General features: G+C 42.1%; 1 protein-coding gene across 2 annotated transcripts; it reads right to left on the minus strand.

Moving 5' to 3' along the window:
- Nucleotides 1-42014: 42014 nt before the first annotated feature.
- Nucleotides 42015-100994, minus strand: AMOT (angiomotin). Of its 2 annotated transcripts, XM_079909967.1 has the most exons (14): nucleotides 100642-100994; nucleotides 92460-92537; nucleotides 85932-86080; nucleotides 83124-84057; nucleotides 76404-76914; nucleotides 71438-71582; nucleotides 70518-70610; nucleotides 67844-67989; nucleotides 54077-54226; nucleotides 53154-53344; nucleotides 45569-45691; nucleotides 44332-44564; nucleotides 42511-43197; nucleotides 42015-42161 (listed from the first exon to the last, which is right to left on the minus strand). In XM_079909967.1, exons 4-14 carry the CDS (start codon nucleotides 83993-83995, stop codon nucleotides 42064-42066), a joined length of 3249 nt encoding a protein of 1082 aa, XP_079766093.1. In that variant the 5' UTR covers nucleotides 83996-84057; nucleotides 85932-86080; nucleotides 92460-92537; nucleotides 100642-100994; the 3' UTR covers nucleotides 42015-42063. The 2 variants fall into 2 exon arrangements, with proteins under 2 accessions (XP_079766093.1, XP_079766094.1); XM_079909968.1 differs by lacking the exons at nucleotides 85932-86080; nucleotides 92460-92537; nucleotides 100642-100994 and having other exon boundaries at nucleotides 83124-84108.
- Nucleotides 100995-144179: the final 43185 nt, after the last annotated feature.

Raw genomic sequence — 144179 nt, forward strand, 5'->3', positions numbered from 1 at the left:
TCCCTCACGTCTCCATCAGTCCAGTTCAAGAGCTTTGCCTCACTCATCCAGACCATACAGCAGCTCCCCCAAATAATACCCTAATGAAATTTATAAATAATGATGAATTGTCTTCTCCTCTTCCAGCAAAACAGTCCCACTCTCAGTGTATGCATTGATGGTATTTTCATGAACCAAAAAGTAGGGCACATTTTCTGTTGTAAGGACTTAGAGCCAGACAGAGATTTTGGAATTGAGTCTACCTTGGGGGATTCAGACCTTTCGGTTTCCAGGGAGTTGTCTAGACTAGTTTGGGGGAGGAATCTGAAGTCCAGTTCACTAAAATGAACATAATTCATTCAGCTGGACTTTATGAGGTACTTCTGCGGTCAGCACTGTGCACTGTCAAATCAGAACTTTCATCATCCTTGTCCTCAAGAGAATGACAGAGATTGTTCCATCTCCAAAATATTATAAAGAGCACAAACTTCTCCTTAAATGTGAGTACGTATAACAGTTGGATATGCAGGGACTCTGATGACTGAATAGTCTGAACACTAAGTAAACATCCTCAGAGTGATTATTTATACAATGTAGGTTTTGTTCATATACCACTGACTATCAATACATATTGCAAACATTTCCAAATCATGCCTTGCACAAGTACAGTGATGGATGACAAGAGTTATGAACTGGCCATCAAGAAACCCAGGCATTACCATTCACTTGCTATATCACCTTAACCAATATAAGTTGCTTAAAGCAGGTTATCTAAAAATCTTTGCCAGTTCCACAATGGATCAGAGCCTCCACCTTGGCAGTTTTCAGGATTCAACAGAAAGGAAAATAGTAACAGTTTGGAGCAGTAAATTGTTTCTTGGCTCTATAGGCTCTCTTCAAGTCTAGGTATATCTGGAAATATAGCTAAGGCATCTCAAAGGAAGAATAACTCCTCTCTTTCTCCAGACTAAGAAAGATGCTGTGGTCTACACTGCTATCTTTGTTCAAATACAAATGACCACTCGACTCAATGGAACCCAAAACAAGGTTGAGGCATTTCTCTCTTTATTCCAGAAACAGACATGTGTTGCTAAATTTTAACAACTGGCTCTCCAGCAGGGAAAGTGATCTCTATTTGTAGCATCTACATATTCCAATGGTATAAAAATCTCTTGCTGTGGGCTATTTCAAGCCATCAAAGTGATATCACTGAATGGGGAGTCAGGAAGAGGTGCACAGTATTAGCTCTCACGAGATGATGTGAGTCAGTTCCGGCTCCGTGACCAGAAATGTAAGTCATTCAGAAGAGAAGAGAAAGTTAAAAGGATAAAGAGAAGTAGCTTCCAGTTGTGAAGGGCTATCATAAAAAATGATGATTATTCATTTATTTCAATGGTGCAAAAAAAATACATGAAACTGTATATTGCAGGAAGATGAGCAATTGGTATAGAATATAGAAATTACAGCCAATTTGGATTCAAGTCCTGGTTCTGTCATTAACAACTTTGGTCACTTAATCTTATGGAGCTTTAGAATCTTCATCTAGCATAGCTTAAGATGGTAGTACACGCAGAGTTCTAAGAACAACATATAGCGCAGTCACTAAAATATTAGCTCTTATCATCATCGTCACTATTATCTGCAGAATTGGCATAACAACCAGCCTATCTTCCTCACAGGGGTTTCACAAACTGAAATGCTGCATGTGAAAGTAATTTGTAATCTACAAATGCTAGTCCAATCAGGTATTTCCATAATCATTTATTAACCTAGAGAAGTAAGAAAACTAAAGGCGTTCCCGAGGGAAATATATCCTTTCTCTAGGAAGCTCTAAAAATAAGAGTGTCACTGTCTATGAAGGATCGTGTCATAGTCACAGTCATAGTCACAATCATGGGGAGTTTGTTAGGTTTTAGAGATCATCTGATCCACACCCTCTTGTATGGATGTGAAAATAGTTGCTGAAAGTTCAGGTAACTTAACTAAGAAGTTATTAGCAAAGCAAGGATTAGCATCCAGTCCATTTGACTTACAGTATTCTTGCCATCAAGGGCACATCAATATTGGACCCTACACTCTTCAGTCACTTGCAGATCCTGCTGACTAGGTAGCTAAAGTGAGATAATAAATGAAAATGAAATTCTTAACCAACATCCTAAGATCAGAAACTAGTGGGAGTTTTGATACATGTTACACGCTTAATTCAGTACCAGGGTTTTGGATTCTCTCTCATGATATTTTGTTACGAGGTAGAGAAACTGAAGGATCTGATTTAATCTAAGTTCTACTGCTGCACTTGTATTCTGAGGTCATTTTTTGCCTATCCTTTCCAGGGACAAGAAGAAAGGCCCCCTGGCCCACTGGGACCCAAAATGTAATCTCATCTAAAAAGTCCCATCACCTCCTTGAGCTTCAGTTTCTTCATCTGTAAAGACAGATGGTTTGATTAGCTATTTTAATTTTCAGTTTGGAAAACATTTATTGAGTACCTAGTATGTGGCAAATGTGTTAGACTCTGGTGGTACCAGGAGAAAGCAGACAAGCCCCTATCCCTATTAAGAGTCTAATGGAGGAAACAGACACATCGGTTACACTACAAATGTAACTACTACAACTTGTGCAATAATAGCAATATGTACACGACGCCACAGAGGAGAAAATGGCCCCTGGTAATGAGGAAGGCTTCAAACAGTGGGTGACATTTAAGCTAGGTCTCGAAAGATAGATGAGTTTAATAGGTGAAGAACTTACTTAAGATAGAGCATTCCAGGCAGGATAAACAGCATTCACAAAGGCAGAGAAGCATCAAAGTTCCTGGCTGGTTTTGGTGACATCAAGGAATTTGGAATGACTAGAATTGAGTGTCTAGTAATAGTAACAGCTAACATTTATTGAGCACTTCACATGAGCCAGGAGATGTTCTAAAAGCAATATAAAAAAGATTAATGACATACTTTCTTTTAAATCTGATATGTATTTTACATATACTCTACATCTCAATTCAAACCAGCCACATTTCCAGGGCTCAATGGCCACCTGTGACTAACGACTACTACATTGGACAACTCAGCCTCTAAGTGATACTTTTTGTACCACTGCAAAAAGAAGATGGGAAACGTCATCCTTTCTGTTGTTTACCATCTTTTTTGCTGTGATGTAGTATTTAGAGGGATTTTGTTGTTGTTGTTTTTTCTGTTTCAAAAATATCAAGTGATGCCCTGTGGACCCTGAAAACTCAGAGACTCCCTAACCAAGTTGTTCTGTAGTCTTGGGTCAGGTCAACTGATCTTCCTCTGGCACCTTTTGTGCTCTTGGGCTTGTACAGTAGGTAAGCGAATATGCATATCTGGACTTCAGCATAGACTTAATAGTGGGAGATATGCACGGTGACTTATTCATCAGCACATGTGGGGAATTGAAACCACGGGGATGGATGAGGTCAGTCAAGGAAAGTGTGTGTGTATATGTTGCAGAATGAGAAGACAGGAGGGCTGGGGGGATCAGGAAAGCTTCCACACCAAAGGGGAGAGCAAAGAGAGAGAAATGGTCAAAAACTTATGAGCAGAGCCAGGGACAGAGTTGTGTCTCAGGAGCCAAGGAAGGAGAACCTTTAAAGAAAGGAATAGACAACGATATCAACTGCCGAAGATCGGTCACAGTGGTTCAGGAGCCTGTCAGCTCTATCATTATACAAATCCATGATCAGTTAACTAATGTGTTTTCAAAGATCACAAATTTAAATTTTTTAGTGAAAAGAAAATACAGTAGAGCCTGAATTAAACTGCCTTTATTTTCATTTTAGCTAAAAGCTCCCTCTTGTGTCTAGAAAGGGAATTTCTTTGACAGTTGGCAAAAGGTTTTGTGGTTTTTGTTTCTTCTTTTTTCTTTCTAATGAGAGTACAGTTGATTTACAATATTGTGTTAGCTTCAGGTGTACAGCAAAGTGATTCAGTTATACATACATATATATCTACTTTAAGAACATCTGTTGATTTATATTTTTCCTAATATTCTTCCATAATACTCACTCTGGCCAAGAAATGTTTATGAATGTTATAATCAAACAGAAACATTATAATAAGAAAAAAAAAAACAAGACAGTGCTTTCCCTTCAGATTTAGGGCTGCACTGGAAGGAAAGTCATCATGTAAAAACACAAAAAATTCCGTTAAGTGGTATACCTTTCTCAAAGGGGTGGAGAGAGTTCACTGAGATTCAGTAACAGCTAGGAAAGACTGACGTGTTTAACAATCATCTCAGGTGTTTCAGATCAGTTTAGAGTTTGAAACTATCTCTCTAGACCCCCAAACTCTATCTATCGTGTCTCCACTACAAGGAGAAAATAAAAACAAAAAACCTCTCTTTTAGGGACTCAAGACATCTGTAAGGCTCACAGTCCAGACACAGGGAATAGAGTAGCAGTGGAAGGTGCCAGAAGCAGAGGTCCTAGCCTGGTTTGTTCGACTGGTGGAGGTGCTGGGGAATTAAGAGCACTGTCCTGGGAAGCTGGCGGCCTAGGGGCTAGCATTCCAGCTCTGCGTGTGTGTGTGTGTGTGTGTGTGTGTGTGTGTGTGTGACCTTGGACAAAGTCCTTCCTTTTCTGGATCTCAGATTTTCCTTTGGTTGGACAATTCCATCCCATGATCTGAGTTACACCCCAAAGGAGGCAAGACTATAAAGCTGGTGATCTTTCCCATCCTCTCATCTTACCTGTTTTCAAGGCTATTATCCCCTGAGAGCTCAAGGCCTGATGCCACCAACCCTAAACTACCAGGGACCCTCTACCTCAGCACCCTGTGCAAACCAGGAGCAACTTGGACCAACCTCCTCTCCACAGTAAATCTTACCTGTGACATAAGGAATGCTTAACAGTGGTTCCACAGTTACATTTGGATGAGGAACTGAGGGTTTTTGTAGAATAGGGAGTAGTATACCTTTTGTTAGGTTTGGGTTGTTTACCCCATTGTATGTGTACAAGTGTGTGTCCATATGTGTGTGTGAAGCAATACTTTGTCAGTTGGAATCTGTTTCCCTTATAGCCAAACACCTTTGAGAAAAGTAGATTCCCAGTGAGATGTTACTGGCACCACATAACGATAGAAAAATATACAGCCCAGGAATGTTGGCATTGCTACAGGTACTCAAATACAAGAAAGGGAGTTGATTTGGCACTGTGGGCCAGAAACTGTGCTAGGTCCTGGAATGAGAACCCGGGGTGATCCTGTTCTACTTCCTGTCCTCTCTCCATCATATCATATACTCTCCTGACCCCAGAGTAGACAATGGAAAGGCTGTGGCTCAAAAACACCCATCATTTGTTTAATGAATTTCTGAGGCGAGAAGCAGGGAAAGCCACATGAGCTAGGCGTGGAGCCTGGGGACAATTGTTACAGAGGTTTTCTTTTTTTTTCTTTCTCTCCTTTTCTCTTTTCCTGTTCTTTTTTTCCTTTATCTTACCTTTCTTTTTTTTTTCTTTTCTTTTTGTGCCAAAGGCTGAAAAATAAATTTCCCTTTCCTTCATCTCCTGGAGACAGAGGTTAAGAAAGTGGCAACAGCAGCGGACACTTGGTGGTGATGAAGGCTGATGTTTGTGTGGTAGCTATAGCCTGGCCAGGGGAAAACAACCCTCAGCTGATTGATGAAGGCTTCACCTTGGATGAGAGCACAGCTTACCTGTGGAGCAGCAAAGGGCAGCAGTTTTGTAGGGGGCTGTAAGGAGGAGTGGGTTATTGTAACATGGGCTAGAGTTTTTGTTTTTTGATCTCTATTTTTAAACTCAACACTGTACTTAAAAAAAAACAGGTATGTAGGAAACAAAAGACTCTATCTTCTCCTCATGAACAAATCAGGGATCACGTTTGGATTAGATTGTTACCACTAGTCATTGGGAAGAAAATATCTTCGTGGGATTTAGGACACATGTGGGTATTAACCATTAAAAGTACAAAGCACACACAGGAAAGTAGTGCATGGCAATGGCAATGCATCCTCTCTTCCCTTCCTCTTACTCTCTCCTCCTCCCTCCTCTTTTTCCTCTTTTTTTCTGTTTCTTCTCTCTCTCTGTATCTCTCCACTCTTCACTCTTCTCTTCACTTCTCCACTCTTCATTCTTCTCTTCTCTTCTCTCTCTCTCTCTCTCTCTCTGAGGTAATCCAAACAGAGAGTCTTTGCAGAGATTTATTACAATTACATTGAGAGAAAGCAGAATCGCTTGGTTCTCCCCTGTAAAACCCTATGCACAGATGGCAGCTCAGTACTCACCAGGGAGATCTCTAACTTCCCTTCTCCCTTAAGAGGGAGAGGATGTAAGCAGCTAGTCAGGCCCGCCCGCTGAATGGAGGCCAAGTGGTGGGGGGGGAAATGACTGAGTGCTACTCCTGTGCTGGAGTTTGCCTTGAGAGCCAAACCCACTAAAATGGGGTCTGGAAGCTATCAGAGAAGAAATCTGATGCATGTATGTTTTTACCCACGATCGTCCATCACCAAGGATTTTTGCATTTGAGGCATGTTGCAGAGACTCAGGCAAGCTGCTGTATATCAACTGTGATCAGTTTTTAACATGCTGTAATAATCTAAAGGGAAACAGCCCCTGGAATCTACATACTGCCTTTTTTTTTCCTTTTTCTAATTTGCCTTTCAGTATGAAAAAATTAAAACAAAAACCTGAAGGGCAAGATTGAAGGTGAACCATCACTATTTTGGAAAGACCTAACTTACTTTCATGGTGTGTGCGTGTGTGTGTAGTTACAGGATAGTGTGTGCGTATTTAGGTAAAAACAATGAATTCAGGTAATGCCACTTGGATTGTTTTTGCCACCTGCTATGTTGCTAAGCGCTGTGTTTGGTGCTTTACCTAGGTTAAAACTAAGAGGAAGCAACTCTTTCTTAGTCAAAGGGATGTGGTACTTCAGAGCATTTAGGTAAATGAGACAAAGAAAATAAATAGAATTTTTCTGCTTACAGAGGTTTTTAGTTAAGGAACTCGGAAAACTTTGTAATGAACATTTTTGCAAAGCAATTTGCAACAATATTCAGAAGAAGTTACTACATTAGAAGTTGAAAAATATGCAGTCCTAAAATTTGTTAAGATCCTCAATCATATAGGCCACAAAAAAGGTTTTAGAAAGTTCCAAGAAGGAAAGATTGGGGCTACCGTGTTGGGGTTTCTCATTCAACCCCACGGTTCCTAAAACATATAGTCCAGGGTAAGCACCAAACTTTCCTGAACCCTCTGCTCTGTCTGCCCATTGAATACTGATAGTCCCAAAAGTTTTTATCTTTGGCCCTCCTCTATTTTCACTATACATCCTCTCTCTGGTGATCTCATCCCCTCTGATGACTTTTACCATCATCCATATTCTGATGCTTTCCAAACCTAAATCTCCTGCCTTGACATCTCCCTGGAGCTCTAGACTCATATATCAAAAAATTTCCAGTGGACATTTCCACTTGGATACCCCACAACCATCTGGAACTCAAGATGTCCAAAATTAATCTCATCATTTTTCTTCCAGATTCTGCTCTCCACTCTTGGTTGGTGAAACCAAAATTCACTCATCATTAAGGTCACAAACCTGAGAATCCTGCTTAACTCCTTTTCCATCAACCACCATATCAAATCAGCCACCAAGTGCTGCCACTTTTAATCCCCCCATCACTCCCCTCCTCTCTATCATACCTGCCTCACTTTGGTTGAGTCAGTCATCATCTCTAGTGTGAATTGTTACAATAATTTCCTACCAGGTTTTCCTGCTTCTGGTCTTGCCTCTTCTAATCTCACCCCCTCCAATCCCAGCCTCCACACTACCACTAGTCTAATAGGTGCATCAGTACCTCTGGTAGGCCCTTAATTAAGTTACTTCAATGAAAGGGAACCCTCCTACACTGTTGGTGGGAATGTAAATTGGTACAGCCACTGTGGAAAACAGTATGGATGTTCCTTAAAAAACTAAAAATAGGACTACCATATGATCCAGCAATCCCACTCCTGGGTGTATACCCAGAGGAAACTATAATTCGAAAAGATACATGCACCCCGATGTTCATAGCAGCACTATTTACAATAGCCAAGATGTGGAAGTGACCTAAGTGTCCGTCGACAGATGAATGGATAAAGAAGATGTGGTACGTATATACAATGGAATAGTACTCAGCCATAAAAAAGAATGAAATAATGCCACTTGCAGCAACATGGATGGACCTAGAAATGATCATACTAAGTGAAATAAATCAGAAAGAGAAAGATAAATACCATCTGATATCACTTATATGTGGAATCTAAAATATGACACAAATGAACTTATCTATGAAACAGAAACAGATTCACAGACATATAGAACAGACTTGTGGTTGCCAAGGGGTGGGGGTAGGGAGAGGGATGGAGTGGGAGTTTAGGGTTAGCAGATGCAGACTATTATAGAATGGATAAACAACAAGGTCCTACTGTATAGCACAGGGAACTATATTCAATATCCTGTAATAAACTATAATGGAAAAGAATATGAAAAAGAATATATATATATATATAACTGAGTCACTTTGGTATACAGCAGAACTTAACACAACATTGTCAATCAACTATACCTTAATAAAATAAATTTTAAAAGAAATAAAATAAATTACTTCAATGACTCCCCTTCACCTACTAGATTGAGTTCAAACTCCTTGGCATGGCACATAAAGTTTCCTCAACTTGGCCTCCGCATTTTTCCCTAACCCCATACCCTACCCCTGATGCACTTTCTGCTCCATCTATACTGAAATACTGGTTGGTCCTCCCACATTCCATGCTGCTGCCTATCTGCGCCCTTGCTGTGTTACTCCTACGACTGGAATGACAACACTACTCCTATCTTTTCTTTGCTTGGATAATTCTTTCCACCCTTCAAGACTTAGTTCCAGAAGTTCCTTTTATGAGTAGACTTTTCTGACCTCCCCTCACCCCTGAACAATGTTCTTTCTCTGTACTTCTCCAGAGCCCTGTGTGTGGGGCTCTCCCACTGAGCATACCACATTGTATTGGAACAGTTGGTTTGCCTTTGATTTGGGAACTGTCTTCTGCACTATATTGTGAGGCCCTTGAGGTGAGAGTAGAGGCTACATTGCAATTGAACTTATCTCTGTATTCACACTGCTACTATGTTAGTACAGACCCTCATTATCACTAGCTTAAATTCCCTCCCTGTATGCAGCCTTTCCACGTCTTTGATGATTCTCTCGGGTGTAAAGTCCAAACTCCTCAGTGAGGCAGACACAAACGGGTCTCAGTCAACCTTCAGGCCTATTTCCTGCTGATACCCACCTTGCCCACATCTGCACTCCAGCTATGCTCAACTACCATGCATTCACCTTTGCATACTGTCTGCCCCTCTTGGTGAATCCTTGTTTATCCTTCAAAGCCAACCCTATATGAGCTCTCTTCTGTGATGCCTTCCCCAGGTTTCCCCAGGAGGGGTTAGATGCGTCCATCTTTGTATTCCTATTGCACCTGTCTATTATAGCACCTTCTACACTCAATTATAATCATCCTCTTAACTGCTCTTAGCCTCAGTTTCCTCATCTGGGAAATGGGGGATAATAATAGTTTCTGCATTATAGGATAGTTGTAAGAAGTAAAGGACACAATGCATGGAAACCATGTAGCACAGAGCGTGGCAATTAGTAAGCACTGAATAAACAGAAGTTGACATCAGTTGAGCACTCACTATGTGCCAGGTACTTTACAGGTATAAGCTTGTTTCACTGTCCGCATGAGGTAGATACAACTATTGCCTCCCTATTCTAAATGAGGATACAATGAGTCAGAGGAGGAAACGACTGGCCCAAGGTCACCTGGCTGGTTAGTGGAAGATCTGGTTGAATTCATGTGGCCTGGTACCAGGGCCATGTTCTTAACCATCATACATCTGTGTACACTTTTCTCTTCCCTAAACATAAATTCCTTTAAGACAGGAACTAAAAATTAGACTCACAATCTCTGACTTTCTCAGTTCTGCTCCCAAGAGGAGAGAGGGACACAGGTTTCAGGCCCTCAGCTCTGCTTAGACAAGTAGCACTTTACCTCTCCTCCCTCAGTGGCCCCCAGCTATTCAGCCACGTTGCCCTAAAACAACTTGCTTTACATTTCTAAGCCTGTCTCCAGCTGCCCTTTTGCCCCTTCACACTGCCTCAGTGCCTTTAATGCATTCCAGATCCACCTGAGGAGGCCCAGAGCACTTCAGGTGAATAGAATGGGGTTCTACACTGCATAAGGATTTCAATCAATGCTCGTTAACTGTTTTATGGAGTACAGTTTTATAATGATTACAAACAGAACTGCAAGGGCACCACAGAGGCTGTTATCCTGATTGGTGAGTCCAGGCCACAATCTGGGACCTATATACCAGGTAAATTCTACAAACATTGCAGTCCATTCCAAAGATGTTAAATGTTGGTATGGTTTTGCAGTCTTGAGAAAGAGAGTAGCATCTAAAGTGGATGGACAGTGGTAGCTCTAGAATTTCTATATGGGGAAGCTGCCCCCTCATCCCTATCTATCTATCTATCTATCTATATTACTGTTTTTGTTCACATTCTCTATTTATGTGAAGGGGCTTGGTGGGGTTGGTAAAGATTAAGGGATTTGTCTTGAAGGTGTATTTGTAGAGCAAGCAAGCACACTTTCTGTAAGCTGATTTGGGGTAACTTGAGGGTGGCTAATATCCCCTTCCACAGGCCAAATGGCATTGTCACTGAGAACGGCTCATGGTCACATAGTGAGTCTTGAGAAAAGATAAATTAGAAGTCTCCATTTCTTAGCTCCAACTGCTGGGTTACAGAAAACTTAGTTCCACCATCCTTTCCAGACACTAATTTTGGAGAAGATGGAAACCCTTTGCTGGTGAGAAATCCCAATTAGAAAGATAAGAGAGTTAAGCCAGGAAAGGAGGGAGTAGGGGAAGAATGGGACAGGAGCCAGGAAGAAGGAAATCACACCCACACCACAGTCCAGGCAAGGTTTGTAGTTCCCACTAAGAAACCAGAAAGCTCAAAACAGGAAGAAAGAGGTGAGGTGTAATCCAAAAAGCAATCAGCTCGCTGACATTTTATTTATTTTTACCTGGGGGAAAGCGCTGTGGGGAGGGGCTGGAGCTCCCAGGCTGACCCAGCAGCTGCAGCTGCTATAAAGGAAGTGGGTGTTTGGGGGAGGGGAAGATGGGACCGGGGCAGGGGGGCGGCCGGTTCCCTGCCCCCAAAGGAGGCTCAGAGAATCTGAAGGAAGGAACCTGAGACTGTGTGAAGCCCAAGAGACTGAGATATTTCCAAGCCTCACAGAAAAGGAAGCCGCTCTCCATGGACACGGAATCTACCCCAGTCCGGACCTGGAAACCCAGAGGAGACCTCCCAGCTCCCACTGCCTTTAGAATGCACTGTTTGCAGATGAAGGCAATGGAGGCGCAAAGGGGATGAAGAGAAAGACATAAACTGTGCCAATAAGATATACAAAACTAACTGAAAACAAGACTTTCCTGGGATTTTTCCCTTGGTCTTAGAGCATCTGGTTTCATTTCTCCTCCCTGAAGGAAAAAAAAGAAAAGAAAAGAAAAAGGGGGTGGGGCTGGTGAACACAGCACGTATGTTTTCAATGGAGTCCTTTAAAACATACACAGGCAGCTGGGAGCCTGAGCCCTGCCAGGAGAGTGTATGCTGAAAGGTATAATAACCCTAGCCCTAACATTTTCTAGAAGCTTTCCTGTGCTTTACCTGCATTTTCTCATTTAATCCCTGCAAAACTTGAAGTGATTATTATTATTATTGTTCCATTTTATAGATGAGAAAAACAGATAATAAAGAAGTTGACTTGCCAAGGTCAAACAACCAATAATTGGAGGGACTTGAATTCAGTTGTACGGACTCCGGAGCTTTTAAATCCTAGATTATATAAGGTAAGATTGTTGGTTTTAACTAAATGGTACACTTCGTGGTTTCCACAGTTTGTCTGGAGGAAATGTTAAATCTGAGTGCAATTTTCTTATCTGATTTTGAGAGATGAAGACTGGGGTGCTTCAGCCTGTAAAGTGGGAATTGAGAGAGAGGAACATTTGATGCCATGATGCAAATTCCCAAGTTATGACTGGAGCAAATGACACCTCCCATCAGGCATTCTGGACTCAGGAATGTCAGCCTGAGCTAGTCAAGGAGTACTTTGCCTAAGTACCACTGTCCTCAACCTCTCTGTAATCCAGTTTTCTCATCTATAAAATGGAACAATAATACTACTTATTACATCCGGTTTTGTGGGAATTAAATGAAAAAATGCATGTAAAGCACAGGAAACTTCCAGCCAATGTTAGTGCTTTTATTATTTGTCTCCTGTCACTCAAGAGTACCATCCATGGGCTGCGTCCAACTGCACCCTCCTAAAATCCAGAGCACATGGGGGAAGGAACATGCCCACTGGGTATGGAACAGTGGAAAGATCTCTGGAGTTAAGGATGAGATCCCTTGAGTGCTATCTTTCCCTTTCTCTAGCAGTATGACCGTGGGCAAGTCTCTTGCCTGTAGGTTTATGGGGTTAATCATACTTGCCTAGTCAGCTCACGGACTCATAGCCCAAAAGAGAGAGAGTAGTACAACAGAAAGTTCTAGAGTTGGTTCCACAGGGCGCATTCTTGACTCTGCCTTGTAATATTAAAGACTGAAAAACTATTCTGAGAAATTGAAAGTAATATTTTAACATAGTGACACCCTTATTTTTTTTCATGGGTTTAGAATGCAAGTTTTATTTTTGAATCCCCATTGAAATAAATATGTTAATCTTTGAAAAATATTTGGTTATATGCCACTAAAATTATCCCTAGAGCCCCCAGTGATAGTCGTGCCCCCATTCTGGAAAACACTACTATAGGGAATTACTGGAGGTACCCTGGGGAGGTAGGATGAGGCCATTGTTTGTTGGTGACACCCTTATTTTTAACTGACACGTCACACCATTTGTCAATGAAGAGACTAATTTTCAGCTTTGTCCCTACTGAACAGAAACGGCCCCCCCTTCACTTCCTAAATTTTAAACATATGTCTGGGTGGCTGTTGAGAGAATATGATGATCAGAGGCTTAGAAGAGGAAAATGTGACCAGCCAGGAAATCACCCTGGAGAGTAAAAATACAACTCTCTTTTCTGGCCATGGCTTAGCAAGTAAATATGAAAAGGGAGTGAGAGAAGTGGGAGATGGAAACAGATAAAGGAACAGAGAGGCAGAAGGCAGAGCGGAGGCAAAGGGAGGAAGGCAGGGTGAAGGACAAGGAGTTGAAGAAATCCAGATGGAGCCTTGGGCTTTAACACATCCAGCAGAGGCTTGACCTGGAGCAGACGTGGAAGGGTGTACAGATTTTTAATTTCCTCTGTGAAAAATACAAAATAAGCATTCGGTTCACATGAAGATAGCTTGCGATTTCTTTTGTCAATCAGTGTTTGCCTGAGTGTAGACACCAAAGGATGTTTCTCTGCTGTGAACTGACTCGACTTTTGCTCCAAGTCTTTCCCATTCCCTGCACTTTGGGGCTCTCAAAAGGTATTGGAAATGTTGGGAATGGGAGCAGAGGAGGGGAGAGAGATTCAGAACTGAGGTGACTTGGATGAGAAGGGACATCCTGTCCTCTACAATGGTCCCCTGACTGGCCAATGATGCCATTGTAGTATGGTCATGACGAGTATGGGCACTGAAGTTGCCCAGACACGGGCTTGAATTTTGCTTCTGCCACTTATCAGATATGTGTCCTTGAACTTGTTGCTTCCTGTCTCTGTGCCTCAGTTTTCTTCCACGTCATGTAAACATAATAATCACTTCTGTCTCCTAACGTTATTGTGAGGATTAAATGGGTAAGTACACGTCAAAGGCCTGGCGCAGGGCCTAGCACATAGTCGTAGGCGCTTAATAAATGTTCAGCATGACTCTCATAATTCAGAACAAGAAAGAGCTGCCGGGCTTCCCTGGTGGCGCAGTGGTTGAGAGTCCGCCTGCCGATGCAGGGGACACGGGTTCATGCCCCGGTCCGGGAAGATCCCACATGCCGCGGAGCGGCTGGGCCCGTGAGCCATGGCTGCTGAGCCTGTGCGTCCGGAGCCTGTGCTCCGCAACGGGAGAGGCCACAATAGTGAGAGGCCCGCGTACCGCAAAAAAAAAAAAAAAAAGCTGCCACCTGGGCCATATATTTCGCAAAAATGTCTTATCTCATGCAGAGTGATCACCAGAACCAGACTAGCCCGTACCCTCCATACTTTTTCAAACGTTTTCTCAAAATAGTGAAAAGGTTTTTCTTTTATCCATCTCTTTCTCCTGCCCTAGTACCCTCTTTGGCTCTCTCACGCTCTCTTGTGCTCTCCCCACCCCGCCTCCCCTGCTACCACCAAAGAAGCCCCCAGCTCTCCAAAGAGATATAAAGATGTGACAGTACACAGGCCTGGCTTCATTTGAAGCTGGGTAGACTTGTCCAAAACGGATGACAATATTGCTTTTGTTTCTCAGATCCTAAAATCTCCCACAAATCCTTAAGTGGACATTCCAGCGCCTCTTCAGCCCACTCCTAGCTACTTCAGCCTGGGCTCTCAGGAATCCAACAGTGCCACCTTTAAGGCCTCACTCACAATTCTGACACCTGCATCCTGGCTCCTATAGAAACTCTTTCCCTCTTCTCAATGTATGTGATGTTGAGAAAACTACAGGATGAATGGGGAAGGCATAATCATAATGTTAATGGGACTTTAGACATGCAAATGTATGTTCAAAGCAGGGATGAGCTGAACAAAGTCAGTGTGAGGGGCAGGAATGGACAATTGCCATCAGAGCCCCAGATGTGTGATGTTGGGAGGAGGGGACCGAGAAACGGTGAAAGGAAACATAGGGGCTATTTAGAAAACTGGGACATTTGAAGGACTCAATGAGAGGTGTGTCAATGGACAGACAGCATGAGAAAGTCGGGGAAAGAAGTCTGAGTGCCTGCAGGGAGCACAGTTCAGAGAATTCTTGAAAGCCAGAGAGCAGGAGAGGAGACGGGTGGGAAACTGCTGGAAGCTGGGAGCTTTGTGCTCAAAGAACTCCAGGACAGGAGGCCATGGGAGCCTGTCTGCTCAGGCTGCCAGGTAGATTCTGAACAGTTTCAACCTGGGACCAAAGCACTCACCTAGGAATTGGGCTGAAAGGATCTGGCTTTCCACTGATGAGTTAAGATGGACTGTGAACCTAGGCTTTTGCTATGTGTAACCTTTGAACCTTGCATTTCTTCCCACTGTAATAATGCATTTCAAAGAGCTAGCTAAAAATCCTGGCAAAGAGGACCGAGGAGACTGAAAGGACACAGGAACATCCCTGGTTTTGAGTCTAACCTGCATCAGTGTCTAAGCCCCCAATAAATTGCTCTTCTCTTAACAGTGTCTTTCAAATTATGGACAAAACCAGAGTATTCTGCCACTGAAGATGAAACGACATGATAGTCTTTTCCCCAAATTTTTCAAGGAAGAGCAATAAGCTAATGGATAGAATGTGTTCTGGTCCCGTAAATTTTGCTGACATCCTTGGTGCCTATACTAGAATATAAAAGATAGCACTTGAGTTAGCATGGAATTATATTGGTAGATATTTTATGATTTAGATGTGAATATTTTATGATATTCCACGAGCTCTGTGATTTTCAGTGCTCTGTCACTTAAACAGGTGTAGAGGCTCTAGAATTAGGGATTGAGATCATTATCTTTATTCTGCATGATGATTTTCTCCCTTTCATGCTTGTTCCCTTCCAATTCATTCTCCACGATGTAGCGAGAATGATCTTTCTAATATGTCAACAAGATCATGTCATTTCTCAGCTTTAACTTTTTTAATGGCTTCTCATTGCCCTTAGACTAAAATAAAGCCTCCTGACCATGGTCCCACAGGCCCTGTAAGCTGGCCTCTGCCTGCCTGTCCACCCTCATCTTGCCCCACTGTCCTCCTTGCTCACAATATTCCAGCTACACATGTTTCTTAGTTCCTCAAATGTGCCAAGCTGGAGTCCATCTCACTGCACTTGTGCATGCTGTTCTCTTGGCCTGGAATACCCTTTCTATCTGTGGGAGGCCTGATAAGACCTTTGCAAGGGGAAAAAGAAAAAAATACACATATGCACATGCAACTTTGCATACAATTTCAGGGAATTCAGAGATGTCATAAACCTCAGGTTAATTTATATGCTACCTGCATCAAAGGGTAGTCACATTTTAATAGAAGTTAGCTGGCTTTGATCAGATGAGCTTCAGATGCCCTTCTAGGTTTTAGATGGGTATTCCTGAAGCTAGGGAAAAGCCTTTATGACTCAAAGACATTACATGCCAACAGTAAGGTGACAGGTATGGTGGTGGCTAGGATTTTAGGGATGAGGCTCTAACATCCTCTATGACTAAAAACCATGTGTCCCCCTGGTAAGACCTATAGGTCTGTAGCAGTTCTCTGGTGGAACCTAATATTCCAAGTATTCGTGAAGTCACCAGAGATTTGAGAATAGCCTGAAGCAAAGTGAGTAAGAAAGCTCACCACAGAGCTGTGAGTTTTGAGGGAGGCCAGGATTCCTAACCACCCAGCTCCTGTGGTTCAAGGTCTGGGAGCTGTGACAGTTTCCCTTTCTCCAAAAGCCCCCGCCCAGCCCTGGCTCCGAGGAGTTTCCAGTCCCCCTCTGAGGACTGTTTCATCAAAACCAAGTATTTGTGTTCCCTCTCAGCTTTGTGTAACACTTGAAATTCCTTCCAGATAAACAACAGGATTGTGCCCAAGAAGGAGCCCAGAAAGAAGTGAGAGATAAGACCGTGAGGTTTGATTGATGAAGTCGAGTTTCTGAAAACTGCTCGTATCCCTCAGTGGCCGGCAGCAGCTGGCAGACTTCTCTTTTCCAGCTTCGCTGCCACCGTGCTAGGGTTTGCCAGGGCTCTTCTGGTGCCCACAACCTTGGAATGCCACTCTCCCTCTCCCTACCTCTCATCTCCTTCCTCACAATGAGTCATGATGACCCCAGACTCTCAGGCTGGGCTTCCCAAGGGCAACTGAAACTACTCTGGGGCGGGCAGCAAGGAGAGCATCGGTACACGCAGTTCACATGCAAAGCTTGCTCATTCTCCACAGAGGGGGGCCACCCCAAAACCTGTGTCCTCTTAAGAGTCTGGACGTTTTCCAGCTAAATCCCCTTCACTTTTCTAAATGGCCTGCTTGCTCCCCATAGCCTTCCCTAGGGTTTCAGCTTCCAGTTTGCGAGGGGAGAGCATAGTGGTTAAGAATTCAGGCTCTGGAGTCACGCTGTCTAGATTCATATCCAGTTCTGCTACTGTTTGCTAGCTGAACGGTGTGGCCTGCTGCCAGTTACCCAACATCTCTGGGCCCCTTTCCTCCTCAGTAGAAAGTATAGTATAGTTACTATGAAGATAGTAACTATAGCCCTGAACTCTTGGTGTTATGAGGATTCAACGAGTTAATATAAGTAAAGCACTTAGACCGTTGCCTGGCTCATAGTTAGCACTCATCGAAATGTTAACTATTACTCTTTACCTATTCTGGGAGGCAAAGAATCCTCTTGTATATCCATAGCACAGCTAGATACCTTACCTGCTGCTTTCAAGGCCATTGCTATGTATCATATAGAGCAATGTGTGATGGCCTCAACTTGGAGCTATGCATTGCCCCGCCACATTAATAATAACAGACATGACTTATTGAGCACTTACTAAGTTTCAGGCCCTGCCCTAAACACTTCACATACATTATTTCTTTTAATGCTCACTAGAAACCTAAGAGGTGGATGCTGTTGTTTTCCTCACCTACCCCATCAAGGCACAGAGAGATTAAATAACTAGGTAATGTAAAATATAAGTGAGCTTTGTGCAAGGGGTAATTGTCATGGGTTTGGGCAATAAAGGAATGCTCTATGGAGGAGACAGAATGCTGATTTTGGATCACATAGATCCATAGATCATTCAGATAAGCAAAGGGGAAGAGGAGGGAGAAATCCAAGTAGAGGAAATCAAGGAAATGGAAGGTGGAAATGAGCCTGGCGTGTGTCCTGATCAGTCCAGAGGCCAATGATGGAGAAAGATAGGAACTCAGGCTGATAGCATTATCCTTCCCACCTCACAGATTGAGCAATTGAGCCTTGGTCCTGGAACAGCCACCAAAATCCAAAAGCAGCAATTTTTTGCTTTTCCGCCCTAGTCTATCCACTTTAGATGATCTTGCTTTCTAAATCATCCCTCCGGGCTCCCCCCACCATGGGCTCCATGGCCACATGATAGACCCTCAGTTTCCAAGGCCAAAATCTCACCCCCACTGAGATATAGCAAGGTGTATAGGCTAGGTCAGGAGAGTAAGCCTTGTGAAGTCTGAGCCAAAGTGGATCTATTCCCTACCTTAAAGTAGGGCTATCCCCTACCTTAGGATCCAAAAGCAATTCAAATCCATGCCAGAACCTTACCCCACCCCCATTCCTGCCCTCATTTAAATTTCTTACTTCTCTGCTGACCATGACTCTTGGGTTTTGCCCTAGGTGGGGAGAGCCCTTAAGAAAATTAATATTTATTTTTGCCACAAAAACTTGTGACTCTCTCAGCCATGTCAGACTGTTGGTGGAATCAGGAGAAAGGAGTAAGGAGGGTTGGATTTCTAAGGAAGCAGCTACAGCCAGAACAGGTTTTTTCCAGGCCAGGAAGGGTTAATGCAGCACAGTATTTTATATTGCAAGCAAAATACCAATGAAAAGAAAAGCTTCTCCTCTCCCTCTCTCCCTGCCTCCCTCCCTCCCTTTCTTCCTTCTTTTCTCCTCCCTCCCTTTCTTCCTTCTTTTCTTCCTTCCTTCCCTTCCTTCACCTTCAAAAATGAGGACATTGCAAACAGGAAGAAAAGAGAGTGTCCACCTTCTTATCACCCCACCCTGCCCTCCCCCACCCCTAACACTTGACAGTTGGAGGCCCATTCTCTTGGAGTGTCGAATCCCATCTTGACAAGAATGAGAGACCAGGCAGTATGTGAGAATTCTATCTTCTCCCTTGAGCCTGAAATGCATGCCCAGATGTTGCTATGGTAACTCGCTAGTACTCAGACTCCCATCTACACAAGCATGATGCTTCTTTAGTGACCACCGGTTCCCTAGCTTTTATGTTTGTTTCACCTTTTCTGGACATACATAACATGCTGGAGCCTTAGCAGATCACAGGCTAGTCTGAGCAACAATTGTACCACCAATAAACACAAAGGGGAAAAGAGTAGGCTAAAACTGGTCTGTAAGGTGGAAGACTGGGTTTTATGTGAAACTGCATTACTGGGCTATGTAACTTAGCAAGATGCTTCACCTCTCATGACCGCATAGTCCCTTCCTAGTATGGGGGGTGGGGCATGGGCTAGCTGATTTCCAGAGGCTTTTCTCTTCCCAAAATGATTCCGTGCATATCTTTAATATGCACAGAAATGTCAGTGGTAACTGTTTATAGAGCATCAGCTGGCATCCTGAGAATTTTTTAAAGAGGCTATTTAATGAGAGGCCTGTGAAAGGAGTGGGAGAAAGGAAGTAAATGGTGGGTTGGAGATGGCTGAGAGTAGGAGACAGATTGTAACTTTCTACCTCCCAGTTTGGTGGGAGAACACTCAGAGTCAAATACAAGTGGGAAATGGAGTCACCCTTTCACTCCTCTGTCCTTTGTACCTCACTTTACTCAATCTCCCAAATTTCTAGATTACAGGAACTCAGTCTCACTTTCTTGTCTTTATGTGGTCCGCTTTCCCCATCTGAACTCCATATAATCTCTGCCAACCAAATCCTACCTATATGCAAAGTTTAACTTAAGCTCCATCACCTCCATGAAGGCTCTCCATAGGTCTCTTAGGCTATAGAGATCACTCACGCTTCGGAATGTGTATGGCTCTTGGGATGTCACCTCCTAAATCTTATCATAGACTGCTCTCTCATTTTAGCTACCCTTATTTTTATAGTTTTAAATACGCTTCCTTTTTAAAATTTCATTACTTTCATATTGATTTTAAGTATGGAGAGATGCAAAGAAGAAAACAAGAATGAACCATAATCTTCCCCTTTCTAACACTGTTGACGTTTTTTTGTAAAAGTAATACCCATATAAAGGTTAGAAAATTCAAACTATGGAAAGGTACCAAATGAAAAGCAAAATTCTTTCCCAACCATCCCTAGTCTCTTTCCCCAAGTTAACTATAAAATATTACATATGGTATTGTCCATAAAAGAAAGAAAGCAACATATACCAGCATACATATGTATATCTATATTACAGAGCATAATCCTTTATCCTAAACCCTTGAGGCCAGAAGTATGTTGGAATTCAAAATTTTTAAGATTTTAACATGGTGAGATAGTGCTTGTGACACTTAGCATGTCATTCCCACAGTGGGGTTTGGGAGAGCAAAGACAGATTAGACATGTTCAATATTAATCAAACACATTAAAATTTGTCACACTATTTTGAGATAAATGAAGATTACAAATAGCCACATGTCAGCTAATATCAGGTTTTTCCCCAAACGAATTTGTGCCAAGTTTTGGGGAAAAAAAAAGTGTTCTGTTTTCAGAGGTTTTAGGCTTAAGGAAGAGCAGATAAGGGATTGTCTTTGTATTCATATTCTCTCTCTCTCTCTCTCTCTCTCTCTCTCTCACACACACACACACACACACACACACACACAACACACACACACAGAGGGCACTATATACATACTGTTCTGCTCTTGCTTCCCTTTCTCCTGAATAACTTATATTAGGGAATTTTTAACGTCAGCCGATACAGATCTAACTTTTTCTTTTCGCTCTCCCCCAATATTCCAATGTATGGTTGCATTAATATTTACTTATCAAGTCCCCTACTGGTTGACATTTTGGTAATATCCAGGTTTTGGGTTTTGGTTTTGATTAGTTTTGTGTGGGTATTTCAGGTTTATTTATTTTAATTTTTTTTGCTATTACAAAGTTGCAGGGAAAATCCTTCTTTATACTTTTTGGTGAACTTTTGCATTCTATCTGCTGTAGGGGATATCCTTACCAATAGAATTTGGTAAACTTTTATGTGTTTGGATCTTGTCTTTTTACATAAGTTGCAAGCTCCAAAGAACAGAGTTTGTCTCTTTAAGTTCTTTGTTATCCACCTCAGAGCTTTGACATATAGTGCTAGTAAATGTTTGTTAAATGAGTAAAAATAATAAAGATAATGAAAACCCTTATGAAGGTCCTCATATAGATCTTAAAAATCAGACAAAAATATGTAGCAAGACCTTAAAAATAGCATAACCATTCGACCCTGTAGTGCACCTCCTGGTTATATTTTTCCTAAGGAAAGAATTTTAAATGTATATATTTATGAATAAAAATATCAGTTGGAATAGTATTCATGATAGTAAAACCTTTGAGAATGTCTAAATGCTCAACCCTGCTGGTTTGCAAAATGCTTGTTTGCAAAATGATATAGAGAAAATTTTAAGATCAAGTGGGGAAAAAAAGCAAGGTAGAAATTATATATACAATTCTCAATTATTTAGAGGTGTTTTAAAGGCACTGTAATAAAACTTGACTAAAGCATGATCAGTGGCTGCATCCAGGCGGAGGAATAATCAGGAATGTTTTTCATCTATTTTATAACACTTTTCTGTACCATGCTTGTTATATTTCTACAGTGAGCTTGTATTGTTTTGATAATTAGAACCAAGATTTTTTTTAAGTTAGCTAGAAGGAAACTATCTTAGTCTATTTGGGCTGCTATAACAAAATACCATAGACTGGGTAGCTTTTAAACAACAGAAATGTATTTCTCACAGTTCTGGGGGCTGGGTAGTACAAGATTAAGGGGCTGGCAGATTCAGTGTCTGGTGAGGGTCTACTTTCAAGTTCAATAGACAGTGCCTTCTCTCTGTGTCTTCCTCCACATGGTGGAAGGGATGAGGCCACTTTTATAAGGCACTAATCCTATTCATGAGTGCTCCACCCTCATGACCTTATCACTTCCCAAGGGCTTCACTTCCTAATACCATCACATTGGGGGGTTAGGATTTCAACATATGAATTTTGGGGGGACACACACATTCACTCTAAATCAGGAAGGATTCTCATTTTCATCTCCACATGGAAGTGAGGGGACATCTTTTGGTACTTGCTCATATTTTCCTCCACCTGGTACCCTAGTGAATTCTCACAGGGTCGCTAGGATGCATTGCTAGCCATAAGGTATGTTCTGTCATGTACCCATTTTATAAACTCCAGCCCAGGTTGAATCATGCCTTCCTCAGAAAGCCTTCTTCTCCCCATCCCTGGCTCCACACATACATACCCTTTGGGCTCATTCTAGTTCAAATTAGTTAGGTTGACTACTTAATCATTTTAACAGCTTTTCATTCTTAGTATGTTTTTCATAAGAGTTGTCTGGTCTCTCTCTCTCACTCTCACTCTCTCGGATGTTGGCCCACTTGAAGTTCCCTGAGATCTGGGGAAGAGTCATGCCATTTATCAGAAGGAGGAAAGCCAAAGAAGTTAACAAGAGAGTCTGCTTTATTTGGGTCATTGTCTGGCACCACCTTTCTTCTGCCCGATTGGTTTCAGATGGATATCTTTTTCTGGGTTCTTTATTCTTGCCTTACCTTTGGGACTTCATAGAGAGTGGAGGCTGTTTATAAAGCCAGGTCTGAGTAGTATCCCACCTCTATCCATCCAAAATTATGTTCCCAAGCCATCCTTGCCTTTCTTATAGCCATGACCATATTTTTCCAGCTGATATGCATGATTACATGTTCTAACTGGGGAAAGGAGGCCTCTCATCTACATGCCACCTACCATGTGAAACACACTGATTCTTGGGACTTCCCTGGTGGTCCAGCGGTTGACTCTGTGCTTCCACTGCAGGGGGCACTGGTTTGATCCCTGGTTGGGAAACTAATATCCCACGTGCCACCCCATGGCCAAAAAAAAAAAAAAAAAAAAAAAAAAATCTGGCTCCACCACAGATGCTGCAGGGTTTGGGGGTGAGGACTGGAAATGAAAATGAGGAGAGAAGTCTAGAATGTCCCTCTGCTGCCTTATCTATGTGACTTCTCTTGTGGCCTTACACACCGGTGACCACTCTATTCTTGGAGCTCTCCACACTTTCTCCTCCATCTCTGGCCTGTTTTCCTATTTCTTTCTGTGGCTCCTCTTGTGCTCTCATCCATTAGCTCTCTCCCATTAACCCGGGGTTCTCTCTCCTGTTGCCACTCTTTCAGGCGCCTGGGTAGATAAAGGGGTCACTGAATTTACCCTTGGCTCTGTTGTTCTCGCAGCATCCTTCAGATTCTACCCAGAGAGGGATAGGTTCTAGAAGGAGTTGGAAGCCCTGCTTAAGCCTCTGACCTAAGCTATGTACTCCAACCCAACTTTCCTAGAGAACCATGTATTGAATTTTCAGCTTTTCTATTAAAGTGATGTTTTGTCCTCCATTTGGCTACTGTTCTTTGCAAATCTTTCCCTTGGGAATCTCATGAGGGGAAAGGGCTGATTGGCAGCAAAAAATTTCAACATTTCCATGTACTACAGACAAATATCACCTAAATGCAAGCAAAATTTCACCCCAGTTCCCAACAGAAACCTTTTCTCTTGGTTCTCTTTTTTCCTCTCAGTCTGTTCTATCCCAGGCTCCATTACTAACCCTTCTTCTTGTGTCAACCCTTTACATGCTGCTGTGACCCCAGATTTTTTCTTTGTTCCTTTTCTCTTCACACTGTACACACTCTTCTTGGTGAATCAAAAAATCTTTATCTCTAGTCTAGATTTCTCTCCTGAGCTTCAGACCCATATATTCATCTGCCTGCTTACCATCTTAGCTTGGCTACCCCAAAGGCACCTCAAATCAACAGGTCCCAAAATAAATCAATTATCCCTACTCCCTCCCTTCAAACCTTCTTCTCTCCCTATGTACTCTTACTGCATGGCACTTCTATTCCCCAAGACACCCAGGTCAGAAACCTGGGAGTCATCTTAGATTCCTCCCACTATACCTCCCTCACCACATTCAATCACTCACTCTGTCCTATGAATGTCACTTCCTAATTATCTCTGAAATCCACCCCTCCTCTCCATTCTTATTTCTACTATTTGCCCTGGTTTAGGCACTCATTATTACTCATCGAAAAAGAAAAAAAGCAACTATGGGAACAATCTGCTTCAAGTCTACCCCTTTCAATCCATCCACCAGACTGCCAGAGTGATTTTTCTAAATTGCAGAGCAGGTTGTGTCCCTTTCCTGCTTTAAAACCTATAACTGCAGAAAGTCAAGTCTAAATCCCTGTGTGTGGCATGTAAGACTCCGTATGATGTAACTTCTGTTTGCACACTCTTCTTCAAATACATCCTGCCCTAGTTGTCTTGAGCACCTTGCATTGCTCAACTCCAAACACATCAAGCTATTTCTGACCTTCGTGCCTTTGCCTAGAATGCCCTTCCCCATACTACCCTGCCCACAACAAATCTTGTAGCACAGCTTGTCAGAGCTTTGCTAGGTGACAAGCTAGCTAACATCTGATAGACATTCATACTGAGATGGCTGGTGGCTACTTCTTGTCAAAAAATAATACTAGTAATAGACAATACTTATATAGTGCTTACCATGTGACAGGCATTCTTCTAAGTGTTTTCTTATAGTAACACAGGTAATCTTCATGACGGCTCTATGAGATAGGTACTACAATAATCTTCATGTTCTAGATGAAAATACCATGGGTCTAAATCACAGTCACAACAGCTCGTGGGTGGTAGAGATTCAAACTCAGGCATTCTGGCTCCAGAGTGTGTGCTCTTGACCACAGCTCTCTTGGTGTCACATTTCCATAATTCTGTCACCACTTTGGGGAAGGCAGTATGGGCTCTTCAGCCAGAACTTGTTTCAAATCGAAGCTCTGCCACTTACTAGCCATTTGACCTTGAACAAGTGAATTAATCTCTCTGATTCTCAGCTTCCTCTCTGTAAAATAAGGATAGCTATTGTAAACGTTAAATGAGATAAGCAGTATTTGGGAATGCGTAGAACAGAACTTGATATATATTAAGTCTTTAATAAATACTACCATTGTTGATTGTTATAGTGAATAAAAACAATGACTCTAATGGTGATTTCAGATATCAAAGGGAAGGGAATATAGAAAAGTGGTTAAGAAAAGGACTGACTTCTAGCTCTGCCTCTTGATAACTGAGTGATCTTAGGCAAATTATGTAATCTTTCTGTGTCTCAGTTTCTTCATCTATTAAATGGGATAATAATAGTATCTATTTCTTAAAATTATTTTGAGGATGAAATGAGTTAATAGATGTAAAACTTTTAGAACAGTGCCTACATAACTGTTGGGTTATGATAACAAATATATTCCCTTGAGGCCCTTGCCTCTTCTGCCTCTGTGTATGGACCACCCTATATGCATCTTTGCTTTGGTAACATTTGTGCCAGATGGCTACTGTTTTTTTTTTAAATCACTAGTGTCCTTCATAGAGAATGGACTTGAGGACACGGGGAGGGGGAAGGGTAAGCTGGGACGAAGTGAGAGAGTGGCATGGACCTATATACACTACCAGATGTAAAATAGATAGCTAGTGGGAAGCAGCCGCATAGCACAGGGAGACCAGCTCGTGCTTTGTGACCACCTAGAGGGGTGGGATAGGGAGGGTGGGAGGGAGATGCAGAGGGAGGGGATATGGGGATATATGTATATGTATAGCTGATTCACTTTGTTATACAGCAGCAACTAACACAGCAATGTAAAGCAATTATACTCCAATAAAGATGTTAAAAAATCATTAGCGTCCTTAAAGGCAGAGAATTTACTTTTTCAGTATATCCCGAAAGCCAGCATATCCCCAAAGCCAGCATAGCTCTCTGGAGCATGGTCTGATGAGTCAATGAATAAATGAATGAATGGGTCTGAAGAAAAACATGAATAAATAAACAAATAGAAGAATGAAAAATTGGGTTGAAGTTCTGGGGCTGATATAATATCAGCAGGTTGGACCAATTTTTCTGACCAAATAGTAGAATGGAAAATTTCTTCCTGCCCACTCTGGGGACTTAATAAATATTTAATAAATGGCACTTAAATAGCAATATGCAAATGGCATATTCCATTTCATTTAGCTCAGTATGCTGCCTCATAGTCCTTCATTTGAAAGAAAACATGACAGATCATTCATTTTGCCTTACATGTAAAGCATCAGAACGAAAAAGCTTCCTTTTTTCGAATCATGGCAGCCTGAGGGTCTGCAACTGATCTAGCTAAGGAAAGCTGAGGTTGGCTTTTGTGGATATGTCCACCTGTTAATTTTGGAGGCCCTCTAAGGCAAGGGTTTTCAAGCCTGACTGTGCATCAGAGTAACTTGGGAGTTTATTAAATATGCAGATACCCAGGTCCTCTAACAGAACTACTCAATCATATCCTCCGGGAACACAGGTCCAGGGCCTTGACTTTTAAAAATCTGCCCTTACTCTAAAGCAGTGCCTTAAGGGTAGTCAAGATTGACCAGTAGCTGTCACTGAATCCTTCCTAGGCTCTATCACCTACCTGTCCTGTTGTCTTAACCTTTCCATACTTACTTGGAATACTGTCTACAGCAAGTAGCTCTGACCATATCCCAGAGGCATCCATAGCTCAGGTCACATGGACCATGAGAGAGAACAAGAGCCCTGTCATACATAGCATCTGGAAACCAAATGTTTTCCTGGGCAGCTTGGTAGAGCAAGCTTGGTGAAGCCTGTGCAGGAAGCAGTCCCCAAGCCTGTGGTTTTTCATTCCATCTTGATGCATTGACTGCTAAAGTGATATAGTCTGAAGGAGCCACTGTTCCTTTGGGTGCCTGGAAATAAATAGATCTGTTAAATGGAGCACAGAATCAGAAGCAGCAATTTTGTTTTCTTTAAAAATGAAAGAAAAAGAAAAAGTTTAATTTGTAAATCGACTTCAATTTTTAATATTTCTAGTTCTAAAGAAACAAGGCGGGGGGGAAAGCACAGCAAAAGGAGGTGCAGAAATAATCCCATCTGCTACAGAAGGCCTCTACAGAACTTGACCACTAAAAAAAGAAACAGACTGTTCCTTGCTTCAACAACTCAGCGTCTCATGGTTCAATCGAGACAATCGTACCACAAAAGGATTCAGGGATTTGCTCAGAAATGTGGCTTTAGTTTAAAACACAAACGACCCCCTGCTGGAAAACAGTTGTGATGCTCCTTGTCTGGGAAGGCAGGCACCACTCATTCACACACCACACACCACTGCTTCCCATGTTTAGGGGCCTCAGATCAGGGTGGAGTTTCCTCTTGATTTGTAGCCCTTTCCTCCATGGCCGCTGTGTGTATGTCTGCATGTGCCTGAAGTGTGTTGGCAAGTATCTTAGTCAGCACGGACTACCAAATACCATAACAAATACCATAGACTGGGTGGCTTCAACAGCAGACATTTATTTTCTCACAGTTCTGGAGCCTGGGGAGTCCAAGAGCAAGGTTCAGCAGGGTTTAGTTTCTGGTGAGAGCTCTCTTCCTAGCTTGCGGACAGCCCCCTTCTCACTGTGTGTTCACATGGCCTCTCCTCAGTGTTCGCCCATGGGAAGAGACATTTCTCTCTCTTCCTCTTTTTGTAAAGCCACAAATTTTATCACATTAGAATCCCATTCTTATGACCTCATTCAACTTGAATTGCTTCCTAAAAGTCCTATAGTCAAATATTGGGGGTTAGGGTTTTTTTTGTTTGTTTGTTTGTTGTTTCCGGTACGCGGGCCTCTCACTGTTGTGGCCTCTCCCGTTGCGGAGCACAGGCTCCAGATGCACAGGCTCAGTGGCCATGGCTCATGGGCCCAGCCGCTCCGCGGCATGTGGGATCTTCCTGGACCGGGGCACGAACCCGTGTCCCCTGCATCGGCAGGCGGACTCAACCACTGCGCCACCAGGGAAGCCCGGGGTTAGGGTTTTAACATATGAATTTGCGGATGGCAGGGGACACAATTCAGTCCATAGCAAGAAGGCAGTGTGGGAAAACTGCAAAGAGACACCTAGACTGGCCTGCAAGCACCTTCTGGAAAGGCTCAACCGAGAAAGAAAAGCACATATCAGATGGGGGAAGGAGCCCAAACTCAACTGACACCGAGCCAGTCAGTCTGCGCTCCCCAACTCCCACCCTCCCCCGCCCACACCTGTGGCCATCCCCGACGGCCAGATGTGTACACACTGCCAAGGCAAGGCGTATGGCTTTAACCCCCATTTCAACAGGGACCCCGGCCAGAGCATTTATACTCTCTAAGGCTCAATTATTCTCCCTCTAAGGAGAAGGGGAAGTTGGATATATTGGGTACCAATTACCAGCATGATAAGTAAGAAAAATGAATACTAACTAGGTTTCACAAGAGCAGAGACATGAAAGCCTTGCATAATGATAATCATAATTGCATTTGTAGAGTGTGGTTTACTTTGACTAAGTACATTCTGGTACATTACCTATTTGATCAAAGTAAGTCAGGAGTTATTAGTCCCATTTGACAGATGAGGAAACAAGTACAAATGACCTATGACAGTGCCCAAGGTCATAGACCAAGTTAGTGTTGAAACCAATACTGCACTCTTAAAGAATGTAAGCAGTCGTTGATAAGTTAACAGGGCCACACTGACCCCCTGGACACCAGAAGTGCTGTTATGAGGACAGCACCACACAATTTAGCACTGAATTTCTTTCCTATTCTTTCATATACATTTACTTGGTCTCCTTGAATTGTGAGTTTCTCAAAATCAGAGACCTAGGTTTGTATATTATCGAATTGCCCATAAGGCTTAGCATAGGGCTGGGCCAAGAGAATGAAATCATTGAAAATACTTAACTGTTGGTATGGCACTTTACAGTTTGCAAAGTGCTCTCACATATACTAGTTTATTTCGTCTTTATGACAACCTCCAGAATATCACTTTAGGAAAAGTCATTTTGTCTTCTCATTCTCATGATGCTTATTTTAATGCATTCATTTTATGAAATATTCACTGAGAACTTACCATTATTTTTATCATGAATAACTAACACTGATTGAGCACTTACTGTGTAACAGGCGTTGAACCAGGCACTGGGCCTAATGCTGAGAATACAAAAATAAATCATGTGTCCCCACCCTGAAGGAGTTTCCTGAATAAATAAATAATGCCGTTTGATGAATGCCTGGTAGTGATCATTTGGCTTCTGAACTGTACTGCTCTAATGATGAGGATCTAATTATCTTCTAAGTAGCTTATTTTATTTTCCAGATAGTTCTGGTACAAAGCTCTTCCTTACCTTGTATCTCCTTTGCTTCCACCCCTTTGCTCTTAGACTTAGTCCTGGGGCCACACAATATAAATTTTCCTTTTCACTTGACAAACTTCCAAATATTTGAAGGCAACTGGTATCATCAGTCACCCCGTCCTAAGCTTCCCTGTCTCTGGCTCTGCCTGCCCTGGCTCTCCGACAGCTGGGCCCACTGTTTTACCCCCAAGGACTCAGTTCAGCCCTTCCCCAGTTTCCAGAGCGACAGATGCTTGAGGTCAGAAGCACTCAAGTGGCCAGCCTGAGCCTCCTCCATTCCAACTTCCAATCACTGAGGCTCTGCATTAGGGCACTCTCCTTGTTCTGTTAGTTTCTGAATCCCAGCTTCTTCCCCACCTGTGCCCTAGTTTGTAAAGCAAGCGATGAACCTGCAGCTTGAGCACTTTAATTAAAGAGGAGGAGGAACTGATAAGGGAAAGGGAATTTCGTGGGTGGACCAAAGTGCTTGAGGAGATAAGGATGAAGTCCAGAGCAAAGGTGGAGATGATGGGATTGATCTTGATCGGGAAGAAGGATGCCTTATCCACAGAGACTGAAGGAAAATGGTGAGCTGAGCGGGAGCTGTCGATAAGTTTGCTGTTGGAGAGGGCTGGGAGTTGAAATTGTTCCTGAGGCTGATTTTGACCTGGTTAACACCAACATGGTGACATCACCTGTTAAGGCTGAAGTGCTTTCTGAATGGGCAGGGATAGTCCTTTACCTATTGTTAAATATTTTCTTCCAGATTCAGTGAGATATAATTGACATACAGCACTGTGTAAGTTTAAGGCATGCAACGTAATGATTTCACTTACATACATCATGAAACGATTACCGCAATAGGTTTAGTGAACATCCATCTTTTCATATAGATACAACATTAAAGAAATAGAAAAAATTGTTTTCCTTGTGATGAGAACTCTTTGGATTTCCTCTCCTAACAACTTTCATATATAACACACAGCAGTGTTCATTATCTTTATCATGTTGCACAATACATCCCTATACCTATTGTTATATATTTTTAATAATAACCTTGGGTTCCCAAATGAAAACTCTGCTTTCACACTGAAGTGGGAGTTGAGGCTATCAGTGAGGGAGGGAGGCAGGCGTGTAATTGCAGGCTTCAGGGAGAAGAGTGCTATGTGTGGAATACTTCCTGAGGGGAACAGGAAACTGGCCGAGGGCAAAAACAGAAGTTCGCAGCTGGAATTCGAGCCTCTGGCTGTGTAGTGGCACCAATTTCATTATCCTTCTTCAGCAACCACAACAGCTCAGATACAGGAATGGAGAATGCAGTTTAATTCATTCATTCATTTATCAAAATATAATTTAGTGAGCACCTACTTTATATCAGGCAGTATTCTAGGCTCTGAGGGTATAATAATGAACAAAAATAGGGTCATTTACAGTATCAATATGTCTGCATAGGTCAGCATTTTCCCTTTCACTTCCTGAAAACTATGCAAGAACAACAAGGAGAATGGGAAAAAAAACTCTCCAAGCTCCACTTATCTACCAAGACAGATATAATCTCCAGACTCCAAACTGCAGCTGCCGAGAAAGTATTTGAGATAGGGGAGGAATGGGAAGAAGGCATGGGAAGTGAAGAAGCACTGAGAGTGTAGAACACAGAAGATCTTAGGAAGCTTCAACAAAAGTATACTTCCTGAAGGTGACCGGTACATCTTGAGGTATGAAAGCTAATTCTCTAGTTGGCAACAACAGGTCCAAGGACTAGGATGAGTACAGCAGGGGCAGATATCCTCCTAGACTAGGTTTGACTCAGAGAAGCTGACAAATGAGACTAGAGAAAGAACCTCACAGAGGAGCCATATTTGCTGTAAGATATCTTTGCCTGCAGGGGATAGAGCTTTGGGGTAGTGAAACGTGGAAGGCTACTCTGGCCCATTTTCCATCCCTGGAATGTCCTGCAAATAGCTGAGACAGGATAATCCAAATCATTCAAGGATGGATAATAAAAAGGGAACTGACATAGTATTGATAAAAGTATATTATCTGGGCTTCCCTGGTGGCACAGTGGTTAAGAATCCGCCTGCCAATGCAGGGGACATGGGTTCAAGCCCTGGTCTGGGAAGATCCCACATGCCGCAGAGCGACTAAACCTGTGTGTCACAACTACTGAGCCCGTGTGCCACAACTACTGAGCCCGCGTGCCACAACTACTGAAACCTGCATGCCTAGAGACCATGCTCCACAACAAGAGAAGCCACCACAATGAGAAGGCCACGCACCGCAATGAAGAGTATCCCCCACTTGACTCAACTAAAGCCTGCGTGCAGCGATGAAGACCCAATGCAGCCAAAAATAAATAAATTTATTTTTTTAAAAAGTATATTATCTTTTAAAAGGTGGAAATGTGTAACAAAAACAAAACACCATAAACAATTTTGCCACTGAGTAGATGAAAATTGTTTCCAAAAATTCCTCCATATATTTAAAAAACAATGAGGTAACCAACTCTCTGAATGAAGAACACAAAACAGAGATGAACAAATTCTGGAAGAGATAGTGATGTAACAGAAGGTGAAACTAGCAGAACTCAAGGGAAGTGATCAGATTCTGGGTGTATTTTGAAGATGGAACTGATGGGATTTACTGATGGCTTGGATGTGGGATATGAATTCCAATGCCCTAGGAGAGTTCCTAGCAATGGGTTCACATGGTAGTGTGTTTCTATAATATTTACAAACATAGGAGAGCTTAACCTTTTGGTTAAAATTGGTTAAGACTGCTCTGATTGTCAATTTTATGTGCTAACTTGGCTATGGTGGCCAGTTGTTTGGTCAAACACCAGTCTAGATGTTGCTATGAAGATATTTTTTTAGATGTTATTAACACTGAAATCAGTAGACTGTGTAAAGCAGATTACCCTTCATTATATGGGTAGTTCCCACCGATCAGTTGAAGGCCTTAAGAGCAAAGACTGACGTTTCCCAGAGTAAAAGCAGCTCTGCCTCAATATTTCAGACTTGATAACTTCTCAGTCTTTCTCTTTCTCTTTCTCTTTCTCTCTCTCTCTGTCTCCCTCCCTCCCTCCTCTCCCCTCCCTTATATTTTGCTTTTTTGGAGAACCCTGACTCATATAACTGCTATCTCATTCCACTCTCATTTCCCTCCCTTACACTTTCTCTCATGTTTGAGATCCAGCAAAGGGGAAGTTCAGTGGAAGATATATTTAGTTTGTGTTCAGTGACATATTTATGTGGTTTGCAGTCAGTCCTGTGTATAGATAAATCATTGCTAAACTATCCTGGTAAAGGAATGGCTTCCAGAAATACCTCCACTGCTCACTCTGCTGACTTATCCAGCATGGTAATACAAAGGTGCGAAGCCAGAGGTCTTACCGCTGTATGAATGCATCTTACGGTCCTTGGCACTGAAAGTGTGTGGGTACTGAAATAAGGTTTGAAATGTATGGATTCAGAAGCTAATCTGAGGAAAATTTCTTCAATCCCCTGGTGTGCAAAATGGTATGCAGAGTATTTGGTTCTCACTAATGCCTGAAAACAGAGGAAGTTTTCTTCTGTCAGAAATGTACTCGATAATACAATGTATACAACTAGGCACAGTACTTTTATTTATTCTGCGATGGGAGCTGCATAAAATATAATTTATCAGAATTCTTCTGTGTATAGAGCACAAACCTGAATCAGTTCTACAAGTATCCGTTCTACTTCAAGTGTGTGAAGTTGCATTCTTCAGCTTTCCAGCTATCAATAATAACAATACATTTTGATCAACTATGCTAGTGGAAAGAGTAAATTATCTTCCTATTCTCTAGATAGGAAACGATATTACAAAACCACTGTTATATGAAGAAGCCAACAAAAGTATAAAGCCAAGAGTGTAGGAAAAATGTATTATAGAGGTGTGTCGGGCAGTTAATTCATAAAAAAAAAATACCGCGTCGGTTTTCTTTTTTATTGTTATGTATGTGGTATTTGTCAGCTTTTAAAATTTTGTAGTTAGTTGTGATTTCTCATTCTAAATAAGTACTTTAATATCTGGTTGTGTATTTATAATTTAAAAAAATTCTCTTTCATAAAGAGGGCCTCCAAGCTGTCTAAGTTTCACAATTCACAAGATGTGGATTAGCCCCTGGGTGTGAGAGAAAGAAAAGAGTTTTAAAAGATACATTTGTTTTTGCTTTTTGGATCTTTTAACTTTGCTTGTTGGGAAGAATACATATGTTACATTTTTTGTCACAGAATTAGTTTTTAACACCTAGCAGTTTACAAAAATTTTATTTCCCTTTCCCCTTTTCCTAGCTCTAGTTAGTTCCATGGGTATCATGGTGGCTCAGCAAATGCCATCCTTCTCTTGGCCATCTACTGCAACATGACACACGCCTTGATTACTTCCCCTTTTACCCTCTTTTGTTTGTGTGACTCAGCCCCCTACAACTGGATAAATGTGAATTACCGTAGACTCATGGCTTGAAAGAAATGTAAACTATCCTTCCTTCCCTCTGTTTTGATCTTCTCAGATTTTTCTGGGAAATTTATTTTTGTGGATGTGTCTTCTTTGGAAAATGACATGTATAGTAGGAGAATGAAGTAGGTATAGCCAAGATGGGGGAATAAAATGTCAAGTGTGGGCAGAACCAGTGGGAAAAAAAATTGAAGTTTGATTAATAGATTTTAGGCCTGTAGAATATTTTCAATATATTTAGAATTTAAAGTCTTTTATCTGTGCCACATAGCCAATTTTGGATACATGTGAAAGAATTTATAACCTGGGAGGTAGTATTTAGTCTTACGGAATCAAGGAACAGAAGAAGCAAAAGGGACATTAGAGATCGTAATCCAGTGACTTCATATTATAGAACAGTCATTGGAGATAAATGAGCTAACCAAGATCATAAATATGTTGGTGGTTGTCTCAAGGACTATAAACCATGTAAACCAATAACAAAAGCAACCAACATGTCTTGTTTGATCAGAGCAGTGAATCCAACCACTTAAGAGTTATATCTGGGGAGAATAGGCAGCTATATCACCATAGGTACTAAGGGTGAATGAAGAAAATAAAAGGGCTGCCTACTGAAGTAAGGGTGTGTGTGATAGCTAATGTTCAAACTGGACTTTGAGGAACTGAAGAGGGGAAGGGAAGTAAGATAAATGCCAGGAAATCTTCAGCCAGTGTTTCTCAAAGTTCTGTAGTCTCAGGACAAACTACATCAAAGTCTCCTGGGAAGCTTGTTAAATTGCAAATTCCTGGGTCTTATGCTAGAACTACAGGGTAAGTTCTCTGGGGGAAAAGCCAGGGAGTGTGCATTGAATAAACGCCTGCCTGAGGTGATTCTGATACAGATTGTTTGGAGAGGACTTCAAGAAGTACTCTTCTAGATTAGTATCAGAGAAAATAAGGATGCCATAGCAGTAGTGTCCTATAAGCGTAAGAAAAAGAAGGTACTCAGAATAAAGCACGATAATCATTCTACTGGAATAAGAGTCCAAGATATCTGCATTTTAGTTTCACAACCATCAACTGTAAAATTTGGGGTTAGTTGTTTGACTCGCACGGTCTCATTTTATTCACTTTGCAATGGAAGCTTTTGAAAGATTTTAAGCAGGGGAGTGACATGAATTATATTTGTTGCTGAAAAAATATAAATATAAATATTTGTGCTAAACAGATAAGAGAGTAGAACAAGAGCAGGCATGGCAGATCAGTTAATATGCTATTGAAATAGTCTAGGGAAAGATAATGATAGCTTACAATATGTTGCTGACAGTAGAGTTGGAGAGTAGTGAATGGGTTTTGTTATTTATTTTGTTAGGATCAGTGATGGATCGTATGTCAGCTATGAAGGAGAGGGAGGTGTCAAGGATGACTCATGAGTTCCTGGCTTGTGATGAATGATTGACATTTTAAGGGGTATGAATGATTTGAGGGTTCAGGTGATTGAGCATGAGGTTCAGATCAGGTAGGTCAAGGCTAAAAGCCTACGAGGAAATGGGGACGTCGGATGACTTTGAAGTCTCTCAGAAGTCAAAGGGCAGATAGAGTAGAAGTAGGAGAACTGGGAGGATGGGAGACTGTGGCCAGAGAGTGGGGTCCTGGTGTATGTGATATCTACGGTGGAGCGGTTCTGTGTGATGCCAAGGTCTGTGTCCGCCATGGGCACAGAGGACTCAAGTGGAATGGATGTGGGGGTCTGTGGAGCTGGAGAGGGCAACGAGCTAACAGGCCAGGATGCTAACTGGGCCTTTGAGCCTGGAGAGGACAACTGTGATTGGGGGCCAAAATCATCATCGCACTTAGGATAGTGACCAAATTGTTAGATGAGAGTAAACAAAGACTAGCTGGATGACAGGGACTTTAAAGGAGCCGGAGCTTTTTATACGAGTGGCAGAGAAATAACAGCTTAGAACCTGCACTGGGGAGCCTTTAAAGAAAATATCTCCCCCTTTGATATGTGAATTGTGGGAAAATGAACTCCTCCAGTTTTGAGACTTGAAGTTGCAGTTTAAGGCAGGAGTTGTGGTATCAAACAAACAAGTTTTGCAAGCAAAACGAAGCCCAAATGTGATATCATTCTGTTTGGTTGGTGAGTTGTACGTTTTGGTTCCAGGTGTAGCACTTTAAATTTTTCACTATTAAAAATTTCATCTTTACGCATACAAAAATATTTTTGGAGGAAATGCTATGATGTCTGGGATGTGCTTCAACGTAATATAGGATGGATGGGTGGGAGCTAAAAATGAAGCAAGATTTGGCATGTGTTGAGAATTGCTGAAGCCCAGTAATGGTGACATGGAAGTGCCTTGCACTGTTCTGTTTTGTGCAAGTTTGAATTTTTCTTTGATAAACGTTAAATAAACCACTTCATCTTTATAGATCCACCCTATCATTTTGACTTGCATTTTTTATATTCTCACTTTGTGAAGCTCTCTTATCCCCTCTCTATGAGGTTCACAGGGATAACTATTTATCCCCATTTTACTGATAAACTTCTCAGATCCTGTTAAGGGATTTGTCCAAAGGTAAACATCTGCTAAGCGGCAGATTTAGGACCAGAACTCCATGTTCTTTTGACTTCTGGACCAGTATGTTCTACCACCTACTTGAGTGAGTTTTTAAGTTCCCATTAAGAGGTCGTTAAAATTTAGAGTAGTTATCTAGGGACTTTGATCTTGGAAACAGTCTTCATTTGGTTGCGGGTCTGACAAAGTGAGATTGCCTTTGCACATGCTCTTTCTTTTGCATGGAATGTTTGTTCCCACCCCCTAGTTCACCAGGTTAACACCTGTGCATCTTTCAAAGCTCAGTTTCGTTTTTCCCACACACATACAGTCTCTGTTTCATTCCAACAATCATTCCCTCCTTTGCCTCGTACATAATGGCAACATCTAATATGGAGTTATTCAACAACTCCCACCAACTAAAACCATTGATAGAGGCAATAGGCTAATGAAAAAACATGGGAGACAAAATAAATACCCTGGACTTGGCCAGTTTGTGTATCTGAGGAATGAGTACTTGGATGTGGTATGAAATTTTGGTGCTGTGGAGAACATTTCTCTCTCTCTCTTTTTTTTTTTTTGGTACACGGGCCTCTCACTGTTGTGGCCTCTCCAATTGCGGAGCACAGGCTCCAGACGCGCAGGCTCAGCGGCCATGGCTCACGGGCCCAGCCACTCCGCGGCATGTGGGATCCTCCCAGACCGGGGCACAAACCCATGTCTCTCCCCTGCATCAGCAGGTGGACTCTCAACCACTGCGCCACCAGGGAAGCCCCATTTCTCTTTTTGGAAACGAAGTCCTGTCATTCAGGTGTCTTCACTCAAATACCACAGTGATTGCCAATCAATGTGGAAACTATTCTAAGACCAAATGACTTACACTGAGCAGATCACTTATGGCAGGGGAGGCCCACAGGATGGGAGGTGCAGTACCACAGAGATAAGAAGATTGGTTATAACACTGGATAATATATAGAAATGTTCCTACAATGTGATCTTTGTCACTTTTGAAGGAATACTTGCTTTTTCTCTCCACAAGTGACTGCTCATTAAGAACTAGGTACAATATATTTCTGAAAGAAATGCTTCACAAAGCTTTGTAAGAAGGTGTGGTTAACTTAATGCTGTCTTCTTTGTCCTGAAAAACAGGAGCGGGCTTTCACACGTACAGTTTTCAAAGCACTCATCATAAATATGGAGGGAATTTAGCCCAATTTAGTAAAAAAAATCAAATTTAGAACGGAATGAATTCTATACCCTCTCCCTATCCATTCTGCAACACCCATCAAGCCCAATTTCACTGTGAAAAGTGTCATTTCAAAGCCTGTGGGGATCTTATCTTCCCGGGTCAGGCTGGGACTCAGTGGTAAACAGGAGGCACAGAGAGGGCAGTGTAAAGGCAGCTTTAACATTTTCAGTGAAAAGAGCCAACTTGTTTGTGGTTTTGATTTGCTTTTAATAACAAGCTCCCTCAACCAAAACTGATGAATTGGCATAAGAACAAGGGTACAAAAGGAACATCAAGGGGCCTTCCAAAATGCTAACCAAAGGATGAATTCTCTGCTTTGGGTGGCCATCATTTTATCCCTTGGAACCAGGAGATAAAAAGATGCAAAGCTTTTAATATATGCTTCGCGAGTATATAAAGGAACTGATTAGACCATGTGGCCCGTGGTGGTGTTGTCTTAATACTTTATAATCACATTCCATACTTTAAGCAAATGCAAATTCTGCCACATGCTGCCCTTGAAAGGCCATTTCACTGCATACTGAATTGAAAGTAATCACTGACACAGCGTAAATAAAGCCTCTGTTGGGTAAACACCAAAGCATTTTCCACACAGGATTGCATTTTAAAATAGCTAAGTTTATTGTCAGTGAAAAGATAGGCACAAAGTGGATTCAAACCTGCTTCACTTTATTGGAACTAGCTCAGTCAATTACAGAATGGGGTCTCAATCATTATGGGGCCACATACATTTTAAACCAAAGGTGATCCCTGCCTAGCCATCTGCCAACCCCAGCTATCCATTTTACAAACACATGCCATCAATCACAAGGGAGGCCAGAAGGAGGTTTGATGGCTCCATCGTTGCTACCGGAAAAAAATAAACAAACTCCCAACACTTGTCCAACTGATGATGGATGGTACTTGGACGCTATATTTCCAAGGATCATGGCGGGCTAAAATTGGTGGCAATTAGCCCATAGCTGATGCCTTCCTTTGAAAACATGTTCAGTAAGAATGCACACATTTTAAGTAACACATTCCATATGTGAATGAGCAATTGAGATAACAGGAGATGGTATGGCTAACAGACATGAGAATATCATTCATAAAGGTTAGTGCATATGTATACACTTGAAGCTGCCGCATTATGTTTAGGCTCTTCATAAAAAGTAGTCTGGGGCTTCCCTGGTGGCGCAGTGGTTGACAGTCCGCCTGCGAATGCAGGGGACGCGGGTTCGTGCCCCGGTCCGGGAAGATCCCACATGCCGCGGAGCGGCTGGGCCCGTGAGCCATGGCCGCTGAGCCTGCGCGTCCGGAGCCTGTGCTCCGCAACGGGAGAGGCCGTAACAGTGAGAGGCCCGCGTACCGCAAAAAAAAAAAAAAAAAAAAAAAAAGTAGTCTGCACAATCAGTTTGTTCCATTTTCCAATTGGTGTCCCCAACCCAACTGTGTGACAAGAAAAAGAATGCACGACGGGGCTCTCGGTGTGTTTCCTATGGCAGATGACGGTAGATATTTCAGGTTCCTGCTATCCTGTCATCCTGAAGCTCAAAAGCAGCACTGAGAATAAATCCTTCATTAAAACAGCAATCAAGATACATGATCTTAAAAGACAGCTCAAGCTAGTTTTATTTAATAAAAAAATTGTTAATAGGAATTTTATATCAAGTAAAGTTTGTTCTAATGAAGTTTTTCTGTACATGGGACATTGGTGTACAACTGACTTAGAAGGTCCCCAGAGACCACCAGGCAGTACAAGTTAAGACAACAAGGTCACCCTCCTGTCCTGAGGTGCCAGTAAAATGCATAGATAGATGGGAGTCCAGAAAGATCCCCCAAATGTTATTACATCCACACAATCATGAAAAGGTGGCTAACTTGAGATTTCTCCCATAAACCTGAAGTTTTTAAATGACACCTATTAGAGATTTTCTGAAAAGGCTGGATCTATCTTCCTCGTAAACATAATACACTGACATGGACTTCTTCCACCTCTTAGATGTTCCATATTATTTTAGCAAATTACCTGTGATAAAAAATTGAGCCAAAAGGAACTGCCTCTGGTGTGAGGGGGCAGAGAAGTTGTGGAAAGTTCAAAATAGTAGTTGGCCAAGAAGTTCCTCCTTTCCCCAAAATATATGAGTCTAAAGAGATGGCTGCCCCACAGTGTGGAATGTATGACATTTGTCACCTTACAGAATGTGATTAAAATGACGGCTCCCAGAGCTAGCAAAAATTCTGGCAATGTGTCATAACCATGAAAGGAGTAGATGAAAGGTTTCTTTTTATTTATTTTTTATTTATTTGAATAGAAAGTAGCAGTCCTGAAGTTTGCTACTTGTTGCTTCTACTATTTGAAGGATTTTTTTCCCCTGTGACTATAGGGTAGTATGAGTATTAACACAACTGCACTTTTAATTTCTATTTGGGATTCACTTGATGACTGAGGACTCGTGTAGGATGATCACTTCATCTTTGAAAATGTCAAGACTGGCTGAAAAATCACATCACCTTCCCTCCTGTCTCTCCCTCACCACATACAAAATAATTCCCTTTAGGAATGACCAGAAAAACATTGTTAAATATACCATTCCTATACTCGCAGAGGAACCCTGTAAGATGATCCGAGATAGCCAATCCCATAGCAAGAAAAGTGAGGTTGATTTCTTAGGGGGATGTTTCATGTGGCTCAGTGTTGAAATAAGGATCAGGAAAGGGAAAACCTTGCAAAAGGCACTGCAGGAGAGGCAAGATAGGAATTCAAAACCTTGGACAAATTACTCAAGCCAGGGACATTTTCCAAAATGCATGTGCCCTGGACCGTGTCAGTGTCTTTTCTTAAAGTGGGGCTTTTTGCATATAAGCGTTTCCCAAATTAAGCATGGTAATCGGCAGAGTGGAAAGCTGTGTTGTGTGATCTTGAAAAAGTCACTTAACCTCTCCAGGTCTCAGATTCCTCATTACTAAAATGAGGGGGTATGGCTATATTGCTAAAGTTCCTTCCAGCCACTATGCCTCACAATGTAATATATCAGGCCTACTCTTCTATGAATTTGGTTTCTAACTAACATATCCCCAAACCTCTACCCCCCCACCCTTACCTAATACCCCCACTCCCCTCACCCCCCCCAATACCCCTGAAAACTGATCTTAATGACATTGTCTATGGATTTATCACCTTAATGAAGGGCAGAGAGGCGACACAGGGCAGAGACCTGTGGCAACAGGCAGCCCTTCTGTGTCCCTGGAGGCAGACCTAAGGCAAAGCTTGGAGCCACGGCCTCTTTGGTCCCTGCCCACATGTGCGTTTCCTGCTGCTCTCCAAAGGTATTCCAAGATGGAGTCACTGGCAGTGAGAAGAGGTAGCTGAGGATACTGCTGCAGCCTCCCTCTCCCCTGACTGCAGCATAGTACTTTGGGCTTCTGATGCTATTCCCTTGGAGGTGATAGTCATATATGCCTTTTAAGACGTATGCTAAGAATTTGGGAAAACAACACGAGTTATTTCAAAGTAGTCACCAGAAATTCAAAGCATTCAACCTGTCAACGAAAACGCTTCCTCATTTTGCAAATGATTGGCAGTTTGAGACTGGTGACACAGCCAGTGAATTTGTGCTGGAGAAGAAATAAACACTAAGCAGGTTGGTCTCGGGAAAGGCAAGCGAGCTATGTTCCTGGCTACACACAGACCACACAAGTCTGCATACAGCGCCTCATGCAACTAACTCTCCATCAAGGCCTCGGATGGTCTAACTCCCTAAGAGAGAAGAAGTTGTACATCACTCAGCTAATTTACTCTCCTAGCATCTGAAAGCAATATATTAATTATCCAAATGCATAAATTACTCCACAGTATATATATGAATGTATGAACCTCCACGAGGGAACCAAAAGAATCCACTTCCAAAGCACCACTGAAATAAAGATAAACACAATCTCCTGGCCCAGGGTAGCTGGGAAATTGGGAGGGAAAATTAGCTCCAGCACCCTTCCACACCCCAATACTCCCTACCTTTTCTCCAGTTTACATAGCTCTTAAAACTATTCCCTTTCATGTGCCCGAGGCGAGAGCTCTTTCTGGATGCTGCCTAGATGGAAACTATACAAAACAGCACACACCCAAATCCTCTCTGGCTTCGACTTCTGAACTACATGTTACACACTGTCTTCCAAACATACTGTGCTCTTCGATTAAAGAATGATCCAGAATATGGAAATGCTAAACAAATTTCAGCACATTGAAAACACCGATGTATATCCAGCTATTAACAGTCCCAGAATTTGTATAAATCCCAACAATAAACTTTAGAGCACATTCTCATTGATCTGTCTTTAGAGGTACTCTCTAAGTGTACCAGAACAGACTGGAGTTCATATGGTATTACCTAAGTACTATGTTGTTTCAATAAAAAGTCCCTTTAAAAAACATCCCCCCACCCAACCCTTGTCCTCACCCTCAAAATAAGAACAAACAAAAGGGAAAAATGATTAAAAGCATTCTTGCTGATAAACTGCAGCTCTTGATTAGGCCATTTAGATGAGATATTCCACCATCTCTGCATCAGGCTCTTGTCCCAGGATCTGAATGGGAGCTTTTCTTTCCAGAGTATTGGAGTGGAAAACAGGGCCATCTAAATGGAAATAAGGGGTTAGAAAACACTTAGGGACAAGGTGAAAACTCAAATTTTAGAAGTGGCTTTAGAGCCCCCATTAAGCCTCAGGCAAAGTGACATTGGCCCACTACACTCCCCCTGTTGTTCACCTGAGCATTTACTTTTACTGGGAAAATGACCTTGACTCATCCCCGTTCTATCCTGGAGAAGTCATTTACAGACTCTCTGCCCCTATCTCCTCTGATTAATCCGCTTTAGAACTTGAAAAGCCCTGCCCACATGACCGGCTGTGCCTAAACAGCGGGCCAACCACCCGATCTGTCACTGAGGGCGGAACCCAGGGCTACCTGATCCAGAGAATTACTACCTGTCTTATCTGGATTGCAGCTCAAACTTGGTATAGACAAACGACGTGGTCCAGAACCGGCAGCTGGACTTGCAGGAGCCTCAGCCTGAGCCAAAGCTGGAGCTGGAGCTGGAGCTGGAGGAGCAGCTGCAGCCGGAGCTGGAGTTGGTGCCTGAGTCTGAGCTGGAGCAGAAGCCTGAGCCGCTGCTGAAGCCGGAACTGGAGTTGGAGCCGGAGCTGGAACCGGAGCCGGAGCAGCTGGAGCAAGCTGAACAGCAGCAGCAGCAGCAGGAGCAACAACAGCAGCAGCAACAGCAGAGGCAGCAGCTGGAATCTGAGCAGCAGCAGCAGCTGGAGAAACAGCAGCAGCGAGAGCAGCAGCAGCAGTTGCTGGAGACGGGGCGGCGGCGGTGGCGGCGGCTGGAGCGGCAGCAGCGACAGCCACTGGAGCAGCAGCTACCATGGTGGTGGTGTTGGTGGCAGCGGTGGCAGTGATGGCGGCAGCAGTGGCGGCAGCAGCAACTGGAGCAGGAACAGAGATGGGAGCGACAGCTGCGGTTTTGTTGGGTTCCGTTCCCCGTTCTGTTTGCGTGCTGCAGTCCCGGCTGCCTGTCTTGGAGTGAGCTGACAGTAGGGGAGTCGAGGGCGGCACAGGCGAGGGGGTGGAAGGGACAGACTCGGCACGGTAGTCTCCACCCAGGAGGATACCTACAAAGGAAAGAGGGAAAGAGCTTAGAAAACTACAGGCTATTCCAGTATAGACATCCGATTACCTCTTCTTCCTTGCAGGAGGTTCAGGAGGAATAGGAATGGTCCCAAATTCTCTACTTTTGCCTCCAGTGAACCCAGGAATCAGTTTGTCAGGCACCTCCCACCGTGGCTAAAAGCTTCTTTCAGACTTGGCAGATCCCTTCTGGTTCTCATTCTTTAATCCCCCAGCGAAACGTATTAAACCTTTAAGTGTCCTGGGTATCTGTTCTGATTTATTTTTCCAATGGTGATTGATTTCCAACGAGCTGTCAGAATGCTTCTACTTGGTTCCACTTATAACCAACACCAGCCATTACCAAACAGCTGGAAAGGATCAGGGAAAGAAGTCTGTGGTCGCAGAGGAGTGTGATAGTAATTGTGTGATCTAAGGTTCTAACCATGACCATGGTCCCCCAAATACCTACTCTAAGCAAAGGACACTGCAAGTGTCAGAGGACCAAGAAAGGTATTAGAAGCAACAAAGAGAGCTCAAATTAAAATATACATAGCTTGTTTCCTCAGCCTCCAAAAATGTGCCTCGTGGTATCCACAATACTTCTGGGGTTTTGATTAGAGGGGAAGGAATGGACAGGAATGGAATGAAAAAGTACATTCTGTTCTCATCTCAGAATATTCTGGTAACAAAAACCTGCCACCCAGCTCCATTTAGCTTAACTAGAACTCTGCGTCCTCCTATTATATGGGAGGAAAGAACACAGAAAAAGCTGGAATTTTGAAATTTTCAGTGACACGAAAGCCACATGGCCTTTGGACAAAGACAAAAGGTTCCGCATGGCCAAGGCCAAAGCTGAGAAGTTTTAAGAGGAAATTGAAGTTATCTTCTTTCCCACCCAAACAGAACTCAGGATTCTTATCGTCTAGGGCTGTGGCTTCAACCAGTGTTCTCTCAGTGAGACTTCATGGTGTCTCCTAAATATGCAGTCAGCCTCTCAGGAGGACAAAACCCAACCAGGTATATCTTCCTCTCTAGAAGTGGGACTATTACTCCTTCTCATTGCCACGTGGGCACATATCCAAGTCAGGGCTCTCTTTAAACGTGTCACTTTAATCTTCCTTATTTACTGTCATTACCTAGGCTCCCCTTCCAGCTCTTGTCATCCCGCTTCTCTTCCATGATGGGGGTGCCAGTCAGGGTGGAAGAATGGGAGAGCAAGCCTGATCCAGCATTGGAAATGGACATCAGAGACTTTGCTGGCCGCATGGATGACAGCTGCTCTGTCTTACTTGGCTCCTTCCGGGAACGCTGCTGGAGTACCTTGATCATGGCATCCTTCTCAATAATCTGGGCATGGAGGGTCTTAATCCTAGGAGCCAAAGACAAAGAACATATAAAACACTGTTGCCACCTCCAGGTTCTGGTCTCACTTCCTGCATGGACTTGAGCTTCCGTTATATTTTTGACTAGGGGGTGGTCTACTTATTTCTGAGTTGTAAGACAAGAGACAGTGTGCAACAATTTTTTAATGCACACCCATATGGGCACAGAGGAACATCCAGGAGTTGTCAGTTAAACCTTAGGAAGCCAAAGAAAAGTATCTGTGAAAAGAAGGGCTGTATATGAGAGAGTAAACTGATGTAGTGGGTACCCTAGTGAAGAATCTGAGTCAATGGAAATGATGAGTCAGTCAGTGAGAAGATGAGAACTTCTAAGAATGGGCTACTTCGGCTAATAAGTAAATGATCACGCGCTTGTAAGAGACATCAGATGCCCTATCTCCGAGTTTGAGTGGATGTTCTTTTTTTTTTTTTTTTTGTGGTACACAGGCCCCTCACCGCTGTGGCCTCTCCCGTTGCGGAGCACAGGCTCCGGACGCACAGGCTCAGCGGCCATGGCTCACGGGACCAGCCGCTCCGCGGCATGTGGGATCTTCCCGGACCCGGGGCACGAACCCGTGTCCCCTGCATCGGCAGGCGGACTCCCATCCACTGCGCCACCAGGGAAGCCCTGAGTGGATGTTCTTTTACCGAGCACTCTGCTGTACCACAGAGTTGAGGTGCAATGCTAGAAAGAATACCTCAGAGTACAAATACCAACAATTCAGTCCTGGCAGAGGGCATATGGAAGCAATTTACCAAGGACAATGGGAAAAGCAGTGTTACTTGGAATTCCAGAGTTAGTGGGAATGATCAAGGTAAAGGTCATTGCATCTCAAATCCTAAATAACAGGCTGGCAGGGGTGCAGGGGTTGGGGGAGGCTGCATTATCAGGTCCCCCTGTTGTGAATGAAGATGCTTGCCCTTCCCTACTGACCTATCTGGTCTCCATATCAACTTCTCAGATCCACCAGAGTCCAGATCAACATTTTACCTGCCCTCCATGTCAAGGCAACGCTTGTTGGCCATCAAGATTTCTTCTTCCTCCTTCTGGATGCGAGCTTCTAGAGCTGTGTCATAGCTGGTGTTAGGAGAGTGGCTGATGACTGTTGTGTCCCTGGGAAGGAAAATGGCAGTGATAATGATGGGAGGGCAACAAAATCTCTGTCCTAAGTCAAAAGCCTTAGGCTGGAAGGCCCTACACTGAAATCAAACTTATTAGGAAAGGTCGGTTTCCGGGTGACTTACTGATAAGAATCTCCAAGATGGGAAGGTTCAGCTTTCAGAGCTAGAAGAGGTTATTGACAGACATAAGTGCAAAAGTCAGTGATGAATTCTATGAGAAGTGCACAGGCTTGCCTTCAGAACTAGAGAGACACCCTCCCAAAACCTCTGGCAGAAAGTCCCTTCAAGTTTGTAGATCATGACCAGGCAATAGGAAGATATTCATATTTCCACTTTATATGATTATTTATATTACATATGAGATATGCCCACTTTATTCTCATGACAGTCATGAAGGGGAAAAGGCTAGACTTTGAAGGAAGTCAGAGAAAGTACCAAAGAGCTATTGCTACATTCAACAGCAGTAACTCCACCTGAGTGTTTGCTAGAAATGAACTCTAGACATGTCAATAGCCAAGTTCAGGTAGGGCATGGGAGCTGAGTGAGAAGCAGGGCCTTTGAGTCCGTGCCCCTTGATTCCTATCTAAGCTATATCTGAAACATTCAAGTGCCAAATCAATGAGTCTCCCCCAACTAAGTGACTAATCTCTTGCCAGAGTCCCAACTGCATGAGGGACCATCATGTTCCATCTGAAAGTGTCTCAGGCCATTAACTCAAGGGGTAATTAATAAGGAGAAGAGTGTGTGTGTGTGTGTGTGTGTGTGTGTGTGTGTGTGAGAGAGAGAGAGAGAGAGAGAGAGAGAGAGAGAGAGAAGAGAAGAGAAGTGAGGAAAGGAGAGGAGAGGAGAGGAGGGGAAAGGATGTAACCCATGGGCAAGGCTGATGTTTAAACAGCACAAGTCAAACACATAATGGGAATCCTATACCCTCCTGATAAGGGACGTCATGCATCTTTCTTTAGTTCATTTAGAACTAGTGGTAGAGTAAAGAGGGAAGGGAAGAAAGAAAACTGGATCGCATTTGAGTAACTTGGAGGGAAAGAAAACGAGTTTAGGAAGAATGTTGATGTAATTATATTGGTCTTAAAGAAAACCAGACTATAGGCTGAGGAAACAATGAACTGGCACTGCTGCATTATACTTCCTCTGAGAATGAGGATCTGTGGGAGAACTCCAGGCATCTCTTCTGCTGGCAGCTGGTTATGTCCTGTTAGCATAGAGATTGTGACCAGTGCAGATGGCTGTGAAGGAGCAGGGAAATGAAGAGGCAGAAAGTTGGTATTAAAGTTGGGGAATTTTGGTGAGCTTCTGCAAAACTACTGTTCCCCAAAATGCTTCACCTTATATGCAAGGTGGAAACAATTCATTTGAATGGTGAAATAACTGGAGAACAAGAAGGGAAAGGACCCCAGTGGCTTTCATCATTTGCTAAATTCAAAATATTTTAGTATCTCGGAATTCTACACTTGCTCTAGTGCAGTTCACTGGCTTGTAGTCCTACTGGGAATGGCCCCTGTGTTCCAAAGTACCCAAGAGGAAGCAGCATTGTGTAGTGTTGAGAGCACAGGCCCTGACTATAGGCCATGCCAGGGTCAAGTCCCACTTTCCCTAGTCCTCTGCCACTAACAAACTCTATGAGCTCAGGAATTGGGTTAACTGCTCTAAGCCTCAGGCTCCTTGTTTGCAAAATTGAGATAATAATTATACTTATATCTCATGGGATTTTGGGGGGGATGAAATGAAAGTTTGCATGTAAAACATGCAGTGCCAGGCACAGTAAAAACACTCAACAAGTTATTATTAAGGGAGAAAAGTGTAGGTAGAAAGAGAATAACATACAAGAGAGTATGAGTTGAATGAATTCCAGCTCTTGGTATGATCCTGGAGGCGATCCCCGCAGTGCAGAGTTCCAATGTGATGGCAGAGGCTTCAGAGGCAGGCCTCTTTTAAAAGTGCATAGTGTCTACGGACACTGGGGACTTGAGCGTACGGTTTGTCCCTGGGGGAGCCACTTTCATTGCATAAAAGACCATTCTGGGGACACAGAGCCCTGCCAGCTAATTGATATGGACACTGTGAACTCCTCAGGAATGGAGCCTGAAAATGTGGGGCACTTAGTGAATTCCTACAGAGCTGCCAGGACGGCCTTCAACATCAATCTTCCTTCTAGAAGACTGGGGCTACTGAGCAATGGCTTAAGCAAAAGCAAGCAGGCACAGCATTTGAGGGAGCAACTTGGCCTGCTAACTTCCAGTACTCTGAGCCTACCCTTAAGCACATCAGTAGAGAGATGCTGGGCTTGAAATGACAACCTACAGACCCCAAACCGCATTATCCCTGAATTACTATCCTGCACCTCAAATTCTTAAGTAAATGGTTTCTGGCAACTATTCCTCCAGTCATCTTCTTTCTCCTTCCTCTGATGAAGTTATCCCCGTCACATTACTTACACTGCTTTCTAGAATGTCACCCATGACCTCCTAATTAAAACATCTAGCGGCCTTTTAAACTTCAAGTCCATCTTTTTCCTATCGGTAGCACCCTTTTGTTTATTTAAAATGGGAACTCAACCATGAGTGGAGCAGTGTGTTTGAAGTTCCTGGGAGGCTGGAGAGTGGATGGACATGGATAAGACTAGTCCCCGACTATAGGGAACTTGCAAGGGGAGGGGAAAAAAGTAAATAATCAACTATTACAGAAATGAGTTTGGACTTTATTCCAATAGGCAGTGAAGCTTATTAGAGCTTTTCAAAGGGAATGAAATGATCCAAGCTGTGGTTCAGGAAGACAGCATTATCTCTGCTGAAATGTAATGGAGGGATTAGAGGGGCCATAATACTGGAATCGGGCAGACCAGTCAGAAAGGTTATAATCCCAGCAAGAGATATTGAAAACAGGACCCGGCGAAGTGGCAAGGGAAATGGAAACAGGCTACAGGACGCAGAACTGCTAGAACTTGGAGACTATTTAAATGTGGGTGTTAGGGAGAGGGAAGAATGAATGAGGACTTTGTTGTGTCTAATTCAAATGACTAGAAAAGATGGCATACTGCTCGTTTTCTGTGATAGGAAACCAAGGAGAACTTTCTTTCTTTTTGGAAAATGCCTATAATGGTTGTTTTTTTTTTTTTTTTTTTTTTTTTTTTTTTTGCGGTACGCGGGCCTCTCACTGTTGTGGCCTCTCCCACTGTGGAGCACAGGCTCCGGACACGCAGGCTCAGCGGCCATGGCTCACGGGCCCAGCCGCTCTACGGCATGTGGGATCTTCCCGGACCGGGGCACGAACCTGTGTCCCCTGCATCGGCAGGCGGACTCTCAACCACTGCGCCACCAGGGAAGCCCTATAATGGGTTTTGATTTTAGTTACAGTGGACTTAAAGTGTCTTATGGATAGCCATATGACAATATCCATCCAACAAGTTGTTGAAAATTCTAACTTTAATCTCAGAGATGTCAGAGTTACTATTTGAAGCTATAGTAGAGAACAAGATAACTAAGACAGAAGGTAGAATGAGAAGAAAGCAGGGGACGGAACCTGAGAAAGGCCTCCACAACGCAAGACTAGGTAGACATGCGTCACGTGTGTGACCAGTTTCTACCTTCTGCTTTCCCTTTCTTTACTTCCTTCTTTCCCAGATTTACTTTGTCCCAAATAAAAGTGAAACACTGCACATTCAGAGAAAGGTAACAACCTGATTCAGTAAATGCAAAGAAATAAATTACTGGTTGATCGGGTGTGTTATCTTTTTATCTTTTTGCTGCTATGCGGAAATAAATCACCATTTGTGAGCTGAAACTAAAGATCTGCACTGCCAAATCAGTTCTTCTGAGATGAACTCCTACTTGGTAGTAATTTCCCTCATCTACATTAAGCATCTGGAGAGGAATACTCTAGGAACACAATAATATGAAGTTATAATATAGGCCATGTTTTGTGATTATTTATAATAGTCTAAGAAACTAAATAATAAGCCTCAAATAGTAACTCTTGAACAGGTAATACTCCCTATTTCACCATCTTTGAAATCATCCTATCTGGGAGGCAGCAGAGTATATATAGCACTCAAGGTGTCAAAAGTGTAGATTTAAGTCCTGGTTCTTCTGCCTCTTAGTAGCTGTGTGATCTTAGGGGAATTCTTTAATTTGTCTGTGCCTCAGTTTCCTCATCTGTAGAATGGATACCAGTACTTCTCTCAAAGAATTATTGTGAAGATAAGCAATAACTGTAAAGCGCTTAGAAGCATATCTTATATAGTAAACACTACGTGTGATTTCTTGCATTGACAGCTTTCCCTTTGACAAGAGATGCTTCACAGAATCAAAATGCCGGAATGGGTATAAAACAGATAACCCAATATGTCTTCTCACCTGAGAAAAGACAGATGTCTATTCCTATATTAAAAATCTATATTTTATTATTCACAGTGGCCAAACACTGGAAACAATCCGAATATCCATCATCAAGTGAATGCATAAACCGTGGTACATCCATGCTATGGAGCACTACTCAGCCATAAAAAGGAATAAACTATTGATATACGCATTAGCTTAGAGCAAGCTCAAAGTAATCGTGCTGAGTGAAAGAAATCAAACAGAAAAAGTACACATTATGTGGCTCTTTTTATATGACGTTCTAGAAAAGGCAAAATTACAATGACAACAGATGTTGTCTGGGGTCAGGCATGGGAGGAGGGGATCAAGTTAAAGGGGCATAAGGGCACTTTAGAATGTGTCCTCTATCTTGACGGTAGTGGTGGCTACATTATTATATATAATTACCAACATTCACCAAACCAGACACTTAAAATAAGTGGTTTTTAAATATGTGAATAGTACTTCAATTGAAAAATTTCTACAACTACCATTGTATGACCCCAGCAACATTTCCTAATTGCACAACTTATTATTTATGTATGAGCTATTATTTTACAAGTATATTAAGTTTGAGATACTTAATATCTCAGAATAATAAGCAGAATACACAGAAACTGAGCAGGCTGGTACAATGTGGCACTAGATGTAAGGATTTAAGTTGTATAGAGTTAGAAAGCATTTCCTTTCTTCTGTTACTTCTTCCTTTTGCCCTCTTTCTTTTTTCTCCTTTTTTTCCTTCCTTCATTACTCAAACATATGTTGAGCACTTTCCATCTGCAGCCAATATCCTAGGCACTTAAAAATTATTTTGGAAGAAAATAGAATATAAAGCCTTTACTACAGAAAGGGGTGAAGAACAGAACCTTGGTCAGTACATTTAGGGTTGGGAGGAGGGAAAGTGAAATCACTGGACAGAAAAGAAATGGCAAGAAGAGATGTTGGAAGGGAAGGCAGAAGAGCCCACAGGTTCTGAAACAAAGTTTTCTGAATGTTACTTTCCAAATTTGAAATCTCATAAAGAAAGAAAGAAAGGAGGAGAAGGAAACTAATCTCCGTGGCAGAGCATAAGAAGCAAATCTTTGGAAAAATAGTATAATCTTAGCAATAGAAGGGTCTGGAACAATCACCTAGTCCAATTCTCTCATTTTACAGGAATTCAAATACAATCTCTCAGTCTTTTCTGTGGGTTGTATTAATAGGCATCAAAAGGTACACAGTCCAGATATGGAATGTTTGTCCGGGAAACTATTACAAAGTGTTCCTATTAGGTGGGAACTGACTGCTTTTTACCATATTAAATGATAAGCATTTACTGAAAACAGTGATTGCATGGAAACTTTCTACCTGGTGATTTAAAGGAATTCAATTTAAATTAAATCTATTTTATGGGAGCCAACAGATTCTGGAAAGAAATCCATCTGAAAGGGGATTCTCCCAATATTCAAAACTTTCCAGGGAGGAAGGAAAGGGGTAGTTTCTTTATACAAGGCCCCCAAATGACAACCTCCTAGCTTTCCTGCATTTTGACTTGGAGTCTATTCTGAAGTCAGTTTCAACAGTGAACTTCCCAGCACCAAGAACCCTGGCTTTCCAACATTTTCTCACACCGCACACTTTCATGAGCTGTATCTTTCTAAGTTTCTGCTCAAAGATGACCAAAATGCCCTGCACCTCTTTGTCAGTGTTAGGGTTTCCTGAATAACCTCTGAACAAGCACTGGGCACAGGTGTTTTCTTGGGAACCAACAGCTAACATTACACTTCATTCTGCTTCTAAGCTGCCTACAAACTTATCAACCATCTTCCAGCCCAGCTGGGGCTTCTCTGCACCCTATTACTACACTGGCATGGACTGAGCACACCGTTCTCAGAAAAAAAAAAAAAAAAAAGACAGGTAAGCTTAAGCCCATGAGGACCTCAAAATCAAGGCACAGGCAATTGCAATCTGTTTAAGGTTTATAGGGGGTATCTGGAGACAGACAGAGCATGTTAGAGAAACGTAAGATGTCTTCCTGAAGAATTGGGAATAGGTTTACAAACCACCAGTCCAGCTTTTAAGCATTGACCTTCCTCTGATTTGGGATGAGAAGGACTCGAAAATAAATGTATCCACTGCCTCCTCCACACACATATTCCAACCCAAAGTCTGGCAAGTGCTGCCAGGCTCTGCCGGCTCACCGCATTTAGGAGAATGCTAAAAACAACGCCATGGTTTTTAATAACTTTCTGGATAGAGACCTATCTGGGTGCAATATGCTATAGCCTGCTTTAGAGACCCAACTCCAGACCATGGCCCTGTCTGTATCGCCAACAATCCACATCATCTCCTGATTTGAATTTAGCTTTTGTTTCTTTCCCAACTGATGATTACAAACAGCAGCGAGACAAACTGGATAAGAGCACTGTGTCCTCCAAAGAGCAATAATAAATGTTTATAATGAGAAAAGGGGAACACATAAAGGGCAAAAAATGAAAACGCCTCCTGCCACTTTCTCTCCCTTACCAAGTGGAATGTGACTGCTTACATGTGATGAACTTGGAGGCACAGAGAATGTGGGCTTCAAATATAGACCTTCTCAAAGGGCAGGGATAGATTCATGTTCAGCACAGTCTTTGGCATACCTTGGACAAGCCAGAGCTATCAAATGTCAGTAGCCACTCCTGAGTGACATTTAGTTTCTGAGTGGCATTTCTCTGGAGAAACTTCCATTCCAGTCCTGGGGCTAAACAGAGAAACCGACACATGTGGCTGAAAGAACCTGAGGCTTTGGGGAAGGAGGTGTGCGGACGTTCAGTTGATCCCATCTGCAAGTGTTCTGGCTCCTGAAGAAAGCTGAACTATGATTCCAGTAAGTTCGTCAGTAACTTTAATTTACAAATCCCGGACCCTCTGCCCCACAGTTGTTCAGTCTCTGCATAACCAGATTGAAAAAAAACAAAAACCACACACTTAAGCAGAAACTGAGAAAAAAGAAACAACATTATGGGCAAAAAAACATGGAAAGTCTATTCATCAGTCACTTTTCTGTTCTCCACACCACCCCTGCCCTTCATTCAGGGACTCTACCAGCCAGCTACTTACCTCTGAGCAGCTACGGTGGCTGCAGCATCCAGAGCAAAATGTCTCATCACATTCTCCTCTAAATACTTCTGCTCCCACTTAGTCATGTCAGCTTCCAGGGCCAGGATCCTCTCCTCCTTCTCACGAAGGAGCTCCATCAGTGCAGCGGCATTGTATTCTGAAACATTGGTGGGCTGAGAGTTGCCCTGGCGCTGTTGGAGGAGATGCCGAGACCCCGGATGTTAATGAGTTAGGACCACAGTGGCTGAGTCCCATTTGAAGAGCCCTCATTTTTGGAAAGGATTACTGCCCAAGCCACTTCAGTTTGGATTCCGATTCAGAAGCAAGGGGAATTCATAGGACTTTCTACCTCGGGCTTGAGTACGAGACTCTCGATCACGAAAGGAGCCTGCCGTGTCAAATGGTCGTGCTGCTCAGAAAGTGGATCAATGGTTTAAAAATCACTAGCCCTGCCGGCCAGCATGGTTCTCCATAGAAACGGAAATTAAAAATCTAGGATTTGGTCTCTGCCTTGCCCCTAAACTTGTTGTATGACCTTAAGGGAGTCATGCCACCTTTCCTGGGTCTTGATTTTCTCTCATCTAAAAATGAGGAGATATATGGCCAAATGATTCTAAAGACCATTTCCAATCCTAAAATGTCCAGGAGTCTATCTGTATAGTATCTTCACTTCTTATAGGGCCTACCGTTTCTGGGGTTCATATGAAAACAAAAAGTGCAAGATAATAGGCATTAAGGATTTTGCTGCGATAGGAAGCTAAGGAAGCCAACTTCATCTCTACAATTGGTAGGCGCCCTGGAGTAAGATCAGTTGGGGCAAAAAACCTGAAGATGAGTAAGAGTGTGTTTTTGGATTCTCATGTCAGACACTATCTGACAAATAAGCAATCAGGAGCAACTCATTTTCTTGACGTTCTCTATACCTGCTGGATTCGGAGGGATTCCAGTTCTCTCTCCAGTCGTGTCCGGAGACGGTGCTCCAGCTGCTCTCGTTTTTCACACGCTGCCTGGAGCTGTACGAGAGCTTGCTGCATCTTTTCCACCTTATCTACGTACACTTGCTTCTTTTTCAGCTGAAAATCCAGGTTGGGAGAATTACAAGATAGAAGGAAAGAGAACAACAGGGTCAGTTATACAGCCCCCAAATCCAGCCTTGTGTTTAGATCTCTTCCTGTCCAGCTCCAGAAAAGCATGAATGGCAAGAAGGTCCTTCATGAGTATCGGGCTGCCTTGTATTTACCATACAGATAATGTCTCAAGGGATAGGAATTACGAGCTCCTTTTTCATCTCTCCCTCCTTCCCCATCTCTATGTTTTCCCCAAGTCTATTTCTATCAGTAGAGTCTGTCTTAGATGGCAAGCTCTTAAGATTCCCATTTATGGATGTCCTCACCTCTGCTCTTCTTCACTCTATAAACTGTAATATTCTGGGAGAGGGTATATCTTACTTTGGTCATTATAGTAGGGGAATGCTAAAAAAATAAAAGGGGGGCTCTCCAGGGAGAAGAGTTTAATTCGGAATGGAAAGGAAGCCTACCCACTTTATATAGCTGTCTCCTCTCCAAGTGAGAGAAAAAGGGTGGTCAACTGCTGCACGTAGAGGGAGGCCAGAATTGTCTTTCTGAACTCTACAGTCCTGGTAATTACTCGATGTAATCATCACTGCTCTCCTGGAATGTTTCTGCTCCTCAAAAGTGAAGCTGCTGGGACTTCCCTGGTTGTCCAGTGGTTAAGACTCTGCGCTCCCAATGCGGGGGGCACGGGTTCGATACCCGGTCAGGGAACTAGATCCCTCACGCCGCAACTAATGATCCCGCGTGCCGCAATGAAGATCCCGCATGCTGCAACTAAGACGCGGTGTAGCCAAAAAAAAAAAAAGTGAAGCTGCCATGCAATGGTTCATCTTTAGTCTCTTTATTGACCAGCACTGCCCCCTCCCCCAGTTCTTATTAAAAGAACACAGGTCACTTGCGATTTCTGCCTCACTCATGAGCCTGAGTTGATAACATTGGACCGTAATCTCTCAACTATCACTCTGGGACCTTTAAAGATATCTAAAGATGCAAAGTAATGAATCAAATCTAAGACTAAATGAGATCAAATATGATTCTGCCTCTTTGCAAGCTTATGAACCATAACCAAAAACAAAGGTAGAAGCAGGTTGGGACTAAGAGTTTGCGTTCTTTGTACCCTTGTAACTTCCAAGGCAAATCCCATCATGGTAAATCCCCGACTCTGTTGAAATGAAGGAATGAAGAGAATTTCAGAGCTTTTTAAAGAAGGCATACATACCCTCAACACCTAAGAAGATAGGGGAAAGTGCAGCCTTCCCAAATTGTTAGGAATGAGCAGATGGTGCTTCTTCATACCTATAATACTTGTGCGGGTGCCTCTCTTGCTAATAAAATCAACGCATGGACTCTTTCTAAAGTAGAAATTCTTCCAAGCTGGTCACATCTGTTATTATTATTTTCGTGAAACCTGCGGTTAGGGATACTCTCATTAAGATTTAAATGTGAAAATATTATTGATAACATGGTCCAAAGGAAATTCAAGAATTCAGCTCAACTCTAACTTTCCAACAAATTCTCAAGCCCTTGAGATACCTAGATAGACAGTTGCAATGTAAGAGGTTACCCCCTTTACCAGCACTGCCCACATCCATTTAGCTGGGGCCAGACCAGCAGAACCAACCTGATACCCTCATTGCAGAAACCAGGTAAGACCTTCGTGGTAATGTGTCCAAATCACTGCTCTCTAGAATGTCCACTCAGACAGCAATGGCATGTGCTAATGGGGAAACTCTCCTTGTCTTATAACTGCTCTCTCTCCAAATTAGAATTCCTGAACTTTCTCTAGGTGGAAGAAAACTTATATTTTCCTACCAGACTTGCATTATGCCTTGCCTAGGTGACTGGGAAAACTTTAAAAATTCGTGCTACACTTCTTGACATTTCCTTTCATTCCAAGGCCTAGTTCAATCTAGCCTTGTAAACCAGTTGAGGTGAGTTATAAGTCTAAATGTTTTTATCCATTAGACCTTTCCCTAGTTAATAAAAGAAACAAAAATCGCCATTCTCATCCTCTCAATAAGCTTAAACCTTTCTTTCCTGGGATATGCGACTATTTGTAATAACACTGACTAGGGCAGTCAAGACCTTTAGGCCATGGATGCCTCTGCCTTCCTATTTGCTAAGCTTTGAATAATTGGAGAGCAGGAAATATCCTCCATCCTTTGCCTTTTGGGTTCTATAATCCTGATGAGCTATTTAAAGTTGAATGCACTTATTTGTGAATTGCTCTGAAAACCCTAGGGGAGCAGTGCAATGTTAATGCAGACAGTGTTAACTATAATTACTGAGGCTTACGGGAGTTATAGTTAAAGGCAATTAAAGTTAGATAGTATGCAGTTCTTGCCTTGACGGTAAAGTACTGCAACGTAAGCTCAGAGAACTGAAAAATAAGCAGTCAGGACTAGGTGTATTTCTCTATGCCCTGCCTTTCTTGAGAAAGGAATCCTCAATGTCTTAGCTAAGGAATCCCCAGCAGTGGAAGTCACTGAGCCAACTGTCTGGAAGGGAAAAGCAATAAAGGCCCAGAGAGTTTTCTGAGTTGGCTGAAGATAGTCACACAAGTCAGACAACTTCCACAAACCAGGCCAAGGAAAATCCCATCGTGCTTTGCCACTGGGATGATTTTCCACAAGGTACCAGGACCTCTATTGTTGGCATAATTCTTCTACTTCCTTTTCTTTTGCATATCTTTTTTTTTTATTGTGCAAAGTGCCAATCTATTATGTCAGCAGATCCAAATAACCATCGAGTAGTATGGAAAATCAAGGACATTTGCAGATATTAAAACCAAGAGTCACGGACATTAAAGTCCCCAAAATAACTATTTTAATAAGAGAGAAGATTTTACAACATAATATCCAAATCCCCAGGAATTTTTCCAGATAATTTAAAAATTCCCCAAACGCTTTGCCTATCATAGTTTTCTCTGAGGGAAACTTTTATATCTTCCCTAACGAATCTCTTAACTTTATGTCCAATTATGAATCACAATACCCATATACAGGACGAAGAAAAAGTGCAGCTCAGCTATAAACACCAAGATCACCTAGTAAATGCTTAATACCTAGGTAATTTAGGGTACAAAAGGACAACTGTTGGAAGCTACCAGTGCAAGACCCTCTAAAGATGCAATCCACAAAGCAGGCTATCTTCTAAGTTACATATTCTATGTTTTCTAGATCTCATCTATACATAGAAAGGAACAAAGGTCTATGCGGCTTATTAACACCTGTACTATCCTGAACTTTATATGCTTCACTTTTTCCTTCATTATGGTAAATCCCCTTTTCTGCCTCTCTTCTATAAACTTATCTCCTGTGCTAAGTTCCTCAAATGTTAGCTCAGTAATTAAGACATCCTAGATCCCCAACTTCACCTTTCAGTGCCATCAGAAATGTCAATGGTTCCTTCTAGGTAAAGAGAGAGGCCATACAGTAAAATCGTTAAGGTCATGAGCTCTGGCCTCAGGCTACCCCAGTCCAAATGTTGGCTCCCCACTTACTAGGTATGCAACCTGAGGAAAGCTACTTAATCTCCCTGAACTTCCCTTTACTCATTCATACATAACATAGAGATGATGATCATTTGATATACCTCTAAAAGGAGCAAATGAGATAACAAATGAAGTGCTTAGTAGAGTGACTGGCACAAAAAGTGCACAGAGTTTTCTTTTTTAAAGAAAAAGTTAATCCCAAGTCACACATACTCTAGTCCTCTCAACATTGAACATTCATTCCAGATAGCCTTGACATGGTTCTCATTATCTCAATAACTCTAATAAACACATCAATTAAGACATTAAAAACACAGCTATTTTTCCCCAGGAAGACATATAACACTAGGCCTCAAACCCTTCAAGCAACAGAGCTTCAGATATCTTTATAGGGCAAAGCCTTTCACTGGAGATACAATTAGAAGAGAGTACTGAGTAGCTGCAAGGACACCATATTCTCTCAAAATGACACGATTTAGAGAGCACCTCCACTTTGTGAGAGATACTTTAACTATAGTCAAAGGTACTGTTTAACTGAAGACACTTAGGCAGAGCTCATTCCCTGCCACGCGCGCGCGCGCGCACACACACACACACACACACACACACACACACACACACACACCAGGAATTTCTATTTGACAGCAAATTGAAAGGTAAAGGAACAAGGTGGCAATCAGGAGACTTGGGTTCTTGTCTTAGCTCTGTTTTTAATAGCAATTTGCTTCCCTGTTCTCAGCCTCAGAGTCCCCATTTGTTAAAAAAAAATGACGGGGGTTTTGGGGGGTCAGCAAACCAAAATGGTCAGCAGTGGGCCAAATCCAGCCATGCCCATTCATTTACCTATTGGTTAGGGCTGCCTCCCTGCCATAATGGCAGAGTTGAGAGTTGCAGTTGCAAAAGAAACTCTATGGTCCACAAAACTGAAAATATGTACTATCTGCTCCTTTATAGATAAGGTGCCAGCCCTTGGAGTGATTTTCAAACTGTGTTCCACAGTCCTACTGTTCTAAGGAGTGCTTCAGAAGCCACTACAATGGGTGAGTTGTATCAAGTGGCTCCACTTTTATGTGTTTTACAATGAGGGTTCTACATAAAAATTTCAAGAAAAAGACTGTTACATCTTTGAAGATACATATGAATATCCAGTTGACCCTTGAACAGCATGGGGGTTAGGGGTGCTGACCCTCCCTGCAGTCGAAAATCCATGTATAACTTTATAGGCAGCCCTCCATATATGTGGTTCCTCCATATCCACAGTTCCATATCCAGGGATTCAACCAGTGGCAGATCGTGTAGCACCATAGTATTTACTACTGAAAATGTCTGCATTTAAGTGGATTCACACAGTTCAAACCAGTGTTGTTCAAGGGTCTACTGTATATATGTTCTTGTGCTTTGTCTTTTTTCCCTAAAGAATGGGCTTCCCATCTTACCTCACTCCATCATCTTTTCACACTTGACACTTCAGCATGGTTAAATAACTTTAGGTTCCCGAGGACCCCCTCGTATTTTAGCCCTCATTGCCTTTGGATATGGCATTCTCTCTCTTAGGAACGCCTTGCCCACTAGGTTTTAAGAAGTTTAAAAAAAGCAACAAAAAACCAGCAACAGTAGGATAGACAGATGTCTATCTAATAGTCTTTCAATTCACAAATATTTTATGAATCTAAGCTTCCCCTTTTCATCTTCACCACTGACCAGTAACTAAGGGGACTGGACAAAATGGGATCCTAGAAATCTATATAGGTATATTCTTGGAGGTAAAAAAAACCCCATAAAAGTCCTGCCTTCGTTTGTGTGTATGTACATGTAAGAGACAGATCACATAAGGTGTGTACTCTCTATAGGATCCTAGATGATTTATTTTTCTATGCCTTTAGTGTTCAAGGAAGTGAAAGTTCACTTGAAAAGTTTCTAAAGCCAAGGTAGTGGTTCTGGTGTAGAGACAAGTACCCACAGATCTCTAGAAGAAGCCAGAACCGAGTTCCCTCTAGATACTCAGTGAATGGGGGAACTCATTCCATCCATTTAAATTTTCTTACCAAATGCCAATTTTCAAAAACCTGTCAAAACCCCCCTTCCCTAGCTTCCCTAAACCTGTGTTCTCCTAACATGGTTCCTTAAATCATTCTTACTTTCTGTCTTGATCTTTTAGACCCACCTTCCCTTCCAATTTCATCCCCATCTCCTGCTATACCCCAAAGGTCCAATCTATGGTAGTTTACTCTTTTACCTCTATACTGACGGTTCTTAACTGGGGGTGATTTTATCCCCAGGGAACATTTAGCGATGTGTGGAGACATTTTTGGTTGTTACATCTGGGGGTAGGTTGCTATTGGTATCTTGTGACTGGAAGCCAAGGATACTGCTCAACACCCCACCATGCAACAGGACAGCCTCCTCCATCACTATCACCAAAGAATTATCTGGCCCCAAATGTCAATAATGCTGAGGTTGAGAAACCCTGCTCTCCACTTCAGCACTACTGGAGATTTCCTTCATGCCACAATTCTCACAACTGCTTATATTCATATTTTAATGTTATTATTACTCTCTTTAGTCACAGACCCCTAGCTGGGGGCAAGATTTCTCACTCTGAAACAATGTGCCCCAATGTGCTTTCATCTTTATCCAAACTGCTATCCCTTCAATAGTTCAGCCATTATAATCATTTATCCTGTTTTTCCAGTCTCCAAATCTTGGAATTATTGTCCTTTCTTCCCTCTTTCCTTTGACCACCATATCCAATCTGTCACTATATCTTAATTTTAAATAACATCTCTCATATTCTTTCATTTCCTTACATTTTCATAGCCTACATAGTTTAAGTCCTTATTTCACAACTAAATGATTAGAATAATAACCTAATAGATCTTCTTACTTTGTTGCCCTCTCCCATCTACACACAAGCACCTATGCACAGATGAATACACACACATACACACACGCACAATCAGTCCATCTGACATACAATTGCTATAACAGACTTGCTCGAGTAGAACATTATGGCACTGCCTTATTTAAGAACAAAAGCAATCTACTGCTAGCACATCCACTGAACTACTATTGATTAGGTACCTACTATATATCGAAGGCAACTTTACACCTCCTCTCTCACTTCTTTAGACCACAGCTATTCTTTCTCATCCATATTTTAAACCACTTGGTATTTTTCAATTCACCCCCCGATCTACTGTCTCATTGTCCCCTGTCCATCCTAGATATACCTCTTAGAAATGCCTTTGTCAATGTTCTAGGCTCCTACTGCCTTACAATTCTACCAGGCCTACTATGCAAATGATCAACCTTTGTATTAGTCTGATCATTTCTTCATCCTTCCTCACCATATCAGTAAACTCTCAAGGAGCTCTTCCTGAATAATCTTACCTGAGCCTGATCGCTGCTTTTCCCTAGAGCCTCTTATAACGTGCACTCTATTAGCAGTCATTTTATAAGATTTTGTTCAAGTGTGGATTCATTCATTCAACAGATATTTACTAAATGTTTATCACACATCAGGCCCTATTCTACAACTGAGAGCAGTAGTGATGCAATGGGAGGCAAGACAAAGTCTGTGCCCCATTGAAGGGCAGTATCCCATAAGCCACTTAAGGATAGGGCCCTCTATTTTCCTTCATATCTCTCTTAGGTTATAGATCTAGTTCATTTTTCACTACACTCTTGGTGACCAGTTAATATTAAATAACTGTCAAATACAAAAACAAGAATGAGCATAGCTTAGCTGTAACCGTGAAAATATAAAAATAATAAACACACACATTCATAAATGTATTCACTTTGCTTGGAAAGTCAAGATAAGGGTTTCAGATCATTCCTATTAAGAGATAAGTTTTTAAAGGGGAGTCATAAAATTGGGAGGAAGAACAGCAGGAAGGCAACCTATTGAAGAATAGAGCAAATACTCTTGAGCTCAATCAATCATGTTTTTCCATTGCACTTCTGCAATAATTTGAACCCATTCCCAAGCATTTGGCAGATCTCTTAACCCCCTTCTGACTCAGGAAAATCTGATCCCTGCAAATGAATACCACGTGATGGCATCTCTTCCCTCCTTCCAACAACTGCAGATGTCTTTCAAATTTATTTTTTCAAGGATGGCTATACACAAAATTACCTCTAGGGCCCCTAAAGCTACCCATTTGTCTCAGCCATTTGTAAGGAAGTGATTTAATCATCAACCTTCTCCATTTATTCACTGGTGGACAAAGCATAGTATGGGATATTTTGGAATTAAGAGATCTGGGTTTTCTTCTAGATGTATTACTAACTGTATAAACTGTCTGCACTTTAATTTCCTACTCTACTGAAACTTCCAAGCTTCATAGTGGGGATGTAGTAAGTATTTGGAAATATTTTTGAAAGGTTAAAAATACATGGTAGGAATGAATCGGCAGAACACAGAGGATTTTTAGCACAGTGAAAATATTCTGTATGATACCATAATGATGTATACATATAATTACATACATTTACCAAACCCACAGAATGTATACTACCAAGAGTGAACCCTAATGTACACTATGGACTTCGGGTGATTATGTGTCAATGTAGGTTCATCAGCTGTAACAAATGTACCCCTCTGGTGGGGGCAGGTGATAACAGGGGAGGCTGTGCATATGTGGCAGCAATGAGTATATGGGGAAGTCTCTGTACCTGTCCCTCAGTTTTGCTGTGAACATAAAACTGCCCTAAAAAAGTAAAGTCTTAATAAATAATAAAAATATATAATATGGATAGAGGGGGTGGGCTACTATTATTAGGTAGATGAACACCAACATATACACACATTCTGATGACTAAAGGACATTGAGATGAATAATACAGAACTAAGTCCAGTGTCACAGAGGCCATCCTTCATTATGTCTGATTTTCATCTTCCCTTCTATCACCCAGAACTCCAAACACTTATGGTGTCACAAATGTCACAACTGAAGTGTACTTTCTTTGCTCCTCTCCTTCATACAACTAAGTTATATGTTACTCCATGAGCCTTCAGTGATTTCCATTTGATCTTATTTAGCCTTGCCCAGGAGCCCACGGCTCCAAGTAAGAGTTCCCTCTGAAGCAATTTGGTAACACTACCCTGGTATTAGCAAGTTGCCTGTGTCCACTGCCAAGAAGCTGTGGTCCACTGGTAGATATTAAAAGAATTGAAGAGTAAAAAAAAAAACCACGCCTAGAAACTTGCTACCAAGGGAATGGAGTTCATTCTCTTAAGGAGGCTAAAGAAAAATACACGAGACTTTCAATTTGGGAATTTCAAAAGCCAAAATCATAGGAAAAACTGAGAAAATCAAGCTTTGAGAAGTAGCTCCACCTCTATTGGGGGTGGGGAACATAATTTCTTATACTGAGTGGAGCAATACCTACTTCAAAGAAAATATGCTGCCATAAATATGGGAAAAGCCATCCTTAGATGAAATGCCCTTCAAATAAGTCAACAGAACACTCTGGAAGATTCCTGGGTAGATATGTATTTTATCTGAATTCCTATCAATACTCTCAATGCACACATAATTCATACCCTCAGATCTTCTGTCACATTTATAATCCATTATAACAATTGTATGAGTTTTACCTATACCAACAAAATCCTACTGTTTGAGGATTATTTTGGATTAGACATATAAATGTCTATGCCTAGGACATCTTCCTCTAATATTGGCAAAGAAGGAGACTAGTTATTGTGCTGTGTGGATAGGTGTGATAACAGAAAATGATGTATCTCTAAAACCAAAGAGACAAATCAAATAAATGGCAAGAGATCTAGAAATAAGAGAAAATATGAACCATGAAGAATAATGGTGGAAATGAGGTGAAACAATATGAATTTAGTTTTGGAGAATTGAGAGGAGTGGCAAAATGACTCTGGAAAATGCACCGCCACTAAGAGATTTCACTGCAATGTCTAAATGTCTGCACCAGACATTGCAGTTGAGAAAAGGTTAACACTTGAGTCCTTTTTTCCCCTGAATCTCTGTGGCTGTCAATCTAGCCTAAAGCCAAAGAACAAGGCTCACTGGCTCTTTCTGCCAGCCCTCCCACATTCCGCTCTATCCCTTCCTATGCACTCTGCTCAGTAAGCAGCCCACCCGCAGCATCTTCCCTCTTTGATCTTGCCAGGGCCTTTTTCCCACCACCCCTGAAACAATTACCCAAGCAGTGGCTCGGCTCTGGATCATCATAAGACAGCAGCCAGCCAGAAGCCTGGGCTGCCTTGAGCCTTGTGAGTGGATATGCCAGGCATCTGTCAAAACTCTCCAGTGAGGTCAAATTAGTGGGGGGCAGAGGGAGGTCTCTTTGAATGGGAGAATACCATGGTTGCTGTAGGACACAGAATTCTTTTGACTTGGAGTTTAATGAACCTCCACTTCAACAGGACCTACGTGTCCCGAAAGATAAGGGCAGGGATGGAAAGGCACCATTTACGCCAGCCAGCTTCCTGCTGCATAAGCTGTAGATTGGTGGCAAGACCTGGATAATAGTGAATCACCAAAAAACAGATCTGCTCTTTAGAGTGCTATCCCCTTCTCAGCAAGATACCGTATCCCTCGAGGTCAGCAGAGCAGGGTCTGTGAGAGAATCTGTGCTGAACTTGGAAGAGGAAGGAAGTTGTGATTGCAGGAGAAAGTTCTCTGTAAGCCTGAGGCACCATTTCTGTATAGAGCTTAGAGCACAGTGAATGTTGAGTGTCATGGGCAAAAGACTTAATAGGATTAGAAAGATGGAATGGATTTTAGGAAAAGTATCTAAATGAGGACGTTGTAAAGAGAAAGACATAAATATATGCAAGAGTCTTCAGACCATTAAAGTAGTCATAACCGTTCCCTAACCATCTTTTTTTGTTTATTGAGATATAAATGACTTGTAACATTACATGAGTTTCGGGTGTACAACATAATGAGTCAATATATGTGTCAACCTGACCATCTCGATGCAACGCAAAATAGTTAAACCTGAGTGGCCTTGCACTTAGTAGGCTAAGAATATACTCCCTAGAATAAAGGCTTAATTTGGAAAAGTTCCCCTAATTCTCATTTGCTAAGTAGACTAGAGAGGTTTTCCCTAGAAGAACTTCTAAGGAAAATGCATGGTGCCATTTGTAAGCCATAACTAAATTATCTGTTTCTATGAGACATAGGCAGGCATCTGACATATCCCTCTGCCTTCCAACATGACCTGACTTGAGCCATCTCCAACAGATAGAGGGATATATTTTCTATTTGTGAATACTCTTATTGATTTAGAAATGCTCACTAATTTTGTGAAGGAATCACAATGAAGAAACCTTACTAGATTAGTTCCAGGGCTACCTACTCACCTTAAATACCTCCTAAACGTTCTGTACTTAAAAATTTTACCCCAGGAAAAATGAGACCTAGTGGGGGTTGAGTCACAGCAAAAAAGCAAAACTTCAGTTATCAATTCCTGTCTTTGAAGATAAGGGAAAGGAATGTTTTCCTTTGAATATTATGGAGGAGATAGGACAAATACCACCCAGGAGCAGACTCAGCTCTGATAGGCTACTAAAATGAAAAGGAAAATAGGAATCTGTGGATTTTCCCTGAGATGTGGTTTAAAGCCCCTATATGTGCTAGAGGTGATCTGGCTTGAGAGTCTGGAAGGCATTACATGGCCTCTGCCTCTGATTCCACTGGGTAGAAGCTTGCTCTCCCCATCAAAGGTTCCGCCTCCTTTAGCAACAGCAACTCAGAATTTCCCAACGACTAGACTCCATGCAAAAGAACAGGTTGGATGAGGACTAAAAAATTAACAATAATTGAGGAGTTCATGTGAGATATCTCTGACCACTAGATGCCATCATTCAATCCTAGCCCAATCTTTAGAGCTTCTTCTTTAAATTGTAAATCTACATATTTTGGAGCAGGGCCTTGGAAAATAACTAAAAATCTCTGGAACAAATTCCCAGAAAAGCCTCAGAAGTCTGAAGTCAGAAATATATGTCAGGCAACTGTTTCAGTGAGGGCTGCCCGGTGGGAACTACAGATTAAGATCCTCTCCATACAAGTATACTATTTCCATGATTAACAACCAGTTACCACTGAGCCCTCAGACACTGCAAACCAAGATGGTTGCAGAATCTTTGTTTCCATTTATCTCCAACTGGAGGGGCACCCTTCCAGGAGGGGCAGTGGGGCTGTTTATATACCCCAATCTCAAAGCAGTCCAGACAAGCTTCTCATAGTCTGTTGAAAAACAGGGGTCCAATGGGTAAAGCAATTTCTTTTCAAATTAAAAGATGCAGAGGTTACTAAATCTGAACAGGCGCCCACATTTTCTTTTTGGGAGTGGAACCAAAGGATGATTCAGACGGGGAGACAGGCAGCAGGGTCTAGGGAATGAAGAGTCATGAGATTCCAGTTTTATTCCTGGCTCTGCCCAAGACTTGCCATGTGACCACCAGCAAACTACTCAGCGGGTCTCTCAGTTTTCCCTTCTCTAAGAGAATACAGTCTTATCCCTGTCCTGTAATGTACTCTGTCATTTCCTTGCAAAAAGGGAAAAGAAGGGAATATATGAGGTATGGCGAAGGGCTGGCTAAAGGGTGGGCTAAGCTCTTAAGACCTGGACACCAAGCGTGTACAAGTATCCCTCATTTTCAATAAAGCAACTTGGCAGTATTTCTGATCTAGACAACTGATGAAGCAGACATCAGCCTGACTTTATACAACCTGAAGTTTAACAATTAAGCAATTCAGGTTAAAGGACATCATAGGTTAGATGGCATCACCTACTAGAAAAGCATGAGCCCACAATATAGCTCCAACAAGTGTGTTAACACCCACAAAAGAAATCAAAGGATATCTGTAAGTCAGGAGATCTTTAAGAACTAGACATTCTTACTAAGGGAGAGGAAGCAGGCAATGAATGAAAGTAGGAAAGATACCTCACCTGCAATAGCCAGAATGCTCAAGGTTTGTTCACTAAACACTTTTTTGTAATCTCAAGTTTATAAAGAGTTCAGCTTCTTATAATGGAGGCTATTTTTTTCTTTTAAAACAATTCCAATTTTAGAATAGACAAGTCAGTGAGATGTGAAATTTTCTTTACCAAGTTACATTTTAGCGTCATTTTTTTGCTGGAATATACCCATTCCCTGAAGTGCAAAACATCTAAGACCTAGTAGTACTCCAATACAATGACAACTGACATCCAAGATTAATGAATAACAGGCCAGCAGCAAAGTTCCCTCTATTTCATATAAACACAGCTTAGTGTTGCAATTGAGTAACATCTACGTTGAGAGTAATCAGATACATATTAATCAGATGCTTAGTAGTTTGGGGGCCCTTGCATTTGTCAAGGAAAGGCTCTATCCTTGCACACAAATAACTGAGAACTTCACCCTACCACATACCTACATTCCAGAACCTAGCCAGTAAGAGCCAGGGCAGAGCTCTTGGCCTACCATAAACTGTAAATGGTCCTTGGATCCCATCCTGTGCCAGGCACCCCAAGATTGCTTCTATTCAAAAATCAATCTGCAAAATAAATCCAACAAGAGGCATAGCCCTCAAGATTCATTTTTTTGCCTGAGAGGACCAACTTCCCACTGAGCATGGGGAGACAAGGACCATTCTGATTTCAACATCCTTGGAGTACCTTAAAATATCTGGAATATATATATATGTGTGTGTGTGTGTGTGTGTGTGTGTGTGTGTGTGTGTGTGTGTATACATACACACACGTGTACATATACATATGTAAGTGTATATATATATATAATATATATATATATATAAAATCTGTCATAGGCTTAATTTAAGGCAGGGCTAGGTACACAGTCAGAACTTAGGGAAGGCGGGTGGTTAGCTTATTATATGAATGAGCAAATGAAAATTTATCCTTGACCTTGGTGACTTTCTAATCTGGAGCAAAAAGAAGGAACTTGAAGAGAAGAAAAAACAAATCAAGGTCTACTCACATCAGCACAGTTATAACTAGAAGTAGCAGATGGTACCTTCCTGTTGGGGGATGATGCAGCTGCCAGTTTGCCAAAGTGGGGGGCCCCCAGTGCCCTTGGTTCCCCAGCTCTTCTACCCTCAGGCTCATATGCTACCCGAGGAAACTACACATACCTCTTCCTCCAGCTTTACCACCTTGGCCTGGGCGTTGCTCAGGGCCTGGTCTCGGATTTCAATGTGTCGCCTTTGGTCCTCGTTGGTAGAACGGGCAGTGGCCAGCTCCGCTTCCAGTTTCTCCTTCTCCCGTTGGCTCTCCTTATCTATCAGGACATGAAATATCAATACTGCCATTCCAGAGCTAGCTCAAAACCTTACCTGAGCAAAACTGACAATAATCCCCATTACTAGACGCTCTAGTGTTCTCACACACAGCCACAAGAAGCAGGACACCAAGATCTGGACTCTTATCACTGGCTCTACCACTAACTTGCTGTATAAATTCAGAAGTCACTTAACAATGGTGGTTGTGCAGAAGCAGTGAGAAAGTAGATGTAAAACGTGTTGTGGAAGGTATTATACAAAGAAGAATATACACACATACACATACACACACACACATATGTCAGAAGAACAGGTAGGCTTGTCTCCTCAATTTTATTTCTCAGTCTTGTCTTGGCCAATGAGCAATTGAGCCTCCATAAATGTTCCCCATTGTTTCCTCATGACAGTATATTAAATTGATATAAAAATGGTATTTCATAAAATGCATAAAACCGCAAATCCCACCCTTTACTCACTAACATGATTTTCTAACTGAGGTCAATCCATGATCACATTGTAGCTACAGATGACCATGACACATGTAGTTATGCCTCATGCCTTTCTAGGTCCCTCCCCTTTTAACTAGGACAGATCTCATACCAGAAACTCAAATGAGAGGTTTTGATTCTCATTGGGAGGTAGAGTGCCCTTCCTCTCAAGACACTGATATATAAGTTTGTAGGAAAGACTTTAATAGGACAGCCTCACCTTCCTTCCCACTCTGACTTTACATATCTATTCAGATGTACCTTGGGAAGAAATAAACATTTGTTGAATACTTATTGCATACCGAGTATTGTAATAAATTAATCCTCAGAACAACCATACACGGCAGGTGTTGTATTATTCTCTTCTCCATCGTGCATATGAGAAAACAGAGCCTCTGAGGGCTTGAGTAACTTGTACCAGGTCCCACAGTTGGAGAGAAAGTAGTGGAGCCCACACTTAAGGCCAGGTTGTTCTAAGCTTTTTGTACTGTACCACACGGCCTTCTCTTAGGATTGCATTGGTCTGGCCTCTTTAGGGGGCCTTTTCAAGAGGGCTTTCTTGGCTCCTGACATACTTCCAACCCTGTGGCGCCCTGTTGACGCCCAAAGGCAAAAGAAATTAAAGTCATGTCCTCTTCCCTGCCTACTAGGTAGAGTCCACTTTTCCCTTCTAGAACCATTTGACAGTCTTTCACCCTGCTGTGAATACAATTTGACCTACTAAATTACCACATTTTATAAACCAGCAGCAGAACTCCTAGGACACCTGAAATACCATCTCCATGCAGGGAGAAGTGTGAAGTAGCAGATCCAGGGCCAAGAATCCATACATTTTCTGTTTTGTTTTATGCTGGGAGGCTGCCACCCTCTCCACCAGTGAAGTAGCTTCCAAGGTAACTGTGACACTGCAAAAGCAACTTCACAACAATTTACACTAAACACTGATGACACCAGAAAAACTACATTCCTTTCTCTAAGACATACTGACAGAGGAACAGGAGGCTCAGAGAAATGAGGAAGAAAAAAAAAAGCCCTAGTTCTAAAGCCAAAGCACAAGAGAACAACCCAGGAAGGGAGGGAGATATTGTTAAGTGAAGATCAAACAACTTGTAAAAGCTGACTGGAAGCCGCATGGAATGACTTGAAAGGGTCATGTGGAGGCCCAGCAAAGATGGGGCCTGACAAGTCCCCACCAAGCGCCCTCCAGCTGGGAACCACACTGGTGGAGGCTAGGGGTAGGGGATACCAACTATGGGCATCTGCCGGAGTCAGGGTAGATCATCTGTTTTCCCCGAAATTCACTCTCCCTATGGACTCAATCCACTGTGCAGTTTTTATTGCTGGTTTTACTGTGGCAATTGGAAAGAATGAGGCATTGTCTAGCTGGGTGGAGTCCATTAGGGACCCGATAAAGAAGAAGATTAATTCATTGTCAGGGTCCTAGGAGTATTTCCAGACAAAGGAAACACTATTAGGAGGAAGACATAGCTCTGCCCTCCCCCACACCCTCCAACTCCACACCAGAGTCACTAGTTGAGGCCTTAGCAGTGGTCTCCCTCCAGCTACCCTTGCAATCCCCCAACATGGAATGATATGATACAATACAGGGTGTTTAAGGGAGCCCCAGGTACAAGTTGGGTATTCTAAGCACTAATCATTAATCCTGCATGTTAATCCCATCTCTTCCAGAGCCAACACATGCAGCCTTCAATGATAAATCCCTTCAATATTAAGGGACCCCAAGTTTATCAAGGTCCTTTTCAGCTAGCATGACAAAAAGCAGGGATTCCAAGGGGCTTCTCTGTTTCAATACAGAAGGAGTTATGTTGATGTGACTAGATGTTGCAGCAAGCAGCCTTCTTGGCCGGAAGGAAAAGAACACAATCTCCCAACTTCATGCTTGAACAGGAAAAAGAATCCTTAGATGACATTCACTCTGCCCTGGCTGTTCTAGAAGGCTAAATAGAACTGTGTAACCTTTTCATACACCTCACTCCCACCCACATATTAATACCTGCAGCTGAAGCTTTCAGACTTACTTTTTGCAAAGAGCTGAGAGATGGTTTTTCTGGTATCTTCTGACCCCTCATATTCCTTCTCTGCAAGCTGCTTGTTGGCCGTCTCTAGACGCTCTGTGGAATTTGGAGACAATCAACAGGGCCCTAAGGACAAACTTCCAAGCACATGCTATTTGCCCTCTAAACAGTGATCTTGGGCAAAACAAGCCTGTCTCTTCTTGTTACATAAGAAGGGGTGACACAGATATAGGTTTGCAAATGTGGATCCCAAAACCCATACTAGACCATGACGGGGAAGGAGGAGGTGAGTACTTTAATACTTTCACTCCTCACTGACAAAACCTTAGTGCAGATTTCTAAATTCCAACCAAGGAATCCATCCCTGAATATATGATAGATTTCATTCACCAGGAAAAAAAATCATCAAAGTTATTACAAAATCTTTAAACCTGGAAAGGAAGAGAGGTAACACAGACCATGGGCACAGGCCAAGTGGGTCCAGGAGACCCAGGAGGGATACTGTCTGATTCACACATCAGTGCATCCCACTTTGATTAAGAAAGCTTAGGACCAGACACTACTGTAGTCACAAAAACCTAGCCTGGTCTATGCTCTGCAATTTGCTGACTATCCTAGTGGGCTGGACAAGACCTAGAAGCCTCGCCATGTGCTCCTTAGCTTAGCCCTTCCCTTCACCATCCTTTTTTTTAAATTGAAGTATAGTTGATTTACAATGTTGTGTTAATTTCTGCTGCACAGCAAAGTGATTCAGTTATACATATTTATATATACATTCTTTTTTTATATTCTTTTCCATTATGGTTTATCACAGGATACTGAATATACTTCTCTATGCTATACAGTAGGACCTCGTTGTTTACAGTAGGACCTTATTGTTCCCTTCACCATCTTGACTGATGCTTCAGAAGTGATTCCCTCACCTCTCAGATCCCTGTTGAAGTCATGCATCCTTCGAATCTCGCCCTCAAGCTTGTTTCTCATGGCTTTCTCCAGGGCCTCTCTTTTGGAGGATGACTTCACAAGGTTCTCATATGCCTCTGAGACACGCTGGATTTCTGTCTCCACCTGAACAACAACAAAATGAAAGATAGTGATGATGACAGGAAGTTGATGGGGAAGACGATCTGAAAACATATATGTAAATCCTTAATGACAACTTCTCCCAGGGCTTTACAGATGGCCAGGAGGCAAGCATAACACAGTCAGATGAGAAAAGTTTCCTGGAAGAATTTCTAAGTTCAACTTTGAGCTCAGTAATTAACTCACCAGGTCACGAGATTTCCTCAGGTTAAAAACAAATACATGTTTCTGCCTTCAGAGAAGGTGGTAGGAGAGGATAAATTTCATAAGTATAGTTATAAATGATTTTCCTTTCCAAATAAGAATTTCTTAATTTTGAAAATATTAATAATAATGTATATAGTTATTGCAGAGCGTTCAAAGGGCTTTCATATGTTTATTTCAATCCGGGATGATACTGGCCTACACAAGGGTACCTCTCCCCATTTTAGCAGAGAGAAGACTTCAGCGGCCTTTTCTAGAGCAAGTCAGTGGCAGAGGTGAACCCCAAAAACCCCGAAGCCTCAGCCTCATGTAGTTAGTTCAGTTCAATTTAACAAACATTTACCAGGGGCCAAGCATTACAAGAACTCTTTAAAGCACTGTAGGGTGTGTAGATATGAATGAGGACATTATAACTGCCCTCAAGAAGCTTTCAGTCTAATCAAGTAAAAGAATATAGGGAAAGATACATTATTAAGAAAAGTAGGAGTAAAGTTATAAAGTGTAGGGGAGGAAGAGGTTATTCCTGCTTGGGGGTGAAGTGAGAGGAGAAGAATTTCAGGGAGGAGGTGGCATTTAGAGTCGGATCCTGAAAGCTGGGTCAGATTTCAATGAGCAGAGGTGAGGGGAAGGGTATTCTATTCTGAGTGAGCGAATGCATTCCCAGAATGACCAGTAGTCTCGTTTGGCTGGACACTGTGGGGTACACAGGGGGAAGCTGGTGAGATCTGGCTGCAAAGACAGATTGGAGTCAGATCATAAAAGGGCTTTAATGCCAGGCATTTGGACTTTATCCCGTAGTCAGTGGGAAACCAGAACAGATTTTTTAACAGAAACTCACGATCAGAGTTGTTAACAGAAACTCATGATCAGAGTTGTGTTTTATGACACCCCAGCAACTCTTGTAAAAGGGAAACACACACACACACACACACACACACACACACACACACACACAAAACCTCAAAGAGAAAGGGTCCTGCCCTGAATCAGCCCAAATCTGGAAGAAAATAAGAAATTAGACTCCAGAGTCTTTCTGGAACCAGTAGAGTTTCATTGCACATATCACAACCACAGAGATATTTGCATATGATTTGTATAAGATAAGTAAACCTCATGGCCTATTAAGCAATTTTCAAATAAAATTTGACTCCTGCAACCATTCTGCATTCCTTCTCAGCTTTCCACTATCCTCCTTAACAAAGCTCAGGCTACTTTATGGGGAGAAATATCAGGCCCCCCGTGGGAGACTCGGAGAAAGGTGGGGTTACCAAACAACTTAGATTCCACCTGTCCCAGCTCCAAAATGATGCCTGAGGCAGGACTGCCTGCAAACGAATGAGGATTACACCACAGAAAAGAGCAGACTTGAGAGTGTTTTTCTCCTTGCAGATGGCACCAAGATAGCAGCACAGAAGGTGAAAACTGGTGAATGGCATTTAGAGACAAGATCTGCAAGGCCTGAGCCTGATAAAGCTTTTGCATGAAATTCAAGTGCTCAGTAGAGAAAATACACATTTCCATTTGAAAGAGCAGGCTTGGTATTGGTCTGCTCTGGGCAGCCTTTAGGGTACAAGGGTTTCCAGTGCCCCACAGAATGCCACACCTGGAAGGCAGTCCCCATTTTTTGTTTGTTTGTTTATGGTTTTTTATTGAATTATATTTGATGTACAATATTATGTTACAGGTGTACAATATAGTGATTCCCAATTTTTAAAGGTTATACTCCATTTATAGTTACTATAAAATATTGGCTATATTCCCTGTGGTGTACAATATATCCTTGTAGCTTTAAAAAAATATTATTTATTTTATTTATTTTTGGCTGCTTTGGGTCTTCGTTGCTATGCGCGGCCTTCTCTAGTTGTGGCAAGCAGGGGCTACTCTTCTTTGCAGTGTGTGGGCTTCTCACTGCGGTGGCTTCTCTTGTTGCAGAGCATGGGCTCTAGGCACGCAGGTTCAGTAGCTGTGGCTTGTGGGCTCTAGAGCACAGGCTCAGTAGTTGTGGTGTGTGGGCTTAGTTGCTCCGTGGCATGTGGGATCTTCCCGGATCAGGGCTCAAACCCGTGTCCCCTGCGGTGGCAGGCGATTCTTAACCGCTGCGCCACCAGGGAAGCCCTGTACCTTATTTTACACACAATAGTTTGTACTTCCTAATCCCCTATCTCTATCTCTCTGCTCCCCCTTCCCCTCTCCCCACTCTTAACCCTAGTTTGTTCTCTATATCTTTGAGTCTGCTTCTTTTTTGTTATATTCACTAGTTTGTTTTGTTTTTTAGATTCCACATATAAGTGATAATGTACAGTATTTGTCTTTCTCTGTCTGACTGATTTCACTAAGCATAATGCCCTCCAAGTCCATCCATGTTGCTGCAAATGGCAAAGTTTCATTCTTTTTTATGGCTGAGTAGTATTCCAGTGTGTGTGTGTGTATGTGTGTGTGTGTGTGTGTGTGTGTGTGTGTGTGTGTGTGTGTATGTGTATACATACCACATCTTCTTTATCCATTCATCTGTTGATGGACAGTTAGGTGGCCTCCATATCTTGGCCATTGTAAACAATTTTGCTATGCACATTGGGATGCATGTATCTTTTTGAATTCGTGTTTTTGTTTCTTGCGGATATATACCCAGGAGCGAAGTTGCTGGGTCACATGGTAGTTCTAGTTTTAGTTTTTTGAGAAACCTCCATACTGTTTTCCACAGTAGCGACACTAATTTACATTCCCACCAATAGTGTACAAGGGTTCCCTTTTCTCCTCATCCTCGTGGAAGGCTGTCCCTTTACTCAAGCTGTTCAGAGGACTCTTTCAAGATGTTGTACCGATCCTTTCCCTACCCTCTTTGTAGATACTGTTCCCTCCAAAAGGGCAAGTTGTACATCTGTCAACAGGACCTTCCAGGAAAAGAAGTCACAGAAGGGCGTATGCATTGGTTTGGTCTGCGGGCAGGGGAGAGGGAGGATGGTGGTGGGTTTCCAGACTTATTCTGTCTACTTATTCCCCTCATGAGCCTCGGGCCTTCTTTTTTCTAGCACCAGCTGATATCTACCTTATTCTCCCCACTTTCTTTGTCCTCTTCTCCCCAACCTGTGCCTCTAATGCACTGCAGCACTGGGTCGGCCTTCACTTCTCCCAACACTCAAGCTGTCCCGATTACGCTTGGTTGAGGCATTTTTCCCCATACTGGGGAACAAAACAACAACCCAAATCCTATTCTGCTCCGCTTTCCTGCCACCCACCCTCCCCCTCAAAAAAAAATTCACCATCCTCTGGCAAAGAGAGCCTGCAGAAGATCTGGGTCCATCATCTGTTTACTGCATCAAAGATGGGGTCAGGGCCACCATGAATAGAGAGTTTAGGGAGCAGTATCAACTGTTAAACCTAATCAGCCAATAGGCCAGTCTGCTTCTAGTGTGTGAGTATGATTAATTTATTGTACCAATGTGATGGGGGGGCAGGTATGAGAGGAGGGAGAAAATGTTAAATTATGGGCAAAGCTGGGAAGAAACATTTCTTGCCCAACAACCCCCATCCAGACTTGGGAACACTGGGTAGGTGGTAAGCATTTTTTGCTACATAAAAATACTTAGCTGATAGTAAGCCCTCCTCTTCATTAGGACCCAGATCTGGTGTTTACATATTGTCAGCTTCATTCAGGCCCCTGAAATTTCCACTCCTGGGTGTCTTCTAAGGACAGAGTCGCTGAACAATACCAGGCAACATTCCTTCCCTCCTCCACCTTCACCCTCACCTCCCTGAACAGTCTGCATTGTCAGGAGATCAAACCACAGGAGCTCCACAATGACAAAAGCTGTAAAGAGGCTGCCAAAGGCATAACCCCATTCACCAACAGCCACTGGAAGCCAAGAGGTAAGGTTCCTAGCTTAGGGCACTCAAGAGCTAAAGTCCCAGCCGCAGTAGACTCAGGAGGGGCCCAGGAAAGAATGTGAACTTGGGACATACACTCCTTTTGCTACTTCCTCAGCCTAGGGCTGTCACCTGTCACCCAGCTGTGGTGCTAAGCCCCTCCTGCCCCCCACACACACCAGAGAAAGAGAGCAGATGTTGAATTTGATCTGCAGGGAAGGACCAAAGCAAGAAGAGGGAAAAGGAAAGGGTGTTGAAAAAGGGTTACTGTGAGAACTGCCACTCGGAAAAGTACTCTAAGCCCTTTCCAGAACAAGGCAGGGCAGGATCTAACTTCAGTGGTGAGATTTTTCTGGGAACTATGGGTTTATATTTAACATTCAAAATCAGTATTTGGGAAAATATAATCAAAAGGAAAAGTCTTTATGCTGGCAGGTCCTTCACCTACACAGACCTCTCCAGTGTTCTTGACTTTCTGAAGCAGTTTCTCTGCCTTTCGTATTTCTCAAACACTCAATTAAGCTTTCTTGAAGGCTGTGGTGTCTGCGAAATGTTACTTCTGCTAGAAAGACAGGCAGAAGGCTTTTCCAAAGTTTGCTCCATCTATAACCTTGAAATATAAGAATCCTGAAGATGCGCCCATAAGTCATGCAGGGACCCACAAGTGGAGACTTTTACATCGATATTAAACCAATAAGATTTCAAAAAGACTCAAATATCCCCATAGGGGGGCCTCACCTTCTGCAGTCTCGCCACCTTCTCATAGCATCCTTCCAACTCCTGCCGCAAGTTCCGGTTCTCATCTGAGAGAATCTCAACCATCTGCTGGGCTCTGGAAACAATGGCAAAAGGGTCGGCTGGCATTGGCTGATACGAAGCAGACGACTGCTGAGCCCGAGGCATAGCTGAATAGGCTTCTCCTGGCTGCTGCTGCTGCTGCTGCTGCTGGTGATGGTGGTGATGGTGTGGCGGCGGCGGTGGCTGCGGCTGCTGCTGACTCAGGCCAGGCTGGGGGAGACGGTAATGATCCCCCTGGTGAGCCTGGTTAGCAAGGAAATGCTGCTGCGGCCTAGGCAGGTGAGCTGAGTGGTCTCCTTGGTTTGGGACCAAGGGGTGTTGGGCAGGAGATAATCTAGTGGACGGTGGAGACTGCAGCAAGGGTAAGGAACCCCCAGATGTGAGGGAAGAAGTAGGGCTGTGAGGCTGAGAGTTCCGGGCTGACAACGGCAATGAGATGTCCTGCGCTGGCCTGGAAAACATGGAGGGTGTGCTCAGGTTAAGCTCCCTCTAAAGGCACTGGGGAGAGGGGCACAAGAAAGGGAGAAGACGAGGCTCCCAGGGCCCCCAGGCAGCTGAGAAATGAGGAGCAGGAAGGGTTAGACTACGGGGTCCTGTGAATACCTGACCGACAGAGGTGTGATCCCATGCAGGATGCAACCAGAAGATCTCCAAGGTTGCTTTATGAAAATCTAAGCGATGCATCCTTGTACACTGGTTATTCAAGGGGAAGCATTTCAAATTCGTCTTCAACTAGGTAACTGTCACCTCAGGATTTTAAACTAACCCTTTGCTGGCATTCTATATGTGGCCCAGCACACAGAAAGAGTCACAGTTAGAAAGTTCGTCCCACTTGTGCAGAAGGAAACGGCAAACCGTCATCAAAACAACCCTTCATCGTGTTATCTGCAACTTTCTCGGATAATTCATATAGTCACAAAAAATTACTTGAGGATATATAGGTACTTATTACATTAGAGACACCAAATAATTATTGTTGATTACAGTTAATAATTGAATGATGCCTTTAGCAGCAATAATCCCAAGATTTGGAGGGGGTTACAGGCAACGCTACCGTACTATTTTTGACTTAACTGAATCACAAAATGTAAGGACTGGAAAGGCCTTAAAGAAATCCTTTAGTTCAACTCTGTCATTGGACAGAGGGGGAAACTGAGGCACAGAGAGGGGAAGTGATCTGCCAAATATTACAGGGTGAGTTAGTGGCAGTTCCAGGGTAGAACCTAAGTCCCATTTTCTGGTTCTTTCCACTACTATAATGCAATGATTTCCACTGATATTCAGATTCCCAGCCTATTGCTTATAGAAAGTTCTAGAAAGAGAACTTTGGTACGTGGTTTAATGTGACTCTTCCATTTTTGTACCTAATACTGGACTATCAGCCATTAAGGGAAACAATCAGAGTATGCAGATGGATCGCTTCTACCATCACCACGACCAGGAAGAATATGTCGGTATACACTGAAAACAAAAAAACTTGTTCACCCCCTAGCCCATGCCCAGCTACCCTCATATACTCCCACATCCTGTGGATGCCTGTCCTACAGTTGATATTTCTCAATCCGGGGAAGACAGATGGCTAAGAGCACAGGATTTGGATCCCAACAGAGTTTGGAGACCTTTCCTACTGCTTACTAGCTGTGTAACCTTGCTCAAGTTACTTCATCTGCATGAACCTATTTTGTTCCCGAGGTCACAAATGAATTACAAAAATACTGGACTCTTCTCAGTTTTGAGCTCCATAGGAATTACAGAGTCTCATATCTACCTCCCAATGAGAATGGTTGACCCTGTTAGTGATTTTACTTATGGGATATCCACTTAATCTTTGCACTAAATTGCATAAAATTTGTGGTGAAACTGGGACGCATCACCAGGAGCAATTAACTTTTAACAGGCATTCCAGATGCTAAAGCACACCCCTCCCACACACACTCCAGTTGTCATTACTGTTCATTTATCTCTCTCTACAAGAGATCCTCACTATGAGGGATTTTTACAGCTACAAAACCATTCCAAACACTTGCTCACAGATATCCAATAACCCAGATGTTCGCCAGAGCCCTCGAACCTGCTCAAGCCGAAGGCTGTCTCTCAGCCCCATCAATGTGTCTGGTGTACCCACATTCTTCCAATTTCACACATCTGTCACTATAAATAATTGTTGAATATTGAAGAGGGAAAAGTTTTTGTAGACAGAAGAATTTACATGGTTTTTATGATTACAACTGGAAAGTTGCTACCATACATAACCGTTATGTCGAAGAGCTCAAAGCACTCATTCAATCAAAAGCCTGGGAGCTGTTTATAAACTTATTTGGGGGAGAGTCTTTCTGCATTTTTCATGCTGTGGATCTTCAGTTTCCTCAGAGGTAAAATGGACTATGTGCTCTCCTTCCACTTCTAGTAAGAGCTATTATAATTTATATATATCCCTAGAGTTAAAGCATGATGTCCTGGGATTTGCTGGGGCTTTTGTATATCTTGCGCAGAAAAGAGGGGCTTAAATTTCATGTTCTTCAATCCAGATTTCAAATTTTAAGGGGTAAATGACCATATTAACCTTCATCCTCAGTGCCACGGTTTGGAAACCCAAGGCCCGGGAGGTGTTCTCTTTTAAAGACTGAATGCCCAGTTGTGAACTGGGCCTCCTTCCCACAGCTCCCCTGGGTCCCATCAGCAACCCAGACCTCTCTCTGAAACAGACCAGCCACTGGCCTCCCTCCTGCCCTGGCCTCCCTCCTGAAAGGCCCCTCCATGCCCTGGACAGAACATGGCCTCCCAGGGGCCTCGGGAAAGGAGAGACCACAAGGTCTCTGGGAGGAGGTCTCCAGGGTAGGATAAGCCCAGGATGGCAGTGGCCCCAGCCACGACTCTGGGCTCTGCCTAAAGATAAGTGGAGAAAAGGCAGCTGCCCCTTGGGTTCCCCAGGCTGGAAAAGGGAGCAGATTTCAGTGCACCGTGATGTTGGGAAAACCAATGCAGTCCGTCCCTGGCAGGTTTGCAAACACGAAGCAAGATTTGGGCAGTCGCAAAAGGAGAGAAAGCCCTCCAGCCAACGAACTCCATCTGGACTCCGGCATCCGCCCACCATGAAAAAGTAGGACAGTATTAACACTCCTGTGAATTTCCCCCTGAGAGAAGGGGACTGAGGAATGATGGGAGTGGGAGCGAGCTGGGGGAATGTCAGAGGAAGCAAAACTACACTCAAGATTAAAAAATAATCAGAGTAATAGTAATAATAAAGGTGGCAGCTGGGTGAGCGGCACACTCCCCAGGTCCTTCCACTGCACAGCAGCAGGAATCTCTCCCCACTGACACATTAACCAGGAACAACAAGCCGCTTGTAGACCACACAATCACATGATCCCATGGACGCCCTGACCTGCCTCCCTGCCCCTTCCCTCCCTTCATCCTCCTCCTTCCTAAGACAACCTGGGCCCCAGGTGCTCTGCGGAAAAGGAGACCTGACATATACGCAGGAGAGAGGCCAGTGACCAAAATCAGCATCTCCTCAAAGCCGGGGGAAATCCCTCCCAGAGACAGCTTGTGAGGACACAAAGGGAAAGCAAAAGCAGATCCAGTGAGCTGACACAGCAACTTCCACCCTGCCACCTCTCTGACTGGAGCCCCTGCCCTTCCCAGACACACAGCCCCCCCCCACACACACACCCAAAGCACACTATACACTCCTGGCCTACACGTGTGCAAGCCCGCACATGCACACTCTCACCAGAGCAGGTGCCAACAGCCTGGAACCCAATTTATTCTCCCCACAGAAACTGTGCCTTTCCCAGGCTCTGTGATGGTTACTCTCTGAATCCTGGAGAGGGCTGCAAATTCCTGATTGTTTCTCTTGCACAACCAGCTCCGCTCTGAACTACAGAGTTAGGTCACCCTTAGATTCCACTAAAAAAGGATTTCAAGAAACCTCAGATCTGGGCATGATTTCAACAATTGAAAGGAGGTGGCTGCTTTACAAACAGAAAGGATTTAATTTTTAAAAACAGTTGATAAATGTATAAACCCCGGATGCAGAAAAGGCTCAGCACTTAGAAAGACAAAGATTCAGAAAAGTTTTAATTCTTCAGATGGCTTGGCCTTGTTTCCCATCTGGAGTTCTGGGCATTCAGGATATTTATTTTTTAAGTGGGGAGGAGGGCATAGGGAAGATGAAGTAATAAAAAAGACTGTTTATAACGTTTTGTTCATTTTAACAGTAAATCTCTAGCATTTCACCGCACCTCTAAAGGCCAACAAAGGTTTTTTGAACAATTTGTTCAAAGAGCTTACTCTGAATCTTGATCTGTAATTTGTGGATTAAGAACTAAGGATTTTGTCTTCTAATCGTTTGGTGCTAGCGGCAGTTACTTGGAAAGGTACTCACAAACTGTCCTGCTAGTTGGTTCAAGGAAATAAAGGAGGAAAAATGTACCACCACCTAAAAGTGGTATTACTTACGGAAAGCAATTCAAGGACCTCCCATTGCCAGTAATTTGTCAACAGGTGCCACACCCTCACCCCAGGCTCTGCAAAAATTTTATTGCCAGAGTTTGTCTGCTGCAGACCCAAAGCTCACAAAGAGCATCTTCTGGTTAGGATTGTCTTAGGCTTGATTACTCTTTGAGCCTATCAAGCACCCTATTCCTCTCCCATAGAGGAAAAAAAAAAAAACCTGTTCCAGCAACCCTGTGTATTAAAATACCGCTCAAGAGAGGGTAATCAGCGTGGAATCTACTGCTTTGGGGAACAGAGCGAGAGAGCCACAGATAACATAGGAGGGAGGAGAAAATACAAATACCTTCCAGTTAAATATATGCAGCTAAGTTTCTCTGGTGGTTTAATCAGTATGGGGAGGAAAAAAAATCTCTCTTTGGGCTCCTTAATATTTTTTTAGGCAGATCAAAGGGCTTTTCTATCTAGCTTCAAACACTGTGGGAGTCATTTCAGATCACAAACAATGCTAGTGAATGAGTTCTGAAAATAGCTTTCCTGGGAAGGCGGGCCATGTGTTGAGCGGGGCTTGGATTCTGCTCCACACCCCAGCCAACACAATCCCCTCCCACAAGGCAATACACTTACAGCCCACTCACATACAGGAGGGAATCCCACACACTCTTCCATGTTGCTGAAGAGAGCAAAATAAACCCCCCCCAGCTTCACTGCCATGTTGCTGGTTTGGATGGGTTTCCATTAAGCTAAGCCGTCCAATGGACCAACCCCTCCCTGGGTCTTCCATTTCGTTGGGCAGATGGGAATTGGGTTCTTGCTCATTTAAACCGGAAGGGCCCCGTCCATTACCCCATTTCCTGTTTCAAGCCACTTATCAGACATTAGGCTCCTGCCCTTTGAATGCTGCACAGAGGAGGTTGAAAAAGGTTAGGAAATCAGCCTGGGTTAAGGAATTAAAAAAATCCTAAACTGGCAAAGTTAGGGGTGGAGCCCAAAGTGAATTGCCTCTGGCTAAAAAACAGGGCCTAGAGGTGAAAAAAATGAAATACCAGGAAATGCCAGGTGCATTCTCTTACCTTCACCCTACTCCACCCACTGACTGCCTTCTTTCTTGAGTCACCCACTATACTTCAAGCCAAGAGACTCTTTCCCAAATGAGTACGAGGGGACAGGAGGCAAAAAGTTAGGCATCAAAGAGATCACAGGCCTCGTCTAGGGGCTGCCTATGGAAAAAAGCCACCCATAACTACCCATGGTAACAAGGCAGGAATACCACACATAACTGCCATCATTTTTGCCCAAGGTTGAAACCTTCCCTCTGTCCCATATGCTGAAATACTCCTGACTGGAGACATGGCCCCAACAGGAACAATGAACAGAATCATAGAATCCTAAGGTCTGGTTGATACAGCAATGAGTCAATCGGTCCCTGAATAATTCAGAAGTACATTTAGGAATTAATGAATATACAAAACAGTCCTCCTGAACTAATGGCAAGTTGTACAGAAGCCATGGGAATATTTTTCCTTCTGCATTTTAGCATCTATATGATATGAGGTGAATTTGACTTAGATGTTTAAAAACGTCACCGGCAGCTAACAAACTCTCTACAGAAGAAAGATGAAGCAGTCCAGACTTCAGGAACTGCAAGGACGTACACGGCAAGTCACATTCTGAACCTGCACATATATAGTTCTCCCAACAATATCTGGATGTTTGTTTAGTGTCTGAGAAAATCATACAAATTCTGCAGAAAGATCTGTTTGCAAAAATTAGTGAAGAGAGCTTTGTGGAGGAGAATAAATGAAAGTGATAGGATATTCCAGACTCAAGCGCAAGATAATTTACTTCCCCTCAAAGAAGGGCTTAATAACTCACAAGAAGAGGAACACTGACTCTTCCTTCAATATCTGAGGAGACCGGACAGCGAAAAGCTGCTGAAATCAAGACTTGTGCTCCTGTTCAGCCACTAGGCAGCTGGGGCCATGCTCAACCTATAAAGTCAAGGGTATGTTAATACAGGGCTAGTGACTGCTGAAGAGGCTAGAAATTCAGGTTGGCAGGAAATTTGCTAAGCCAGAGGCCAGCCATGCACTGCAGAGTTCGTTATGCCAAACACCTGCCCATTCCTTCCCTTAAGATTCCCAACACACAGCAGAAGCTGGTTGGGGATGAGGTCAGGGAATGACAGAAAGGGAACTCTCTTACCTGGCTGCTCCATACTCAGGGGGATGCTGATACCTCATCAGTTGCCCCTCTGTTCTCCCTGGCTGGTTCAGACGATGCTCACTATAGAAGTGCCCTGCCTCTTGGGGCTTGCACACTACAGATTGGGGTGGCATGCCCTTGAAGGGATACTCTGGTGGGGGGCCTCGGTGTTCCATGCCCTTCAGGCTATGCTGGCTGGGAGGTGGCCCTTGGGCCTTGTAGAATTCACTGGAACTTGTGGGATTCTTGTAGAGGTCATTGGGTTGTGGTGGGGAGAGGGGAGCGCTGGTAACAGGCGGATGAGCCTTAACTCCACTGGTGGCCAGTGACATCTGCATTAGTCGTTCACTCAAGGAGCGAACATGTCCTTGCTTAAGGTCTCTGAGTCCTTCATCCTGATGCATCTTTCCAGGATTGAGCCGCTGAACTGACGGGCGTCCCTCAGTCCTCATCTTCTGGTTGGTCACTCCAGTGACATAGAAGGCAGCTCCGACACTGGCATGCTGTTGGCCCCGAAAGTACTGGGACTGGACCTTGGCTTCCTCATAGGTCGGGAGTTCTTCATTATTCTGCATTCGAGGGGAAAGCTGCTTCTCCATGATGATGTTTTCTGACTGGATTTCCTGCCCCTGGGGTTCTTGTCGAGCAGCATGAGCCACAAGCTGTTGGTGGTGGTCTTGGGGACTCAACACATCATTCTGAGGGCCTGGGTTCCCACTGCCACTGGGGAAAGGAGGGCCGTTCCCTGTGGCTTGCTGGTGTATGGCAAGCAGGTTGCGATTCTCATTAGGATTGCCATAGCGGAGCTGCTCTTGTAGCAGACGCTGCAATACTGTGGTTCCTCCACTTGGCTGTTCTTCAGAATTTCTCATCTCTATTGCTGGTGGTGCCTTGTGAAGAGAGAGAGAAATTGGGCACCTGGGCTGCCCTTGACCTGGGAAGGGGAAACAGGAAGCTTAACATCCAGGTGATGGATAAATCAGTCCTCTAAAGGGGAAGAAAATGGGTATTTGGGGGTGAGGATTCCACTGCAGAGACAAAGTAGAGAACTGAATCTAGAATTAATCAGTTAATCGTTGGTGGCTTCTGGCTCTAACATTGACATGATGAGGAACTTGGAGGCATAAGAGCCCTCTGTTTCCTCTTTTACTTTTAGCCTGGGTTAAGTATTCAATCTTGACTTAACTCCTAAAAGCACTGGGGAAACGTGAAGCAGCCAAGTAGGGTGATCAGAGAGGGCAATTTTCCTAGGTCCTTACAAAGTTCATCTCTCTGTATTCTACTGAAATGAAAAATCCAACTCTTATGGTTGTGGCAGCGGGGGAAGGACCATGAGGGAAATTACCCCATAGGCAGGATCTGTAAAGCTATTCAGCATGTGGAGGGAGCTACAAAATGCCAAATAATAACTCAAATAAATACAAAGTGAAGAGAGCTTGGCTTGCACCAGATAGAAATGATCTCTGCTTGATGCAAATCTTTTTCTCTGATCTCATAAAACTCTGAAACATATCTTTTTTTAAAAAATCCTTTTTGTATTGTCCATTTTGGATACTCCTTAGCTTAGTAAGAGAAGGACTTGGGAGAATTGTTATTGACAAAGTTTCTCTTTCAGCCATCCAGAAATAGTCATTGAGAATTTGTTGTTGTTGTTGGGTAGGAGGAGCTTAAAGGGGAAGCCCTCTTTATTTGAAGTGTGCCACTGACAGCATTTAGAAATTGAAAAACTAAAAGGTCATCCTTCTGGAAAGGATATGATTACCATATCCCTTCCCCCACCCCAATTCTTCTTAGGGAGATAATATGGGTTGAGTGAAATGGATATCAGTAGTAAAGACAACTTAAAACTCAAATTCTAATCATGCTATGGGTTTACAGGTTAACCTAAGCAATTGATTCCTCTTTTCTTGGCTTCTGTTTTCCCACCTGAAAAGTGGTAGTAGGTAACCTCTCTCTTCTCTTTCTCTCTGCACGGCACAGTCTATGCAAATTCATTAGAGGCTCATAAAATCTTTGGACAGAATCTGTCATGTTAAGTCCTGCAATTCAATACTAATATTCAGTAGTGCAACTTTCACTTCAAGGATCTTAAGTAGTGTTGGAGAATGGACATGATGTCACACAAAAAGTCACAATGAGGTCAACCTAACCAGCCTCGGGTTCCTAGATGAGAACTTTGGAGTCCTGGCTCCCAGGCCCTGACTTCTATGATTTGAAATAGTCTCCAGTCTCTCTGGAAACATGACCCCTTTTCCTTTAGTCTTGCAGGGAGTGACCCAGAAGATGCGTGTGGTAGATGGAAAAAGGTCATCCCCCCTCCTTTTGCACTTCTTGCATGATTACTGCTACCTGGTTTCTAATTGTTCTATTGAGCAGTTTCACCCCACAGTTAACCTTCCAAAGGCCCCTTTTAAATCCCATTCATCATACTTTGGGGGGAAGTCCGCACCAAGGGGCTGAGCAACCTGCCCTTAAGTCCACTTTCCCTCTCTCGCAGTGACCCTCTGGGACTCCTGTACTTAAACTGTCAGATTGCGATTTTCTATTAGGCTGACAGGTATAACATATAAATTTCTGCTGGTGCCTGAAACTGGAAAGATGACTAGAAAACTACTTCTCTTCTCTCCAAAAAATAGAAATGGGAGCATGTATGGTTCAAACAAAATCACTTAGAAACCCTTCCTGAAAGGCAGGGAAATGCAGACTCTGAAGAGCGCACCACCCCCTCCCACCCCACACCCGCCCCGCCCTGCACACACCCGGGCTCGCACTCACACACCGGCACCCACTCACACCGATGGTCCATACCTATTTCTGCTTTCTTTTAGGCTTAAAGCCTTGCTCAGGATAGGGAATTCTTGCTTATGAGCAGCTCCAGAAACCGCAACGGCAGATTCCCTCTCCCCTAACACTCAGGTTCAGGGTAAGCGCCGCCAAGAGTCCAACCACTGGTCACTCTGAAATGGTCAGGAAGGGGAGGGAGGGAGAAATAAAAACGTCGTTTCTATTTTGCCACCAATGGCCAACAGTTAACCAAACCAGTCCTTCCAAGGGGATGACTTTACCCGCCGTGTGCTTGCCTTTTATGTGAGTGGCAGAGTCCATTTCCACAGGGACAAAAAGAAACCTCACTCTCCAGCGGCTGTGTTCAGGGGTTCGTCCAGTCTCCAGGGGATGGAAATGTTCAGGATTGCTCTGCTCTAGCCTCACAGCCCCCAGGAGCAGCTGCTTCCATTCTGACTTGGAATGGTAGGTGACGACAAAAGCTATAACCACTGTCACCTTTTGGGTGCAACATTTAAACTGCTATCAGTAGCAGGAAAGGTAAGTGAGACTCACTGGCCCACATCCCAGAAGGGAAGGCAGTCATCAAAAGGTAGATTTGAGACAAAAAAAGAACACTCGGTGAAGCTCCTGATTTAACTGCTACAGCCTCAGGGGGGCAGAAGAAAACACAAGCTTCTTTTCAACCAAGTCATTAAGTACTTCTTGCATCCTGGCTATTCCACACATTTTCCAGCCTTGTGCTAAACACAATGAGGGTTACAAAGGACGCACAACACATAGTTCCTGCCCTCACAGAGCTTACAATCTGATCAATGGCCCATCCATTCTTACTGGAGTAGCAAAAGTGATTGCCCTTCTCCACACATAGCAGCAACTCTTCTCCAAGAAGATGCCTCAACTTGCTTTCTCAGCACTTCCACTGCCCCAGTATCTCCACAAAAGGAAACTACTGGACTCACATTATAGAGACTAGATGCAAACGCCCACCAGATATGGATCTGACATAGTCCTCATTTCGAATTACTCCTTTGACCCTCAGAAAAGCCCTGCAGGTCCAACCAAAATGGTTATGAAACTGAAGGGTTTGTGTTTAGGTGAGAGGCACATGTTCTACATTCCTATTTTCTTCCCTGGCCTAGCCATGACTCACTCATATCACTTAAAGGAAAGCCTTTAATCCACACCAGGGACACCATTTGAGGAGCAAAGCAATGCAAAGGAAGCACACAAGCATCCCTGTATTTTGGGAGCATGTCCAAAACATCCAAGTTTAAAAAAAAAATCCACAAAACCACACAGTGATTAATTTAACATTATTTCCTTGCAATGTTGCCAAAAATAAAATGAACAGATATACAGTGAACAAACATGGAAATTTGTCTTTTCATCTTGTTTCGGTCCAACGTATAATCACAAGCAAAAGCAAAATCACCTCCAATATGCAAGGTAATTATTTTTGGGTGTCTCCCCTAATTTCAAAACAGAGGAACAACTTCTAATTGGAATCAAAGCTGGGCTATTAACAGAGCTATGGTAAATAACCGCTGTGCTTCTATTGTCCAATTTTGAACAAAACAGTTGTCTTTTTTTTTTCTTCAACTGAAACACGCAGAAAACAGCCCAAGGCTTTTAAACTTGAGCCCCTGGTGAGAAACCACTACAATTCTTTTCCAGTACTATTTAGATTCTTCATGCTGATTTTGACTGGCTTGCTCCTGGCACCCAGCTCCTCACCAAGAAAACTTTACATATCCCAAATCTTACTCTCTTCCTTTAATTTTGTCCCCTCTCCTCCATATCCTTTTCAAAACCCAAACCACTTTATGTCAACCGGACACAGATTGTCCCTCCCCACCACCCCGCCCCCTGGCCTTTTTTGTTTCTGTTTAAAAGAGGAAAAGAAATCCGTCTAAGAAAAAAGCTTTGCTGATTCCTCCCCAGTTTACTGATTTTTTTTCCTTAAAGAACTTATGTTCATCTACATGAGAAGAGTCACATAAGAAGGGGAACACTACTCCATTTATTTATTAGAGAAAGGAAAGGAAAAGATTCCTTGTCTCATGCGCAAGAATTAAAATAGTTATGAACTCTGCAACCTTTAATCTGCCCACAGCTTTAATCATGCCACTGCCAGGGGTCTGACATCATCTTCAATCAATAAAATAACCTTGTTTCCCCTGGACAAACAGACTGTCCCTGAGGATACTTGATAGGGGAAAAAAGGATATCCATGGTTCTCTCTTTAAAAATGCAATTGGAATCTATATATTCAACTCTTTTGTAACAACAACAGGGCAGCGAGGCCAAGCTAAATTCTTACTCCATTTGCAGTCATCGGCCACTCCCAGTATACCTGAGGGGCCGAGCCAAAATGAAACACATTAGCGAGAGCCCAGATATTTCCCAAGCCAAGACCCAGAAAATCAACATTACAAGGTGGGCAGGGCAGACCGAATTCCTACCCTTCAATTAATTTTGAAATCTGCCTATAAGATCTTCTTTCTATCCCTTCTACCTCCTCCTCCTATTCTGCCCCCACCCCTCACTCCACCAACCAGGATAAAGAATCTAAGTCTAGGAAACCTGTTTCTCTGCTAAATCTTGGTCAACTTGTTTCATACCATTTTACTTCCAGCTAAATGGAAAGAAGCCAGTTCAAAGTTTTCCCTATACCTACGTGCACGTATTTGTGCATAAAACACACACACAGCCTCTACCCACCCACACACACCCACACACACCCACACTCACACACAACCTCCCACACAAAGATGCAAAACAGCCCACTGAATTCTCTCATGTCCTCTCATGTTGGTCCATATTGTGGCCTGAAGTGTCCTAGAGAACTGCTTTCCCAAGAGTCTTGCAATGCAAGATACTAATTGCTTCCTTTGGGAGGTAAGAAACAATGGTCCCTTTGCAGGTTATCCCTAAACTTTCACTGGGTAATGGGCAGGCAGTATAAATACCATGGTTAAAAGCCTGGGTCTAGAGTCACACTGCCCAAGACCGAATCCTGTATCTATGACTTACTAACTGACTTCATACATGTCTCTTGATCTCCCTAAGTCTCAATTTCATCATCTGCAAAATAGGGCTAACGGTGCTCATACCTCAAAGGGTTGTTATAAAGATTAAGGGAAGTAATCTATGTAAAGTGCTAAGCTCAGAGCCTGGTACATAGTAAAGGCTCAATAAATATTATCTATGAATATTATTTTTTCAAAGGGGTCTTTTTCTAGAAGGGTACAGCAATTTTATGAAGTAAGGGTTTTTTCTTTTAAACCCTTTATTTGCAGCTCAGTCTTTTGTGCAGGTGTCCTTAGATAAGTGAAGGCTAGAAGTAGAAAGACTCTCGGGAGACCATCTAGTGCTTCAACCCTCTCTTTCTATAGATGAAGCTGCTAGAGCTTAAAAGTGGTCAGAGCCAGGACCAGAGTGCAGGTTTTATTACTTCTAGGGTAATAGCACTTCCACTACAATATATTATCTAGCATATTAGCTCGTACATAGAAGATGCTTAATAAATATTAATTAAATTGAATTGACTCTGGTTTTAACAGATTATAAACTGGCTTAATGCTACCTTCAATTTTCCAATTCCATTGTAAGTAAAATGTTAAAGGCAGGAGGGAAAATTCAAAAATGTAAGAGGAAGGCGTTTAGCCAGAAGTATGGCAGAAGGACCCTGCAAAATCTCTCCTCTCTAGGCTACGATATGCAGGTAGGTTGGAAAGCAAAAGGAATCTCCACTGATCAATGTTTCCAGGACCCTGTTCTAGGTCTTGTCAACATCATACCAACTTGGCACTTGTTGTTATTTAAGTTCAGCGCTAGCTTAAGAACAGGCTTTGAGTTGGCCCCACCTCTTTGCTCCTATCTCTACTTCTATCTAGATTAGGTTGGAAAATTATTTTAAGAACCACAGTAAGTCCTTGGCATTTCCAAATCTTGGACCAGTGTCAGTTATCTGTTTCACAGATGATAACTCAAGGCGTGGTCAATTTGGTAGTTTTACTCTTCTGAACTCTAAAACAATTAGCTTGAACATGGTAATAGGCAACAAAGGTGATTAACCCTAAAGTGTACACGAGCAGTGAAACACTGAGTAACAAGGAGAATCCTGTTGCCACCACCCCTCCACCTCCCTCCACGCACACCCATTCCAAGGGAGGAACAGATCACACCATAATGTCCTATTTCTTCTTGCCTCAGAAAAAGTATAAACAGTCCATGAAATCAGATTGAGCATAAACCCAGAAAAGTTTAAGAATATACCTACGAGCTGCCTGCTTTACCAATCTCCTGTCTTCACTGGCATACTACCCACTTTTATTTTTACTTTTTTCTACAAGTAATATAAGCACAACATGCAAATATTGAGAACAAAGAGAAAAAAACCCACTCATAATCCCAGCACCTCAACCCAAGCATTGTAGAATATTTCCTTTAGTTTTTTCCTATGTGTTTTTGTATTTTTACAAAGCAGTGGAATATTAATGTACATATCATTTTGGGTCCTACATTTCACTTAGTCATCAGCACTTTCTCCATGCTGTGGCATAGACTTCTTAACAGACATTGTGTGTAACAGTCCATTAAACCAGTGTATCAAGATTCACCGACCCATTCTCCAATTATTAAGAGATTTAAATTGCTTTTCATTTTCTGCTAGTCTAAATCATGTTACAAAAACATCTTTGTGATTTAGCCTTTTTTTCAATATTTTGGATTGTTTCCTAATGATAGTATCCCGGAAGTGAAATTAATGGGTCAAGTAACATGAATGTTTTCAGACAACCCACTAAAAAAATAAATAAATAAAACTAACAAAACGCCAGAGCCCCATGAAATCTCTCCACTTAATGAAAAGTTCTCCTGCTCCCATTTTTCCACCAGGGCAGAGCAGGACTCCTGGGAGGGAAAGAAGCCAAGAGGAGCAGTGTAGTATCCCAGTGGCTTGCGAAATGGCAGAGTGGAATGTGGGCTCCCCTGTGAATCCAGCTTGCATGCACTTGCCCCAAATTGCCACCCAGCCAAGAAGCTAATTAGTAGAAGCATCAGGTGGGTGAGAACAGGTTCATGGCCTGTAATGGCTGATATCATGTTTCATTTTTGCCCTTGGAAAGATCTGACAGTCAGCTCAAAGACATTCAGTTCTAGTGACCCAATGTGCTACATTCTGAGACTTCAATCTGTTAATTTTCAGAACCAATCTTCAATATATTTTAAAGGGTATTTTGCTGTATAGAACTAAGCATACATGACCCATGAGCCTGTGTGTGTACCTCTATTTTCAACCACGGTTAAAGAGGCACATTTAAGGTCAGCCTTGTTTAATATTATATGACTAAGTGGCACCTGTCTTACATGGTCAGTGTGTTATAGACAGAGGTTTATTTGCAGATCCGACCATAAAAGTCATCCAGTCCTAAGGCAGGGGAGGCAACTGGCCAGAGATGCCCCTGGCTTAGCAAGAGCAGACACAACAAGCATTTCTTTCCTGGGCTGCTTTGTCAGAACTCTCAGAAGAGGGCAGTTCCGCTCTCCACCTTCTCCTTGAAGACTTTTCCCTAGTCCTTCTCCATCTTCCCCCTGCCCCCAGCTCTGCTCAATATGGAAATTTAATTCTCTCTTCTCAGTCTTCCTACTGGACTTTGGACACACATCTCTATCACAACATTTATCACCATATTTTCCACAAACTTTATTGAGCACTTACTATAGCCAAGTACTGTATAGGCCCTAGGATGGATAAAAAAGAGAAATAAAACAGGGTCCTGTCCTCAAGGAGCTCCCAGTCAAGCAGAGGGGTCACAATCCAATGGGAAACCAGAGGTACGAGCAGATAGCTCAGGCAATGCAGAGGACCCTGCAAAAAAACTCTGGGCCACCTGAACAAAACTTCCTAGAGGAAAAAACTCATGAACTGAGTAGGAGACATAGAATCTGATAACCAATGTTGGGGAAGCTGAAAAGGGAGGAGTCAAAGATAGGTTGATATACATCTTTGGGAGTTATTAGCATATGGATAACAGCTAAGGTCAAAGAGTGGGCTGGATCATATAGAGTAGGAGCAGAACAGAACCAAGGATGAAGCTCAGGATAGACGCCTGAAAAAACAGTGATCATTCAAGGGTCAGGTACTTTGCTAATGTGGGAGTGAGAGAGAAATTCCTTTATTTACACTGCACGGTTTTTCCCCCACATACCTTCAATCTAGACCTTGTAGTACACCGCTCCAGGGACAGAAGTCCCCAGTTACAATGCAGAGAGAAAAAATGAAGTTAATTCTTGTCTTTTATGCTTCTAAGTACCCAGGTAGAAATCATTATAATAGGCTGAGCCAGAAATGGAAGTTGCAATCTTAGAGGGCATGGACTGGGTGCATGATTTTCCTCTGTATCATTCCCAACACCTAAAATATCAACTGGTACATAAAGCATGTTTAATAATTGCCTATAACTTTCCAAAGACTTTGCTAGAGGCAACAGAAAGAGAAGAAAAGGAATGAAAGACACAGAATAGCAATAACAATAATACTCTTACCTTAAGTTTCTCAGCCTTTCTTCTAAGGAGACAAGAGCTCTTTCACTTCTGTTATCTTATTTGTCCTTCTCTGCAGCTCTGTGAGGAAATAAAGGCCGATGTGATTAATTCCATTTTACAACCGGAGAAGCTTAAGTCCAGGACAGATAGCTCATGATAATTAATTTGACCAAGGTTTCACTGTGGCTTACTGGTGAGGCCAGGATCAGAACCCAGGTCTTGTGACTTGCTGCCCTGTGCTGGGTTACTAGACACAAACTTCTACAGAGCTGACTCTCCAATTATTAAGAGGACAGTTCACAGGAGAAATTCATTAGGAAAGCAAATTCCCTAGGGACTCCAACAGTCTCTCTCGAGCAAGCCAGTGCACTGCACCTGTAAGAAAATATCTAAGACATTTCCCCATACCAACACTAGAACGGCTGGATGTAATCGTTCACAGTCGTGCTCCACTAACATAATTGGGAGCTCCCCGTTTTGTTGTACCCCTTTTGAAGGGAGCTCCATCTGCCTTCAGTCTGGTTTTTGTGTCTGCGTGGGGCTCAGGTGCTGATTGCAGGTGTGGCATCCAGCAGGTGCATGGACAGAAGCCAGAATTTCATATCTTCATACCAAAGGGCCTGAGTCACTCCCCAAAGGCAGCTGCCCCTCCTCCCTCTGACTTGCAAGCCCCAGGAGCCTGTCTTGACTGAGTTGCCACTGCAAAACTAAATCTAGACCCTGACTTCTCAGGAAGGGGTAGGGTGAAATCAGTTAAACTACAAATTAGATAACTCAGCCAACACCCCCACTTACTCTCCAGACCTAGGGCAGACATATGCCGCAGGCATAACATTAGGGAATATATGTACAGAATGACTGTCCCTTACTAGTTATGGGAGAAAGGAAGACTACAGCAGACCCATATTACATATTTAGCTACAGAGCACTTATTCTATTGCAAATGGCCTTGAACCCTCAGGAGCAAGTATTCATTTCCCTAAATGAGATGGAGTACAGTAGAAAGAACATGCTAGAAATCTTGCACTCCAGTTCCCATCATAACCACTCTCCTTCAGGCTGCCAAGGGAGAACTACTCAGTGTAGTCACAGAAAGTACCAGGACAGAAAAGTCATCACGTTGTCCTAATGGAAGCCTAACTGAGAGCCCGAGGCAGACAGAATGTTCTAGGGGGTAAAGGGGGGGGGTGGTCATCAAATTTTTCTTAGCTCCAAAAATTTTTGTTTTAAAAAGAAAGCAGGGGCTTCCCTGGTGGCTTAGTGGTTAAGAATCCCCCTGCCCATGCAGGGGACAAGGGTTCGATCCCTGGTCCCGGAAGATCCCACATGCCACGGAGCAACAAAGCCCGTGAGCCACAACTACTGAAGCCCGCACACCTAGAGCCCATGCTCTGCAGCAAGAGAAGCCACCGCAGTGAGAAGCCTGTGCACCACAACGAAGAGTAGCCCCCACTCGCTGCAACTAGAGGAAGCCCACCAGCAGCAACAAAGACCCAACGCAGCCAAAATTAATTAATTAATTAATTAATAATAAATAAATTTATTTTTTAGAAAAGCAATTTGCCTCCACCAAACACACACACACACACACACACACACACACACACACACCCCAAAGAGAAACTAATTGTAGGAGGAAAAAAAGCCCAAATGTTATTTTAATAGAATGGTTTATTGTCATTTGTCATATTTCTTCAATTCATATGGGAAACTCAAATTAACAAGCTTTGGTTTACAGCCCATGATCCAGAAAGTAAAACTAGCTACTAAACTAAAATGTGATCACTGTATATAAACAGAGTGAAAGAAAAATCTGAACTGAAAACCTAAATGTAATAAAGAGGAGATTAGATTTCTTCAAAATAGGCAATCTAAATAATTTTCCCCATCTGTGATTTTTATCTTAGTTTGCTATCACATGGAAAAGAATGTCGCTAATTCAATGCAAATCCATGCCCCTTGAAAACAACCAAAATGAGTAAGTGATGTACTAATTAGCTTCCTAATGGGGAAGGTTTTAATTGAACCATTCTATAACAACCTTCATCAAAATTTCCAGGGCAACTTCATAAAAGGATGTCAAACCTGGCCCATATTTTTATCCCCTTAAAAATAATTCTCAATGCACAGAAACACGGAAAGCTTATTTCTCTTCAATGCTGTTAACACTCAGGCCACTACATTTTCTGATGTCAGCAATCTCCTTCCCACAAATATTCCAAGTATGCACCACCGTCATTCTCCTTTCAATTATGTGGTTTCTCTGCTCCTTTACTGATTGAGTCCAGGCCTCTCGGATAATGAGAAGCATGTGCAGGGAAAATATGCTCTTAAAAAACACATACATCAGTTTCATCTGCATTATGAAAGGGGGGGGGATCATTTGTCCATATCAAAAGGATCAAAATGTGAAGTTTGCTATGGGATATATAAAGGAAAAAAAAGAAGATCAGCATCAATGCCTAAAGTTGGGGGGCAGTTATTGTGATCTGAAGCAACACCAAAAAGAATAAAGAGGACTCCCCCAATCCACCCTTTCTAGCTTGGCCACATTTATACTTAATGTTATCTTAATGTTGCTTTGGGGGGTATTTAAGTTCTGACATACACATGGAAATGAGCCACGAATTGTACAGCAAGCATAAATATTCCATCATTAATAAAAACCAGCTGTGTATAAAACACTACAATGGCTGGGTTTCAGTTACTGGCTATCATCAGTATGTGTCACAAGCAAATGTTACTCAAAACCTTCCCCCTTAAAACGCACACACACACACACACACACACACACACACACAGATACATGCAGAATTTTTTTTTTTTACTCTTTTTAATCTTTTGGAAGAGCTTTGAAGAACTCACTGATCTCTATGGCACATACCAACTAATGTCTCTTTTTGAAGCTATTTTTCATCACCCCAGCAGATGCTAGAGTCCTCTTATTAGAACTTCAACTTACCACACAGAATGACAATGCTTAATTTTTTATAAAAGCCAAGAGGGTCAATAATACAAATGTTGGGACAATCAATTATAGTCAGTAAGGGATTTGAGGCACCAAAGGGCACTGTATAAGAGAGCAAAGCTCATTAAAGTGAACACCTGCTCAGAACCCTATAATAAGCCTGCTCCGCCATCGTGCAGACACCTTTCATCCAATGACCTCAAAGCATGTGCCTAATATGAAGCATGCCTAAACACCTCTGTGAAATATTAATATCCTTGCTTCCCAGAAGGGTAACTGAAGCTCAGAGCATCTAATTCATTTACCCTTGGTCACGTGGCAAGTCAGAAAGGGTTGGGCAGAGAAACCCAGAGCCTGGCTTCAAGTCATGCAGTCTAATGATATTTCATGGAGTTGGGACAATAGTGAAAGTGACTTAACAAATGTCAAGGGCAGCCTATACAGTTTAAAAAAAGTAGATTTTCAAAAAACACCTTAGGAGATGTTAGCAAATATATCCATCTGCATTTTCCCCATGTACACATATCATAAAAAATGTTCCTGTGCTTAACTTGATACTTTCTAAGTACTAAAACCCATACTTTACTTTCCTATTCTGGCTAATGAAATTTAATCTAATTTATGAAGAGCCATTGGTTTCCAGGAGTGAGTCCATCCAAAATTGGAGATCATATGTATACTATACCTTCATTATCAAAGGAAAATTAAAGGACCGTGTAACTGAACTTTCATTATATGGTAAAGCCTCAAACGAAGAACCTCTTATGTGTGGGTCATCCTGCTACACCTACATGTCTTTTATTTAATTATCTAAAGCCCTTAGTTTCCTTACTATTATTTATTCTAATTTAAACATATTATTTTCAAAGCTATTAAAAATTTTTGTGCTTTCCCGCTTTTCCTTTCTCATTCGGGAGATTTCATAGTCTACCCAAATTTGTACTCTCTTGATGGGATATCATGATACAGTGATTTAAGAATCATTGCTAATGATTTAGACAAAGTAAACAGTGAATCCTAGTTCTCTTTCTGCTTAAAAAGAGTGGAGGAAGGGTAATGAGGTCAAGGGAGTAGCATTAAAAGCCTTGCTACATACATGAACACCCTAAATTACAGAAATGGTTTAGGGATTACTTACTAAATCTGTTAGTTTCTTCTGGCATTGGAGGAACAAGCGTGTGTGATTCCTCATATGTACTCAGTCAGGTTCTGACTTCATTCCTCTACATAGGTTTACAAAGCTAAGTCTTAGGTGAGCTCTTTTTAAAATTTAAAAGCAGCATTGTACATTTCTATGACCTTCACTCTGTAAAATTCATACAAGTACAGAAACAAGGACTTGAAAGGAACTAGATAAAATGAACACAGGTAATCTGTTAGGATGATGGGATTCTTGATGAAGTTTTGGGCAGGGTCTTAGCTTTTTAATTTGATATGTTGTTAAAATACAAAATACAATGCATTTGTATTGATATATTGATTATTGATATCTCCTTAGAGTTTTTTTTTGTTTTTTGTGGGGTTTTTTTTACATCCAGGTGACTACATGATTGCACTTCTAACAACCGTTACACCTCATTCTAGTAGGAATCATTCACATTCACACCAGAAATGGAGGCCTAAGGAGAGAACCATAAGCTTTTGATAACTGGTTCTCAAAATCACCCTGTCCAACCTCCCACAATTTACAGAGGAGGAAACTTGCTAAGGGTGGTAAACTGATTTAGAGTTGGGCCCAGAGCCAAGCCCCTCTCACCAATAGGCTCACTAGGAAAGCTTATTGTGGATTCTTTGATTAAAAATGGCATCCGTTGCTATTATTTTCGACAGCCTTGCTAGATACATGAACAGAATCCCAGAAAAAATTTTCTGGATCCTTGGGTTATTCAAATACAACAACTAGAATTTAAATCTTTTACCTATATGGGATAGAGTCCCATCCTTAGACGTACCAAAATCCATGAAGTCTGATATATTTCCAGAAAATCATACTAGCTCTCTTCTACAAGTAGATGTAGGCTGGGGCTAAACGTGGCCAGCATTATTACAAGCCAGAATGATTTAGACAATTAACTCCATGCCATGTAACTAAAAGATTTCAAAGGCCAAATAACGGCCTCACTTAATTCAAGAAATAATCATTACAACAAAATTCTAATGCCTTCCTTTATGCAATAAATATGTTTCTGAGCAGTCTCAGTTATAGTGAATTTTTATATATCAAGGCACTAGTTCAAAGGCACTAACTAGGAAAGCTATTTCTTTCAAAGAAAACTGTAGTGGATTCTTTTATAAAGCAAATGACCTCCTATTTTCCTGCTTTTTCCTTTTTTCTAGTTCAGATTTTGTGTGTTGTGTGTGGAAGGGGAGACATCCCTCCTTTCTCTGTTTTAAAAGGGGTCAGAAGCCCACCACGGAGGAGAGTAAAGCAGTATGGGCAGCTTGTTTAATGCCCCCTTAGTTCCTGAGACCAAATTCTAACCTTTGACTTGGGGGTGGGACCCTAGATTTTGGACCAAAGTCCACAAAAGGCAGCAAGAAACGAAGAAGTAAGCAAGACTAAAGACAACACATCATAGTAAACCACCAACGAAAATTCCTGGGGACAGGAAATCAATGGAGCACAATTCTAAACAAATTGGTTTAGTCCCAAGCTAATTAACTTGTCAAGCAGATCTCCAAACCCACTCAATCCATGGGGGAAAGAGGTGATGTAATAGGAGATTTGGGAACATTTACCCATTTACCATCCTAAAAGGCTCAGCCACGACCACACACACCTCTCTCCACTCCTTTCAGTGGGTTTAAGCTGGGCTTAATGGGTGCAAAGGACAATTTCTTCCAGACAGTCCCTAAGAATAGACTGTTCTCATGCATTCCAAATGCTCAGTCTCCATGGAGGAGGCTACCTGGTCACAAACATTTCTCAAGAAGGAATATATCCTCAACACTTCCTCATTGGTAACACCCCCTCACCCCAACAAAACAAAATTTCTAACCATCCTGAGAACTTTGGGGCGCTTTTGGGGGGAGAAAGGAAAAGAAACCTTAAGAGGAAAGTAGAAGAATGTGAGAAACTCCTCTTGTCTCCAAATGGAAAAAAGCCCTTAAAAAGTTGGATCAGAGGAAGAAAGGGGGATGGGGGAGAAGGGCTGCTTAATTACAAAGACACCCTTTTAAAGAAGGCACAGGCCCTGGGAGAGGGCTCTTAGGAGAGGCACAGAAGCAGATGTACCCACTTAGAATTCTGGCACTCAGTGGGACCTCAAGGTCATAGCATCCATCCCTCTGCTTTTTGAATAAACTGTTCTTAAGGCATTCTAGAAAGAGACTGATTCGTTCTTTACAAAACTTCAGAAAAAGCAACTCCACAAAACGCCTTACTAATGCATTAGCCTAATAAATCCTACTTCATAAACCAGAAATGAGATTTCAATTTCCAAATCCAAAACAGTATTGAATGTGAATTTTTAAATTCCCTTCTAAAATCTTTTAAATAGGTAAACAGATCCACAACTTTCACGTAAAAGTTACTCTACATATAAGCATGGTCAGAGGTTTACTTCATATCTAGACTATGAAGTAAGAAAAACCACTTTCAATTTTACGGAGCCATAGACTTTTCCAAAGAAAGAAGTATCTTAAAATGAAGTATGATGTAGTGCCAGAAAGTGTCTGTAAATGACACCGGATAAACCCATACAGAATAGCTGGAACCTGAGTTATCATCTGTAAATAGATGCAACTACTCTACAACCACCTGGCTATTAAAATGTCCCAGGCCAGTTATAAAATATAGTTTGGTCAGGCCAACTTTTCCTTTCCAGCTGATCTGAAATATGATAGCCTTTAAAATTGTCACCCTGTAGCGTTCCTTCTCTCCTTCCTGCTTTCTCTTCCCCCATTAAAACCAACTAATGAACTTAGGTAAAAATATAAGTAAATAATTTGTTCCCAAATAAGCAATGTGTTGGGGACATCTTTGTAACTGGTTTTTGAACACCACCGTTCTTATAAGTTTGCCACACTTGCTCAATTGGAGGTAGGTGGGAGATGGGTGAAGATTTATCCCACAGCCAAAATGGTATTTCAAACTGTTCTTAGCTAGTAAATGAGGGTGCTGAAAGGTCTAACTGGGAAAGCTTCACAAAGACTGTCCTAAGAAAGGACTTTTCACAAAGCCTAGTTCAAGGAGACTTACATACACTTAGCCCTCCATTATTGAAGATTATGGTGACTAATTATCTTCCTCTCTGAATGGGAGAAGAGGGTTACATTTTTAAAAGATTTAATCTGCCTCCCGACTTCCACTCTTCATGGGGATGGGGGAGGACAGGGAGGATGAAGGAAAACTAAATTAGATACTTGATACACAAGGTGTCAGAAAATTCTAAAATACATGCTAGAGATTGGAAATGCCGTTTTTCACAAACTGCCCTTTCCTCTCTCATTTAATTGTATTTAGTCCCTTGCTGCAAATTACTATTGATATTATATTATTATTAGTGGCAATTTACCAGGGATTGCTCAGGCTACAGAGACTGTACTTTCCCTCTCACTTTTCCTTCTCTTCATTTGCATATACTGATAAGTCCATCTTGCTGTTGAAGTACCTACGTACAGTGACCCAGGCTTGGGACCCTCAACACACCTGCATGATCAGGCAAAACTAGTTACTAACATCCATAAAGCAAATAAGGGGCAACCCTCTCCTCACGACCACACACACACATATACCTAAAAGAGTGTCGCACTGCAGATCACTCCAGGCTAAGGCTTCAAGAATTCACAGCCCCTGGCGGAGGGGAGTGTGAGCCCCCACCCCAACCCCAAGCATTAGGAGTAACGCATCTAACAATCTGAGATAAGCGCGTACATTCCAGATGAGCTAAACGTAGCTCAAGTTTCCTTTGGTCTTTAATTCCTTTTGTGCTTAATGACCTAGAGACCTACAAGGACCCCAGGAGGCAAGAAAGTAAAAGTACCATCTAGTAGTGGTACCCATTAGCATCTCTGTAGGACGCGGAAAGTGCGCAGACTCTTTAACCTATTTAACTTGCTGCACATCCCGGAAAACTCTCGGCCAGCAAAGTAGAACACAGGCATCCCCACACGCATCTAGATTGACTCACTCACGCGGAGGTTACGATCAAGTTCATGCCACCATGGATTCCTGCCCCAGTTCCCCGCGAAAAGTAACCACGCGTCTCCTACCCCTGAAGGCAACGAAGACAAGGTGACGACTCTGCTCGCTCAAGTGGCTTCGGTCCCGGGCCAGAGGCCAGGGATAGGCAGGAGGGAAGCCCCAACTCCCGGCTGCTTCCCTCCTCGCTGCTCCGTCCGGGCTCTCCTTGGTGGCAGTGCACAGGCAGGATACCGGGCCGGAGGGTGGAGCAGCGGATGGTCCGAGGCGAGACAGACTGGAGGTGGGGGTGGAGGGGGCTGTGAGAACTAAGAGAAGATGAGGCGAAAGGGAGCGGAGATGGAGGAATAAATCAGGGGGTCTACCAGCTTAGGCAGCCAGAAAGCTCCTCGGAAGGAAGGGGCGTGACTGCGATGAAGGCAGCTCCTGGGCAAAGGATTGGAGGTAGGGGAAGGGGGACGAACGGGTGGCTTTTCTTCTTGCGGTGAGCGGCTAGGACCGCCCAGGAGCCGGGGGGCGGTGGATTAGGGAGTGGGGCGGAGTAGAGGGCGGGGAAAGAAGGGAGGGAGTCGGCCTGTACCCTCGGGGCGGGGTGGGGGGGTGGGGGGCGGAAGAGAGGCGGGGCTAGGGGGCGGGGAAGTTCAAACAATTGATCGGCGGGGTCCGGCCACTCCGGCGAAAGTTGGGGTGGGGGGCCCTCACTCTGGTCCTCCCACTAAAGTGGCATGACTCGGTTACAGTAGCCCTGAGAGTCTAAGCAAGGACTGGCTGGGAGGAACGAAAGGGTTTTGCAAAGACTCCAATAATAGTGTACGGCAACAGCGGAGCGGAGTCGCGTGGGAGAGCTAGTGCAGCTCCCCGCCCCACAGCGGGAGGAAGAAAAACAAATAATAGAAATGCTGAAAAGCAGCTTCTTGCAAAGGTTGCTTAAAATAATTCAGGAAGGAGCAGCGATCCTTGGTTTTCCTTCCCCTCTTGCTTCCTATGACCAGCAGGCCCCCACCCAGGTCGCAACTCGGCGAGACACCCTCCTTTCTTCCTCCACTCCCTCTAGCCACCCCCTTCCTCCCCCGCGCCACCCTGCGTCCCGGCCCCCCTCCAGTTGGCAGGCCGCGCTGGCGGCAGGGGTGGCGTGGGCGGAGCTCTGCCAAGCCTCCGCCTCTGGGGCGGACTGAGGGCCGGCCTGGGCGGAGCCGGCCCAAGGAGTAAATCCCGCCCACCATTCTTTGGCAGCTATCGGTTGGCGAATCCTGGCCTAGGGTTCCTGTGCGATTGGTTACTTGCGTCGTCGATCCGATTCTTTTGTTCCACCCGCCCTCAAAATTAATAAAACTAAACAAGAGGCCATTGTCTAGCTCTCGGTTCTCCCCCAGCTACTGCTGAGAAAAGAAAGATGAGACGCTTGGTTTCTCAGTCTCCTAAGAGAATGCGGCAGTGTGTCGGCCGGCTCTAGTACACCTTTATGGCACTGCCCGGCCCTCTGGGAACAGGTAACTTTTCTCCCCCCTTAATTCATTAGGCCAAGAGGGGGGGAAAGTATGAGAAGTGTCAATGTGGTGTTCACATTTCCCGGCTGCGAAAAAATTGATATTGCTTGGAGAACACAGAGGGTTGAGAGCAGCCTCCTGGGACACTGAAAATCAACCATTTTACAACCGGGAAACGAAAGCACAAAGAAATAGCAGGATAAGATGGAATTTGGAACTAAAGGAAGAACTCGTTTCAGACTCAAGCACTTACCAGCTAGTTGTGCGATTTTCGTTAAGTCCCTTAACTTCTCTGAGGCTTCATTTTCCTATCTGTAAATAAAGGCTATAAAACATATCCTATTAACTTACTGGCACTGGTATATGAAAATAAAATGAATTGTGTGTGAAAACTCTGTAAACCACAAAGCACTCCACACGTGTATGTGTTCCTACTTGTGTCTGTCACATGGTGGAGATTCTCACATGTGTTTGGGAATCAAATATTCTGCTCATCTGTTTTAAGCATTTATAGCCAAGGTGTGTAGGTTTTGTGGCTTTATTTTTAAAAGTCAACTCTTTTCCTACACTTTGTGGCTCCCTGAAGTTAGAATAATAAATTACTCCTTTTCTATCCAGGATAGGTGAGATTTCTTCTTTAAACTGTTCTGCAGTGGTGCCACGACCTAAGTCTATTGTGGTGCTGGTACTGAAAGAGGAAATCATACTGTGTATCTCTGAAGAGAACTTAAGAAAACAAATATGAGGGAACATTTACCATGGAAACCACCATTCTCTACAGATCCGTATTTCCTAGAAAACACTACAAGGAGGAAGCGGGTCTGTATGTAAGGCCTTGACAATGCAGAACTATTATAAGGAACTCATGCCAATGAGAAAATGACACCCAATTCAAGCCTGCCTACCGGGAGCTTCTGAGGGGCTGTGGACCAAAGCATGCAAGAGGAAATGTGCTCAGAGGAAATACCATCTCACTGTGAACAGGGTCCCAGAATACAACCAGGTACAGGAAAAGTAGTGGGGTAGCCTCAATGTGCAGAGAGCTCTGCTAGAGCTGCTGCAAGAATTCAGAAGCCAGAGCATGGGCAACAATGGATTCTTGATATGATTCAGTTTATGTGTGAGATGAAGTTATTTGGGTGATTTTTCCTGGAGAAAGTGAGATTTTGAGTGTTAAAGACATGGAGACACCTAGTCTGTGAAACAAAGGAAGATTATTCCAGCTTTGTTTGGAGGGATGGACAGCAGAGCTGGATAGGATGGGTATATGCTGCAGACGACTACTGATCAGAATGGCAATAGGATACTTGCTAAAATTAACACTGCTATTAAAGTGGGAAAAATAAAATACGTGGGCTTCCCTGGTGGTGCAGTGGATAAGAATCTGCCTGCCAATGCAGGGGATACAGGTTCAATCCCTGGTCCAGGAAGATCCCACATGCCGCAGAGCAACTAAGCCCGTGCGCCGTAACTACTGAGCCTGCACTCTAGAGCCCGTGAACCACAACTACTGAGCCCACGTGCCACAACTACTGAAGCCCGCGCACCTAGAGCCCGTGCTCTTCAACAAGAGAAGCCACGCAATGAGAAGCCCGCACACCGCAATGAAGACTAGCCCCCGCTTGCCGCAACCAGAGAAAGTCCACGCACAGCAAAGACCCAACACAGCCAAAAATATATAAAGAAATAAATATTTAAAAACTAAAAATATGCACATGGTAAACTGAAAACAGTACTGAAAGTAGGACCATAAAGAGTTCCCCTCCACCACTCTGTTCTCATAGTCCCTTTCTCTCCATACATGTGTGTATAATCTTCAAAATATATTATTTGCATACACGCACACACTTTGCATTTCTTTACTCAGCAATGTCTCTTAAATATCCTTCCATCTCAGGATAACTTCCTTTGCCTCATTCTTTTTCATGATAGTTCTGTGTTCCAATGCATACATGTGCCAAAATTCTTTTACTCATTCCCCTATTGAGAGGTGATTCAGGCCATTACAGAAGATGCTGGGAAACAAACCCTGGTAGCAAAGGTCTGGTGGCCCTGTTTGCAGAATGCCTGTCCCCAGCCTTGAAGTTGCCCTCCCAAGACTTTTCCAAACCTGCCTTCCCCACAGCTAGTGGGGCCTTCATACAATGGAAACCCCTAAAACACTTAATTCTTTTAATACCCCCCTCCTCAAATCCTGCCTTGGGCATTATTGATCTCCTCCAATTTTGAATTTTGTTGGGGTAGAGCAGGGCACAGCACTGAATTTCATGGTGGATCAGGCCCCGTGTGAGTCACTTTCTTAGCCTGTGGCTAATAACAGGTTTTTTAATACCTCGTCTTTGCCCAGGTCTTCTAAGCGTCTTAGGTGTTCCTTCTCCCCTGCCACGCAAGACTTCCTTCTGTTTTTCCCCTGAAAACCCTTCAGTTTGTTTAAACTGAGTCTGAATGTAAAGCTATGCTTTGCCAGCTCTACTTAAAAGGAAGGGGGAGGGGGGCCAACATCAGCAAACATTGATGGAGCTGCTATTATGGACAAGACTGAAAAAACAAAGAGGGATGAGACTTGGCTCCTGCCTTCAAGGGTATATACAGAAAAAGACAACTAACAAGCATATGCTAAGTGCTAAATGAATGGGATTGACAGTAAAAGCTGTGGAAGTTGAGAGCAGGGAGCGAAAACTAGTTCCAGAGAGTGAGTTTATACAGCGAAGTATGCCACACACATTTAACTAATCCCCAGAGCATCCCTGTGTCTTCATATCCTGACTGTAAAATATAGAGAAGCCTCTGGGGGATACCAGGAGAATTAACCACTAACTGTAAAACACCTGTGTAAAGATGCAGGGTTACCTAAGTACATTAAGAACCTCCACATATCGATAATGGATGTAATGATCATTTAAAGAAGTCAAGAATCTTCATCCCAAACTATCTGTCCTATTTGACTTTTTTCTTTTTTTCAGTGAAATGCAACTCCTCCTTTAAAATGCAATAAAAAGCAGGAGTGGTTAGGACTCAGTGCTTTCACTGCCGTGGCCTGGGTTCAATCCCTGGTTGGGGAAGTAAGATCCCTCAAGCCGAGGGGTGTGGCCAAAAAATGCAATAAAATTCAACGTCTATGCGCTAAAAAAAGGCAATTAAAAAATCAAGGTCTTCCTTAAAAATATTATGCTAAGTGAAAGAAGCCAGACACAAAATATTGTGTGATTCCACTTATCTGAGTTACTTAGAATATATTGTGTGATTCCACTTATCTGAGTTACTTAGAATGGGCACGTTCACAGACACAGAAAGTAGCACAGTGGTTATCAGGGCCTGAGGGGAGGGACGAATGGGGAGTTATTGTATAATGAGCACAGTTTCTGTTTGTGATGATGAAAAAATTCTGGAACAAGATAGTGATGACGGTTGTACAACATTTTGAATGTATTTAATGCCACTGAATTGTATACTTACAAATGGTTAACATGGTAAATTTTCTGTTATGTATATTTTACCAAAATAAAAAAAAGTTTAAGATACCAACCCTCAGGCTCAGTGTCAAGAGACAAGGCCAATTATGGAGGCTGCTAAGAAGGCAGGACCCCTCTAAAGGGGGCAGCTTGGTCAACACCACAGGAAATGCAGGCCCAATGTAGCCAGGACTTCTGATTTTTCAAGAGAAACCAGAAGTCAAATGTTTTAGTGTAAAACCTCCTGGTTTTTTATTTCGGCAACTAATAAATATTTTAATTAAAAAATCTGCCCTTTGCATGCAATATTTTCCCCAATGTACAGGAAAAGTACAAAGGAGAACATGGTTTATAGTTGATTCCTTGATCCTTGGCTAGATTCTTCTAGAAGGAAAGACCACAAAACCATAGTGCTTTGTATTGAATGACATTCTTCCCCACCCACCAAGTCAACTGGGAGTGTGAAATGAGCACATCTTCCTCTAATTGCCTGGTGAACAACTCAATCATTTAAATGTATTTAGAAACAAAAGCAGAGGCAAGCACATACACCAGGGAAAATAAATCCTAAGGATTTATGGGTCCACATAACTCTCCCTCTTCCCCCCAACTCCAGAAAAAAAAATACCCTTCAAATATATTCGACAAACACTGAAAAGCAGCCTTCTCCGGGACACCTCTTAAAGTCAGTCTCTTATTTATTCACAAGGATACTAGCCGTTGCACATACAGAAGCCAGCTGATTAGAAAATAGCAGCTTTATCTGAACAGGAAAGGATCAAAGGGATACATATGCAATACAAGCATTGAGTTAAATTCTCTTCCTTTTGGGTTCCCCTCCTCCCCCCTTCCACCCTTCCCAAGCATATAAACACACACACAAACGTGCGCACACACACAGTCCAGACACAGGAAGTTTGAAGCCTGATCCATGCGTGGAAAACAGCAATGTGGGAATTCAGGAAACAACACCAGAACTGTGCTCCAAGGCCAAGACCTGCTCCAGCATTTGGGAGCCAAGTTACTCCTGGGGTACTTGTGGGCCCCAGCATTTTGGAAGTAAATCGGCCGTAGAAAAATAAAGCTGCCTGCAAGTCTATTCCCCAAGCACCTCCTAGGGTCCTGTTTGAGTAACCTGGGTTCGCCTCTTTATGATTTATGCAGGGCTTCACTTCAGCTTAACTAAATATCATATCTCCTTCAGCAGCTTGAGTTTCTGGAAAGGCCCAGACTGTCCATACTTCTCAGTAGGGTTTGTTTGCAAAGTCCTAGGTTAGCTGGTGCAAGAGGGAGGTAGGGAGACCGAGGAACACACATCAAAGTCTGCGCTCTAAAAGGTGGTGGGATGAGAGGAAGAAGACGATTTAGTCAATGATAAAGAATAAATCACTGAAAGCAAGTCAGAGGCAAATCACATTCCTGAGCCAGTAAGCTGTTTAACTGTACAAAGTTAGCAGGATTTAAAGGAAGTTCATCCTCTGACATTACACTTTGCAAATAAACTCTTGATTGATTCGGCGCTTTCTCTGTTCCTGTAGTTGCCAGAGTGTCTGAGAGTTGTTATCCCAGTTGGAGAAGAAGGCTGTGACTGGAGTAGAGATTTATCTTCTCTGGCATGCTGCCCCACTTCAGTAACTACGCGGAGAGGGTAGGTCAATGCCATTCCGGTGTGATTTAAGGCAGGCTCACCTTGCAGCCCCCAATTAGCCTTCTATTCACGTTCGCCACGGTCCCGTGAGATTCGCACAGGAAAGACCCCTGTTAAAGTGCAAATATGTAACCTGGGAAGGGTTAAATATTAAGCCATCTTTGGTGTGCTCTGATGGAAAAGGTGTAGGCTTTTGGAGTCACTCAAGCCTGGATTTCGGTCACAGCTCAAATACTCACCAATGAGGTAAATTACTTAACCATGCTGGGCTGCGGCTCCCTCATCTGTAAAGTAGGGATAATAATTTCTCCACCGTGATGGGGTTGCTGTAAGGATTAAATGAAATAACATATTTAGGGGCCTTACCATGATTCCTGGCTTTTAGTAGTCACTTAACACCGTTTCTTTATGCCCCTCTGTTCAATCTTCTTAGGGAATTCCAGGAGTTAGGACAATGGGTTCGCTTAGTGGCCTACAGGGATTAAGGCTCTGGTAATCACTCTTCCCTACTAACCCTGCTCAGTGGGGCAGTGTCGTACTAAGCATATGGGTTTTAGCACCAAATGGACCTAGTGTCACAGTCTTTGTTCTGTCACTCACTAGCTATGTGACTTTGGGCCCATTTGGAGCCTGTTTCCTCATTTGTAAAAGAGTAATAACAGCACCTATTTCACTGGGGGAGCGATGAGGATAAAATGACAGCCATATGCAAATATTAGCTAATATTTTGTGCAATGGCTGACTAGAGTTTACTTTTATACCAAGCAGTTACTAGTGAATGGTTTTAGCAAGAGTGTTGAAAATCCTTAAGCATTAACAGCGATGTGTTCCTGGTTTCCTGGTTTTGGCTAAGGAATTTGGGGTGCCGCTGGAGCAGCTACAGACATCTCAGTTCCAGGCAATTGGAGCTTCTCCCCTCTCCCAAGATTTTCACAGTGTTTTGGAAGGATATGAACGAAACAGGGATTCCTAGGAGGTGTTGCAGGAGATTCTGGGATAATAGAGTATTCTTGTTGTGGAGTGTGGGCCTGAAACACTCAGGCCTCCAGCTCTTTGAATCTCACACTTTTCCCTGCCTTAGAACACTTGCCCATACTATTCTTTCTGACAAGGACCCTACACATACCTCTCTCCACTCCATTCTTCACCTCGCTGACTCAATCTTATTTCTCAGGCCTCAAGTTAAATGTCACTTCTTCAGGGAAATATTCCCTAAGCAGTAACCTCTACCCTAGTCTCCTGTTTAAACATTCATGTGAATTGCATATTCTATGTGATAAACTATATCAGAAGTGGTTTTAGTATACAAATAATACTTAAATTATTCAATAGGTAAATTATTTAATTTTGTCTTCCAGTCTGGAAAATCATTGGTCCAGGAAGAAGCTTCAGGCATATCCTATAGCTTTGTGTATGGCCTGGCACCCTCTTGCTTACTTCCTTAGGGATACACATGGGCTGGCCTGAGTTGGTCATTTGTTAGAGTTCTTCCTGTACTAGGTGGGCACATTGAACTAGATGATCTTTAGGGTTCCTTGCAACTCTTGACTGCTGACAGTTGTCAGATGCTGACAAGTTGGCCGAATGCTGGAGTGGGAAGCTATGTCAGAAGTGTCATCCGTATCCTCCTGCCTCCCAGTTCCTTGATCTTGGTGTATAATGGGGAGTTTTGAAGTATGGCAAGGAAATGTGGGTGTGAACTGTTTAAGCACAAGGTGGTATATTTATTTGGTGGCTAGCAAATGAGTGCTGTGAGATCAGAGGGAAGACAGTGTAAGTATGAGCGCTAGGGAGTAGATTCATTTGAGTGTGACTGGCTGGCTGAAGGCCTTTGATGGCAAGAAGATTGTTCCAGATGACTTTATGGATGGTGTCGCTTCCTGTATTCCCATCAGAACCGTAAACCAGGAATAGTTTTACCAAAAGGTAGCCTAGTGTAGTGGGAGAAACAAAGCAGTTTTTCATTCAGGCCAAACTGGGTTAAGATCCCCACATTCAAGTGGCTATATGACCTTGGATAAATCACTTGACCTCTCAAGTCTGAATTATAATTTGTTGGTTGGACAAATATGTATTGAGTATCCACTATGTGCTCAACACTGTTCTAACCACTTGGAATGCATTGGTGAACAAAACAGGCAAAATCCCTGCCCTTAAAGAGCTTACATTTTGGAGGGATGTGGGAACGGTGAGTAGATATTTAAAGATCTGTGAGGATTCAGAGTGTTGTCCACACAGTCCCGGAACATGGTAGGTACTCAATAAATAATAATAGCTGTAATAGTAGTTATTATTATTATATTTTTAGTAAAGCAATCAACATCTGTGAAGCCAGGTAATTTCTATACAAACTCAAATGTCTATACAAAGGGTTGTTAAAAAGAAACAAGGAAATAAACTCAGGTGAATCCAGGTAATTTCTACGTAAGAGATAATAGATGGCTTGAACAAAGTACTTGAGATTCATGTAATTAGTAATAACAGGTGGCTTGTATGAGTTTTTCCATCCTAAGTGGCAATATTTTTTCCTACTATTTAGTAGCAGTTCCCTCTGTGGCAAAATTTAACCCAGGGTGACCCTAAGCCATAGGTTTAACCTCCATTTGGATAAACTTTCCTCTTCGTTATCTCCAGATCAAAGAGCATAAATCTGGGATCATGATATTCCCCCTCCACCCACTCCTGGCATGCTCCTCCCCAGGCGACATTAACCAACCAAACATTTTACAGAAGTTTGATGTCCCATGCCTCTACTCCCATAGCCCCCTTTCTAGAAGCATAGTGTCAGAGGGGTGGGAAAGAAGGGAAGGCTGCTCATACTTTTTCATGGTTTCTAGTTGGATAAAAAAATTTTTTTTTCAATTTTTACCTCATTGCAGAACAATAGAACCACAACTTTTGTTTCACAGTTTATGTAGTTCATTTCACAAGGTGTCATGTTTCATGTACTATAGGGTTTCCAACGTTTCAATTACCACTCCCCTCCCTCGGGAGTGGGACAGGCATTGAGTCAGGGTGTGCTGTGGGCTAAGGGCACCTCGTCCCTAGCTCCCTCCCTCTTTCCGTAGGCTCCAGTTCCCTTCCTAGTTCCTCTCTCTATCAGATTACTTTTCATACTGTCTTGTAGCTATTTATTCTCTCGATTCCCAACTAGACTTTAGGTTCCCCCAAGGTCATGGACAGTGTCTTAATCACTGCTGTATCCACAACACCTAGCACATGCTGTATCTGGCCCATAGTGGGTACCTAGGAAATATTTGTCGGGTCAAGGAAACATATTTCATGACACAGGTTTTTTGTGTAAATGAGTCATTTATAATCCTTTCCAATTCCCCATCTCACTTTGTGTTTAAAACCAAAATCAAAGCTATTTTTCTCAGCATCTGTGATGAACCGAGCAGGCAAAGTCATTGCTCCGGTGTACCCCTCTGCCCCAGGTAAAAAAAACCCTGAAGCCGTTCCAACCCTATCTTGGTGGCTTTCCCAGAATACCCTCAATATTTTAAAAACTCATCTCCCTGTTTCCTTGGAATGCAGAATCTGGATTCAGAACTATTTCAAAGTAAAAACTTTTTCAATTCCCAGCCTTCTGAAAGCCTGAAGTTTTTTCACAGCTCTACCATCCTGACCTTTTTTTTTTAATATATATAAATTATTTACTTTTGGCTGCGTTAGGTCTTCGTTGCTGCACGTGGGCTTTCTCTAGTTGTGGCGAGTGGGGGCTACTCTTTGTTGCGGTGTGCGGGCTTCTTACTGCGGTGGCTTCTCTTGTTGCGGAGCACAGGTTCTAGGCACGTGGGCTTCAGTAGTTGTGGCATGCGGGCTCTGTAGTCGTGGCACCTGGGCTTAGTTGCTCCGCGGCATGTGGGATCTTCCTAGACCAGGGCTCGAACCATGCATTGGTAGGCGGATTCTTAGCCACTGCACCACCAGGGAAATCCCTACCATCCTGACCTTCTAACTTCATTTCTGTCCCCAGCCTCTCCAGCTCCCAAGTGGGTCACCTCTCCCCGTGGATGTACTTCTTTGCCGGCCATTTCCCACCTCGGTGTTTTGTCACTAAGAACACTGGCAGTAGTGTAAGTAGCACTGGATATGAACTCTTGAGAGATTTGAGTGTGGCACTGCTATTTACAAGCTGTGAGAACTTGGGCAAGTAGCTCAACCCTTTTGAGCCTCAATTTCCTCATCTGTAAAACTTGGGAGAATAATCTCTGTCATGTTTTAGGACCACACTGGCTTGTTGTGAACTTCAGATCAAACAGTGGTGGGGAAAACACCTTGGAAACTGAAATATATGGTTATTTTCAGGACACCTGTGGTTACTGTGGTTACCACCCACACTAACCCTTCCTCCTGGCAATTAGGCACCGAACATTTATTTAGTCTTAAATGCTCTAGCCCCAAGCTATAGCTGGGTGGGGGAAGCATTGTTCTTCCTATCTTCTTGACAAGTTGATCTCAGCTTAAGACTTGTTGCCCTCAGGTCTTTTCAGTCAGCATCTGGGGGGAGTCCCTCCCTTGGTTTCTCAGAAGCATATTTGTCAGGTGTTCCTTAGATACTCTGTACTTTCTACCTTCAGGCCTGCTTTGTCCTCCCTAGTGAAAAGTGGTTCCTGTGGGGGAATGGGAAGGGAACATTTCTAACCTCTTCCTCTCCTGCACCAGAACTCCCAGGGTCCCCAGACTCCAATTTTTCAGGCATAATTTCTTTATATCCATCAGGGTCTACCCCATAAGGTATTTTAGACTGATCCCAGGCAGGTGAGTTACATTTTGCAGAGATTTTACTTATTCCCAAAGTGCAGTCTCAGCTGCTTGGTAATTACAAAGCCCAGGACTTCCCCTGCTTTGTGGTCAAAAAACACCCTGAGCGTTTGCCTCTCCTTGACCCCAGCTTCCAGACTACGTTTGGGCCTGCTCTGAAAGCTCCTGGGGGAGTTCCCCAGCTTTCATTTGGCCAGATGCTCAGTGTCCTGCTCAAATCACACTCACCGATTTTTTTTCCACTTTGAACAGCTTTTGCACAGACCGTTAGATTCACTCAAATCTGGTTCCCTCCTCCAGCTAGTTCTTCGTGCTGGGAGTGTTGCCCTATTTAGGGTCTGAGGATCACTGGGTAGTTAGCTTTGAGTTTAGTCTTTCCCTCATTCAGAATCCTCTTCACCATAAGCATTCTTCAAGCTAAAATGGAATTGAAATTTACACACACACCACCTTCTAGAGCAAGGGTGGACAAACTGCTGCTAAGAATTCTTTTAAAAGCATTTTTAAAGAGTTGTTAAAAGAAACAAAGGAGAATGCACTGCAACCAAGACTATAGGTCTATAGCTTGCAAAGCCTAAAATATTTACTAGCTGGCCCTTTACAAAAAAGTTTGCTGACTCTTAGACTTTTCCTCAATATCCAAAAACAGAGTTTGAAGCAGTTTTGACCCTATCACCTTCTCTTCCAAGGCTACAGGAAATTTCTGACTTATTTATTGCCACATTTAACCATCTCATCTCTCTCTTCCATTCAATTTCTAGCCTGGCCATGAAGAGTTTAAAAGGTTTCTCTTCTACCTCCTGAACTCACATTTCATTTCTTTCCCAGGGAATAAATGAACTTCCTTTGGTGAGGCCAGCTCCCTGCTCCCTCCCCTTCTGCCTCTAATTAATATTCCTTTGACTTTGGTGGACATTTTGGAAAGTGAGAGCTCTTTGCTCATTTGCACAGAATCTTAGAAAAATGCCCAAGGTAATTTGAAGACGGAGCAGATGTTAATATGGGGAGATTTCTGTGGAGGACTAAACTATGGAGACACTTAAAATCCCCCTGCTATGGAGACTAACTCTGTTTCACCCACAAGGTGATTTATTTCCATTGCTCTTTGGAAGAAGACAGGATCAGTTTACTAAGGCTCAGCTTACTCAGCAGAAGGGCTAATCTCCTCTGTTAAAATGTATTTTTCTGCCGAATTTAATCTTCCTTTCATTGGTTTTCCTTGTGCACTACCTTCCTAGTTATTGAGGGTGGGCCACACCTAAAGAATGTTGCCAGACTCAAACAAAGAACATCAGTACTTAGTCCAAACACAAATACTTACCGAACAATGAACAACTATTAGATACCTAGCATGTGATTGGTGCCATGTGGCGTACAAAGAAGTCTAAACTTGGACTCAGCCTCCAGAAACTCCAGTGTAGCTAGAAAGATAAAATGCTAAGATAAATATGTAAAGGGTTCTCTGATATAATTCAGATGAATGAATATCCTCAATTTTAGATAATCTCACCTGATTGTCTTATAACACAAATTTATTTGTCAAACTGTCATTTTATCCTGAATATGTGGTTGCTGTAACCATGCTTGCTATATAATATAGCAAGGAAGAGGAGGGAGAGAGCTGTATGAACTTTGAATGGCAAAGAAGGTATATTGTATGTGTTCAATGAAGATTCCTTGAATGACTGTAGCTACGTAGAGAATTTAGTAGAGGGCATTTCAAGCTCATGGAATAACTATTTAACTCTTGCATTAGAAGAGTTTACAGTTTGAAAAACTCTGGTTTGTTTTCAGTACAAGTGAGTTGTCAGTTTGTGTAGAGGCTAGGAATACTTCAGTTCAGATGTGTAAGGTTGGACCAGATTTTTCAGGAACTTGAATGACAACTAGAACAATTGGAACTTGTTCTTTTGGAGGTTTGGGAGACTAATGAAAATGGTATTTTATGAAGAGTAACCTGGTTATGGTACAGAATGGTTTAGAAGGTCTGTAAACTGGGGTCAGGAAGACTTTACAGAGCATTAAGAACAATAAAGGCCAAAAGCAGGAGTATACAACCTCTTATTCATTCTGTCAAGTTCTCCTTGATGCATAAATGCTATTTAGTGAGGGACCAAGACTGACAGGTACCAAGTTTGATTTTCTTGGATCATTTACCACCCTTTGAAGAATACATTAATTACTGCGTGCATCACATTTCACAACCAAAGTCCACACACCTATCCACCTGTCCTGGGACAAGAGCAGATTCAGTTGGGCCGGCGGTGGGGCAGGGTGCACAAGGCCAACCGGTGGCCAAGATCATAAAAGTATTTCAAAGATACCTGCAAGTTTTTCCCCCCTTAACAATGTCTCTTCCACCTGCTACTGAGCCTTCAGAAGTCAGACTTTTTATGATCTCACAGAACAACAAGGGGACATGTTGACTGATTCCAGAATCAATACCATCTGTCATATCTCTTATAAGACCCAGGTATCAAACTGCATGCTGAAATCCCCTGAATGTCTCATAGGCATCTCAAAATTAACATGTGTAAATCCAAACATATCATCTGCCTCCATCCCTACACGTAATTCTCATTTGCTTCTTCCTATATTACCCATCTCCTTGAATGACACCACCATCTACCTTATTGCCTAATTACCCAAGACAGAATCATAGGAGACCTACAAAAATCTCTCTCTCTCTCTCTCTCTCTCTCTCTCTCTCTCTCTCTCTCTCTCGTTCTCTCTCTCTCCAGAAATTATTGCCTCCCTGGGAAACGCTCCCTCAATTCTCCTAGTGTGTGTTAGATGTTCCTCTGTGGCCTCTGCAGTATTCTGGTTATAGTTTGAATATAAAATAATGACATTCAACTCTATTGTAATGGTCTGTTTGTCTTTCCCTCTAGAAAATGAGTTTCTTGAAGGAAAATGTCCATGAATTTTTTCTATCAATGATGTCTTCACATAGTACATCCTTCAAAGTATTTATTATTGGAATGGACGAATAAATGAATTTGACCATATTCACAGTGATATGTAAAGGTTCAATACCTGATCCCTCTGGAGAGCAGTTTTGATAGGTAGAGCAGGGAAATCATGATGGTGACAGAGGATTGAAAATATGGGGGGAATGTTGGTATGTGGAGTATTAGGGGATGCTATGAGCAGAGAAAAAAATCATACTGAACGGTCCATAGAAACTTCCCATCATTGGAGAGGGCAAGCCTTGGCAATCTAGGAATTTCTGTTACAGCAGAGAAAGAGTGCAGCCTCGTTAGGAGAGCCAGCTGACTTCCTGGGAGATTTAGCAGGAGGCTATAGAAGGAAGAAGACTTTCAGATTCTGGTCACAAGAAAGCATCTGAATGAATGCATCATCAACGACCTCCTCCTTCTCCCCCACCCCTGAGGGATTCTCTAGAATGAGAGTTCCTTAGACCTGTGTAAGACAATCCTTGAGATATTCAAGGGATGCCAGGACTGGCCTTGAGGCACTGACTACATGATATGATTTGAAGGGCATAGACATGCTCTACTCGTTTCTGCCTCATCCCATAAGGCTCGAGGCAGAGTCTTGAACATAAGGAGGTATTCTTTCAATTTATAACATGTTTAATGAGGCAGTGGGGTATAGAAGAAAGAGTATTGGACTGGGAGTCAGAGAGACATTGGGAACTAGTTCTAACTTTTATACATTCCTGCTGTCTGACCATGAGAAGTCACTTCAATCCTCTGTCCTGCAGTTTCCTCTTCCTTAAAATTAAGATGTCAGTATCTACTTCACAAAGTTGTTGTGAAGAATACAGTGAGCTGAGTGAGTGAAAGAAAATACCTGGTCCGATCAGGCAAAGAACACATGCTCAATACATGTCAGTTGGAACTGAATACATGAATATGAGAGGTTCCAGAACCCCTGCCCCAAAGGATTCATCCACCGCATGTCAATGCATCATTAGAGCTATATTCCTTTTGGTTTTGAGTGCGTTTTGATCTCTAAGATAGCCCTGTTTAAAAATAAAATACTTCTCTGAGGGGGTCATAACTCAACCTGACACTTGTTATCAGTTAGTACCTTAGTGGGCAAAATTACCAAAGCCAGGCAAAGCAAGAACATGACAGGGACACAAGTAAGGGCACCTTCCTGGGGGTAGGCAGAGGGGAGAAGGTGGAGCATGATAAAAAAATGGGGGTCCCTAACTATGTATATGGGAGTGAAATAAAGACAAATACTGCCTATTTCTTCAGTTTGTCAAAGGCTTGCCATGGAGGCAGCAAGGTCTGGCTTGGGCTCTATTACTGAGGGTGACATTTAATTGGCCTTAGATTTGCACCATAAACCCTGAGGTGAAGGCCTCATAGTGTGCACTAAATGAACTGTGTATTTTATTAAATTTTGGGAATGAAACAGTGCCACAGTGTGGTCCCTGCATAGTGTTTCATAAAATGTGTGAGAAGTTCCTCATTTTAGAGCAGGAGATAGATCATTGGGAATATGGATTCATTGGGAAAGATATGGGCAGAAAACCAAATGTAAAGCTATCCTAGAAGCTTCCCCCTTTCCACTTCCCTACTTTCCTCCCATGGCCACTTCAGAGGGACAGAGAGCTATGTGAATGTGTCATTGGATAAATGGAATCGTCAGAAATGCCAGGAGAAATCTAGTCTTTAGAGCAACTATATACCCTCTATATATGAGCAAATAAGACAAAAAAATATGTGTTTGCCAGGTCACAGGGTAGGGAAAACACCTGTGGGGCCCTGGAAATGTCCTAATCCATCACAGAAGACAAGTCTGCTTTAAAGCAAGAATAGAACCTGTCTTATCTTTGTCTTTCCCCGGTTCCTAGCATAGTGCCTGGCACAGAGTAAATTCAGTAAATGTCTCATGGATACCCAAATAAGGGTGTGCTTTAGTTTCCTAAGGCTACTGAAGCAAAGTGCCACAAATTAAATGGCTTAAAAGAACAGAAATTTATTTTCTCACAGTTCTGGAGACCAGAAGTCCAAAATCAAGGTGTTGACAGGGCCATACTCCCTCTGAAGCTTCTAGGGGAGGATCTTTTCTTGCCTCTTCTAGCTTCTGGCATTCTTTCACGTCTGGCAGCACAACTCCAATCTCTGCCTTTGTGTTCACATGGCCATCTTCCTTCTGTGTGTCACTGTGTCTCTACACAGTATTTTCCTCTCTGTCTCTTCTCCTCTCCTTATAAAAATACCAGTCATGTTGGATTAGGACCCACCCTAATGACCTCATCTTAACTTGATTATATCTGCAAAGACCCTATTTCTAAGGTCATATTCACAAGTACTTGGGGTCAGGATTTCAACATATCTTTTTGGGAACATAATTCATGTCACAACAGGGCCCAAATGAACCCAGGTTCCTGATTGCATTTCCTGGTTATTAAGTTTGGAGAGCACAATCTTTCTCTGAATCTAGCTTCAGGCTTGATCTCTACTACAGTGAAGCTCTCACTTCCTCTCCCAAAGATTTTTTTAAGGGGAAAAATATAGGTACAATCTTTTTTGAATGGCCACATTTTTAATATCTTAATTCACTTGGACAAATGGTACGTCCATCCCCATTGTGTTAGGTTTGCTTACTTTTTTTTTTAAGTGCTCTTTGTTCAAATTCTTTCAGTGTGACAATGTGTTTATTTTCTCTGGTTTGCAAATATTGGGGTGGGGAAAGGAGGGCTCTTGAGGAAGCAGGAAGTATCGAGATGCTGATGAAATACACAGAAAAAGTTCCTGTCCTACCCTTTGATTTGCCAGGCCTGGTTAGCATGGCTGTCCCATATATTCTTCCATATCCTATCTCATATCAGGGCCTTCGGGTTGCTGTAATCAGCCCTCCCTCCTCCTAGTTGAATACCTAGCTTGGGGCTTACCCGAGTCCCTGGTTCCCGATCAGTAAATGAGAAAGGAGGATAAGAGCAGGGTTTCTCAATCGGGGGTTCACGGACTAACTAAAATCTACAAGACTGTGAGTGAATATATGCGTTTCTACTAGTCTCCTGTGGCTGATGTAACAAATTACCACAAACTTGGTGACTTAAAATAACAGAAGTTTATTCTCTCACAGTTCTGGAGGCCAGAAATCCAAAATCAAGGTGTCAACAGGGCCGTGCTCCCTCCAAAGGCTCTAGGGGAGATTCTGTTCCTTGCCGCTTCCATTCTGGCCACATCTCTGCCTCCATCTTCACACTGCTTCCTCCTCTTCTGTCTCCTCTGTGCATTTCTTATAAGGATACTTGTCAATGGATTTAGGGCCCACGTGTATAATCCAGGATAAATTCCTCATCTCAAAATCCTTAATTTAATTGTATCTACAAAGACTCTTTTTCAAAATCAGGTCACATTCACAGGTTCTGGAGATTAGGACATGAATATATCTTTTAGGGAGCCACCATTCAACCCACTACAGCGCTGTTGTTGTTGTTTAGGGGGGCAGTTCCACAAAATTTACCAGATTCTCAAGTGTCTGTGATACAGAGAAACCTTAAGAACCAGTGATCTTTGGGCTTCCCTGGTGGCGCAGTGGTTAAGAACCTGCCTGCCAATGCAGGGGACATGTGTTCGAGCCCTGGTCTGGGAAGATCCCACATGCTGCAGAGCAACTAAGTCCGTGCGCCACAACTACTGAGCCCATGTGCCGTAACTACTGAAGCCCAGGCGCCTAGAGCCCATGCTCTGCAAGAAGAGAAACCATCGCAATGAGAAGCCCACGCACTGTAGCCAAGAGTACCTCCCGCTCGCCGCAACTAGAGAAAGCCCGCACCCACACGCAGTGTCAAAGACCCAACGCAGCCAAAAATAAATAAATAAAATAAAGAAATTTATTTAAAACAAAAGAACCAATTCTCTTTAAAGCCTTTTGAAGCCCAACATTCTGCTGTTCTGTAACTGATGAGATAAATGTTACCTGGCCTTAGAAAAAGACCTTACTTGTAAGAGATGCTCAGTAAATTTTTGTACATTTGATTTGACATTGGAGTTATAGAAATATTGATGTACCTGACATTATCGAGCACTTACCATGTACTAGGTGCCATGTATTAGGTGCTATTCTAAGTGTTATATGTGTATCAACTCATTTAATCCTCACAAAAACCTTATGAAGTACCATACTCAACCCTATTTTTCATATGAGGAAGCTGAGACACAGAGACATTAAGTACTTGCTTAAGGTTGCACAGTTAATTGTTGGCAGACCTCAGACTCTATTTTAGCCAGTCTGGCTTCAGAGCCTATGTTTTTAACTACTATGTTTTGTGAAAGAACCCTGTTTACATTTTAAGATTTATGGAGCATCCGGTGTCATAAAAGATAAAGAACAGCTGTGGAAATAGTCCAGATTAAATGAGGCCAGAAACACATGACAGCTAATTTAAATACTGCACCTAGACTGGGTCCTGTATGTGAGGGGGACAGTATGCTACAGAGGACATTATTGGGCCAATTGACAAAACTAGAAAACAGATGGTCGATTGGATAAAATATTGTACCAATGTTAATATCACTGAAGTTGTTAACTGTACCATGGTGTGTAAGAGAATATCCTTATACCTAGGAAATATACACCAAAGCATTTAGGGGCAAAGGGTCACGATGCATGCAACTTCCTCTCAAATGTTTCAGGAATATAGTTACATTAGATAGATAGGTAGATAAAATAAAATGCGGTAAAATGCTAACAATAGGTGCATCTGGATGAAGGGTATGTGGATATTCTTTGTGCCTTTTTTTTTTTTTTTTGACTGTGCGGCGTGGCTTGCAGGATCTTAGTTCCCTGACCAAGGATCGAACCCCGGCCACATCAGAGAAAGTTCAGTGTCCTAACAACTGGACCGCCAGGGAATTCCCTGTGCCATTTTATTCTTGCAACTTTTCTAAGTTTGAAATTATTTCTAAATAAAAAGCTATTTTTTAATGTATAGAACATAATGTATGGGGAACTGGATGGCTCCCCTTTGTTAAAATATTTGCATTTTATGCTAAATAAACAAATAACATATTTTAGGTTTATAATTCAAAGATGCTAACATTATTGAGTGCCTACTATGTGCTAGGAACAGTTACATATATTATCTTATTTAATGATTCCCCCAAACACTATGCTATTTATTTCTAATCCCATTTTACTGATGAAGAAACTAAGATCAATAGAGTCCCAGTGATTTGCTTAAAGTTCAGGACAATTATGTGACAGAGCTGGGATTTGAAGTCAGCTTCTCTGACCCCAGGTCTAGTGCTTTTTACACTATGCTACAACTACCTCCAATTACAAACGGCCGATTTCAACATTTCTGAATATAGACATCTTTAACTATTTTCAGCCTGACTTTCTGACCCAGTGGTCAGAATGTCATTGGGAGGGTTTTCTCCCTTCTCTGGCTGCAAGTGATTATAGCCTTGAGCCCTGAGGAGCCAGAAAGGGAGGATCAGTCTAAAGGAACAATGTTTCTGTCCTTGTTTGATAAATGGAATTAGCCTTCCCACACGAACAGGAAATGTTGAATTGTTAATAGCCTCCCTTGGGTTTATTATATATATAGTATATCTATAACTACATGCCTTAGCTATACCCAGGAGGTATTCAAGACAAGTACTGCCACCTGAAAGTAATGCTGTCCTGTTTTCTGTCAGTCTACTGACAAGAATAGAGGTTAAACATACTGATTAATTTTCTAATATTGCAACATGGCACAAACATATAAAGTTAGTTACAGGTTGATTGAAACATCCTTTATGATGGGATGGACATAAACCAATCAACATATTTATTGAATGCCTACAATATTCATAGCACTGAACTAAGTACAGTGGGGAATGTATGATAGATATAGACTATGTCCCCAGGACTTAGAAACTAATTAGGAAAATGAGACATGGAAACAGAAATTATTATAATACAAGGCAATGCTTAGGTAATGACTACATAGGCCAAAAGTGCTACAGGTGCCCCAAGGGTAGATAATCACTATGGTCTGAATTCCTTAGGGAAAGCTTCTTGGATGAACTGGAGCTTGAAGGATGAGTAAGATTTGGATAGGCAGAAGAAAGGCATTTCAGCATATGGTCATGGAGGTGGGAGGGCCTAGGTTTCATGGGATAGAATTGGGTCAGATTTTAAGGAGCCTTGAAGTTGGTCATTGGAGGCTTATTAAAGGTTTTGAGCCAGTAAATTACATAATGAGAGCAGTGCTTGCATTATATAAGTCCTGGCAGTAGTGAGTAGAATGGAATAAGCATTGGTTCGCAACCTTGGATGTACAGTAAACTTAACTGGGGGCTTTACAAAATACTGATGCCTCAATCCTAACCCTGAAATTCTGATTTAATGGTATGGGATGTAGCCTGGGCCTTAGGATTTTTAAATAGATCTCCAGGTATTCCTAATATGCAGCAAAGTTTGGGAACACTGTAATGGAGGAAGGAGAGATACGAGCAAGGAGACCAGATAGAAGGCTATTATAAGGCAAGCTTAAGATCATGAGTTCTGGGCTGCTAAAGTGCGTGACAAAGAGAAAAGAGAAGGTTTGGATATGGACGACATTTCAAAGGAAAAGCTTACTTAGCTTCGGGATAGACTGAAGACAGAGAAAAAGAAGGAAGATTTAAAGGTGCCAGCACGATTTCTGGGCTCAGTGTCTTCTTCGTGGTAAGCATCCAATTAATATTTGTTGAAATGAACTTAATAGAGTAGTCTGGAGACTCATGCTCCATTAGCAGAAATCAGGGAGGAAAAAGTCAGCTTGGGAGGAAGGAGGGGATTTTGTTCCTCGGCCAAGTATGAGATGGCAGTAAGTTATCAAAGTCATCAGTCACTTTTGAGAGGTAGAACTGGGATTCTGAGGCAAAATCACAGCTGGAGACCGCCACTTAGAAACCATCTTCATAGTTGATCGTTGAAATCCTGAGAGTGATGGTATCACCTAGGGAAAATAATAGAGTAAGAAGAAAAACAGTTTGGTGATAAAAGTTGAGGGAAGGCAGAATCATGTCTCTATTGTTGTTTTTAACAGTCAGAAGGTCCTGTGCATGTAAGTAAGAGAAGAAGAGCAAGTTAAAACATCTAGCTGGAGCAGGGAGCGAAGAGATGCCCAGCATTCTATAGCTATCCCGAGAAGTAGAAGTCAAGGTCCCTCTCTTCGGGTAGATTATAATCCAGTTGTATAGACAAGCCACAGTGCTGGCTCTATTAGTCAGTAGAGCTGTCCATACCAAATGTGACAATAAGTGCTTGAAATGATCACATGAAAGGCAGGAAGACTGAGCTTGAACAGTGATTGGTGCACTGTGGTTTTGAGATTGGCAGGAAGGATGAAAAGATGAATTCATAAATTAAAGTAGAGGTAGACAGGAGAAGTTTACCTCTTAAATAGCAGGGTCCATGGCCCATATCTTCTCTGTCGCCTTCCCTGAACACTTCAGCCCATTGCCTACATCTTCTACCCTCCACAGACCCCACCCTTAATGTATCACTGCCTCTCAATCCAGCTGTGCCCTGAGTCACTAGACAACTGGAGCAATCCCCTTAATTTGCCTTAGCCTAAGATGTCCCCGGGGGGAACATTTAAGAAAATACTGCATGGGTGACTTTAGTCCATTTCAGAACGACATGAGTTTTTCCTTAAGGTTCATTCATTTTAAGTATTTAGTGAATGAATGTGTTCTACGTGTTCAGGATGGTTTATCAAGACGAAACGTGGGAGGGTGGCCCAGACAATTCCCCAACTTCACAGTGTTGCCGTGGGGCAGGCTTGACTGTGCCTCTCAGAATAATTTCAAGTTGCCAACCTACAGTGTAGGCATGACCTGAGACGCTCCCCAGGTTACTGAATCAGCTTATTATTTGTTCAGTGCCCTACCATTTGTTTGACATTATGTAGACACAAGGCTCTATTGAATGAGGAGAGTGTGCTCATTGGTAGGGTCATAACTGGGGCCTTGGAATTACAATCCAAACAACCTGTCACACATTTCAGTCACACATAAGCAGCAATATAATTCTGTTGCTCTGGAAAGAGTTAAAAGCTAGTTTTACAATAAGAAGACAAGCTCTTGAAAACAGGGAGGGGCAGGGTTAGGGTGTGATTGACAGACTGTCATTAGTATTTGACAGATATCCATGATTGTTTTTTCTAACAGGAAAATGGTGATTTTTAAAAGCAGTTTTAGATTCCTGCTTCTATTTTTGTATAAAGAAGAAAGCCTCAACTTTTCTGTGTAGTGTCAGTAAATGAACAGTTTCCTCTCAAATCATGCATGTTGCCTTGCAGCCTTCAACTGCGTAGTAATACATCACAAACATTTGGACGTGGGCAGGGGAATGGCCAGAAATAACCATTTAGGTCATATGGGTTTTCAAATGCATCTGTTTACACACAGAGGGTCCCTACAGAAGACTTTTATTTCAGGGAATAATTTAACCTGATGACAAACTTTAAGTCAGTGAGTCATTCTCATGGTCTGACATTTTGCTGTAAAAGTGCTTGAGAGAGGGTACATCACTTTTACAGGCTTGCTTGTGTCCTGAAGCAAAGTCGTAGGCATTGTGCATGACACACATAGGCTATGTTGGATGGAGGACCTTTATGAGACTGGGTTAAAATGGAAACTTGCATTTTTCAACTTTATTTCAATTACTTTGTTATTGAATATAATACTAGTTGCAATAATGGGTAATTTGAGAACTACAGAATAGGATTGGTATAATCTAATCACAATACCTATAATGTTACAGTTTAATTTGGCCATGATCATTTTCTCCCTGATTAAGACTCTTCATTTTCATATATCTCTAGATTCCCATTGATACACTCACTGTACTTCCAAAAAGAATTCAGGAAGTCCCAAAGTTAAGTTCCAAAGGTTTGTTTTTTTGAACTCAGAAACAATTTTCCCATATGAACAACGTTATAAATTATGGCCATATTCCCAAACCAGTCTACCCGAAGCTACTTAACCCATAATGTGCTTGAAGTAAAGTAGTGTGTATATCATATATAATAACATTTCTATGGAAAAAAAAGTTCAGTTCCAACATGAGAAGACCAGAATAAATTTACCTTTTCTTCAGTGACCACCCCCCCCCCATCTAGTGCTGCCTCCGACCCCAACTCTGAATCCTTTATCAGTCAGGCCAAGTGAAGGGGAAACATCCTTGGCTCCAAGACTGATATGATTTCCTTAGCGGCAGGAAAGAAAAAGGAAGGCAGAGACTTTTAGGCAATTGAGGCTCACTACCCCCTTTCTTTTCCATCATCAGGTATTGGACTGCCTGCTGCCCTGACAACACAGTCTGTTTAAGAATTTTTTTTTTAGGACTTTTATTTTTTTAATTAAACTTTTTTTATGTGTATAGCAAAGTGAATCAGTTATACATGTACATATAGGACTTTTATTGATAGTAGTGGTTGAAACAGGGATAAAAATGAACAGATCTGTGCTTCCCCTTCTCTATATTCATTCACTCACTCAACAATGCATTAATCAATTCCTAGGTAGCTTTCCACTTCAATCTAAACCCTGGGGATACAAACATGAATGAGCCCTTGAGGTTCCCCCAGTCTAGTAAGGGACACAGACCAATAAACAAACCATTGCCATGCAGCGTGCTACCTGCAGTGATAGAGGGCTATACTAGGTAGGGTGGTGGGACAAAAGAGGCAGTGTTCTGCTTGGCCTGAGGAGTGGGGAAGGTTGTCAAAGAAAGCTCTACAGGGCAAACACTAAGGCTAGTCTTGAAGGATGAGGTGTTCATCAGGCAGGTAAGGGACTCTGAGAAGGCATTTTAAGCAGAGACAAGAAGTCATGTGACTTTTCCCCATGTTTGGGAAAGTAAGAGCAACCTGGTATGGTTTGACCAGAGATACAAAATAGGGCAGCGTTAGGAGATGGGAGTAGGCAGGGGCTTCAGGTGAAGAGCCTTACATGTCAGGCTGAAAACTGCATTTTATCCTATAGTGGTTAATGGGGAGTGTTGTGGTCAGATTCACCATTCTAGTGACAATATGGAAAATAGATTGAATGGGAGATAAAGGGAGACAGAGGCCTTTTAAGAAGGACAAGAGGAGGGGAGAGAAACATTTTCATTTAGCTGTTTTAATTTTTTTTAATTTTAATGAAAAAAATTTTAAATTGTGGTAAAATACATGTAATACAAAATCTTAACCATTTTTAAGTATACAGTTCAGTGACATTAAGTACATTTCCGTGGTGGTGCAACTGTCAACACCATTGATCTCCAGAAATCTTTTATCTTCTCAAACTGAAACTCCTTACCCATTAAACACTAACTCCCCATTCCCCTTCTCCCCCCAGCCCCTGGAAACCACCATTTTACTTTCTGTCTGTGAATTTGACTACTCTAGGGACCTCATATAAGTGGAATCATAAAATCTTGGTCCTTTCGTAACTGGCTTATTTAGTTATTTTAAAATAAGGGAAATGCATGTTTGTGTTTAAAAAAATTCCAAATAACACCATAATGTGCAAAATGAAAAGGAAAAGCATGGAATGGCTGGTAGATTTTGTTAAGGAGATTTTCCATGCCCATTTGGGAACTAACATTTGCCGAATGTATGCCATGTGACACTATGTTGAATGCTTTACGTATGTAATTTAAGTTGCCTCTTAAGACATATGTGATTTCATTTACTCATCGTACTTTATCATTTCATCATCTTCAGTCCCTAGGGAGAGGGGTCTGACAGGAACTAGACAAGCAGTCAGTGTTAGTGCCATAAAGACTAGAATGTAGAGAAGAACTTCTGTGCCAGTAAGAGCACTAGAATATACTCTGGGAGCCAAGGAAGCCCCGCCTTCAACACTGAACGGGGCAGAGCAAGGCAGGAGGAGGTTATTTGCCCAGGTGGGCCTGGAGTTCACAGGACCCTTCTCAGACTCACTGGTTCCTGAGCTTGAAAGACTTGTCAGACATGCTCCCTGGTGGGGCTGATGTTCTTATCAAGCTTTCTCTGGGTTGACTTAAGAACTTTTAGCTTGGCTGCCAGAAGCTTCTGACAGTGTCTTGGTCCTCCAGTATAGATATCAATTAATATATGTCATACCTATTGCTACACTAGCCTAGACTAGCATTCTTTTAGGTGTATTTCATGGAAACATGCTGGTTTTTCTAAGATGTTAATATATAGTTATCAAAAAGAAACAAACAAAAAAAAAACCCTAGTCAAATACATTTGGAAAACAGTTCATACTAGATGCTTCTCCTAAAGAGTGATAGCACATATGAGCTTATTAAGACCTCTGGGAAGTCCTGTAATAAATAATAGATCTGTCAAACTTTTAAACCACTATTTTCCAAACATTTCGACCACCATACTTTTTTTTTCTTTTCTCCTTAGCGACATGAATATACATTTGGTGTGACACTAGTATTCTATGGAGCCCAGAAGCACAGTAATTAGGTAGCATGTCAGCTAGGCTATATCAACCATTCAGGAATTGACAAAGGCTGCCCTGAGGCAGCATCCTAGATATACAGGATTCAGAACTGAGCTCAATAAGCAAAAAGTCAAGGAGATGTCCTCAACTTCAAATTTGATTAGACTACCTCCAAAATGCCTAGGGTGATGATTTCTTCCAAAACGTTTAACTAAATTTCAAATCCGTAAGTTCAAGTTCTTTAAACCTCTTACACAGAGGCAGCCTACCACTTCCTACTTCCCGCTCCAATTCCATAACTGTAACTGTCAATAATTCATGACTTCCTAGGCTACATTTTCTCTTACCTAGGTCTCTGAAAGGCATACAAATTGATACAAATTTGGAAGGAGGATGAAGAGAAAACCACCTTCCAACTGAATACAGTCAATGTGACTACCAGCTCACTTTCCTCTGTGTAACAATTCTGAAGTCTCCCAGAAATTTATGAACATTGTATTTCGTCATGGACTAGAACAGCATGGGATTACCAGTCTACTTTAGCAAAAATGTGATCTACCCTAATGTCCTTGCTTGAGTGACTAGAATACCTCATTCAGGACAGACTTAATGACAGCATGAATTCTACTTAAAAAACTCCGGAAATGTCAATTCAGCCCTCTAAGCATCAGGTTTCTCATCCTATAAGGACTGAAGATACTACCTACCAAGGTCCACATCATTCTCTAAGTATCAAAAAATATACCATAAATTGCCTATTCTTTTCAGGTTTCATGGTAGATCACCAGCATTCCATGGGAAATCTATGGCATAATGGTAAGAACGCAAACCTTGGAGTTGGATAAACTAGATTTAAATACCAACTCTGAAAATGAACACTTCTGTTATCTTAACCAATTATTTAAAATAGAATAGCAATACCTATCTCAATAGGGCTATTGCCACATAATGTATATAAAATACCTGGCATAATGCCATGCACATAGTAATAATAATAATAGAACCATTGACTGAATACTTAATATGGGCTCATTGTACTAAGCACTTTATATGCGTTGTATAAATTAATATGTCCAATACCATTTTGTTCATGGTCCTTCATAATTCTGGGTTTGAACATGGATGTATCACAACTTTGGAGCTGTGATGCCATTCATTGTTTTGAAACTGGATTCTCTCAAAAATATCCACAAATACATGCACCCTTAGGCAAATATCCTGCTCCCTGTCTTTCCTTGACTATTAAAACTCCAACTACAACCTGAATTCATCTCCTGGATCTGGAGGGTTCATCTTTGACACCTTACTGATTACATTACACTTCTCTCCTGTACATTATCCCCAGATCTTTGAGCAATGACTCCATTTCTATACCTGTCATAGCAAAATATACTAGGTAGTAAGGTTGCCTTACTACCTTCACTGGACTTCTCGAAAGATTACATATTTCATAGATTACGTATCTATCAAGAATACTCTATTCTATACCAGATGTGGTTTTCACCTTTGTATCTTCCAAACCATGCCCACTGCTGTCTTCATTAGACATGACTAACTGACAAGGATTGTAACAGCACAAATATTCTTCAGCAAGCAACATCCTAGGACAAACAGTCCCAATCTGTATCAAATTCCTGGAGAGCATCTGAACAGAGGTCTGAATCTGGACTCTTTTGCTCAGAAAATTAGATTTTAAGTGATTGGACGCTGTAGTGGTTTTATCTGGGTTTTTCTGTCCCTTTGAGGAACTGTTCCTCCTCCTCTCCAATCATGTGACTTTTGTGAGGGAGCTGCTAAGCGTAGTGCCCTATCTCACTGGCCCCAAGGTTAGCTTCTGATCCAGGCCCTTCCAAACAAAACTCAATTCCTCTAACCATACCGATTGTTCTGGGTTGAGCATGTGACCACGCTTAGTCATTTCGAATCCTTCCTCGAGGTTTTCAATTTTGAGCTAGAGAAAAATGGTCTCGCTTTTTTTTTTTTTTTTTGCTGTACGTGGGCCTCTCACTGTTGTGGCCTCTCCGGTTGTGGAGCACAGGCTCCGGACACGCAGATTCAGCGGCCATGGCTCACGGGCCCAGCCGCTCCGCGGCATGTGGGATCCTCCCGGACCGGGGCACAAACCCGTGTCCCCTGCATCGGCAGGCGGACTGTCAACCACTGCGCCACCAGGGAAGCCCTGGTCTCGCTTTTTAAGTCATAAATCTAGAAGAAGAAAGGAGCTACAAGCAGTTATCATCCCTGCCATAAGGAAAAACCTACCTCATTAGAGGAGAATGAGGCCAACAAACAAATGGAAACAAAGACAAAAGATGGACAGAGATATCCCTGATGGCATCATTTGAGTGTCTGGTCCAGATAGTCTAGATCTATCTAAGATTCCCCAGTTATATGAGCCAATAATTTTCTTTTTCTCTTCAAGTGACTTTGATTTGGGTTTATGTCGTTTGCAAATGTACTTTCTCATAACTTCCATCGTCTATCTGGTTGCCTGGCTCTCTCCATACCTCAGATATATTTTGTGTTCCCGCAACTCCTTCTCCTTTTGTGTAAACAGGACCCCACTCCATACCTGACTTTACCACTGAGTACCAATCCAGCAGTATTAGACTCCACTGGTAATCGAGCAGACATTTTGGAAGTAGCCATCTAGTCAAGAAATTGCTCTTCAACATCAGGGCAGTGTGAAGTAGGAGCAAATAGTGTTTACAATGAAACAGTGATGCATCCTAATAGAGAACATATTACGATAATGAGGAAATTCAGACATGGGCAATACTCAGAACACGAAGATAAGAAGTTAAAGTTGAGAGAAATGTGATTTTCAGGTTTTTTTGTGTCCTCTAGTTATTCTAGCTATCTCTAGTTAACTATTTACCTAATTACTCTGGTTGTATCTAGTAACCCATAGTTATTCAAATGAGAAATTAGAATTGAGTGGAATGTGTATTTCTGATCCCTTTGGCTCACTCTAGTTATTCTGGTTGTCTGTAGTATGTAGCTATTAGTTAGCTTGTTACTAGTTAACTAATTATATAATGTTTCTATTTGGCTCTAGTTTTCTAAAGTTCTCACTCATTGTTCTAACAAGAAATAAAAAGGTAGATTGGAGAGGAATGAGTTTTTGAGCCTCTTGGTTTACTCTAGTTACTCTAGTTATTGCTAATCAACACTAGTTACTTCTAGTTACCAATAGTTATTCCAGCAAGAAATGTATCATTCTGAGCCTCTTGGCTTACTCCAGTTATTCTGGTTATCTAGTTATTGGCTAATTTTCTCCTCTATTTTTTCTAGTTTTCTATAGTTCTCACTTATTCTAGTAAGAAATAAGACATTAGATTTGAGAGGGCTTTTTTTTCTTAGTTTCTTGTTTTCATCTAGTTATCTCTAGTTACCTCTAGCTAACATTACCAAGTTGCCACTAGTTACATTTACTTATCAATATTTGTTCACCAAGCTTGTTTACTTTTCTTAGGGACACAGCTGAACTATCTTTCCCAGTCTTCCTTTGTCTAAATGGAGACACCTGACTGGTTCTCCCCCATGCAGTGTGGGCAGAAGTGATGTTTTTTCTGGGCAGAAGTGGTAAGAGTGGATGTGTTTTCTCCACACTCTCTTTTCCGTCCGTGATGATCTTAGAGACCATGTGTTGAAGATGACGGTGTTATAAGATTGAAGGAATCTAGGTCCCTGAATGACTGGTTGGAGTAGAGGCCCCTCTGCTTCTTCCTGATCACATTGGACTTTGACTTGAATGAACAAAAGTACTTTACTGAGTTAAGCCACTGATACCTTGAGGTTTGTTACAGTATTTAGCCTATGCTGACAAATTCATCCTATCATAGTACTTATCATATTCTATTATAAATTGCCTGTTTTGTTTCTCTGTCTCCTCCATTAAGACTGTGAGTTCCTTGATGTCAGGGCCAGTGTCTGTTTAGTCATTATTTTATCCCTAGTATTTAGTGCAGTGTTAATAAGTACAGCAATGGATATTATTGTAAGGATATAATAAACAAATTTATATGCACTGACAGCATCCCCCTTATTGTCTCACTAATAAGGATCACTCTTAATTAAAGAGGAGATGCTAATTCTTTACTAATGGAGACTCAGTGCTTCTCCTTTAAGTTGTTTTTTGTTTAATTTAGTGCTGTTTTCATTTTTTATTTATTTATTTTTTTAAGATGTTGGGGGTAGGAGTTTATTAATTAATTTATTTATTTTTGCTGTGTTGGGTCTTCATTTCTGTGCAAGGGCTTTCTCTAGTTGCATCACGGTGCGTGGGCCTCTCACTATCACGGCCTTTCTTGTTGCGGAGCACAGGCTCGAGACGCGCAGGCTCAGTAGTTGTGGCTCAAGGGCCTAGTTGCTCCGCGGCATGTGGGATCTTCCCAGACCAGGGCTCGAACCCCTGTCCCCTGCATTAGCAGGCAGATTCTCAACCACTGCGCCACCAGGGAAGCCCCTCCCTTAAGTTTTGATTGTAGGTAGGTAGTGCAGGTAGGTAGAAGAGATTTGTAAAGATTTCGATCTAAGTGATGAGGTTCAAAGATCAACCAGTTGCTTACTCACAGTGGACTTGGAGACCCTTATTCTACATAGTTGAGTCACATTTTAAGTTGCTTGTAAGTAGCCAACATAATTTTTCTAAATAGCTGAATTTCTTTTATGGAGTCCATAGATGTCAGTATAACATAAAACAAATATACTGAAAACTGGCTTCATGGAGTATAAAGCGTACGTAGCAAAGCTATTTTGAAATTCATGTATATGGGGGTCTATGAAATTGCACTTGTGATTAGTCATTCTGGATAAAAATCCAACCAACCAAACAAACAAGCACAATTAGCCTAACTAATATTTGGCAACATGCAACCAAAAAGAAATCTGCTTATTTGAGACTTTTTCACTTTTACAAGTTGAGCAATCATATATAGAAAATGAGCTTAGTGTTTTTAAAATGAGTGTTTATAGTCTTCAAGCAAATTTAACTAAAATCTCATCAATTTCTAGCACATGTTTTGAAATGTGACAGGCATTTTCTAAGCTGGTAGGAAAGAGAAATTTGCAGTGTTAGGCGGAAACGTTTTTCGTTGAGTCTTAGAAAAAGTCACTGAAAAGATTTCTGAGAAACTTCTAGAACATTCAGGCTATGCCACTTCCTGAATCGGTATGTCCAGTTGAAAAGGAAACTGAACCCAAAAGAAACAAAACGAAACAAAACTGGGGGTTATCTCAAGGTCTACTTCATGCCAAATAACCATTTTGCTTTTATGTTTCAACTATCCTTTTGGCTTTGTTCGATGCAACCTGAGTATGTGAGGGATTACAGGGCTACAGGGCACTGTTTGACTCGGCTATAATTCAGTATACTGGGTATACTTGTTTTTACAGTTCTGAACATATTCTTATAACAGATCTTCTAAGGAAAGTGCAGAGTGACAGGCAGCTATTGTGCTGCTAAAAGACAATGAAGATAAGGTTGCAGTTTTCCAAATGAAAGTTTTTAGTTATAATTGCATATGTAGCACATTCCTTAACCCACTTGCATAGAAGACATTACCAATTACTTCTGAGAGTCAAAAAGGAGCACTTAGGTCCATATTCATACACTAATAAGCATTGCATTATTTAAACCCGTTCTTTTTTTTTTTTATAAATTTATTTATTTTTGGCTGTGTTGGGTCTTCGTTTCTGTGCAAGGGCTTTCTCTAGTTGCGGCGAGCGGGGGCCACTCTTCATCATGGTGCACGGGCCTCTCACTGTCGCGGCCTCTGCTGTTGCGGAGCACAGGCTCCAGACGCGCAGGCTCAGTAATTGTGGCTCACGGCCCCAGTTGCCCCGTGGCATGTGGGATCCTCCCAGACCAGGTCTCGAACCCGTGTCCCCTTCATTGGCAGGCAGATTCTCAACCACTGCGCCACCAGGGAAGCCCTAAATCCGTTCTTTTTAATCTATGAAAATGAGAATGAGCAGTGGCAATGGAAACATATACAAGTAGTAATTACCTTCCTCAAAGTGCAGCTTTTCACATAAACGCATTTCAGCTGGCAGGTTTAGTAACTTTCAACAATAAAATTTGGTAAATAAACCTCATTTTCTCTTGTAGAAATAGCCTTTAAAATACAGAATATCACGTTACCTTCAAAACATCTCTAAGGAAAGAGGAGTTTGCTACAAGTGCTGCAAACTTCCCATTTCTTATTTTTAAAAGCTTGCATTTGTAGAATATGCTAGAACCTCCATTTCATTTTTTTTTCCTTTTTAGAAAAAAATTCATCAGGAAGAGGAGCAAGAGGTATCCCTGTATTTTCGTTAACTGGCATTTATTGTGAGACTCCAGAGAGCTTGGGGAACATGGCTATTTTAGGTGTTGGAAATTAGTCCCCAAAGATCTCACAGAGTATCTCGGTTTTGACATGTGTCTCTCAGAGTGAGTATTCAACAACAGGCTAATGTTTGACATTTGTTAGGTGGGTTGGCTGATGGTTAATAAAAATCAAGCCATAAGAAAATTACTTCCTGACATGCTTGAGGGGTAGATTTTAATTTACCAAGTTTCTCGGTAAATAAACAATCATGAAGTCCAAACGAAGTCACACCTTAATCAGGATGTTTCGTGGTGTTTAGGTCACACTGCACATGGATTATTTCACACATAATGTTGAGCACTAGCTCATTATTGAACATGAGCTGTCACATCTGCATCATGCCAGTTTCACTGAGCGACCTGCCTGTCTGCTGCTTCTGCACAATGTTTAACATACTGAAAACACGAGTCGAAATAAAGATGAGCATGGCACACACTGCTGTGAGATGTTCTTCACAATCAGGACTCTTAGGAGATAGAATTATGAGTTCTTCAGATACCTCCATTCCTCATTTACCTTGCACAAAAGGCAACTCATTCTTATGCATACCAACTCACAGTGCAACCTTGGGTAAGTCACTGAACCCTTTTGTGCCTGAATTTCTTCATCTTTCAAAAGGCTATATTAATGAACACCTGTTCCACAGGGTTGGCGTGAATATCAAAAGAGAGAATGGTCATAAAAGGGCTCTGTAAATCATAAAGTGTGGTGAAAGTGCAATGTTTTAATAATAATAATCTGCTAAAAAATGGATGTGGCTTTTGTTTCTGCTGCTACCTTTGTGCCTTTGAGAAGCTAGACATGTGCCTTCTTGCCCTTTAAAAAATCAGAAATTCTGAATCAATCTATCTGCCTACTCTGTTTATGAAGTTGTTCCAAGGTGAATTGCCGTTTAGCAAATTGCACAAGCTGCAACCTCCAGTTCAAACCAGAAATAAGCTAGAAGGTGTGCTCTGCGGCATTTGAAGTCTGGTAAAAGTTTTTTGTGCACAGGATGGGATAATGTGGTCAGGGCAGAACTGCATATAAAGATTCTGCTCAATATGCCATATAAGCAGGAAAACCAAACAAAGAAACAATCACATTTTGAACCTAATAAGTAGTGCGAGTGAATGAAAAAGGGTTACTTGTCACCTTTGCTTTTCCCCATGAAATAATCCTAGATATTTATCGATTCCATAGTGAAACCCACGTATCATAGAAATCCTGTTAGTCAATGGGATAATGAAAAATATAGATTGTGTTACATAAAGAGCACATAAGACTTTGTAACCTGTGAAATCTCAATGTGCAACATATTGTTAGGTCTGCATGAAAATATTCCTTTGGAAAGCTGATCTTACTGCTTACCCAGATGCTATGATTTCCCAGGTGCCAAGTGAGTCTGCTGCCCTTAGAAATGTGTCTGTCCACTAGTTGACCAAAAATCTGCCTGTTCCCTTTTAGTTGGCGCTTCCTTCCAGGACCTTAAGAATTTTACTCTTCTAATAAATTTTCCTTATTAATGTATTTCAAGTACTTGTGTCTTATTCAAGATTATAAAAAACGGAACTGTTATTTACAATTGAAAGTTAAAAAAAAATGATCTCCTGACAGTATAAAAGGAGTGATCCTCTAGACTACGAGGCTGTAAATCCTTTTGTGAGAGCGGGGGTTGGATCATGAAAAAGCATTTGGGGAAAGAGAGCCTGAGGTTACTTCACCCAGGGAAGGGGTGAAATTTGGGAACTAAAGAGGCCTCACCTACTTCGGCATTTTCCCCTTGTAGACACTTGCAAAAGAGACATTTTATGGTTGCCGTGACCTTGGAAAGACAGGATTGCACAATTACACACACCTGTTACAATGGAAGTCTTCAGAAGTTTGCTTCTATCAGGCATCTGGCCAGCTTGAAAGAATTTTAATCGAGAAGAGGTTTACGATGTAACATTGCTTGTACTCTCCCCTCTGAAGCCCCTTTGATACCAAGCAAAAGGTTGTTCGGTCGATCAGTTGCTTATCGGGCCTATCTTAATTATACCTTGGAAATCAGTATGCAAGTTAAATTGTTAAGCTGTTACTACGCTGTCTTAGAAAGTGTGCACTCTGTTCATTTCTTTTTTTAAGTAAATTTATCTTTTTAAAAAATATTTATTTATTTATTTGGCTGCACTGGATCTTAGTTGCGGCACGTGGGATCTAGTTCCCTGACCAGGGATTGAACCTGGGCCTCCTGCATTGGGAGCACAGAGTCTTGACCACTGGACCACCAGGGAAGTCCCTATCTATTCATTCCTGAAAGGAGATTTTCTTCCTCTTGAGCGTCACACTGGAGCATGACTAAAACCTAACACTAGCCAGGAAACCTCCTGATGTGTACAGTTTCTTAGCTTTCCGCATAATTATGCAAATCCATCTTTGACATTAGAGAAAGGCCAATGACAATGTCGGGCAAATGTTTATCCAGTTTTCACTTAGCCTCATTTTAGGTATTCACAGAGCTAATGTTCAAGCGCTAAAATATGAACATCATTTAAATGTCTAAGGGAGTTGCAGTTTGGTTCCTGCTACAGGGGTGGATCAGTTAAAAGAAGAAACTCATCTGTGCAGAGGCCTTTCCACTTCTAGCTCGTCAACCAGCAACGGTGCTTTCAGTTTACTGGTATTCTTTTAACACTCCCAAGCGGCCGTTTCCATGACACTGACCACTGGGAACTCTGCTATTCTGGAATTCAGTTGTGTCTGAGTGAAAAACAGAAGCACCTGCAGCCAGCATTTTATCCTGTTTTGTTTTGTCTGTTTGTTTTTATGTATCTCTACCCAGCACAGCCGCAACGGTCTAGGAAACATAACCATCATGTGGCTTTTCAAATGGAATAAAATGGTTACAGAAATTCTTATTGATTACAGAGGCTGCAGAAATAGATTTGTGGACATGATGAGCTGGAAACAACCATAGTATGACCTCGAATGGCCTCTACATTCTGCATGTGAGTTACCAGAAGCCTGAAGCAAAGGACTTGTCCAAAGTCTCTAAGTAAATCAGTGGCATAGCTAGGAGGAGAACCCAGATTTTCTGCCATCCAATCTGTATTCATTCTACTACATTACACTGTTTCCAAGAGATGTTTGAGCACTAGGGTCCCCAACATTTCAGAGAGGCAATAAGGGCACCTTCTTATGCCATGAAATTTTGAAGGTTTTCAAAACCTCTTGGAGAGGGCCAGAATCCAAAGCCTTACTTCTACAAATTCAGGAAGCTTGGCTATTTGCCCAACTACAGTGGTGACCATGAAGAGCAAATGATCCAAATGATGATGTTTTTAGGAAAGCTGATCACAGAAGAAGATTCCTACATTCCAGAGAAGACCAGTTGGCTTTGAGAGACTGATGACTTCACTGAATTAGGTTTCTTTGGTTGGGCAAGCTGGATTCCATCATAGCTATGTTAGCCTTGGGTTCCAGGAAGTCTGAAAAATATACACAGTCCATTAAGAAATGTGTTATGGGTTTTCAGGCCTTTTTATAGCGTGACTTGGGAGATTATCAGGGTTTTAAAGGGTTCAAGCCAGAGGACAAAGAGGGTGAGGCAAGAAGGATGGAAGGGGAAAACGAGACCAATATGGATGAGAGGATAATAAAGCAAAAGAGAGATGTAAGAGGAGGAATTCAAAGAAAGGAGGCAGGGATCCTATCTTAGTTTCAATAATGGGTTTGCAGGGCGGTTGAACTTTTACTGCTGAGGTAGAAATAGCAAAGCCAGATTGGCAGATTCTATGAATATTATAGACAGGATACAGGATATCAAGACTGGATGTAGTGTAAAAGTAGAGCTGCTGATGAGCCAAGCTCTGATACCCAAGTCAAGAAATTGTCTCCAAGTCTGAGCAAAAACAAACAGAAACCAGAGTTGGAAGGGACAAATCTGATAAGAACCAATAAAGTGGAGCCAGTTCACTGGCCAATTTGTAGTGTTCTGTGTTGGTGGTAGAGCAAGCGCCAAGTAAGGAAAGTACTGTATGTTTCTGCAAACAATTTTATTTCCAACATCTAGCATAGTGCCTGGCACAAAATAGGAATTTGATAAATGTTTGTTGAATGAATGAATTATTGAAACAGGTTCTCTCTTAAAGACCTATTCTTCTGAATTGGGTGATTGTCCATAGGGACAGAAAAAAAAATCCAAAGCATACGTCGAATGAGAAGAACATAACTGAAGGGTGTGAGGGTAGAGTTTGAAGGTGTAACTTGGGGGGCCTGGACAGATGCCTAAAAGATAGACTTACTAGAGATTATTATTTTGCTGAAGGCAGACTTTGGATTTCCTTTTATATAAAATGAGATGATGTCCCTTTGTGAGCATACTTTGAAGTTTGCAGTGTCAATGTAAATATAAATTATTATCATCATTGTGCACCTTAGCTGAGTCAAGATATGTTTGTTCTTTCTGATCCATTCCCTTGGGGCTTTTGTGAGTACAGAATGGGTGTGGGATATATACATAGATTTGATAAATCTCAGTGTATTTTTTCTCCTCCTTGTATGAAAAGGGCAAAATATGAAGACATTTCTTGTTAGGCTCATATGTCACTACTTGTATTGACATAAAAAGGGAGTCTTTAATGCCCTTATGATCAAAGAGTACAAGCAGAGTCACTGAGTTACCATGCCAAAGTATTTATTGGTCATGAAAATTCAAAAGCACCCTGTTCATAAAAGAGTCTCCCACCTCCTCACTTGTTTGTTTCTCCATGTTTTCATGGAAAATTGCAAATTGACTTCAAATTCTAGTTTAATTTAGGCTCAACGAAGCTACTTAACAAATGTGTAGTAAATAAATGAATGAACGGATGAACTCAGAGGCAATTATATAGTACAATAAAGGAGATGTTTGAATGCCTCACTGGTACCCATTAAAGAAAGAAAACAGTATCATAACCTTCCTTTCTCCAGTCAACTTCTTGTAACCCCAGCTGCTAGGTCATGATGTCCTTGGCATTCAACAAAATGGACTGTTTGAAAATTAATTATTTCAGAGCATTAATTTTTTTAAAAATCCAAATTCCTGCTGCTTGGATTACCGGTCCTTAGTAGTTTAGCCTGTGTTTGAGCTTGTAGTCTGCCTACCTCTGTTATTTGCTATTAACTTAGTGCAAGTTATTTAATCTCTAATCTCTCAGTTTCCTTCTCTGTAAAATTATGATAACAGTATCTATTCTGTAGGGTTATTATGAGGTATTATGATGTTAAATGTAAATCATTTTGTAATAGTGCTTGGCACACAGAAAGCACTCAATAAATGTTTTCTGTTATTATTATCTTAAAGATTTTATCAGCAGATAGATGGAAGTCTCAAAGAAGACCTGCTGGTTTTTCAGGAAAGATGTGGGTCTGTTTTTGGCAGACTGAGTTTAATGTGCTGGTCAAATATTCTGTAGTGCCATCCAGCAATTTGTTTTAAATATACAATGGTGTCTTAGGGTAGTAATTGAATTGTTGAGAAATAGACTAAGGAGAAAGCTGTACAGAGGTGAGAGCTGAACCTAAAAGAGGAAAGAGAATACCTTGGGGGAAAGTGTAGAAAGAGAAAAGGACCTCAGGCCTCAACCTTGGAGGAAACTCACATTTATGGAATCAGAGAAGGAGCTAGCAAAGCCAATAGAAGTACAGCTGGAATACCTCCACAAAACTCAAGGGAAGAGATATTTTTTAGAAGGATAGTCAAGAGTTTCAAATACTTCTGCAGAGAAATCAAGGATGATTAGGTTGAGAATTCTATTCATTTTTGTTAGATTGCTTTTTGATAGCAAGTACTGAGTTTTATTGATGTTTACATTCATTTCCCCAGCATACTGCCTGGCTCATGGTAGGTGGTCAATGTATACTTGTTAAATGAGTCAGTGAAAGGGACATCCAAAGGAGGAATTGCCATGGAGTTTTCATGACAGAAATCAGGTTGCAAAAGGTAAAGAGTAAATTGGATGATGAGAAGATGAGAGGTGCCAATTGAGAAAATGGTTATAACACAGGTTGGAGATTAGGATGGTAACTGAAAGAAGTCACAGGGTAAACAAAGGGCCTTTTAAAAAAATGTGGAGGTGATGGGGGAACGGGGCATGTTTTTAGGTGGAGAGATGAAAGAGAAAGAGATTGAATCGGCCCCAGGAGAAGGCGTGAATGATGGAATAAGGATGGATGGAGAAATAAGATGAAAGAAGAGAGTACATTTGAGGCACCTCATCCTCTAGTGGGAGGAAGAGAGGATGGGTTGCCATATACAAATACTGTGATTTAGGAAAATGTGGCAAAGGTGAGATGTGAAGATAGAAAAGAGGGAACATAAGAGATATCACTTCAGGTGGTTTAAGTATCCTTGGTGTTGGAGAAGATGGGTGGGCCTAGGGATTTGAACAGGAAAGATTGAAAACAACTCTACAGAACATTCCACCTCTCATCTATGGGGTGAAGGAGTAGGCCAATTGGCCTTAGCCTTTGGTTAAGGGTTTCATGTATTCCTTGGGTTCTGACATTATTTCCTAAAAAATTTTGTACACTCGTAATAATTTAGTTTAAGTCACTAATGCTAAAGCTTGAAGAAATTTAGATAAGTCTTTTAAGAACCAAGCAGCACTTAAAAAAAAAATGGCGTACCATCATGTCGGGTTCTAAGAATTTTGTTATTGTCAATAGCCACCTTGGCAGAGCGTAATTAATTTTATTTCGTGTACTTTCTAAACACGAAGACGATAGCATTTTAAATCTAGCAGAGAGATGGTTTAGTGTTTTCATGAAAATAATTCAAATGTGTAAATTACTGTTTCATAGCCACACACCTTGCAAATGTCATATCACATTTGTAGCCCTACGGATTCCAGGGTTTGAGTGTAATCAGCCTTTTGTTAAACAGTTTTTTGGTAACTTTTGTTTTGTTTTGTTTTTGTGCTTTCACTTTTTGGCCTCATCATTTTGTTTGTTTGTTTCAGAAGAAAAGGGTTTACTCTATGCCTGCATAGGAGCAACAGGACTGAATCTGAGCCAGATATTTCAACTTGATTTGGTCCATTTTCCTTAGAGTTTTGGGATTTTTATAATAGCTAAGCTGATTTCAGTAATTGAACCCTACTACAGCTAAGAACCGCTCAATCATGTATTCCCCATCTCCTCTATCATGCAAATAAATTATACTAGGCTTCTAAAATATGCAACCCGACAACAGCAAGGGGGTATGTGTGTGGAATGGGGAGGAGGAGTACAAGGGTGGAGGAGGATGTTTATTACAAGAGGTTGTTACAAGAATTCCTAGTTGTTTCTACTTCTGCAGCTGTAGCAGCCACATGAGAAATATGACTTTCTTTTCTTTGTGGCTTCGGAGGGTTTTCAGGAAGTGTAATAGAGAGTTCAATGGCTTTTAACATCTATAGTTCATCCTCAGGACCTCTTTCCTTTTACTTCTCTTTCCTTTGGAGCGATTTTTGTGAATCCTGCCATTTTCGGTCTGGATCAAATTTAATAGTTGGTTCCTCTTTCCATTCTGGGTTGGTGTGTAGCTTTTGTATTGGTCAGTTTATAACAAAAGCTAATTTTTTCCCCTTGCAGCTCCTCGTGATTTTTCCCTTACCTTCTGTTCTTTGGCAGCAGTGGAATTCTTTGAAAACTTCAATGTGTGGTTTAAAATCTGAACTTCGATTGCTGAGAGTTTCAAGGTGTTTTGCTTTTTTAAGGCAAGATGCTTTGATTTTTAAGAATTCATTCATCAACTATCAAGCTTATTTTTCATGGATTTTGAATTTCTTTTTAATGTATTTGTCCTTTGTGTTCAGTACATTTAGGATGGACATTATTATTTTAACCCTTTGGGTATGAATTCCTGAAGCTCAGATGCTACCACATTTTATTCGTGTAAAGATACGATTTTAACCTTCAAGCTCATAGATGCAAAGGCTGCAATCAGATAGTTATATCCTGTGAGTTTTATAACTGACCAAGTTTCCTTCTTCACTTTAGCCAGTAGGTAGCTTAAAACCAAATTTGAAGCTCACTTTCAGTAACTACATATGACTGTAGGTATACTTTTCTGGTGGCTGATCTTCCCCTTGGTTTTTATTATTTTTCCATTTTCCCTGTTTCTTTACACTATTTGTGTTTTTTCTCCTTCTCTTATACATGCTTATGACTTCACATCCTTGGCAGAAGGAGGTGGGTGATAAGTAAATATATACAAACGGTGTCTATAGCATGGACTTCCTTTAATCTCCCAGTTTTCTGGAGGACACTTTAGGAAATTTGTTATCACCTCCTATAACCAGCACTTCTCAGGATATGAGTGTTTTCCTACTCACTTCCTAGAGGTTTCTGTACCACCCCCTTACTGTTACAGGTGCAAGCATCTCTCTGGAAGAGCCACACTACATATATCTGGGGAAGCTTCCAGCCACGTTGACTCTATTATTATTTTACTCCTGAAGGGTCAATAGCCTTGGAGACTGGTTATTTGAAACCTAGCTGTGGAAAGTATCTTAACAAGTTAGAGGCACGCCATCTTACACTCATGTCCGCTGCAAGCATTGCAGTAATCAGAGGTGTCTTGCTGTGAACTCTCTGAATATGCTCCAACTTCTGTCTTTTGTCATCTTGAAGCATAAATGCTTACCTGGAGTAAGGGAATGTGAGATTATGTGATACTGCTAAGACATTTTAAAAATGGATTTTGAATGGCAAATTCCAGGAATGGTCCATCCTCTTTGAGAATCTGCACTCTATAACCTTGAGTCAGTAAGCACAGTGTTAATATAATTCTCCAGAGCCAGAATGAAGGTTAGTATATCTGAAATGACTTGTAGATTTTGGGGGACAGCTGCCACCTGTGTTATGTTGACTCAGTTGGTCAGAACTCTCTGTTTGCATATTTTGAGCAGGATTAATATTGGTAACTGCCTTTTTGATTTAGGAGACATTTAGCAATGCTGTTTCACTGTCTAGATGCTTTTTCTGGGCCATTACAAATGTCAAATTGAATCTAGTCCAAAGTTTCACTATGTCCTCCATATACAAGGTCATTCCACAGAATATTATTTAAGAAATCATCAAGCAATATTGAATCAGATGGTGCAACTGGGGTTGTAAGCACTGAGAGCTGTTTATTAGGATTTTGATATGTACATTTCTGAACTCAGGGTGGAAATATGATTCCTTAGTACTTTGAGAATTTTACACAATATACTGATCTCAGGTGAAGTTGGTAAGATGAAAGTTATTAAAATGGCATATGTTTGCGATCTACCAATGGTCAAGGACACTGCATGAGTCTGCCTAGCATTTTAAAGCTCTATTTCATGGTAAAATAGAATATCTTGGCACACGTGACTTCACTGAGTGTGCAAAGAGACAATGCTAACCAGAGTGCCTTCCCTTCCCCCCCAACACACACACCTCATAGGAAACATCAACTTGCTTCCTGGAAGAGGAAATTTAGTAGCCTCTGAAGGGTACAAGCTGAAACTTTCTATTTATCTGGCAGTCTAGATTTGAGATGTAAGGCTCAAGAAGAGAAGTAGGCTGATGGGGCAATACATCAAGTTGAACTTTCTACTGGGGACAGTAGAAAGCTGAACTTTCTACTGGGGACAGGTTTAGCCTGTACTTCTGACCTCCCTTGTTCTTTTTTGATTGAATAAATTTGACATATAACTGTGTAAATTGAAAGCATACAACAGGTTACTTTGATACATTTATATATTGTAATATGATTGCCACTGTAGCAATATTTATTACATTACATAATTATAGTTCAGTATTGTTGTCTGTATTCATTATGCTGTGCCTTAGATCTCTATGGCTTATTCACTACTCATTGCAAGTATGTATTCTTAAACAACATCAATCTTATCCCCCACCACCCCCCATCCCCTGGTAACCACCATTATACTCTGTTTTTTAGGGGTTTAAATTTTTAGATTTCACATGTAAGTGATATTATACGGTACTTGTCTCTCTCTGTATGACTTATCTCACTTAGCGTAATGTGCTCAAGGTCCATCAGTGTTGTCACAGATGGCAGCATATCCTTTATCATGGCTTAATAATATTCTACTGCATATATTTACATCTTTTTCATGCACTCATCTGTTGATGGACATACAATAATCCGATTAAAAAATGGGAAGAAGAACTAAGTAGTTGCTTTTCCAAAAAGGACATCAAAATATCCAACAGGTTCTTGAAAAGATGCTCAATACCACTAATTATCAGGGAAATGCAACTCAAAACCACAGTGAGATATCACCTCACACCTGTTAGAATGGCTATCATCAAGAAGACAGGAGACAACAGGTGCAGGTGAGGCTGTGGAGAAGAGGGAAGCCTTTACACTGTTGGTGGGAATGTAACTTGGCCCCGCCACCATGGAAAACAATATGGAGCTTCCTCAAAACATTAAAAATAGATCTACCATACGATTCAGGGATTCCACTTCTGGGTATATACCCAAAGGAAATGAAAACAAGATTTTGAAGCGATATCTGCCCTCCCTTGGTCGTGTCCTATAAATAGTAATCAAATTCTGAGTTCCTGTGCCCCTGACACTTTCACCTCTGGAAAACTATAACTCTACCTTCTAATCTCCATTTATAATACCCAGGCATGATACAATAATTTCACCCCCACTGCCTGCCTGTTTTTTCCCTCATGGTTTCATTTCTTTACTTGATCCCTGACCACCTCCAAACTCTGATAAACCCAGTCACTGTTACTCAGAAGCAAGGGCCCGTGTCCTAAACACTCTATGAAAACGTGTTTGAAGTAAAAACTATATAATTCTCTATGCTATGACATTCTGTTGCTAGGAGAGATATTCAAAATATTTAGCAACCAGAACACAATGAACACCAACAGTCAAAGGTGACCCTCCACTGAAAACTTTTAAGGCCGTAACTGTGCACATCAACTAAATATCAGCCTTGGCTATACATTTCCACCAGATAAATCCTGAAGAATTTTACAAACTTAAAGTCAGTCTTTCATTCATTCATTCAATAAATCTTTTTTGCAAGCCTACTATTGCCACACACTGTGTAAAGTACTGATTAAAATAAGACCTGTGAGCTAAAGGAATTTACAAGCTAGTCCTATAATTATATGAGGGCTGGAAACTACCTTAAATTTCCTCTTAAATCTAGAAAGTTAAGTACTCTGGTCTGATAGGAAACTCTGATCCTACTGATTTGGGCAATATAAAAATAATAAGCCTTGGATTTACCTTTTTATAAGACCAGTAGGAGAAGGATTTAGGACTTTTTTCTCCTTCCTGGAGGCCAAAGAGCTGTACAGGAAGAGTTGAATTAACTAAACCCTTAAGAGTAATGCCTAGAAAGAGGAGAGAATATCATTTGCATCGCCATAAAGAAAAGTAACTCATATCACTTCTGGGTTTTTGTATTTTTCTTAAATTAAAGATAGCTTATTTCAAGCAGCACTATCCTAAATTTCTTTAGATGGTTTGGTAGTTGGT

This window comes from Stenella coeruleoalba (genome assembly GCF_951394435.1).
Source record: "Stenella coeruleoalba genome assembly, chromosome: X".
NCBI classification, from domain to species: Eukaryota; Metazoa; Chordata; class Mammalia; order Artiodactyla; family Delphinidae; genus Stenella; species Stenella coeruleoalba.

Bases quoted from the DNA above. Each gene is read 5' to 3' on its own strand.
- AMOT (XM_079909967.1), bottom strand. From the start codon at position 83,995: ATGAGAAATTCTGAAGAACAGCCAAGTGGAGGAACCACAGTATTGCAG. The intron at 70,611-71,437 runs GTGAGGGAATCA...CAAATTCCACAG, and splicing joins CTTCAACAGGGATCTGAGAG to AGCGTCTAGAGACGGCCAAC. The intron at 44,565-45,568 runs GTAAAATGTTGA...TTTGGCTCCTAG, and splicing joins TGCCTTGACATGGAGGGCAG to GATTAAGACCCTCCATGCCC.